The 137,664-nt window shown below is 34.7% G+C and overlaps 12 protein-coding genes and 1 pseudogene across 20 annotated transcripts; 10 read left to right on the top strand and 3 right to left on the bottom strand.

Moving 5' to 3' along the window:
• Positions 1 to 24,012: 24,012 nt before the first annotated feature.
• On the top strand, positions 24,013 to 26,007 carry LOC117905437 (LRR receptor-like serine/threonine-protein kinase FLS2). The gene has a single exon (XM_034818360.1). The coding sequence runs from the start codon at positions 24,013 to 24,015 to the stop codon at positions 26,005 to 26,007; it is 1,995 nt and encodes a 664-aa protein (XP_034674251.1).
• A 50-nt stretch (positions 26,008 to 26,057) lies between these two features.
• On the top strand, positions 26,058 to 27,539 carry LOC117905436 (probable LRR receptor-like serine/threonine-protein kinase At3g47570). Its single transcript, XM_034818359.1, has 2 exons — positions 26,058 to 26,937; positions 27,190 to 27,539. The coding sequence occupies exons 1-2, from the start codon at positions 26,058 to 26,060 to the stop codon at positions 27,537 to 27,539; spliced, it is 1,230 nt and encodes a 409-aa protein (XP_034674250.1).
• A 1,552-nt stretch (positions 27,540 to 29,091) lies between these two features.
• On the top strand, positions 29,092 to 30,652 carry LOC117907686. The gene is made up of 3 exons (XM_034821312.1): positions 29,092 to 29,424; positions 29,546 to 29,729; positions 29,824 to 30,652. Exons 1-3 carry the CDS (start codon positions 29,287 to 29,289, stop codon positions 30,333 to 30,335), a joined length of 834 nt encoding a protein of 277 aa, XP_034677203.1. The 5' UTR covers positions 29,092 to 29,286; the 3' UTR covers positions 30,336 to 30,652.
• Positions 30,653 to 32,886: 2,234 nt separating this feature from the next.
• On the bottom strand, positions 32,887 to 43,080 carry LOC117907330 (vacuolar protein sorting-associated protein 45 homolog). Its single transcript, XM_034820837.1, has 13 exons — positions 42,822 to 43,080; positions 42,271 to 42,472; positions 42,079 to 42,158; positions 40,391 to 40,618; positions 38,995 to 39,120; positions 38,795 to 38,875; positions 38,568 to 38,709; positions 38,263 to 38,441; positions 36,872 to 37,027; positions 35,664 to 35,771; positions 35,464 to 35,585; positions 33,981 to 34,112; positions 32,887 to 33,413 (listed from the first exon to the last, which is right to left on the bottom strand). The coding sequence occupies exons 1-13, from the start codon at positions 42,909 to 42,911 to the stop codon at positions 33,353 to 33,355; spliced, it is 1,707 nt and encodes a 568-aa protein (XP_034676728.1). The 5' UTR covers positions 42,912 to 43,080; the 3' UTR covers positions 32,887 to 33,352.
• A 12,256-nt stretch (positions 43,081 to 55,336) lies between these two features.
• Positions 55,337 to 60,768, top strand: LOC117907344 (putative UDP-glucuronate:xylan alpha-glucuronosyltransferase 3). Of its 3 annotated transcripts, none has more exons than XM_034820850.1 (5): positions 55,337 to 55,463; positions 55,571 to 55,664; positions 58,047 to 58,256; positions 58,532 to 59,169; positions 59,560 to 60,768. In XM_034820850.1, the coding sequence occupies exons 2-5, from the start codon at positions 55,609 to 55,611 to the stop codon at positions 60,591 to 60,593; spliced, it is 1,938 nt and encodes a 645-aa protein (XP_034676741.1). In that variant the 5' UTR covers positions 55,337 to 55,463; positions 55,571 to 55,608; the 3' UTR covers positions 60,594 to 60,768. The 3 variants fall into 3 exon arrangements, with proteins under 3 accessions (XP_034676741.1, XP_034676743.1, XP_034676742.1); XM_034820852.1 differs by having other exon boundaries at positions 55,340 to 55,463; positions 59,563 to 60,768; XM_034820851.1 differs by lacking the exon at positions 55,337 to 55,463 and having other exon boundaries at positions 55,503 to 55,664.
• A 1,041-nt stretch (positions 60,769 to 61,809) lies between these two features.
• Positions 61,810 to 82,749, top strand: LOC117907387 (zinc finger CCCH domain-containing protein 55). Of its 2 annotated transcripts, XM_034820916.1 has the most exons (5): positions 61,831 to 61,908; positions 63,142 to 63,344; positions 78,000 to 78,387; positions 79,686 to 82,026; positions 82,410 to 82,749. In XM_034820916.1, exons 3-5 carry the CDS (start codon positions 78,023 to 78,025, stop codon positions 82,437 to 82,439), a joined length of 2,736 nt encoding a protein of 911 aa, XP_034676807.1. In that variant the 5' UTR covers positions 61,831 to 61,908; positions 63,142 to 63,344; positions 78,000 to 78,022; the 3' UTR covers positions 82,440 to 82,749. The 2 variants fall into 2 exon arrangements, with proteins under 2 accessions (XP_034676806.1, XP_034676807.1); XM_034820915.1 differs by lacking the exon at positions 63,142 to 63,344 and having other exon boundaries at positions 61,810 to 61,908.
• On the bottom strand, positions 66,526 to 68,940 carry LOC117905435. Its single transcript, XM_034818358.1, has 2 exons — positions 67,551 to 68,940; positions 66,526 to 67,172 (listed from the first exon to the last, which is right to left on the bottom strand). The coding sequence occupies exons 1-2, from the start codon at positions 68,938 to 68,940 to the stop codon at positions 66,526 to 66,528; spliced, it is 2,037 nt and encodes a 678-aa protein (XP_034674249.1).
• A 923-nt stretch (positions 82,750 to 83,672) lies between the features above and the next one.
• On the top strand, positions 83,673 to 89,079 carry LOC117907062. Of its 2 annotated transcripts, none has more exons than XM_034820424.1 (5): positions 83,673 to 84,119; positions 86,969 to 87,048; positions 87,142 to 87,317; positions 88,249 to 88,306; positions 88,647 to 89,079. In XM_034820424.1, exons 1-5 carry the CDS (start codon positions 83,846 to 83,848, stop codon positions 88,953 to 88,955), a joined length of 897 nt encoding a protein of 298 aa, XP_034676315.1. In that variant the 5' UTR covers positions 83,673 to 83,845; the 3' UTR covers positions 88,956 to 89,079. The 2 variants fall into 2 exon arrangements, with proteins under 2 accessions (XP_034676315.1, XP_034676314.1); XM_034820423.1 differs by having other exon boundaries at positions 83,676 to 84,119; positions 88,198 to 88,306.
• Positions 89,080 to 93,563: 4,484 nt separating this feature from the next.
• On the top strand, positions 93,564 to 97,383 carry LOC117907061 (serine carboxypeptidase-like 42). 2 transcript variants are annotated; one of them, XM_034820421.1, is made up of 10 exons: positions 93,564 to 94,265; positions 95,059 to 95,166; positions 95,251 to 95,343; positions 95,490 to 95,582; positions 95,734 to 95,819; positions 95,912 to 96,190; positions 96,290 to 96,423; positions 96,609 to 96,701; positions 96,806 to 96,923; positions 97,018 to 97,383. In XM_034820421.1, exons 1-10 carry the CDS (start codon positions 94,034 to 94,036, stop codon positions 97,183 to 97,185), a joined length of 1,404 nt encoding a protein of 467 aa, XP_034676312.1. In that variant the 5' UTR covers positions 93,564 to 94,033; the 3' UTR covers positions 97,186 to 97,383. The 2 variants fall into 2 exon arrangements, with proteins under 2 accessions (XP_034676312.1, XP_034676313.1); XM_034820422.1 differs by lacking the exon at positions 93,564 to 94,265 and adding an exon at positions 94,619 to 94,924.
• Positions 97,384 to 109,096: 11,713 nt separating this feature from the next.
• On the top strand, positions 109,097 to 113,114 carry LOC117906076 (pentatricopeptide repeat-containing protein At3g09040, mitochondrial). Of its 2 annotated transcripts, none has more exons than XM_034819021.1 (2): positions 109,097 to 112,363; positions 112,530 to 113,114. In XM_034819021.1, exon 1 carries the CDS (start codon positions 109,132 to 109,134, stop codon positions 112,201 to 112,203), a length of 3,072 nt encoding a protein of 1,023 aa, XP_034674912.1. In that variant the 5' UTR covers positions 109,097 to 109,131; the 3' UTR covers positions 112,204 to 112,363; positions 112,530 to 113,114. The 2 variants fall into 2 exon arrangements, with proteins under 2 accessions (XP_034674912.1, XP_034674911.1); XM_034819020.1 differs by having other exon boundaries at positions 109,097 to 112,392.
• Positions 113,115 to 117,116: 4,002 nt separating this feature from the next.
• Positions 117,117 to 122,424, top strand: LOC117907099 (protein trichome berefringence-like 7). Of its 3 annotated transcripts, none has more exons than XM_034820476.1 (4): positions 117,117 to 117,252; positions 117,515 to 118,323; positions 120,573 to 120,731; positions 121,866 to 122,424. In XM_034820476.1, the coding sequence occupies exons 1-4, from the start codon at positions 117,178 to 117,180 to the stop codon at positions 122,161 to 122,163; spliced, it is 1,341 nt and encodes a 446-aa protein (XP_034676367.1). In that variant the 5' UTR covers positions 117,117 to 117,177; the 3' UTR covers positions 122,164 to 122,424. The 3 variants fall into 3 exon arrangements, with proteins under 3 accessions (XP_034676367.1, XP_034676366.1, XP_034676368.1); XM_034820477.1 differs by having other exon boundaries at positions 117,167 to 117,269; XM_034820475.1 differs by having other exon boundaries at positions 117,166 to 118,323.
• A 2,421-nt stretch (positions 122,425 to 124,845) lies between these two features.
• On the top strand, positions 124,846 to 126,376 carry LOC117907100 (protein diaphanous homolog 2-like). Its single transcript, XM_034820478.1, has one exon. It carries the CDS (start codon positions 124,891 to 124,893, stop codon positions 125,899 to 125,901), a length of 1,011 nt encoding a protein of 336 aa, XP_034676369.1. The 5' UTR covers positions 124,846 to 124,890; the 3' UTR covers positions 125,902 to 126,376.
• Positions 126,377 to 135,371: 8,995 nt separating this feature from the next.
• LOC117905434 lies at positions 135,372 to 137,633 on the bottom strand (annotated as a pseudogene).
• Between the last annotated feature and the right edge of the window lie 31 nt (positions 137,634 to 137,664).

Raw genomic sequence — 137,664 nt, 5'->3', positions numbered from 1 at the left:
ACCTTGTGTCAAATATTTTCCAAACTTGTTTTAAAGGTTTTAAGTTGAAAAAGTTGGGTGTTGAGGCAAAAATGGCTCAACCGGTTGAACCGGATGAACAGTAACCGGTTGACCCCCAGCTCAATCGGTTGAGGGGTATGAACACTAACCGGTCGACCATTCGAAAAATGCAAAAATTTTCTCTTTCTTCCAGAATGGTTGTTCAACCGGTCGAGGTTGAACCTCGTCCGGTCGAGGTCCGGTCAAGGTCCGGTCGAGGTCCGGTCAAGGTCCGGTCGAGGCCCGGTCGAGGCCCAACGGTCACCTGCCAAGCATTAAATGCTAACGGCTAGTCAACCGGTCGACCCCCAGCTCGACCGGTCGAACCCCAAACGGCTAGTTTGGCTTTTTTCTTCTATAAAAAGGCTCCAATCTTCATTGTTTCAAGAGCTTAACCTTCCAAAATCATTCTTGAATATATTTGAGCCTTAGAAGAGTGTTTTTTAGTGCACCATTGTTCCAAAACTTGCATATCTTTAGTGCACCATTCAATCCTAGTTTCTTGTATCATTTGAGCTTAAAGCTTTTGTACTATGATTTTGTGAGATCTTTATTTGTATATCCTTGAGAGGAAGTTTTCCAAGAGTGTGGTATCTCTTGAGAAGTGTAAAGGGTGCTTGGAGCCAAAAGTCCAAGAGGGTGGATTGAAACCATAATCCAATTGTATTGCTTGAAGGCTTGGTTTGGAAGCCTTAAATTAGTGGAACCTCAAGCTTGGGATTGAAGCTAGAGGAGAGTGGATGTAGGCCGGGTTGCGCCGAACCACTATAAATCTTGTGTTTGCACTCTCTCTTCCCTTACTCTTTTAAATTATATGCAATTGTGTTTATTTTGTTTATTATATATTTGCATATAATTGTCTTTTATTTTTACATAGTTTAAATTTGGGAAAAAGAGACCATCACCCTATTTACCCCCCCTATAGGGTGATTACCATAGTTTGGATTAGCCTAAAATTCCTAACAATTGGTATCAGAGTAAGGCTTCTTGTTAAGACTTAACCGTCTAAGAAGTAATGGCTATTCCATCAAGCTCATCCAAAATTGAAAGTTTTTCAACTACCCTACCTCCACTTTTCACGGGAACCGACTATCCCTATTGGAAAAATAAAATGACTTGGTTTATCCAATCTACTAGTCTTGATTTATGGGATGTCATTGAAGATGGTCCCCACATTCCTTCAAAATTAGAAAATGGAGCGATGGTTCCAAAACTTAAGCATGAATGGGATCAACTTGATAGAAAGAAAATTCAATTAAATGCCAAAGCCGTTTTTATCTTACATTGTGCTATTGATAGAAATGAATTTAATCGTATTTGGCATTGTAAGTCGGCTAAAGAAATTTGGAAACTATTAGAAGTCACTTATGAGGGAAATGACCAAGTTAAAGAGTCTAAAATCAATATCCTTATGCATGATTATGAATTATTTTCTATAAAGGATTTTGAATCTATTGTTGAGATGTTTTCTAGGTTTCTTGTGATTGTGAATGAACTTGAAGCCTTGGGAAAGACCTACACCGAAGTAGAGAAAGTCATGAAGATCTTAAGGTCTCTACCAAAGAAATGGGAAACAAAAGTGATGGCTATTCAAGAAGCGAAAGATCTCACCAAGCTCTCACTTGAAGAACTCATTGGGTCACTCATGACTTATGAGATAGAGTTGTACAATCATCAAAGAGTTGAAGAAAATGAGAAAAGTATAGCCTTTATGGCTATAACAAATAATGATGAAGAGGAAGAGAGTGAAAGTGAAAGTGATGAGGTAAACTCCAACTCTAACCATTTTGATTTTCAAGATGAGTTTCAAAAATTATATTTTAATCTTGAAAAACTTGGTTCCAAAAATATCCCTCTTAAGAAAAAGATTTCTTGTCTTCTAAATGAGCTCAATGAGGATAATGAAAATTTTGAAAATATTGAGAAGATAAAAATCCCTTTTGAAAAGGAAAATGAGGAGCTAAAAATTCTCAAATGGCCTAAAGACTTTTGATATGATTTTGGCAAATCAAAATTTTCATTTTTGATAAAAAGAGGTTAACCTACAAGCCTTTCAAAAATCATTTTTTAAAAGGAAACCTCTAGTTTTTCGCCTTTAACTATTTGTGATTTTTGTGAAAGAAGAGGTCACTTTGGTGATATTCGAAAATCCCCTCATGTTCTTCAAAACTCTAAATTATTTTGGATTCCAAATGAAAGAAAGACTAACCCTCTAGGACCCAAAAAGATATGGGTACCAAAGATTACTAAATTTGTTTTGTAGGGATCCATGCAAAAGGGAGGATATGCTTACCTTGGAAGAAATGCATTGATAATATTGGTAATGGTATCCCTTCTAAAGCTAAATTTGCAATTGGTATCCCTTTGCTAACACTTGGTATATCTTTTGATAATATAACTTTTGGTATCACTTTGATAAAATTGGCATATTTGTTAAACCAAGGTTTTGGATTTAAAAAGAAGATTTTTTATATATACTTATATAAAATTAAATGATCATATGCTTATATGCTTTAAATAGTGTCATTCAATGCATATTATATATCTTCTTAAATGCATATGTTCTCTCACATATTTTTTCCAAATCATGCTTTAAATTGGAAATGCTCTAAGGTTGAGCATCTTTTATTTGGAAAATGTTCTCAAATGAAAAAGGGGGAGATCCATATTCATGAGAAATGATACTATGCTTAATGTTTATTTTTAGCTCTTGATATCATGTGATTCCCCTTATATACTTTATTGAAACTTTTTGTTGATGACAAAAAGGGGGAGAAGTAATGGTAGGTTGCTAACTTGAGAAGATATTTCAATATTGTTTTAGCAATCCTATTCATATTGATGCTATGTGCTTTATTGGTTATATTTGTATGCATCATTTTTAATAATAATGCCTTGCCAAAATGCTAAATGCTCTTTATGCTATTTATGTTTGATTATATCATTTTGAGCATCCTTAATATACTCCTTGAAGTTTCTAAACTTGAAAATTTTCTAAATTCAAAGGAGCATATATTGAGGGGGAGCTTTTTAGCAACCTTGGTTTTGTCATCATCAAAAAGGGGGAGATTGTGAAACCAAGGTTTGGTTAATCTTGATTTTGATGATAACAAAACAAGGTTTAGAACTAATGATTATATTTTAAGTGTGATTAGGCAAGATGATTTCCAAAGTGGCAATTACAAAGACATATCAAGCCAAAGAGAAATCATGAAGAAGAAGACCACCTCAAAGAGAAGTGCTTTTCAAGACCCAAGCTTCATAAGATCTCTTTGTAAGGTTGTTGGTGCACTAGGTTTTTTCATGCATTACATTCTTTACTTATGCACCAAAATCATCCAAGAATTAATTCATTTTAAATCCTTTTAAAATTGGATGATTTCATGTTTTCAATTAAAACCTTGTGTCAAATATTTTCCAAACTTGTTTTAAAGGTTTTAAGTTGAAAAAGTTGGGTGTTGAGCCAAAAATGGCTCAACCGGTTGAACCGGATGAACAGTAACCGATTGACCCCCAGCTCAACCGGTTGAAGGGTATGAACAGTAACCGATCGACCATTCAAAAAATGCAAAAATTTTCTCTTTCTTCCAGAATGGTTGTTCAACCGGTCGAGGTTGAACCTCGTCCGATCGAGGTCCGGTCGAGGTTGAACCTCGTCCGGTCGAGGTCCGGTCGAGGTCCGATCAAGGTCCGGTCGAGGCCCAACGGTCACCTGCCAAGCATTAAATGCTAACGGCTAGTCAACCGGTCGACCCCCAGCTCGACCGGTCGAACCCCAAACGGCTAGTTTGGCTTTTTTCTTCTATAAAAAGGCTCCAATCTTCATTGTTTCAAGAGCTTAACCTTCCAAAATCATTCTTGAATATATTTAAGCCTTAGAAGAGTGTTTTTGAGTGCACCATTGTTCCAAAACTTGCATATCTTTAGTGCACCATTCAATCCTAGTTTCTTGTATCATTTGAGCTTAAAGCTTTTGTACTAGGATTTTGTGAGATCTTTATTTGTATATCCTTGAGAGGAAGTTTTCCAAGAGTGTGGTATCTCTTGAGAAGTGTAAAGGGTGCTTGGAGCCAAAAGTCCAAGAGGGTGGATTGGAACCATAATCCAATTGTATTGCTTGAAGGCTTGGTTTGGAAGCCTTGAATTAGTGGAACCTCAAGCTTGGGATTGAAGCTAGAGGAGAGTGGATGTAGGCCGGGTTGCGCCGAACCACTATAAATCTTGTGTTTGCACTCTCTCTTCCCTTACTCTTTTAAATTATATGCAATTGTGTTTATTTTGTTTATTATATATTTGCATATAATTGTCTCTTATTTTTACATAGTTTAAATTTGGGAAAAAGAGACCATCACCCTATTTACCCCCCCTATAGGGTGATTACCATAGTTTGGATTAGCCTAAAATTCCTAACAGCATCGATATTGTCTTATCTTGATCCTCGTACTAGTCAATATGAACTAAAATTTCAAAAGATTATTCATTTGAAAATATGTACTAATTAATATGAATTGAAAGTTCAAAAGATTATTCTTTTGCAAAAATATACTCATCAATTACTATTAGATGCATTCACTAACGCAAAGAAATTGATGATGTCATATATACAAACTATGAATACCCCAATATGAATTGATACTCCTAAAGGATACTTAACTGATATTCTAAAGAATGCCTGAAGCATGGTAAACCTACCTACTCAAAATATCCAATTCCTCGAAAGAGGAAAACACAAGGAAAAACATAAAAAATAAAAAATAAAAAAATGACACTCTTAATAAAGTGATATCTAAAAATAAGTTATTAAAAAGTGATTGACTATTCCCATGTAACCCCTGAAGAGGCACAAATCAAACAAATATATAATCCATGAAAAAATTGTATATTGAACAAGAAGCCACTAACGAGATGCAAATTGAACGAATAACGTCAAAAAGGCATAAATACCTAAAAAGATCTCTATTAGTTATGTACATAACATTAGAAGGATGATATCAAAATAATGTTGTTATTAATAATATATTTATCTTATTTTTAGATGGTCATTGGCATCATAAAGAATGATAAGAGATTCCAAATCATGAATTATTAAGAATGTTGACATAGAAATAAATTATCAAAATGAAATATGCAATATAGACAAACTAGACTCGTGATGAAATGAGGAGTATATGGGCATGTAGTCTAAATGTTGGAAGATGTCGAGCTTATTAAATATAAATGAGTTTAAAGTTTAATGTCTAAAGATGTAAAAATTGTTGGATACCAATGAGATATTATACAAAAGTGTATTTAAAATGGAACACCACGGGTGCTTTAGTGGACTAGAGATGATGCAAATCTCTCTTTCAAACCTAAGGAATGAAAATCATGAAGGTATGAGAGTGTTGAGATGTAGGAGAGGCATTATAATCCTTTTCTCAAATTTGCATCAACCACTTAAAATAGTTTTTAGGCATAGTATTAATATAGGTATGAAACCCTAGTAGATAGAGATTTCACGTTTCAAAAAAAAAAAAAAAACTAATTTTATAACAAGGAAAGAATTAACATAACTAAAAAAATTAGATTTTTTTTTTTAAAAAAAAACAACCTATCATATGTCAACAAAAATGAATCAAATTAGCATTTTTCAAACTTCCTTAGATTCATTTGTGTCATTCTGATTGATCACACAATAATTTATAATATATACTAGAAAACTCCAAAACTAAGATAAAGAGAACAAAATTGTTAACTTAAATTAAGCAGCCTAAAACACTAAGGTCATGTTATGTTGACCAAATATAACATGGGATAGGATAAGAGGGGATATTATATCATATCTCATGTTCCTATGTTTAGACGGACATAAGATAGGATAAGTCAGGAGATATACACTACAAGAAAAGATAGATACAGTGACATGGTTTTAGTTGAGGCCAACAAAATCCACTATCAAAGCAACATTATAGTTGGGGGGGATAGGTGTTGCCACAAAATCTCTTATAGTTGGGAAAAGAAATAAGAGTTGCTATAAAAGCACTTATAGCTAATGGAAGAAATGAGTTGTTGATATAGGAGCTATTGTAGTTGAGAGAAGGAATGGGTCGCTACTATATATGGCCCAATAGAGCATGTACCCATATACCAACTATATTAACCATTGCCTTTCTCACTCGGTTTGGACTGGTAAGAACCCACTAAGAACCATTTCCTCACTTTGGATCGCCAAGCACCCATTAGTGAGAATCTTCAAACAACATTTTTCTTTGATTCACTCTTCTGAGCCCATAATGTTGATAATCGTTGTTGGTGATAGTCATTGAACTCTGCTCCCAAAGCCATAAAATCTTAGGAATTGAGTATCCGACTAGATTGCTAGTATGGGGCAAGGGAGTTATAGGTTTATCCCTTGTAACAATGAAAAATAAGGGAAATAGGGGTGGTGGAAGCCATATGTTAGGTTTTCAAGAGTTTCATTTTCATACCAAATTCATTGTCCGGGACGATCCAAAGTCTGTGTGGAAGAAAACTTTTTCCCCTTGCTTGTCCTGAATTTCTACCCTCAAACGAGTTGTCATTTCCTTCCTCAATCATGTCATTTTTTTTCCTAGGACATTTATTTCCAACTCAATAATTGGAAGCTAATGAATTTGCTTCATTTCTTCAGATCCTCAAGGAATATTAATTTTTTCTAGGTTTTGTTGGCGATCAAACAGGAGGTTAGGTTTGCAGTAATTAGAACAATATAATTACTAGAATTTTAAGCCTAATCAGATAATAGTTAGGGATGGAAATGGGGCGAGTTTTTTCAGGTACTCGTCTCGCCCCGCCCCTAATGGGATGGGGTTCAATTTTAATAAACGGGTTTGAGACGAGTTTGGGATTTTTTTTAAAAACCCGGACGCAGGTTTGGCTATTGCCGCGCCCCGTCCCGTCCCGTTTAACTTTTTTTTTAATTTTAAATTTTTTTATAAAAAAATTACTTTTAAAATTTTTAATTACATTAAAATAAATGTATTTTATAAATAATTAAATTATTATATTTTTATGACTTATTTTATTAAAATATTTTATTATTATCTATATATTAAAAATAGTAAAATAGAAATTAAATTAAATTATTTATAAAATGGGATAGGGATGAGAATTGTTTTGAATAAACGGGACGGGATTAGGATGGGGGCGACTCATCCCGAACCAACCCCATTGTCATTCCTAATAATAGTGATGTAGCAAATATTGTTGAATTTGATTCATCATGTTGATTTGATCACATGGCTTTTTTTCAATAAAACATGTGGAAATGAGAGAAAAATTTTGAATCTAGGATTTCTTGTTGCTTCTCTTATAATTTCCTCTGCCATATAATTTTCTTACCAGATAAAGTACAAGAAAATGGAACAATAATATTTTTTTTTTAATCTAGGACTCGTTTTCATTGTTTGGGACCTAAGAACACTAAAGTTGCAATTTCTTAGGCTTTTTTTTAGACAAATATGTGAATTTAATTTTACTTTTATCTCTAATTTCATAACCTTTCTCAATGATCAGAGAGATTGACTTATGTTGTGGATTGGAAGAATATAATTACTTGGATTTTAGATTTTTGCTTTTATTGATGGGATGATAACTATGTGATTGATGCTACTGATTAAATTTTTTTAGTTTTTATTTTCAAATGTGGTTTATTGGATACGATAATTATATCATCTTTCCTTTTCACTATTTTTCTCGACAACCAACCAACATGGTAGAGTTTTTTTAGCTTATATTGTCACATTTATAGTAATGTAATTACTAGAATTTTGGGTCTTGTCTTTGGTTGATCAGATAATAACAATCCTAAGGTATTATTGCCATCGGTATTTGATACATGTTCTTATCAAATGAAGTTTCATACATTGTTTTCCTTTTTATGATTCGCAGCTAGATTGGGCATTAGAGTTGTGATAAAACCAGATTTTCGAATCTCTCCTCCGTTATGCTTTGAGTTTAACACTTCCTAGGTCTTATTCGTGAATGATGATTATGTGGTATTCAAGTATGAAAAATATTATCTTAAATCGATATCAATGATTGACTTGGAATGTCTTGATTTTTTTTTTCACTCATAAACCTTATGTTTGTGATATTGATTCTATGTTAATGATCTTGATTTGTATTTTATGCTATCAATTTTGGTCTCTTTGTTTTTTCAATCAAAGATCGACTCCTCTTGTGATAGCATGTTTACAAGATGCCTCATTATTATTGGTTTTGTACTATGGCACATCTTTTTTTAGGCACTTTTTATATATTTTCTCATTTTTTCCCTATCAAAAAATTATGATTTTTGTTCTCCTTGGGCTTGTCCCTAGGATTCATTGCTTATTGGGGAATATTAAGCAAAATCCAATAGAATATTGAGAAATTAAGAATGGAGTATGTGGACTTAGTTGGAAACAACCCAATGAAGTCCATGAACAGAGAAATCATAATTTAGTGAGGAAAGTAGAAGATATAGAAGGAAATTGTGGGTGAAAAATGGAACATTGGAGTTTATAAGGACACCAATGCAAGAATCGGTTTGAAATATTAATTAATTGAGCTAAGAAATGGTATCATTCTGACTTGTAGCTTTGAATGATAAGATGTTTGCCAAAGCAAAGTAGTATTCAAATGTTTCTTTTATATTTGATTTTAATCTTAATATATCATTTGGATGCCTGTGGAAATTAACTTCCTCTATTTCGTTTCATAGCACTTGAAAGAATAATGCATTATTTAGACATAAAAAAGCTATCATAAAAATTAATTAATCTTAAGAATTTATTCAAGGGTAACATTGACTTGATTACTTGAGGCTCATAACCTTTCAATATTTATCTTATAATGCAGATAAGCTCTGACAAGTAAGGTAAGGAAAAAAATATTAAATCACCTACTTCTTTACTATTCCAAATCTTAAGTATTCTATTTTTTTTAATTTACCTTTTGATTTATATAATGTCATTTTGCAAATCTGAAGAGTTTGTTATCAGTTGGGTTGTCTAGCATAGCATCTTGTAATTATGATCTCATGAATGTAGTACATGGGAAGAAGATTGAATATTTTGTGCATCGGCCATGGTGGAGGGAGCCTACTGCTATTTTTTGGTTAGTAAAATTAAAGGTTGGTGAACTTCAGTTTACTTAAATCACAATTCACTCCTTTCTCATTTGGAAATCATCAAACATTCTGATGTAGGACAACCCTAGGATGGTTACCTACACTCAAGGGTAGGTGGGCTAAGGTTTTATTTGTAGGGTGTAAGGAGAGGAACAAGGAATAAACTTTATGGTAGAGAAAATTATAAGATAAGAAATAGAGAGAAAGAAGAAACAATGAAGAAAAAATGGAAAACCTTAGAGTCTCACTAAGGCCTTCTAGGAGTCTCACCTAGAAGAAAATCAATGGAGTCTCACCATTGAGGGTTGCAACCTTGCAATGAAATAAAGTATAATATTATTCATCAAAATTCATTCCTTTGATTTACATTGATTAGCCTATTTATAGGCTTCTCTAAGAAATCCAAAGTCTACTAGGACTCTAATAACCTATTCTACTAGGACTCTAATAACCTATCATGACTCAAATTCTAATTATATTATAAATCAACTAGCTAATCCTAATTAGACTCCAACAAATACCAATCCCTATTCAATTCTAATTAATATTAATCCTACTTAAAGTTTACTTAGGTCTTCCCTTTCTTCCTTGAATAAACTTTAAAAGGCTTTCCCCCATCAATTCTCCCCGGCTTGAAAGAACTCGGCTCCGACGAGTTAGATGCTTGATACAATTCATAGAGATCGGGGTTAATCTTCTGAAAATCAGTTGTCGTAATCCATGTATTCTCAAAATGTGGTTTGCCTCGCCATTTCACCAAAAATTTTTGGTATCCACCTTGTCGAGTAGACACAAGTTGATCATCAAGAACATACTCGATCTCAGGACGTGGGCTAAGAGTAGGTGGTAATTGAAGATCCAACTCTTCACTTACATCGTTGTGATGGCCATGGTAGATATACAAATCTTCCACATTAAATATTGGACTAAAATGCAAGTTTGAAGGGAGCTCTAACAAATAAGCATTCTCACCCAACCGCTTTAGTACCCGAAATGGACCCGCTTTCTTAGCTTGAAGCTTTTGATATGTGTTCGGATGAAATCTTTCTGGTCGTAAACGAACCATCACTAGATCACCTTCTTGAAACTGAATATATCTTCGATGTGCATCTGCTGTCTCTTTATAGTTCTCATTGCTGTTCTTGATTTTTTCTCGTACCTTTTCATGTATATCTCGTATATGACGTGCAAATGCATTACCATCTTGGCTGGTACGGACAGAAGTAGGTGATGGTATAAGATCAACAGGTTGCTTAGGTTTCAGCCCATATGCCACTTCAAAAGGTGAGTACCCAGTAGTACGATTAGTGGAACTATTGAAAGCAAATTCGGCTTGTGGTAAGACATTATCCCAATTTCTCAACTGATCTCTCACAATGCATCTCAAAAGATTGCCAAGACTGCGATTGACAACTTCTGTTTGTCCATCTGTTTGAGGATGAAAAGAACTTGAAAATTTTAATTGAGTACCTAGCTTGGCCCACAAGGTTTTCCAAAAATAGCTCATAAACTTGACATCGCGATCAGAAACAATGGATTGTGGTAATCCATGTAATCGAACTACTTCTTTAAAGAATAAGGCAGCAACATAAGAAGCATCCGAAGCCTTCTTACATGGGATAAAATGTGCCATTTTGGAAAATCTATCAACCACAACAAATATAGAATCAAAGCCCGGTTGTGTCCTTGGTAATCCAAGCACAAAATCCATGCTCAAGTCTTCCCAAGGTTTGGAAGGAACTGGTAATGGCGTATATAACCCCATATTTTGCTTTGAACCTTTTCATACTTGACATGCTCGACATTGTTTGATAACCTTCCAAACATCCTTCTTTAAACTAGGCCAAAAGAAGCGATCTTCCACCAAAGCAATGGTCTTATCTCGTCCAAAATGTCCACCCATTCCACCTCCATGAAGTTCCCATATGACATGATCACGTAGAGAAGTCCTTGGTAAGCATAAACGATTTTTATAAAACAAATACCCTTCTAAAATCTGGAAATCAATACATGTTGCTTTTGAACCACTCAAAAGAGAGGATAAACATCTCCAAAATCAGCATCATTGTCATAGCAATGCTTTAATTCTTCAAATCCAATTGTAGTGGTTGACATGTTTACTAAGAGAAGGGCCTTCCTGCTAAGGGCATCAGCTACTTTATTTTCAATTCCTGCACAATGCCTTAAATTAAAGGTAAACAGTTAAAGAAAACTACTCCATTTTGCATGTTGAGAGTTAAGCTTCTTTTGAGAATTAAGATATCGCAAGGCTTCATGATCTGAATACAAAACAAATTCCTTGTAACTGAGATAATGTTGCCAATGCCTAATTGCTTGCACCACTGCATAGAATTCAAGATCATATGTGGAGTATTTTTTTCTTTGCCCCATTGAGCTTCTCACTATAGAAAGCCACAGGATGTCCCTCTTGGCTAAGGACTGCTCCAATTCCCACATAGGAAGCATCACAGGCCACTTCAAATACTTTCTCAAAGTCTGGTAGGCATAGGATAGGAGGGTTCACCATCTTGGATTTGATTTCTTCAAATGCCTTGTTGGCTGCCTTGGTCCAAATAAATAAACCAGGTTTCATGCATTCAGTAATTGGGGCCATAATAGGACTGAAATTTCGAATAAATCGTCGATAGAATGTAGTCATTCCATGGAAGCTTCGCACTTCATGGATATTTTTTGGTACTGGCCAATCAACAATAGTTTTGATCTTCTCCGGATCTGTTTCAACACCCTTAGAAGACACAACAAAGCCAAGAAATACAACACTAGCGCTCATGAAAGTACATGTTTTCAAATTAATGTAAAACTTTTCAGCCCTAAGAGTGCGCATTACTTGCTTCAAGTGTTCCTCATGATCTTCACAAGATCGACTATAAATAAGAATATCATCAAAATAGACAACAACAAACCGTCCAATAAAAGGTTTCAATACTTGCGTCATAATCCGCATGAAGGTACTTGGAGCATTGGTTAGTCCAAATGGCATGACTAACCACTCATACAATCCATCCTTAGTTTTGAAAGATGTCTTCCATTCATCCCCTGGTCTAATACGTATTTGATGATATCCACTTCTTAGATCAATCTTTGAGAAGATTACTGATCCAACCATCATATCTAGCATGTCATCAAGTCTTGGAATTGGAAATCGATACTTGATTGTGATTTTGTTGATTGCACGACTATCCACACACATCCGCCATGATCCATCCTTCTTTGGTGTTAGTAGGGCAGGAACTCCACAAGGACTTAGGCTTTCACGAATAAAGCCTTTAGTAAGTAATTCATCAACTTGCCTTTTCAATTCATCATGCTCTGTTGGATTCATTCTATAGGCTGGTAAATTTGGTAATGATGCACCAGGAATCAAATCAATGGCATGTTGTATGTCACACATAGGAGAGAGTTCATTAGGTAACTCTGCAGGCCACAAGTCAGAAAAGTCATCAAGGATTTTACGTGCGTTTGCTGGATATTCCTTGTCTTGTTCTTTAAATTCTTCCACTTTCCGAGCCATTAAAGCAAAAATAACTTTAGTTTCCTTGCTCTCATTTTCAAATTGACACATAGTAAGTACCTTTTTTGGTTGTGCATTCTCATCTGATTTCTTAATTGGAGGGACTTCTTTCATTGGACGAAGGATTTTCTTACGTCCGTTGTGTATGAGAGCATATGTATTTTCATAGCCGTCATGTTGAACTTTTCTATCAAAGAGCCAAGGTCTTCCAAGTAAAATATGACTTACTTTAATGGGTAAGACCTCACACCATACAGACTCTTCAAAGTCCTTACCAAAAAGGAATGTTACTAAACAACGAAAACTTACCGGGATAGAGGTGTCATTAACCCATGCTACTCTGAATGGATTTGGATGTCTCTCTGTTTTAAGGTTTAGCTTCTCAACAAGTTCTTGTGAAGCTATGTTCAAACTGCTACCTCCATCAATGATCATGGTGCATAATCTCCCTTGGCAAGAAATACATGTTTGGAAAATGCTAGTACGTCGCCAATCTTCTTCTCCTTTTACTTTTGGAACGGTTAATAAAGGTCGTACTACAAGACTATGTCCTTCCGTCATACCATCATGGTAGTCAAATTCTTCACTAACTTCATCTTCATTGTAGGTCTCTTCTTCCTTTGGGTAACTTTCCAATTCAGATTCTGGTTCTTCAACACAAAAGTGTAAACTTTTGGTTGGGCATACAACAGCAATGACCATGCCCACCACACTTAAAGCATAAAGGAGTCACGTCTACTTTTCTATCTCCATTACTCGTTGAATTTTGCCCCTTATTACCATTCTTATAAGCCACATTCGAAGTTTGTTGAGTGTTGCCCCCACCATTCACATGATTAGGAGTTTTGAAGTTTGATGTGCTTAAAGGTTTGCTTGCTGTCCTGTTGGAGAAAGTGCTCCTAATTTGTGAACTTGGACGCCTGGAAACCCGGAATTTGAGGTCTTCTTCTATTTTGAGGGCTAGTTGATAAACGTCATCTACGGTATAAGTGTGTGTAGCTATCATCTCAAGTTGAATCTCCATTCGAAGTCCAGCTTTGTAGCGGGCTGCAAGTTGAGCATTACTTTCCCGCACTTGATTTCGAATGCTCAATTCATGGAATTCTTCTGTATATTCTTCAACGAACTTGGGACCTTGTTTAAGGGAAAACAATTTTGTATACATAAGTTGTTCATAATCAGTTGGGAGAAAGTGCTCCTTCATCTTCAACTTCATCTCGTCCCATGTGTCAATAGGCGGTTGGCCAGTTCTATGAGCTTGATTCTCAATATTATGCCACCATAGACGTGCTGCTCCTTTCAACTTTGCCTTCACAAAATGAACTTTTCTATTTTCGGGCATTGCATACCAATCAAAGTAATCTTCCATTGACATAATCCAATCAAGAAAAGCTGTTGGATTTAGTTTTCCATAAAATTCAGCAACTTCAAGACGTACCTTTTTTGTCACATCATCATCTAGCTCAAAAAGTTTGGCCCTTCTTTGATTCTCCATCATAAAATTGTCTTGTTCTTCGCGTGATCGATTTGGCGATTGTCTAAATTGATGACTTGCGATCTCCTCTTCAATTGGTCGTTTTTCTTGGCTTTTTTCTAATAACTTCATGATCTCATCAAGTTTGCTATTTAGTTGTATTATAGCATCTTGATGGGATTGTTGTGTGGCTGAAATTTCCTCCAAGCGTATTGTAGTGGCATCTTGATTGCTAGAAGTTTTTTTGGAACTCATGCTTGCATAAGTTGCTCCGCTCCTTAATTGCATATGCCTTCAAGCCAAGAATTTTGGCTCTAATACCAAAATTGATGTAGGACAACCCTAGGATGGTTGCCTACACTCAAGGGTAGGTGGGTTAGGGTTTTATTTTTAGGGTGTAAGGAGAGGAACAAGGAATAAACTTTATGGTAGAGAAAATTATAAGATAAGAAATAGAGAGAAAGAAGAAACAATGAAGAAAAAATGGAAAACCTTAGAGTCTCACTAAGGCCTTCTAGGAGTCTCACCTAGAAGAAAATCAATGGAGTCTCACCATTGAGGGTTGCAACCTTGCAATGAAATAAAGTATAATATTATTCATCAAAATTCATTCCTTTGATTTACATTGATTAGCCTATTTATAGGCTTCTCTAAGAAATCCAAAGTCTACTAGGACTCTAATAACCTATTCTACTAGGACTCAAATTCTAATTATATTATAACTCAACTAGCTAATCCTAATTAGACTCCAACAAATACCAATCCCTATTCAATTCTAATTAATATTAATCCTACTTAAAGTTTACTTAGGTCTTCCCTTTCTTCCTTGAATAAACTTTAAAAGGCTTTCCCCCATCACATTCTTTGTCTTGCTATGCATGTTTTGATCATTGTTATATATAATAGAACATTGATTTGTGGTGTGTAAGAATGTTTTCATTGTTGTTTTTATGTAATTGCACTATTGAATTGGAATTCGGCACAATGATTCTTTCGCATCTTGAGATATGGTGTGTCAAAATCCCAAGAAGTGATGAGTTTGTATGAAGCATTTCATTGAGCTTGTATTAAGTGTTTTGGGTGTATGTTAGAAGCAACCTTCAGTGGAATCCAAAGATTAGATTAGTAAAGTTTATGCTTCAATTTTTCACAATTGTGAATCAAATAATCTAGTCTATACAAACTGAAAAAGGATTTATTTATTTTCAAAACTGGAATCATTGAAGTGATTTTAGGATCTGATAATGTTTTGTTCAACACTCTTGAGATCAAAGCTTTCCGAAATACATAAGTTCATGCTTTAATGTTATTTAGCATTAACCCCATCTTTGAGAATAAACTACCTTTTTTCATGAACTATAAGATAATCATACCATCTAGAAACCATGAAGCCATTGTCATTTTTTTCCTTCCTGATTATGGCTCCACAACCTAGAAGCACTCAATTTAATAGATACATGTTGAGATGTTTCTCATTTTTTGCAGCATGTTTTTATCTTCCTATGTCTAAAGGCTTTTGCAGCATACTGATGTTGGTTTATCAATGTGGTTTTGAAAAATGCTATTAATTTTTTTTTAATTGATTTGATTTTTTAAATTCTAGTTGCATTACAGCCTGACCTAAGCAATGGTGTTCTTGTCATTCTCAGTCATGAGCCCGTCAGGTGTGCGTGTTCTCTCAGAACTTGAAGCAATCAGTAAAGTTTAACAACCTTTCTTGAGATTCCTAATAACTCAAACTAGAAATAAAAATAGGAATTTTTAATAAAATTAGGAACTTTTAACTAAACCTAAATAAGAAAAAACCTGTATGAGCTACTTCTGACCCCGGATACCAAACTATCTTGACATTTACTGTTACAAACTCACTTTTTTTTTTTTTAACGATCTTGTTTTTAATCCACTACAAGTATTTTCTTTAACATGTAAGAACAAAGGGCTTTTATCAGGAGTTTCCTTGATGAAATGTATTTTCCAATGCATTATCTTTCCTTAATAATTATCTTTTCGCTTTCTTCCTTTCTTTTTTCCTTTTGGGATCCACATATGTACTTTGAATCCCTTATTTGCTTCAAACCCTTCTATAGCCATGCTTTTGAGCAGTTAAGAAAATGCTACTTCATTTGTTGGATGCTTATGAATACTTCTTTTTTTCATAAAATAGTTTTGTGGATATACAAGAAGTTTTTTTATTTTTTTTCAAAATTTCAACGCATTCTGCAGGGAAGCTACAACATGGTCTTATATCTTTGAGAAGCCCAATAAGTACTCTTGTTGTATTTTGGAGTTCCCCAATAAGTACTCTTGTTGTATTTTGGAGTTCCAGTGCTTACACACACACACACACACACACACACATATATATATATATATATATAATGGTGGTTGATTTCCGATTGCCTCCAAAATCCTCAATGCTTGAAATTCTTAAACAAAGGTGCCTAAAAGAGAAACAATAATATAGATCCAAGATTATGCACATACCCTATGTTTAGCTACATCACTTGTTGGTTTATATGAGTTGGAATTGGATTCTACTTTCCTTACTCAACAATAGAAGTAGAGACCAATTTTTCCTTCTTTTTTCAGCCAGGTATGCCTACCTAATCACAAATATATATAGCTCTCAAATATATCTGAAAGTTAACATGCATCATCCTTTCTAACACAATATTAGTATGGCCAACTTAATTGTTTTTTAGTTTCCCTTTAGATTTTTCATCGATGATTTCATTGGAGGTGAATTTTGATCACAATTATGTATTGGTTTTCTCTTGAGCTTTGTTCCTTGTACAACTCTTTTTTCCTTTGTCCTATGATCATCCTATCCTACTTTCCAAATCCTATCTACAATATGCATATATTTTATATACAATTTTATGGGATGAAAGATATTTGGGTGACATCATCTTTATAAAGTTCAAGCACAATTTATGATCATTTGCCACAAAACAAATGTTGGTGTTCATCGTAAAATCTAGTAAGATCTTTTTTATTGAGTTTCTCCAAAGTAATTATTCTTTTTATTTACACAATAATAAGTAGTGCCTAGTTACGTATTTTAATTGCATAAAATCCACCTTTATTGTTTTTAATTTCTACCATTCAAAAAATTGCTTGGAAATTTTGAACACTAAAGGTATGTGGTGGTTAACACAAACGGAGCTCCTTTTGACAATATCATTGATTGTCTATCATTGGCCTATGCCTTTGTGCTTAAGAAAGTATTCTAGCACAATATGACAATTGCATTAAAAAACGACAATTACATTAATATGTTTAGCGTTGTAAGTATTGATTTTTGGTTAAGAAGCCATTTTGGAGTTTGTGCTCTTAACCTTGTGTGTGGGATTTCCTCTATGCTGAAGAGTTTTGCTTTGGTTGGTTGAGAGTTTCATAATATAAGCTTGCCTAAAGGCCTCCTGTTAAATTTAATGCAACCTTACGTTTTTCTCTTGGATTGGGAATGATTGTGTGAGAGAATACAACAAAGATCAGAGTGAATGGGGAGTGATTTCCCATAGGGAAGATTGAGAACAAATATAATTTAGTAAAATCAGTGATGATTTGCTCACAATAGAATGTAATGGGTTCAGGTATGAGATGGTTAGGGTAATTCAATTTGGTAAATGGCTTTGAAGATCCATTATAAGCTTAGGTAGTGGGCTAATAATATATATGAAGCTTATTTAGGCTTAAGCTCTAATAGAAAGATGGAGGAAGATGAAGTGGAGGTCATTTGTTGAATGTGTAGAAAGGCTTTGGAAATTTTATTCAAAACCTTGATAAACACATGACACACAAAGTTAGGGTGATGATAGCATGTTTAGATTTTGGTTATGTGTTCTGCTTAGCAATAGGACTCTAAATGGGAGCCTATCCAATTGCAATGAAATTTTTCTTGAGGTGCAGGCTTGGAAATTTTTCTTGGTTGGGAAGTTTCTTTAGAGGGAGTTACCATGCAATAGAAGTAGCTCATAATGCTCTTATTTGTAATCCACTCTTTTTTTTTTTTCCTTTTTTTTTCCCTATTGTATTGTTTTCTTTCCCTATAGTATGTAATAATTGTCTAAATTTATAATCTATTAAAAGAATATTTATATAATTTTATTTTATTGGATTAGTTTTCAGTTGTCTGCTACTTGATGACACTTCATGGTTAGGCTAATATGACCTTAGGGTACTTGCAGTTGCATGTCATAAATGAGTGTTCCTACTTGTATCATTGACATATTTTCAGTTAATGTTTAAATCACTGCATCTTGGAAATAATCACTGTTGAATTTTAGTGATAAATACTGAAAAGTTATGAGATAGAATGGATATCAATATCGTGTACAAGAAACTTCTGTGAAAAAATTAGGGAATTTCACTGAGTATATAACATATTTATAACAAATTTACACTCACTGTTCTTGGAAGTGTTTGTTTAATTATAGTAAGAGAACTAACTTGTCAGGATGACTAATAAATAGTTTGTTCACATAAGTTGGCTTTGGATTAGGAATGTAGAACTTTGCGGCATAACAATTAGGAATGCAAAACTTTGAGGCAGAAAGATCAAGAATGCCTATTTCTTGAAATGATCAAAAGGTAAGTTTAATTATTTTGTATGTATATACACTTTTTTTCATTTGTAATTACATTTACTACAGAGGATCCATTTTTATAAACAATTTTATAATTTATATATACAGGTCAAAGATTGGGACCCTGTTTTGATGGACATTGGATCTAAGTTACATGGATATCTTAGTGATCTTACTCGTACATGACCGCCCTGTGGTTTTTTTTTTCTATAGCCCAAGTATGCTCTTTAATTACTTTATGTTCTCCAACAATGTTATTTCTGAAAAAGTTTCCCATGTTATCTATAAAATTTTGGAACATTTAGAAATTCTAGTAAAGTTTGTTATGTATCAGTTTTTTACCTTATCTATATCAAGACCTATAGTAGTGGCTAAGAGAAAGCCCTATCAATTTGAGGGCCTATAGTAGCAGCCAAGAAAAGGCCCCAACCATAGCCCACCTTATAGTAGCGACCAAGCAAAGGCCCCAACCATAGCCCACCTTATAGTAGCGGCCAAAGGAAAGGCCTCATCCATAGCCCACTCTATAGTAGCGGCCACCCTTAACCACAACTATGCTCTACTTTTTGTTGTAGTCAAAATGAAGTTGCAGCTATAATTTATAGTCATACTCTTGCATATGGTTGCATCTATAACATTTGTCTGCACCCCCTGTGGCCACGCCTTGCTGCAGCCTATTTTGTTTGCACCCATATCCTATAGATGCACTAAGCCTTTTTTTAGCTAGTGTCAATGGTCACAACTAAAAGCTCACATTCTTGTAGTGATATTATCTACCCTTTTTTTTCTTTTTCTTTTTTATCTCTTCTACATGGGATATATTAATCCTATACTAAGATATGAGATGCATATCCCATATATCATAAATGTATTTTTTATCAATTTTTTCATTATATATATATATATTCATTTTTCAAAATAAAAAATTTTTCATTATAAATTAAATTTATGGTTAAAAAAGAAAAACCAAAAAATATTTTATAAAATAAAATTAATTTATAATATATAAATTATTTTTATATATTGAATAACATAATACAAAACAATTATTGATAAAGTTTAAATATTTTAATCATGAATATTGTTAAATATAAGATAAATATCATTTTTTTGAAATAGAGAATATTGGAATGTGATATAACATTGAAAATAATATATATTTCATATTATTTTTTATTCATTTCATAAATTAAATATAAATATAATATGATATAATATATCTCATTGGATATGTTGTCTTAAAATATCATTTTCATAGAATACATATATCCAAAAATATTATATCATATTAGAAATATAATATCCTTTGGAGGATTGCTTTCATGAAGGAAAATATATTTTTTATTTTGCAGAGAACAATATCTTTTTTACTTTGATTCTTTTTCTTCAACTTAAGTTATGAACTTTGACATAAAAAATGAAATACTAGCTTTCAACAGTTAAATGATAATTCATGATTTTTTTTCTTCAAGAAAGTTCAACTTGTTTAACATTTTCATATGAGAAACATAGTCTTGTAGTCATATAACATAAGTTTGCAAAAAAATTGAAAGCACATTTATCAAAGAAATTTTATTAAATTGGTTAATACAATTTATTTAGCTTAATGATTTTTCCCAAAACCCCATAGGGTTGGTCTCAAGAAATTAAGGAGATAAACATTTTATCACTTTGATAAAGCTTTGATATCATATTGAATATTTTAAAAAAAAAACATTTAATTTTTAAAATAAATTCCCAAATCATTGGAAATTTTTTAACTCTCTTATTTTTATAGTTGTGCCAAAATCAAATTCAAATATGTAACTATTTGAAATTATTCAACCTTGGAAATCCTAAAGTGGGTTTAGATACATTAGTAGTTGTATGTATGATAAGTGGGTTTAGATACATTAGCAATTGTATGTACATATTTGCTCTTCTTTCAACAAATTTGTGTTCTAGATCTATAGATTTTTTTTTCTAGTCTTTTTATTTGTACTTCTAATAACATAGTTGTCTAATAACCTTGATTCACTAATGTAAGATCCATGTGAGGATAATTTCTAAATAAGTGCTCCCTAATTTCTATGAATCAATACAATTGAAAAAAGTATTAACAGTATTTTTTTTTTTTTTTTAAGTAGGGTACTTAGAATTTGTGCACTTGAGAGGAAAAATTCATCCAAAAGGGAGCCCAATATTAGAGACATATGCTAGTAATTTAAATTGTGACAAAATGATGTTCATTTGAATAACCTGTTATTATATACTTCAACCTATTGTGTCTAAGACAAGAAGGTTTTGTAGAACCTAACTACTTTATTATGAGGTACATGAAGAAAATTATTAATGACCCAAGCCTCCTTGTATCCAAGGTTTGAGCAAATAATAAAAAATGATAAAAATTAATTTGAAGCCTATTTTAATTTTGTAATGACAATTTTTATTTTTACACTTGGTAGTTTAAAGGTCATAGAACATATTCTCAACCATAAATTAATGAAGTAAAATCTGAATGAGTAGAGTTTGTGATTGAACTAATTTTACTCATTAATGAAATTAATGGCATACCTTTGGCATGCAGACATGAGAATCTTTTATTTTACATTTAGATATCTATTTTCATATACAAGCATCACTAATTAAATTGTTAACTCAATTGCCAAGTTATAAGCATGCACTCATTTTGAACTAATTGATATGAGGAAAACTTTGATTTTTGTTTGATATAAATATATATATATTGATTGTAAATTGATATGTAGGAACTTTGTTACTAGTATAAAATGCATTAAAATCTACAAATAAAACTCATTTTAATTTGAAATAAGCCAAATTAAAAAGATTAGGGTAATTAGACTTTTTTATTGATACTTAGTACTTTTTTTAGAGAAATTCTCTTCCTTATACTTTCATTATCTTTTCAACAATTAAGTTTTATTTCCTGTTAAAAATTAATGAGGTTTTACTTATTTATTTTCTACACACCCAATCTTACTACTAGAAATGGGAATGGTTCACAATAATTCATTAATTATGCAATTAACACTCAAGTGTTACACATCATTTTGTCTTAGTTCTAGATTTTTCCCAAATTAATGGCCTATTGGTTATTATTGTTATTATTATTACTATAGGTGTTTGTCATAGTATATTATGAGTATTTTTCTTTAGTGAGGTTAGTTAGTAACATATTTAGACAATTAAGTTAAAGTTTGAACTTTTAATTAGTAGTTTAATGGTTATCTATAAGAGAACAAGCTACTTGAGTTTATATTTATCACATTTCACACTTTTGTGGAAAATACAAAAGTTGAATGGTTTGTTACATTGTATAAGAAAGAAATAAGAAAATGGGAGTTCTTCAATTTTTGAAAATTTTGTATTCATAAAATTGGGTAATTAGTATCTTAAGAAAACACTCATGTATCTTTAACCTAAGTTATACTTCATGTATAGTCACATAACTATTTTGGAGAAACGGACCTTGTTATGCTTTCAGACTAAGAGGATCATACATAACAACTCGTTTTTTTTTTTACTCTCTCACCCTATTTGTGTCTTTCTTATAGTTGTAGCATACTAAAAATCTTTATGAAAGTTCAAACCTTTTTGTTTTGAATATATAGAACTGCTAGTTAGTGAGGTTTTTACTTCTTGTTTTTATATTAATAATTGATTATGGTTATTTGGTTTGTGTATTGTTATTACAAATTCAACTCTAATAAGAAGACTTCATTGAACTCTTACCAACAAGGAATAAAGGTTAATTAATAAATTGTTGATGTCATGAATGTCACAGGAATCGTTGCACATTTTGGAAAGTGGATTTTGTCTATCTTACAAAACGAAGAGCAATAGATCTTCATGAGATATTAGCAAAATTATGTTTTTTGTTTATAGATCATATTTCTATATTTAGGACATGTTCTATTGTAATTACAAATCACAAAAAGTGGAATAAATTGAAATTTAGCATCGAAAATACGTTATATATGTTAGCTTACAAGAATTTTCTGTTTTCTTGTTTTTCTCCCTTAATGCATTGATATATTTTTATTTCATTATGCTATACATTTTTGTTAATATTCAAAGCCAGCATAAAAATATATATCACATTTAGTAATAGGTCTCCAACATTATAACAAGTCCTTAACATTACAATGGGTATACCATTCTTTAATTAAAATCTCAATATTTGATGACATGATTTCTTGGTCAATATTAACAAATTTAAGTAATAAAAAAAATACAATAATTAGTAAATATGACCATTTAAATCAATCATTGTTCAATTACAATAATTGAGAAAATAGGTCATTAATACATAAAGATGACTATGAAAAATATTCATCACAAAAGAAAGATAACAATGAAAAATAGTTATCATTAATAAAAATTGACTAAGAAAAATAGTCATTAATGACTAGCTAAAATAGCCATCAAAACACCCTCTTACTACAAAGATGATTTTTCTAAGAATGGCCATCTTTTACAAAGATGACTACTTTTTATTGTAATCTACTTCTTTTCTTTTTATAGTATCTTAGGATATGTATTTTTTTTTTAATGAAATATAATATTATAAAATATACATATCTTATCCTATCAATCAATAAATATAATCTACAAGAAATAGTACAAGATGAAAAGAGGAAGTTTGTTTCCCCTTATACCTCAACCAAGGCACATCCAGCTGATTGGCTAGATGAAACTTCAGGTTTCATTGGATTCAGGTCCAACTTCCAAGTGGTCAATATGCAAGTCCTTGGAACTGTTACATGCCCATGGCACCTTGCCCTAATGAGAAGTAAAGCACACAGGTTTCCTGGGGAATTGACTAGATATGCAAACGATAAAATTTCCAATTTAATTAACTACATGCATCTGAAATCTTCTTCTATGGATGACGAGTGTCGAGTACGGGAAAGAATGCCTTTTTCTTTCCGTGAGCGTATGATTTCTTCTGCTGACTTCACCTAATTTCTACTCTCTTTTCCAATTTAATTAACTACATGCATCTGAAATCTTCTTCTATGGATGGCGAGTGTCGAGTACGGGAAAGAATGCCTTTTTCTTTCCGTGAGCGTATGATTTCTTCTGCTGACTTGACCTAATTTCTGCTCTCTTTTCCAATCCAAAAACTTGGGAATTGTGAGTCATGCAATTTCCATGCTCATACGCCTACATGAATAGAAAAAATCCATGTATATCTACATGCAAATGTATCTAAAACTGAGTAGCATTCTCTCTAATCTTTCAGAAAATGGGGAATGATTTTGTGATTACCATTCTTGTCAGGCTGCTGCTAGCACATGGTTTTATGACCATGTCATGGTCTGTGATTTGTTCCAGCGCCACAAACCTTACTGATCAAGAAGCTTTGCTCGCCTTTAAATCCCAGATCACCTTCAAATCCGATGACCCATTGGTTAGTAACTGGACCACCGAGGCCTCCTTCTGTAGCTGGGTTGGGGTCTCTTGCAGTTCTCATCGGCAAAGAGTCACTGCCTTGAATCTTTCTTTCATGGGTTTTCAAGGCACTATATCACCATACATCGGGAACCTCTCCTTTCTCACAGTTCTGGACCTCAGCAACAACAGTATTCATGGTCAGCTTCCAGAGACTGTAGGTCATCTTCGCCGTTTAAGAGTCATCAACTTGAGATCCAACAACCTGGAGGAGAAAATTCCATCAAGCTTGTCACAGTGTCGAAGGCTTCAATGGCTGCTCCTCCGCTCAAACCGATTCCAAGGGAACATCCCCAAGGAGATAGCCCATCTCTCCCATCTGGAAGAACTAGACTTAAGTGAGAACTATCTAACAGGTACAATTCCGTCAACTATATTCAACATGTCCACCCTCAAATATATTGATCTCGTAGTAAACAACCTCTCTGGCGGCATCCCCACAACTATTTGTCACAAACTTCCAGACCTTGAAGTGTTGTGTCTATCTGTCAATCCACTAGGCGGTCCATTTCCAGCCAGTTTATGCAATTGTACTAGTATTCGGAGAATCTCCTTTAACAGAAACGGCTTCATTGGAAGCATACCAGCAGACATAGGATGCTTATCCAAACTAGAGGGTCTGCGTTTAGCAATGAACAGACTAACAGGCACCATTCCACTGTCCTTAGGTAATCTTTCCAGGTTGGAAATCCTTGATTTCATGTATAACTATTTGGACGGTGGGATCCCTCAACAAGTAGCACAGCTATCTAGGATGAGAAGACTTCGAATCGCCTATAACAATCTTTCTGGTGGGATACCTGAAGCAATCTTCAATCTTACATCAGCTTATGCAATTAGTTTCATGGGTAATCGCCTATCAGGAAGCATTCCAGAGCTGACCAGCCTTGGCCTTCCAAAGCTTAATGAGCTCAACCTGCGAGACAATCGACTCAATGGTAAAATCCCAAATTCTATCTCGAATGCTTCGAGGCTCACTTTATTAGAGCTATCAAACAATCTCTTAAATGGCCCAGTTCCCATGAGTTTGGGCAGTTTACGATTCCTTCGGACGCTCAATTTGCAGCGAAATCAACTCAGCAACGACCCATCTGAGAGGGAACTCCATTTCTTATCATCTTTGACAGGGTGTAGAGATTTGATAAATTTGATTATTGGGAAGAATCCCATAAATGGAGTACTACCAAAATCTATTGGAAATCTATCGAGCTCACTAGAACTCTTCAGTGCAGATGCATCCCAGATCAAAGGCAGCCTTCCAATCACAATCGGTAACTTGAGCAACTTGCTGGCACTCGAACTAGCTGGCAATGACTTGATTGGGACCTTGCCATCTTCTCTTGGAAGCTTAAGTCGACTTCAGAGATTGCGTCTTTTCATCAACAAAATAGAAGGACCAATTCCCGATGAACTCTGTAACTTAAGATATTTGGGAGAACTGCTTTTGCATGAGAATAAGCTCTCAGGTCCAATACCAACCTGCATAGGGAATCTCAGTACAATGCAAGTAATCTCCCTATCTTCTAATGCGCTGAAATCAATACCTCCGGGCATGTGGAACCTCAACAATCTTTGGTTTCTCAATCTGTCCCTTAATTCTATAACTGGGTATCTTCCTCCACAGATTGAAAATCTGAAGATGGCAGAAACATTTGATCTATCCAAGAACCAACTATCTGGAAGCATTCCCGGCCAAATATCAAATCTGAAGATGTTAAGGCGCTCAACTTGTCTGACAATGCATTCCAAGGTAGTATTCCTGATGGTATCAGTGAGTTGGCTAGCTTAGAATCTTTGGATCTCTCTTCCAACAAACTATCAGGCATCATTCCAGAGTCGATGGAGAAGCTTCGCTATCTCAAATATCTGAATCTTTCTCTCAACATGCTAAGTGGCAAAGTTCCAACTGGAGGCCCCTTTGGAAACTTCACTGATCGATCTTTCGTGGGAAACGGTGAACTGTGTGGTGTTTCGAAACTCAAACTCCGAGCTTGCCCAACAGATTCTGGCCCGAAATCTAGGAAGGTAACATTTTGGCTCAAATATGTCGGCCTTCCCATTGCTTCAGTAGTAGTATTGGTTGCTTTCCTGATTATCATTATAAAGCGTCGAGGGAAGAAGAAGCAGGAAGCCCCCTCTTGGGTTCAATTCTCAGACGGTGTAGCGCCCAGATTGATTCCATATCATGAGCTCCTTTCTGCTACCAACAACTTTTGTGAAACAAACCTGCTTGGAGTTGGGAGTTTTGGGTCTGTATACAAAGGAACTCTCTCAGACAATACAATTGCTGCCGTGAAAGTTTTGGATTTGCAGGTGGAGGGGGCATTGAAATCTTTCGACGCGGAATGTGAAGTTCTGAGGAATGTTAGACATAGAAATCTCGTAAAAATCATAAGCTCTTGCAGTAATCTTGATTTTAGAGCTTTGGTTCTTCAGTACATGCCTAATGGGAGCCTAGAGAGGATGCTGTATTCTTACAACTACTTCTTAGATCTCCCCCAGAGGCTCAACATCATGATAGACGTGGCAACAGCAGTTGAGTATCTTCACCATGGTTATTCAGAGACTGTAGTGCACTGCGATTTGAAGCCAAGCAATGTCCTTCTCGACGAAGAAATGGTCGCACATGTGAATGACTTTGGCATCGCAAAAATTTTCGCCAAATACAAATCCATGACACAAACAGCAACCGCGGGCACAATGGGCTACATTGCACCAGGTCAGTTAAAACTCTTACCAGTTCTTCGTTAGTAAGCTTTCCATTCTTGTTATATATATATATATATAATATTTGCAAATAGTTACGAATAGTATCAAATCAATCCCCCATCATATCCCCGTCCCAAAGATTGGAGTCGGGATCTAGTTCCTAACGTTATATATATACAAGCTCATGGACCCAAGACGGACAATACTTAAACTATTGGGAGAGCGTGGTTACAATTCTTGCCTTTTGATTTGTGCAAAACAGAGTATGGTTCTGAAGGAAGAGTGTCAACTAAGGGAGATGTCTATAGCTACGGTATCATGCTGATGGAAACATTCACCAGAAAGAAACCAACTCATGAAATGTTTGTAGGAGGATTAAGCTTGAGGCAATGGGTGGATTCTTCTTTTCCTGATCCGATAATGGAGGTTGTCGATGCTAATCTGGTGGCACGAGACCAAAATAACTCAAATGGGAATCTCCAAACTTGTCTCCTTTCCATAATGGGTTTGGGCTTGCAGTGTTCCTTGGATTCACCGGAGCAAAGGCTCGATATGAAAGAAGTTGTGGTTAGACTATCAAAGATCAGACAACAATATATCAGCCAGATGTAATTAAATTGTGGATGTATTCAACTTATATTAGCATATATGAACAATAAAAAAAAGGCTTATATGTAGCGTGTTGTAATGTAGCGTGTCTTTTGGAACACCCATCTCATTCCTAATTGCATGGATTTGAGAATAAAATAAATGAATTCAAGATATGAGATTTTTTTTAAAGCATGTATTGTCTTACTATCCCTCAATTATATATATAAAACTGATTTTAAAAATAATTTAATTCAAATTTTTATTTTCTCATTTTTAATATATAAAATAATAAAAAAAATGTTTTTTAATAAATTAAATTACAAAAATTATAATATTTTATTTATTTATAAAATGTATTTATTTTTAATGTAATTAAAAAATATTAAAAATTTTAACCAGACAGGGCCCATGGGCTTACCTAAATATTCCATGACAATTTGTACGATATTGACAAAAGTTAACAATGTTATTAAATATTGATTATCATCGATCAAATGTTTACATGACTAAAACAAGTAAAAATTTGGTTTGTATAATTTAATGACTCAGCATTGATATTTTTTTTAAGCTTAACATAACATTTGTCAGTTATTTTTTATCATTTTTACTTATTTTTTTAAAATTATTTTAAGAAATAATTATACAAATATGTCAAATAATTAAAAATAAAACATTAGATATAAAATTTATTTTTAAAACATACTTAAAAATATTAAAAATCGGTTAAAAATATTTTAAATTTTTAAACAAACTTTTATTTTATAAAAGTTATAAAACAATTTTTAAAAATTGTTCTCAAAATCTATTTTTTAAAATGATTTCCAAACAAACCTTTAAATTTTACATCAATTATTTTTACTATCTATAAACTTTTTAAAATTAAGACATCAAAAAGAAAAATCATCCCAATTGCGGCTTAATTCACTGAACACATTAAATAAGTCTTAAACTTCATTTGGAAAATGAAATTCTTGAACTTTCTTTGGAAAATGAAATTCAAAGTGTTTTTAAAAACTAATTTATAATAGTCTTTAAAACAAAATTTTGTTTGAAGTTTAAAATACTTTAACGTATTTTTATTTTTAACATATATTTTAAAAATAATTTTTATAAAAAATTTATTTTTTATATTTATATAATTATTTTTAAAATTGTCTTTAGAAAATAATTGAACACTATTGTATGAAAACATTCTATTTTTCTTTTTTCTTTTTTTGGAAGGAAAAGAAAAATGTTTTCAGAAACGGTTACCTGAATTACCATTTTGTCACTCCCCGGGTCGAGTCGGTGGCTTCCAAGCAACCCATTGGCAAAGGCAAGGAGATGAAGCCATTTTTGGTAACGTATTAAAGAAGATACGGTGTTATTCAATGTATAAATGGCCTACATTTGAGTATAAGACAAAAGGAAATACATTAAATTCACAGGGCTTTCCCCCTTGACCGTTTGTTCAGGTGTGTTCTCTGTTCCACCACTAAACGCAGCCCTTACATTCAATGGAGAGAGAGAGAGGGGGGTGGGGGTGGGAAGCGAGGATGATGAGATAGGGCCAAATGCATGTACATAGCACAGAAATAGCAGCAATTGGATGAATACATAATGATGGCATCCATAGAAATAGAGCTGAGGTCTCATTTGATGAGCTACTCCGCAGGATATTATCATTGCACACAGTCAAACAAGATGTTTCTTCCATTACAAGTAGTTTCTAGACTCGACTTTTAGGACGCACCACTCGGACCTCTGTGTGTTTGAGGAAACAGGAGTCATGGGTAGCTTAGGAGAGGAAGAGCTGGTTCAGATGGTCAGAGACTTCATTGAATCAGAATCACCCTCACCCTTTTCCCTTCCCTCTTCTCCCTCCAACTCTGTAAATCATGACAACTCAACAACTCTCACTTTACAGGTATGTTATCTGCTTCTTTTTTTCTTTATTTTTTGGTGAATTGCTTTGCATTGATCAACCTTTGTTTTCTGGGTCTAATTCTTGTGATCTGGTATTTCATGTTTGCTTGGTTAATTTACAGGAGATTCTTTGGAGGGCCACAGGCGATGAGGTTGAAGTTCTTGATAAAATCTTGATGTATGTGAGCAGTGTGGGAAATGCGGGGGATGCTGCTACCAATCTGCAGAAGTGGGTGGTCATGAGATTGAAAATGGATGGTTTTGAAGCTTCCCTTTGTAAAACTTCACGGAGGACTGCCACTGGAGGTATTTTTCCATGTTTCCAGTTCTCTTGAATACCCATTTTTTACTCTAATTGTTTTCTTTTCCCCAATCTGTGTGTGCTGTTTGTGTGTGTTAGGTTTTCAATTTGCAGGTGGGTATGAGTATATTGAAGTAATGTTAAAGGCCGCCGTTAATGGTGTCAAAGCAACAAGGTTGATAGTTGATATGGACTTCAGGTCTCAGTTTGAGTTGGCTAGGCCTACACCAACATACACAGACCTCATCAACACACTCCCGTCCATCTTTGTTGGGAACGAAGAGAAGCTCAACAAGATAATCTCTCTCCTATGCGCAGCTGCAAAACAATCACTGAAAGAGAGGGGCCTCCACATCCCACCATGGAGAAAAGCCAACCACATGCAATCAAAGTGGCTCTCTGAAAATTGCAAGAAGGTCCCCATATTCCCTGCACCCAAATCCAACACAGAAGTTGGTGGCATGGACAAATGGGAATCCAAAGCCCCACAGTGCTCCTCCAAATTTAGCAAATGGGTACCTCCAGTTGTGAAGCCTAGGACAAGGGGCATGGATGGGGGTGGGTCTGCTTTGTCTAGTCAATTCTCTAACATGGGTATCAACTGCTGCTAGATTTGGAAGAGGGCTCCAAATTTCAACTTTTTGTCAGTTGACTGACGCCTTTCTCCTCATGTTTTGGTTATCATTTTGGTAACAAATGGCAATCATAGTCTTTGTGTTCATTCATCCCTTTTTGTATTTTGGTTAAGGAGTCAGCAAATATATGAATCTATGTTTTCGGAGGTGGCCCCTTTTCCACAAAATTCAAACTTGGAGTTTGGAGTAAAACTGATGTGGGAAATGATGATCAATCTGGGGGACTTGTCAAATCTTCAACATTATGGCAATCTTCCCTCATGAAAATTAATACAAGAGTGTATTTTCACTGACTCAGCAATCTGCACTCACCCCCTGCTTCAGCCCTCAGACAACTACAATAATGAAAAGATTAGTAAAAGGATGTGCTGCTCGAGGCAAATTCTTTGTCAGAGAGGAGAGAGAGAGAGAGAGAGAGACTTGGGTACCAAGTCAGAATATTCAAGAGATCAGTTTGCCAGCTACAGTGAAACATCCTATCACCTATGTCGAACCAAATTCAAACGAAAAAGAAAGAAAATTTTAAAAAAAAAAAATGAAAAAGAAAATGAGTGATGAGGCAAAAGGACAGGATCCCACCCAATCAGTCCAAGCTGATATTGTGTTCCTAACTTCCTATCAACCCTGAAGTTGCTCCAGTGGGTTTCACTGTTGTATTAAAAAGTAATTTTCATGGAAACCGGAAAATTGTGTAGTTAATAAAAAACAATTCCGTGGTACAAACAAGTCTTGGGTTTTAATCTTTAGACTGTACATGACAAACAACAGAGTAAGAATATGCTTTTTAATTTATAGGTGTTTTTTTTAAAATATTTTTGAAAGAATTATTTATCAAATAAATTAAAATGAAATGCTTGGAATTTTTCTATTTGAAATCCTATTAGGTCTAATTTCTATTATTTTGATTAAAAATGTCTCAAAGTTTTTAGTTGAAATATTTAAATTAAAATATATTTTTATAATTTTCTCAAACGGGTGCAACCCTAAATTTAATGCAGCTTTGTTTGAAGCCTGCTTCATTCATCAAACAAGATTACATGCATGTGGAGGGTAAAGGCATTGACAGATCAACAGCCTTAGACCACCATGCATTCATGCATGCATGCATCAGTTGTTTGAGTCTCCCCAATATACATGCATGTAGGAAATCCAAAAAAGAAGCACAACAACTCATTAATGGGAGAAGTGACAAGGGTGAAATGATTAAAGATATCCGGTGAGATTTGTTGGGATCATTGTTATTAAAAGACAGATGTAGAGGGTGTGATCAGAAGTCATTATGATTATTAGCCACTCTCCGCCGTGTACCATCGATTCCGGATTACCGATCAGCAGCCGCTGAATTTTCAATTTTCTTCCAAGGAAAAATCGAATTCAATGGTCAGTCCGGCGACGTACTTGAGGGGGTTTAATAACGAAAACAGTCTCGAATCCCTGGTGTCTGGACTCTAGACGCCTATGGAAAGAGGAAGATGATGAGCGAATTTCGAAGTTGCCACAAATAGGAACCTTTTTGGCCTTTTGGCCTTTTGGCCTTTTGGTACAGATTACAGGGGACGGGGGATTTTTCTGCCTCCTGTGAGAAGACAGATTATATATTAGGGTTTTGTAGGGAGGGCTTCATCATTTGAGGCGTAGGATTTATAGGGTTACAGCTTTACTCCGTCGCCTTTATACTTTCATCTTGCTTATCCATATTGGGATCCCGTCATTTTTTATTCTCCCCGCCTTTTGTTTTTTTTGGGGTCTTTTCAATCAGTCAGGTAGGTAAGACTGGTAGATTTCCTTGACCAAATGTGCAATTCGAAGTGTTTCAGTCAAGAAGTGAAGAAATTCTCATGAAACATTTCCCAGTTATTTATGATCTTTTTCAGACAAAATTACAACTAATGAAATAAAAGTTTGAAGTAAAACCCTAGGTGTGGCAATGGGTTGGGTTGGGTTAGCTTAGGCTGGGTCCTGAATAGGAAGTAGCCCTGAGCCATCAAATCTCACCACCCATTCTGATTTATGAGTCATGACCCAACCTGATTTATGAGTCATGAACCCATCAAACAAACCTAATCAGTCTTAATATTAAACCCTGCAAGAACAGGAGTAATAAATTTCATGTAATAGCAATTACTTCGCCACGTCTTGAGTAATTGCTCACAGACAACCGTTTTATTCGAGGGCTATACGATGAATATAACCAAGAAGAGTATTTCATGGACTTGGCTTGACCCAAGGGACCTTGCCATACCCTGAACTACAAATATATAAATTAATTTCCCTTCATGTGAGCATTTTATTTTCTTTTCACTGATCACATGGGATCTGCAGTGAATGAATCGGAGCTCGTACCACAGGATAGTTTCCACATGCCACATAAAAATCAGTAAATGTCCGCAAAAAGTTATGACCTCCATGCCTAAAACAAACGCTGTTAGAACTTTCACCAACATGCTCTAACCACATGAAATTCCAAAGTTAAAATATAAAAGAAAAAAAGTTTAAAAAATGTAAAAATAAAAATCTTCAACATTGATTACTTGTAATGGTTTTTTCTCAAAAGTGATAATAATCATGATAATATAGCTACAAAGATGGACAGATAAAATAAAATTAAATAAAATAAAATAATAAAAAATGAAAAAAGACGGAAAGAATATGGATTTTCTTGATATATGAAATTACAGTTCCTTCTTTCACCACACAAACAGACTTTTATGAACTGAAGGATACCTGGCTTCACAAGACAAGAAATTAGTAGTCATGATTTTTCTTTAAGATACAATCCTCCATGATGACTTTAGGGCTTTTAGACCTTCCTCCTCAAAATCTATTTCACCTTTATCCTCTCTGTAAATCCATAAATGTCAACTCCATTTCATGATGGTATAGGCTGATTCTGATGGATCTATGTTATGGAGTTGCTGCTCAAAATCCCGTATTGACTCACAAAAAACCTATTTACATGGCTTTAAGATGCCAAGTATGACCACAAGTCAACTTCAAACCACATTGGTGCTGGTGCGTGCTATCCTCTGAGCTTCTTCCAGGTCCTTCAGAAACCTGCACTTCCAGCATATGTTTTAAAAAGATCAAGTTAACTACACTTGTTCAATTGGCTAAACTACTATTCAGTAACTAAAGTTAGGTGGTGGGATAGCTTTGTGTAAGGTATAAATCATAGAATGCAATGGCGGACATCAACCACACTCTTCAATTGCCTAAACTACCCTTTAAGTACCAAAATCCTTCCAAACATACAAACATAAAACTGAGGAAACAATTTGAAAAAAAAATTATGAGGCAATATTGTGTCAAAGATTAACAATTTAACATGAGAAAAAGGAATGAAAAACGAACTTTTTTATGGAAACATTCTGGGAATCAAAGAGGAAATGTTGTGTGAGTGCAGCGAAAAAGCAATGGGTCAGAACCCCCAAGAATAAAGCAGTTCTGCAAGTGCCAACCTAACCCACAGCAAGCCCTCCACACCCATGTAACCATTGCAAGGAAGATGAGGACTCTATTGAGTTAGCAATGATATACTGTTCAATGCAAAGAGCAGAGACACATGCACCCTCTATAAACCACGCATCTCTGTGTAAATCATGAATATGACTACAAATATACCTCTTAGAATTGAGAACCACAGATCCACCAAGTATAAAACGAATCCCAGAATTGCTGGCATTTTGTAGAGCAATGGAACGTGACTCTTCATATGTTGTCCCACCAACGATGAAAATCACCACATCTTGCGGCCTGTTCAAAAAGGAAGAGCTATTTAAAAAGTGTGACCCAAGTCCTTGTAAAATGTTCTGTTCCTGTACATGTTTGTGTGAGGAAGTATTGTTACAAAACCCCTTGAAGGTTCTTAAATTCGAGTAACCTCTGATCCAGTAACATACATCTTCATTAAAGGTCTTTTGTTTATTCATTTGTTATCTATTTATTTACTTATTTATTTATTATTATTATTATTATAATGTGGAAACCCACTAACCCTGCTTCACAGGATCAGGGGATACACGACCCCACCCCAAGAACAGGTAAGTCCAGACTTGAACCTGAGACCTCTCATATAGGAGTGAGAGCATCTACCAGTTCAGCAGCCGACCATTAAAAATAGGATGTGAACCATCAAAACAAACCACGGATGAGAGATGAAAATAGAGCAAATGAGCAACTTGCATACACAGTGAGAGGTGAAGAGAGCAGTTGGTCACAGGCATGGGTCCAAAAGAAATATATCTAACTCTGAAGTAATTGTCAGGGGCATTATGAAAACAATATGGCACATTTGAGGACCAACAGCAAGGTATCTTAGCACCAATCCAATCTGCAAGTACACAACTACTGTGAGCTGCTGGAGCTGCAGACAGTTGGTATCAATGATCTTTATAGATGGCAGAGGACTCTCCTCCCTGTCAAGGAAGACCAAGAGGGGAGGAGGTAAATACTGACTTCAATGAATCAATGAGCCCCTATTCCATCCACCAAACAAAGATCCACAACCCACCCAGGAATGTATGGAGACGGAACAGAGATAAACTGCAGACAGGTTCTAGTTTTGTGCAATGCAGTCCGGCTACTGCTCCAAGCACAATGCCAAAGGTCAAGCATCAAGAAGCAGCACCTTAGCTGACGAAGCACCTCAAGGTCAAATTCTTGAAAACTTCTCAGAACACTGTCTATCGCAGTGTGGCTGTCTAGGAATGGACCGTATATACAGAATTTCATGTAGCCTTTCCTCCATTATCAAAAAGACAGGGAGACTGACATCATTTTTCTGCTATAGTTATCATAAAACTTGAGACACATTAAAATTGAAATGAAGAGGTTGCTTCTTCTTCATAAACTATTCTAGTTCCTCAGCTCAACCAAAAATTATTATTATTCCCATTTTATTATTGATTTAGGTTTTTCTGAAGATTATTTGCATTTTCCAGCATCCAGTCATTCAAATACTAGGCTCAAAAGGTAAAGTACAGCAAGTTTGAGTGCAGCAGATGCCTCAAAACTTGTGCATTCAGAAAGAGGCCATTCAATCCAAAACTGCAACTAAGAGATAAGCTGCCAAACCTTCAAAGACAAATAAGTTAAAGCAACAAACCTGCCCTGCTGAAAGTGATTTCCAATGAAGGGGTAGTCCACATCTCTTAACCGCCCTTTGTTGATGCTTTCCATAGTTTGGAATAGAAGAGGCTGGTGTTGGGTGTACACATTCTCAACCCCCTGCAATAAGCATGGGAAAGCCCAACATTAGGCATCTAGACCTGTGCTTCAAGTACAAATATATTTATCATGACAAACCTTCAGCCCACGAGCCATGTTACGAGCAATATTTAAGAGATCTCGATTTCCATATAGATCCCCAATCCGTTTATCAACACCTGCTTGCTTCAAGAGGAATTGGACAAGCTGCCATTCCATGATGACCAACATACTAAAAATGGTTAGATTCCTTATGTAGCCAAGAGGAGGAACACAGCAGCCAACAACATATTTGCTGGTCAGCTTGAGCCAAATAGAGAAGGCTAAAACTTGACCATAAATTAGAAACCAGAACTAGGACAGCTGAGTGTATACACACACATGCATGTGTGTGTGTGTGTAGAACTTTCAATAGAGAAGCTTCTATCAAGATAAGAAAGGCTAGATCTTGAAAATAATAAATTGTTCGTTTGGATACACTTTCTGTTTCCGATTTTTAAAATCAGAAAATAGTAATAACTTTTATATAAGATACAAAAACTCTTAGAGGCTTAAAAATAATAAGAAAGGCTAGATCTTGAAAATAATAAATTGTTCATTTGGATACACTTTCTATTTCCTATTTTTAAAATCAGAAAATAGTATTAACTTTTATATAAGATACAAAAACTCTTAAGAGGCTTAAAAAAAATTAAGATGCCAAAAAAGTTTTACTACCTTTAATTTTAAATTTTTTTAAAGTAATTTTGAAAGTTATAAGGTAAATTTATACATTTTGTACAGGATGTTCTAATTTTATAAAAAAAAGTTTCTAATTTTAAAAACAAAACACAGGAAGTATATCCAAATGGACACTAAGTTTCAATCATCTTGAAAATAATAAACTGACACTTTCACTGTTAGAGGAGAAAAAATCCAGGTTAACACAATCAGAGGTAATTTCTTATCATCATTACTGAAAACTGAATTGTAAAAGGGGACAACCACCTCGAACACACGAATGCACCGCTGCACAGGCACGCACGTGCAGGCAAAGACAGAAGGAAAATAAAATACAAAACAGCTCAAGCCATTGTGTCAGACTAATGAATGTGGAATGACAAAGCTAGTTTGGTCTTTTTTTTTTTTTTTTTTTGATGATTAAAGCAAAGGAATATTTTAAACAAAAAAAAGCCAACAAGGCACCCCGAAGTATACAATGAACGCCTAAAGATGCCTCCAAAAGAAAAGGGGGGGGGCAACAAGAAACAACGCCCCCCTCAAACTGAGCCCAACCAATCAACAAAAAGCTAGTTTGGTTATATTACCCCAGGCTTGTATTTTGCAGACCGGGATGCCAACTTGTTGAAAAGCTGCATCAGTTGAACAGGGCTTTCCTTCTCATAGCGCAAAGCATACAACATCACTAGGCGTAAGCGGTCAACATCAGAAACTCTTTCATCATTTAAGAGATTTGTCACAGCCTGCAAAGGAGAATAGTACAATAAAGGAGGTCATGGCTCGACATTTGAGGATTGATTTCAGGTTGTCCATATGCTCCATTTGGATTCTTAGAATGTACAAGGGAAAGAAAAAGAAAATACTGAAAATAGCTTGAGCAAGGAATTCATTTCTAAGTAGTTTTATAATCTTTCTCCCCTTTCCCTCAATTTTTTTGAGAAGCAAAAGAATCCTTACGGTTTTAATTTCAACTAATATATCTATGTGAATGAATATCAATAGATATCAACAGTAATAGTTTGGATGGAAGAAGTTACAAAATCATCTTTACACTAGTAACATGAAGACCACATAACACAGTTAATTCTTGAAGCAAAACCTGGAGATTGTTTCTTGGCCCACCACTGGAGAGTATGGCTAGGAGTTTAACTTTAGCAATTTGAAGGCTACATAACTTAATTTCAATTGGACAAGCAAATGCCGGCAGTCATTTGTTACACCATTATTGGGGATTGAACCGAGGGCATTATGATCATCTGATGAGAAAGTTTCAAGATAGGATGGCATCCAGGGTGGGTCCTTCAGATGGAGAGCTACATCAGCTCATCAGGATGTTAATGGGCTGGCCAATTGAGGGACCACTTAATTTAGTGGACACTTCCTCCCTGAGAATCTTCCCAGGGGATGGGGTTGTCTTGTACTTTCATTTCTCATTTCCTCTGCTTTGCTTTTGAAAAATATCTCACCCCTTTGGCGCACTCCCATTTTTCAGTCTTAATAATAGTTAAAAAGAGGATTGTATCATAAGTTGGAATGTTGTTCATGCAGGATTGACTTTAATAACCCAATCAAGATATTGGATTTAATTTTTGTTCAGGAATTCATCTTCTTGAGTTTCCTCACATATTATAATAATAATAAAACAAAGACCTCCATCATACTTTATGTGGGGACTTTTAAGTTGCTGATTCCTTTCCTACCAACCTCTCTCAATCCCTTAATTCTCTTTTCTTTCTTAATTTGTGAATATCACAGAATAATGGTAGCAAACAGCCTATTTTTTTTATTGCCCACAAAGTTTTCTTGTGTCTAATCTCCACCTTAGTTTTTAATATTAAAAGTTCATTATGAATCTCTCATGTTCTCTTACTATTTTGTCAAATTCTCTATCATGTTATGCTTTATGTGTTTTTACATTTTCCCCCCATTCTAAGGGTAAGCAATAAAATTCTCGATGTCTATCACAATAGGGCTATACCTCAAATGCGGCCACTTGCCCACCATTGCAAGCCAAATCTTGTTCCGTTTGTGAAACTAACATAAGCTTTCGCTCTTCAACTATCTTGCTCATTTCTGTGACCATAGTAACATGCTTTGAAACATTACCATGCATTTTTTTGTACTCGGGATAATTGTCAACAAATTTAGCCATATCTTCTGCAGAAAACCAAAGCAATTAAGGATTTAATGGTAAGTCAGCTATTCAACATCTTATCCAAGTAATAATAGTAACTATAATAAAGATCCCATGAAAAGGAGTTCACGAATATGCCTCTCACGAACCTACTGTCTGAATATTCTGGTTACTTTTTGAAATTTGCTGAAACTCATCCACCATTCTTTTGATATTCATTCCAATATCTCCAAAGTTCTCATACATGTTAGCTTTAAAAAATGCATCTTGTTCAGACGACAGGACAACCTCCTGGAAGCATGGGTAACACAGTTACAAATCACTCTTACCACAAAATATTGAACAAAGAATATGCAAAGGAAAAAGCCAACCCAACCTGCTGATCTTTAGGCAACTTGCCAACGTTTGTCAGGTCTACTTTATTATCTTGGATACCTATTAACTCATGAACCATTGCCTACAGAAATTAGTGTAATGAATGAGTTTCATTTCAACCATTATGCACCAACAACACAGCATAGGAATTCCCTGTATATAGGAACTATGTAAGTGACAATGCTATAGTCACGCAAGTACCTGATATGTCCATTGATTGAGAAGTGGAGTGACAGGGTCATCCCTCCTATCAACTACCAGCAATAATGGAGATACTTCTGTTCGTCTGAAGTCAAAAAGACCACTTTCCTGCTGGTACATCAGTTTCTGATACACCCCAAAATAATAAATTAATTAATTAATTAAGAAAAGAGAATGATCACCTCCTTAAAACAGTAAAGAGAAGCAAAGCCTGCCACCCAGGATCCAGAACTAAAATCCCCATTGATAAGTTAAACATGATATATATGAATATCATACATGGGAATGGAAAGTAAATATAGGAAAGAAAAAAAGAAGAAAGATCCAAACCTGTAAACCAAATAAAGCAAAACAGAATCTATAAATCTTTATCAGCAATAAACAAGTACTTTTTAGCATAATTGTTAACTTGTAAAATGTATCATGTATTGTTTTTTTACTTTTCTACATCGTATATCATATCCTATCGTGTATTGTAAGTTTTTTTATATAGTGAAAAATAAATAGAAAACATATTGTAAGTGTGCTTACCCATTGAAGGTATGAAGTATAGAGTAATATATAACCAATTTTATGAAATATGGTATAATCTAAAGAGTTAAATTATATCATATCATATAAAAACATTGAAAATCAAAGCTTTGATAAGTTCAAATTAACAAAATATGGCTTTAATATATGGATACATTACATAATCCACAAAAATAAAGTTATTCAATTTTTAGCTATGATTTTTAGTTCCAAATTCTAATTAGGCATATTGATATGCATATGGCTTTATGAATCATCTTCAAAATTCCAACCTTTTAGGTTGATCATCATTCCTTCCCCACTAAGAAAGAAATTAAAAAAAAAAAAAAAAAAAAAAAAAAAACTAACGCCATCATTGAACAAAGTTCCAACTTTTCAAGTTCATCATCATTCCTTCCCCACCAAAAAAGAAATTGAAAAAAAAAAAAGCTAATATATAAAGTAAAACTTTTATTTATTAATCATCATCATCATTTTCAAGGTCAATATTCAAATCATTTAAATGAAAATTCTCTAATATTTATTGTAAAAATAAACTTACTTTAACTTCTAATATAAAATTTGACAACAAGAATATAGTTTTTCATACAAGATCATTTTACCTATTTCTCTTTTTTATGATTGATTTTTAATCTTTTAGTACCTTTTAAACAATTAATATAAAAAATTCTTTAAACCAAAAAAAATTGATTTGATTTTTCTTAAAAATTATAGGAAATAGTTGAAAATGTATGTACAGTTATATCATTATATCAAATCATGTATTGTAAGTTTTTAAAAACTATGTTTTTTAGTGGTAGGGGCAAGAAATTATTAATCTGCAAGCAATATCCCTGCAAGTTTTAAAGTTCAAAATTCTGCTCACCGCTGTTTCCTGTGCAATTCTTTTTGCAATATCAGAGGTTCGTTGATATCGAATAACAGGCCGTCGTTTTAAAGCCAAGAAAATTGCCCCAATGCCATCAACAACTCGATCACAGTAGTGCTGCAAACCTGAAGGATCTACAACTGCTGGGAGCATATAAATGTGATTCGATGGCATGTTCAAAGTAAAATGGAAAGGATCTATTGCAACAAAGTCTGCATAGAACTCCTGTAAAATCAAGACCGCAATCATATTTCTGCTCAATAAAAAAGAAACAATCATATCTAATGTCTGATTTAAAATCTTGATTAATATCAAAAAGTTAAATTGTCATAACCATGTGAATAACAGTTTATCAACAAGCAGGACCATTTACATTCGTATACCATAGCATAAGTTTGACAAACTTCATGCTTTGTGACTCTAACACACCAACTATTAAAGAACCTCTTTATATTTCTTGATAAAATCCAGCATATTGTTCTCTGTTGAAAATCTTCTTCCCTTTTACATAGTCTTGGGAGTACCAATGTTAAAACGATAGATAATAATTAAGCTTCTTTAGCTTTCCTTTTGTTTATGCAAAACAAAAATTAATTGACACAAAGCATCTGGCACGTCTGATCAGTTTCACTATGCTAACTTTACACATTTTAGGCTTCTTGGCCTCCAGTTTAATTAGTATCAACTCTTTCACACACTAGTATGCTAATGTGTTAACTACAAAGTACCTTCTACTCCAAACACTTGGAACTACAGCAATTATCCCCCTACAACAACATCCATCTAAACATGCTGCATCAAAGAGTCCAAGAACAATCTTCATTCCACATAAAAACAGGTCAAAGCCTTTGAGAGTACCATAAGCACCAATTCAATGATATTGCTCAACAGTTGGCTGCTTCCATGGTCACTCCAAGCATCCAATTAGATGCCTTCACCAGAAAGACCACACAAGCAACAAAAACAACCCTGACAATAACCCTTCCCTATTCACATCAGACACAAATAGCCCCACAAATGCATTGTGCTGGTCCACTGGTGCTATTAATATACAAGTTATATAACAGAAAGAGAATTTAACAAAAAAGGTGAATTGATGGTTGTAAAACCAATTTCAGTGGTGCACAAATGACAGTGTCTCTCTTTCCTAAATACTCTAGGATTCTTAGCATTGTATCTGCCGCAAAACATGAAAGATCCAAGAAGGCATACTTAGAAGCACTGGGAGTGTTGCCATTCAATTTCACAAGGAAAAGAAAGTATTGCATAAATTGATTAACTCAAATAGTGTCCTACAGCATATGGAATTCTTTACCCAAAAAAAATGCTACTGAAAATTTAAAATGTCACAACCAGAGGTTGCTAAATAAATCCTACACCATATTGATGATGGTTCCCATTTTCTTCAATGGTGCCCCATTCAATTTTCATGGCATATCAGAATTTTCTTATATCAACTGGTAGCAAGAACAACAGCTGCTGCATGATGTTACAAATTCGTACTAGATCTCTTCAATAAATATTAATTCTAAAAATGTTGCACCTAAACTTAAATATGCATGAAATTTTAAACTACTCCTAGAAACATAATTTGACGTTGAAAAAACTATAGACCACCAAAATAAAACATAGGAAACAAAGGAAATGCTCTATTAAACAATACAAAATTGATGAATGCAAGTTACCTGAACTTGCTGGACAACCTCCTGCTCGTCCGAATCAGCTAAAATATGAATCTGAGTATCCTTTAAAATGTTGGAAAAAACTGTAGAGCAATATCAAGCACCAAAAAAGAGCTTCAAATCCAAGTTTTGGATAATTCTAAAAAGTTTGGAACACATTACAAGTTCTCTCAAAAATCACTTATTAGAACTTACACAGGTGATACTCTCCAAATCTAGGACTAGCAAACTGCCGTCGTAAATGCTGAATATTCTCCGAGGTTGGCCTGAGGAAATAGACAGCTTTGAGATGCGACATGGATTCCTTCGACATGGAAATGGAATCCACCAATTCTACAAGAAACACTTCTTTCTGAAGAAGCTCTGATTGAGAATAAACAACACTCACAATACTAACCTGCATATCTCAACAAAAAAATAACACACCAATAATTAAGCCCACATTTTTCTTTTCCCAGTCAACTCCATAACCCAATTCAAAATTCTTTAATTTTTAATCTTTAATTTTTAATAATTTAGGGCCTAACAAAATAGAGAGCTCCACACAACCCTCATATAAAACCCATCACACTAAGAAACAAAATGTTTCCTCTCCTCTCTTTTCTCTTCCTGCGTTTTCTCAGCATCCAAATGGAGAATAACTAAAAACTAAATTCGCGACAACTAAATTCGCGGCTAAGTTAATAAAATTAATTATAGACTGAAACATGATGATTGCAATAAAAATTTTAGAGTTGGGAGTGTACCGTTTGAGAATCGAGGATAAGAACCTTCATGCCCGAGATGTCCTGCAACATCCGGCACATATAATCACGTACGGCCGATATCAGCACCATTTCTGATCCACAGATACTAGCCGTTCAGATCTAGACCTCCGATCTTACTCTCCTTCGTCGTCGTGGTCGCCGTCGTCTCGTCTTCTTCTGATTCTGATGGGTTGAACAAAAAACTAAGATCTGAAACGTATTAAAACGACGCGTTTTGGGTCACCTAAACAAAACGGGACTTCTGCAGCCAAATTACTCCGTTTCTAAGGGTCTCCAAAAAGCCCGCGGCCCACTTTAGGCCCGGCCCGGCCCGACGAGCTAAAGCCCGGCCCGAGCCCGTTTCTGGGCGGGCTGGGCCGCGGGCCTAATTTTAGGCCCGATGGGCTGGGCCGGCCTGTAGGCCCGTAGGCCCGCCCCTTTAAAAAAAACTACAAAAATAAAAAGTATTAAAAAAAATATTCATTTCAAAATTTTATTCATTGAATGTATAATTACATTTGAAAATGTGGGAAAAGTTTACATCACTACAAAATAAATACATCCCAACTAGGTTGGCACCTATTTATTTGTCAATCATCTGTATTTTTCAACCACAAAAAATAAAAATAAAAATATAATATACATTTAGTCATTATTTTCTGGCGGTGATGGCAAACTATCATGCATCCATGAAGATCTTGATAATTTTAAAGATTTCATATCAGCAAGCATCTCTGTTTCTCGAATGGAATCGTACATCCTTTTATCTGCTATTTCCCAATCTTTCACACATATCCCTGCTTCAATAACATCTGGCGCTAAGTTGCATCATTTTTTACTAACTACTCTTCCACCTGCACTAAAAGCAGCTTCTGATGCAACTGTACTCACAGGAACTGTTAGTACATCACGAGCAATTATAGAAAGCACAGGATATTTGTGTTGATGTGATTTCCACCATATTAAAATATCAAAATCTTCTTGATCTTCAAATGAAATTATATCAGTATTAAGATATTTATCTAAATCAGATGTATTATTTGGATAACTATTTGTTGTCTTTTTTCGACTTTTCAACATTTCTAGAGCTCCTTTATAAAAAGATGAAGAGTTTGTAGATGTATGTGGTAATTTAATAGTATTAATATCATTATCATATTTTTCTTTATAATAGTTATATAAATCATATAATAATGAATTTATTTCATTTTTAATTTCTTCAATTTTTATTTGGTCATTAAAATAAATAATTGTTAACCATTCATCCAAAGCTTCAAATTTCAATCTAGGGTCCACAATTAAAGCAATATAAAAAATTAAAGGTATTTCTCCCCAATATTTTCTAAATTTTTCTATCATTGCAAATATTGTATCATTAAATATTCCAAAACTTAAATATTTTTGAGGTACAATAAAAATATTAGTTATTTGCATAATAACTTGATTTGAAGTTGGATAATATACACCACAAAAAATGTTTGTTGAAGTATCAAAAATTTCAAAAAGATCTCTTAAAAGATCCGCAATATGCCAATCATAATCATTTAATGCATAAATATTTGCTTCACAATCATTGTTAATTAATTGTATTTCATATAATTCGACTACTTTTCTATATTTTGTAATATTTTGTAAAATTTTATATGTGGAATTCCATCTGATGGCCATATCCAAATTTATATTTTTTTCTTTTCATATTTAACATTTTGCAACAATAAAAAAATAATTCATATTTTGCTTGAGAACTATTAATACTATATGCAATGCCTCTAATTTTTTCCAATGTACTATCAACATTTTTTAATCCATCCTTTACAATTAAATTAAAAATATGTGCACAACAACGCACCTGAAATATTTTAGTATGATCTTTTACTTGCCAATATCGTTTTAGTCTATGTATTGTTGCATCATTATTAGTAGCATTATCTAATGTTATTGTCAATATTTTATCACAAATGCCTAAATCTATAATTTCATCATTTATTAAAGATGCTATATTTTTACCACTATGTGGAGCATTTATTAATTTAAATGAAATTATTCTTTTATTTAATTTCCATTCATTATCAATGTAGTGAGTAGTTATACATAAAAAACCAGTGTGAGTTAAAGATGTCCAAATATCAGATGTTAAACAAATATTTCCTTCAAAATTTGTAAAAAAAAAATTAAATTAAATTTCTTTTTGTGTATAAAATTTTTTCATAATATCTCTTTTAACTGTATTTCCAGACCAACCTTTAAATTGAGGATTAATACCTCGTTGAATTGTTCCTGCAAAATCATGAGTTTCCATCATGTTGAAAGGTTGTTCTGCTCTTATTATATAATCAATCATTTCTTCACTACATTTAGATTCATCATAAGAAAATGTTTTTAAATTTCTACTTTCATTTTTACTTAATTGTATATAATTTCTAATATCTACATTATTTTTAGTTTTACAATTTTCATGATGTCTTTTTAAATGACTTGTGCCTGCATTTGAGCCACCAGTAAGAAATTTATTACAAATTTTACATTTTGCTTTTATTTCTTTTTTATTATTTTCTAAAATTATTTCTATTCAAAAAAATTCCATATATTTGAAGTAAATTTTTTGTTTGATGATATTTCATCACATGGACTAGATGAAGAAACACTTGTCATATTATAATTATTGATAAAATATTATACCAAAAATAATAAAGTAATAAATATAATAAAAAAATGTAACAAAAAAATAAAGTAGTAGGGGTGAAGTATGTTACTCAATTAGAGAACCGATGCAGAAATTCCTAGCAAATTTGAACTCTTGGAGCCACCAATGCTTGTTTTGCACCACCAACAATATTGTATAATTTGAGGGAAAAATAAAAGAATTTGAAATATTGTAGAATGTGAGAGAAATAGAGAGAATTTGATAAAAAAAAAAATGAAAAGGAAGAAAATGTATTTATAGGAAGGTTAAAAAAAAATCAAAATTCAAAATAATTGGTCATGTGACCGTTGGAGGCTTAGCTCCAACGGTCACATGGGCTGGAGCTAGGCTCCAACGGTCACATGACCGTTGGAGCCTTTAATTTTTTTTAAAAAAATAATATACTTTATTTATATATATATATATATATATATATAACTCAATTAATAAAGATAAAAAGAATGTAGTTTAGCTGGTTAGAAGCTTAAGGTTTAAAGCTGAGCAGAAGGGTTCGAATCCCCCCCTCTCCCTTCCCTTGGCTTTTTTGAAAGCCATTTTGGCTTAATTCAAAAAGCTCGCTGGCCCGGCCCGCCCACAGGCTCATAGGCCGAGCCGCGGGCCTAGCATTTTAGCATAGCCCAAGCCGGGGCCCATAGGCCCGGCCCGCCCGTTGGAGACCCCTATGTAAGGCACGCTCTAAACGTCGTCGTTTTTTGCATTTCCAGCCTCGTTCCCATTATATTCGAGTAGAAATTATACAAAAGGCGAGTGACGTGTCAATAACTTGGTTTTAATTTAAATATTGTATATTTTATTTATGAATACTATAGTAATCAAGTATACTTTTGTAAACTTGGAAATGTCATCACTAATGACACATAGTCGCATCCATGGATGAAAGTTTCCTTTTTTTTCGCCGAAATTTCCGGTTTCGATGGCCGACGATACAAAAGAGGAGGCGAAATGTCGACGGGAGAATTTCGTCAAATTTCGGTTAAAATCAGCTGCATGCAAAAAATCAGCGGAATCTTCAAAAAAATCGCCTCGGCCAAATTTTGGTTTTTTTACCGATTTTTCGGGAAATTTCCCGATATTTCCTACCAGTCCAGCCCGCGCACAGGATACAAAATCTGTCCAATTTTTTTATTAAAAAAAAAAAAAAAAACATAAGATGTTATTTGGTAATCTAATCATGATTTGCAGGCAAAGGTTGTGTTTTTCAGCCTGGCTCAAAAATCGTAGATTTAAGGTTCGTGAAATTTAAATCCAATGGCACAAAAGCAAAGCGACCCCTAGAACAGATCCAGAAAACACAAGGAGCAAAAAAAAAATGGATTTTTTTTGGTTTTCATTGGGGGTTTTGCATGGATTTTCTCGGAAATCAAACGACAATGAATTTTCCCGGAAATCAAATGGAGGATGGATTTTCTTGGGAATCAAACAGGGGTTGCAAAAAAAAAATAATAATAACATGATTAGATTAGTACCTGCGAGGATTGAGAGTGGAAGAGGAAATAGGGCCTTTTTAGGGATTCTCTCGTCTAGAGGGCAACTTGCTTCTTGATGCCCGACTGAGAGAAGTGGGTTGGGTGGCACTTTTGATTTTTAGATTTAGTAGAGATAAAAAATAAATTAAATTAAAAAATTAAAAAAAAAGAAACAAATCATGACAACAATTTTCCTCTCTCTTTATAAATAATTATTAATTATCCATCTTTATTTTGATTAAATCACTACCATTAAAATTTCGGTTTTTATGGATGATATTTTATAAATTAAAATTAATTTAATAAGATAAATTATTAATAATTTTAATTATTTAAATAAATAAATATTAATTGAAAAAATTGTTACCACATGTTTTACATAAAATTTTAGAAATTAAATTTCAAATAAAATATTTTATATAAATTCATTTAATTTTTTATTTAAAATATAATAAGACATTTTTTAATAAAAGTATTTAAAAATTTTTTAAATAAATATTATCTTCAACAAGATGAACTCCCTTCGTCTAAAAATATGATGAAACCACATTCATCTTCATTTTGATATTAAAGATTATTGCAATGTCATATGTATTATATTTATGTATAAATTATTTTTATTCAATAAATATAATATTTCTTAATTCAATTCTAACTTTATACATTTCCAAAATTCATATTTATTATTCTTAAAATTCAAATATTGAATCTACCGATATATCTCTATCTATTAATGTTTTTCTTCTTAATCATATCTATGTCAATTACACTTACACAATAACTTTAAAATGTGTTCTTGCTTCTTTTATCATTTTTTTAGAGTTTTTCCAAACATTTCTATGAATTTTAAATAATTTTCGCCCCACCGACATTTGTGAAAAAATATCCACCGATATTTTTTCGATATTTTCGATATCTGTAAAATCAAAATATCAATATATCCGTAAAATCAAAGTACCGATATATCCGTAATTACCGATATTTTCATCATTGGTCACATCTTGTAACTCATGTTCAATGCTCTTTGTGTCTAACTCACATTCAATGCTTTATGTCCATGTTTATCTGATTGTACCATATATAAGATTATATAACTACGTATATTGACCTCATCTCATTATATTTTGATTTTCATTTGTTTAATAACTAAAATTCATTGTATACTAATAATAACCGATATTCAAAGTTCAATAGGTACTGATTTGGTATCTTAATATTTTCCACAATATTACTATCATTACTTTTTTACCATGTATTTCTTGTCAGGCTATAATAATGTAACTCTTAAGTTTCAAAATGGGTAACCAAAATAACAATAGTCGAATATTATAAAAAATCGACTTACTTTCTATGAATATCAATTGGTTTTCAGATGAGATAGTCAAAACCTCTAATTCAAGAATCGGTATTAGAGTCAAGTCAAGGTCATGTTGGAAGATGGATTATTAATGTACAACAATATCGCTCTTAAACCTAAAGATTGCTCACTTAATGATGGTGATCAAATGTCATAAAAGGCTTACGTTGGGCATAAATTTATTTTTAGATGAGATGATGAAAACCTAACCCAAAAATTACATAACAAGCCATGATCAATGCAAAAGTTTTATGATATTGAATTATTACCCATGCATGTGGTAAATAAAATAAAATTAAACTTTGGCACAAATCATTTTAAGTGGAAAAATTCTATTGATTCGTTCCCAATTGGTGTCTCAGCTGATTCATGTCCAGCTGGTGCTCCTTGACTGAGGGAGTGATCAACAAAATTTATAACCTATATCACCATGCATTATGATAGCTTTAGCTAATATAGCATAGTGGCTCTAGGATCGTTCATTGGGAAGGGTTTTCAACTCACAACTAATACCAATTCAAAGTTAAATTGGTGCTTTTTCATTTCAAGGTTAGCTTAAGAAATAAAACACAAACTTTGTTTAAATGAGGTTTTGTTTAAAGCTAACTAAAAAGAAAGTAATGGAAATTACTTATGAAGAAAAACATTCCTTGGAGATTTGGGTTCACAGGGGAGGTTCCTTATGCAAAAACAGAGCTCTGGTCATTTGGTTCATTTCCTCGCATTAGAGAATTAACATATAGTCATTTCTCTAACCGGTGTTGTACAGATGTATCCTTTAAATGGATTTCAGCTCTAATTCTCTCTCACTGATGCAACTTGCAATGGCTCGTGCCTCTCACCTAGCATTTGTCATTCAAGGTGATCTTTAACTTTGGACTTCCCTTCTCAAGCTCGCAAGAGATAACTAATGGATGTCTCCTTGGAGTCCAAAAGTTTACCAAGTGTTGGCAATTCTAGAAAATCCTACCTTCAAGTCACTTCCCAAAAGCTCACAAAAGGAAAACTAGTGCATCTCCATGGACGGATATCACTTGCCTTACCAAGTGTTGGCTCAAGTGAATTGAAGGTGTTTTAAGTTAACTAAAAACATAGAAATCATTAAAGGATCACACTTTCTCTTCTTTAATGGCTGAAACCACAAAGCTATTAATTCTTGCACTTGGAACCTTTCCCGGCAACCTTAGCTCCAAGGAACTAAAAATCTAGCCACTCATTCTCTGAGGAAACTTCCTTAGAGCTTGTTTGGTTAGTAAGAAAACTAGCGAGAAAACAAATATATGAAGGAAAAACAGAGCAAGTGCTCTGTAAAATATATTTCTTCCTTCCGCCGATTACATCATAATAATATCAAGAAAATTACAAACTATCTATATAAGAGGTTATTCACCCTTTGTTCTTACTTAAAGACTAAGGAATCCTATGATAGGTGGGTTACAAGGAGACTTTGGGGATTTAGACAACAAATATCTAAAGCAAAATATCTTAAGATGTTGGTCGGAAATATTAGGAAGCTTCAGGAGAACGAGCCAAGCTGTCCGGGGAATCTGAATTGTCGGCCGCGGATGCTCTCCGGGTAAGCGCTATCAAAAGATCCGGACATGTCTGACCGGGGAAGTTGAAACGTCCTTCTCTCCCATCCGGATGTGAAATATCCGGAGAAGGTGGAAAGTCGTTCGGACAGAATTCTTCCCCCGGGTGGAATGAGCTATGTCGCAAGGGGGACCATCTGCGTGCGCAAGGGGGACCGTCTGCATGTGCAAGGTGTAGGGACCCCTCTCCCTGATGACACGGAGTACGCAAGACTATCCAGATCAACTTCATCCGGATTCCCTGAGAGGACATATGATGCGCTCCCCCTATCCGGACTCCCTCAGGGAGAAGCACACGGCACTCATGAACATCACACCCGGACGACAGCATATCCTATCCGGATATGTTGTCCGGATCATTGACTAAAGTGAGCAAGCCTTGCTACGTCATTCGGACAGCCTGCCACAGACCATGTTCCGCCGCCATCCGATGGTGTGTCCGGACGCCCTGTCCGGACATCTTTTGCTCTTTGCATTCCGGATTTGCTTATGGCAAAGGACTTCAAAGCTTCGGTTCTTCATGTTTCTGAGCTTTCCATTGCTTTGCCATGAATTCCAAAGAACTCTCCTCAATCTCGGATTGCTTTGGTGATAAAAAAAGCTATCAAAACATCAAAACTTAACACAATTCGATTAGAATTGATTGCAAGGGTCCTTAATATGTTAATTGGGTTAAAAGATGATAACTACTACTCAAAAGTGTTTAAAATAGTTTATTACAGGCTATGAAATAGCAATTTTTGAGTAGTAATCATCTATTTAATCCTCAAGGGAAGAAAGCTTTATCTTCTTATCTATTTCTATTAAAACATAATAAAAATTATAAAAAAAAAACTTAAAAACTAAATATATAAAAGTAAATGATGTTTTTGATTCCACGGTTTGGATAAGAATTTCTTTGGTCAGTCTCATAGACAATAGAAGACAACAAGTAAATTGATCTTTTTGATGCTGAATATGATACTCAATATTTTCTACACCATAATCAAAATAATCATTCAGAACAAAACCTTTCAAAATTTCCAAGAACAAAACCTTGATGACCATATCCTTTGAGAACTTTCAAAATTTGTTGTTTCTAAATCAGAGAATCATTGTGGTTTAACTTATAGTGGGAATACAGTTGCTAAATGTAAGAATCTGATTTGTAGAAGATAAAAGTGGAAAAAAAGTAGAATTTGGAGAGGCTCATTAATGATCCTTTAGAAAGTTAAACAACCTTGAATAATGATCCTTTACAAAGTTTAAAAACTTTGATGAGAGTAGAAAATAAGATCCCAAAAAATCATGAGAACAATTGGAAATTCTTGAAGAGAATGGCAGAAAATTGATGAATAATAATTAACTTTTATTAATGTTGAAATATAAAAAATGTTAAGGATCAAGGTTCCATTGATATTACTTGGCTTTGTTTGTCTTGTGATACATGTGTGATTTAATGATTACACCCATCTAAGTGGAAAGTATATTCATTAAATTCTTTTAGGTTTCAATTTTTAAAAGAGTATCCTTTTTAACGGGAGATGGGTGGCTTGAGTGTCAAAACCAAGTGGTGGAATAAAAACCTTGGCTTATCGAATATGCCCATTCCTCCTTTGATGACTCTCCGTAGATAAAATCTAAATTTTCTTATATGGATTGAAAGGAAATTGAACCACAAAAAATATGAAGGTGAACCATAATGAGAAACATACTTGCCCCATTAGCATGCATATAACTGATTAATCAACCCCCTTCAATATATCTCATAACGTGTTCAACACTATCGAAAGCTAAATCCACATGAGATGTGTCTTTTTCATCATTCACTATGCATTAGGAATATCCAAATGGATCTAGCAAACTAGCAACTCATGCATAAAGAAAATAGTTAACTTTTTACAACTTGAAGAAGTAGATTGATAAGATTTTGGCATAATTAATTTTACATATTTGGGACACTTCCAATCTCATATTTTGTTATGCTCCGATCAAAGCATCCTTAGGATCCATCGATTTTTGGTTTCTATTTCTTATTAGTTTCTATTTAATTTAGGGCATAAAGGATCTTCACAAATAGTTTCTATTTCTATTTAATTTCTATTTAGTTTAGGGAATAAACGATCGTTATGATTAGTTTCTATTTTATTTAATTTTTATTTTTATTTAATAACCTATATAAAATACATGAAAAAAATAATCTCAATAAGAACAATTTATTCTCTCAATTTTACATCTTCTCTTTGGGCCATAAAATATTTAGCATCTTAAGACTACCCTAATCCCAACCAATAACATAACCAAAGATAAAAAAAAACATTGAAAATATTGTAAAAGAAATAAAAATAATTATTCAACCTAAAAACATTAAATCTTTACAAATTGTGCTAAACTGAACAATCTAAATTTGAGTTTTTTTTAGGTTTAACAAAGCAAAATAAACCCTAAGAACCTAATTCAAAGTCGTAGATTAAAGATAACAAGTTCCTAAGATTAATAAAACTCAAGGAAATCTTTATAAATTTGCTTAATGAGAAAATTGGTTTGTGTTACCACTCTCTTCAATTGTGTATAAAAGATGCTTTAATAAGTCATTTTCAAACCCTAGGTCTATAAGATGAGATTTTGGGTTTTTAAAATTGTGCTTAGGCCTCCTCTCAAGCATAAGTGCATCCATTCCATTAGCTTCAACAATTTTTTCAAATTTTACTTTAACTTGTGTGACTTTTTTAGTAGGGTAAATGATCTCAAACTTAATGATTATGTTTAATTCTCATAAAATACTAAGAAAAGAAAAAAAAAATGATTATCACAAAGGAAAATGATTTTCACATGTTTGGTTATCCCATAAAAAATAACAAAAAAAATCAAATATAATTAAAACTAGTTAAAAACTTATATATTTTAAAATTATTTAATTTTTATATCAATAAATTAAAATAAATAAAATAAGTTTGAAGTAGCAAATAAAAATAATTTATCCATTTTTAATTTATTTTTTATTTTTCTTGTATTTTCTCTCAAATTTTTCGGAGATCAAACATAGCCAATGAATTTTAGCATATCTGCATAAAAGGAGTTTAGATTTTTTTAAAAAAATTTAATTACTCAATTTGACACTTCTATCCCCTAAAATTAATTGCAAACTCCACATTGATCAAAATTGGGTTCAAGGATTCTTGTTTCCAAACCTTTGTCTAAACTTGTGGACTTTGGAATATCATCCCAATGCTCAAAAATCAAAATTATCTTCTTAAATCATCCTTTTTTGAGATCTTGAAGGGAAATATCTACAAAATATCACATAATATTTGAAAATTGTGAGAACATTATGCATAAGGAGATAATGCAAATTTGGCTATTTAAGGGTCATGATGTCAATTAAATTATTTCAAAATATGTGAAAACATTAATAATAGCATTAGCAAACAATTTATTGTGTTCATAAATATTTATCAATGCAAATTTTAATTTTAATTTTTTTAAAAAAAACTATACTTCACTTTTTTTTTGGAAAAAAAAAAAAAACTATGTCTTGCATTTTTTATTTTTTATTTTTTATACTTGATCCTATTTATCTATCTTGATTTCATTTTTTTGTACCCTTATTCATTATTTTAAATTTCATAATTACATTCTACCACCAAAACTAAGAGTTTAGTATGATTACTATAACATTTTTCTCAAAAGAAGAAGAAGAAGATTGAGTAGGATAATTTATGTCTTTAGGTAAAAGTTTTTTTTTTTGTATCTTTTTTAGGGTTAGGTTAAATAATTCATTAAGGATGGTTCTATGTCGTTGTTAGATTTTATGCCTTGGTAAGACTCTTCATAAGGTGCCATGACTTGTTTTTGTATATTCTCACTTTCTTAATTTTTTTGTTGCATTGTATAATTCCTGTGTACTTTTAAAATTGATGTTATCTTCATTTACTTATCAAAATAATAATAATAACAATAATAAAAAATAATCCCTTAAATATTTGTATCCCATTTATTTGAATGATATTTTTAAAATTTTATTCGTAAGTGCTAGAAACACGGACATGGTAATTTTTCGATGTTTTTCTCTCATACTAGTATATTTAAAAGTGAGGACATCATTTTCAAATCTTATTAGACAATGATTTAAATATTATTCATACTATCCTTATCCCATTAAACAAATGTGACGTACACATTTTAGATAGTGGTCCATGATGTACACATTTTAGACTTAGCCAACTTTTCAACCAATTATGATTAAGTTACATTGTCTTCATATTTTTTAACAAGGGTTAGTAATAGTTGAACCACCCAAATAAAGAATTGAGAAAATTGAAGTATTAGTTGAACCACCATGAGCTCAAAATAACAAGTGCTTCAATCATGATTCATTTGGAGAATATGCAAGGAGAAGTGGGTGAAGCATTAGGAGGATACCTTCCTTTTGTACTTATGCAAATAAAAGGTCAAATGATCTTAATTTAAGCAAATTACAAGGGGCCAATGGAAATTTAAACCCTAAGATTCTTGCAAATAAGCATTCACATCTATTTAAGGTCTAAATTCTTGTGATACACGAGAAAGGAAGGACTAAGACACTGATTTTTGGCGTGAAACATGCTCAACCGATCCCCAAAATTCAAACTTGTATCATAGAAAATAAGTATAAATATGTCATTTTGACTTAGAGTCAAAATATCCAAAAATGATATTCCACTTTAAAAATCCATTATAGTAAAAAATAAAAAAGGTGAGTTTATTAATATTATCCTTTTGCTTGTTTTAAAATTAAAGAGAATAATTCCATTCACTTTTTTCCGAAGTTTCAATTAAATACATGTAACCCTCGTAAATTTGAAATTTTATCAAATATATTTTTAATTTTTAATTTTGCTCGTCTCCCTTTCTTAAAATATGATAAATATATGATAAAATTTTAAATTTATAAGAAATAGATGTATTTAGTTAAAACCTTATAAGAGGTGAATGAAATTAATCTTAAATTAATGTTGAAAAAATAGAAATATAAATGGGTTTTAGAAAGTGATTATATGACCCAAAATGATTAAGAGCTGTTTTTTTTTTTTTGTTCAAATATGATTTCTTTGGTCACTACAGATCTAACAACATCAAGTGGATGTTGGGCAATGAGCCCACAACTATTAAATACAGATTCTCCTCAAGAAAAAAGGTTAATCAAACTTGGTCCCCCAAGCCCTTTATAATTGATCTGTAAAACCTCCATGTGATCATCCCACCCAAGTGTAAAATTTGGATTTCATGGGAAAGTACCCAAAACAAAAGTTAGCTATTATTGTGTTTATTAATCATGCTTCATTAACTTAAAAATCTAAACAAAAATGTAACTCAAAATAATAACAATGAAAATAAAAATAAAAATTTAAAGAGAGAAATTGACAAAGCATTCTTCTTCCTTCTCAGTTCTTACATTGACTCTGACATTTTTCTACTACTTAACTGCCCATTTACTCGGTGGAAAACAAACCTATTTCCACAATCACAATCTCCCAACCAAAACCCTGCTTTCTTCTGGTTTAGGTATTGTGAGGGAATCTCTCTGTGTTTCCAAATTGTTATGTTCTATATCTGGTCTTCTGAGATTGTTTATTTTTGACTTTGAAGTTGTTTTGTTTCTTGGGTTTTAGATCAGATGAAGCCTTCCTCATGCCGCTACTGAATCAAGATGAGAGGAGCCTCCCCTAGCCCTTTAGAGACTCGCCTCCGACTGTCTGCTTCTGGGTTAGTTCCTATCTTGCTCTTTCTCTCTCTTTGAAAACGACTTGTTTAGACATATATGTGTATTGTAAATTTGTAATAATGATTGTTGTGGGTGAGTTCAATGTTTGGCTAAATTAGTATAGAAAAGAGCTCATTAATGCGAATGCCACCGGTTTTACATTTATTATGGTAGAATTGGATGTGGGATTTTGCTGTGTTGTAAAGATTAGTTCAATTGGTTATAATTAGATTTACAACTTTAGTTCATTATAAGCGCTTTAGTGTTTGCTATTGGGTATTAATTCAAGCTGAGATAATGAGAAATTTCCGGTGTTTGGATATGGGAATTGACTAGGTTAGTTGGGGTTCTTTGGATCACGAAAAGTGATCTGGGTATAATATGGATGTTCTTGAATTGGCAGGAGTGTTTGGATGTCAAACTTTGACAAATGGTATGCTGGATTATTGTTTGATTGTAGTTATATAAGATGGGTTTTTGTGTTTGGTTGTGATGGGTGAGCTGAGGTTCCTGTATGTTCTTGGTGTTCATGAATGATTCAACCAGAACAAATAGCCTGTTTAATGGGTGTTGCTAAGGTCGAGGAAAGTTTGAAGGACTGGTGGAGAGTTATCAGATTTGGTTTTTGGAAGATCGTGGGTATACTACATGAAATTTCTAGCATGCCATTTGGTTTTCTGGTTTTTAGCTGTGTGCATCTTTGTTAGGTCACAAGGGTAGCTTCTATAGTTTTTTTGGGCTGCTGAATTCCCTAGGGCTCGATATTGTTATAAAGCCTCAAGAAATTAAACAAGTTAACTGTAAAGGAAAGAGGGGCTGGTCTTGTGAGAGTTGCAGGCACTCATGACATGCTGCATAGTGTCAAGCTGAACCATATCTCAGCCTGCACACTGCCCTGTCCATAGTTAGCTGTGTGCATGTCGAGGAGGCAGAGTGAGGTCATTAGAACCAAGGCTAGGAAAGTAGAAATAGGGTACACACTATGTAACGACCTGCTCCCTCCCATTAGATATTGTTTGTTTTGGGTCCAATGGACCTTTATGGCTTTAAAACACATCTATATAGTTAAGAGAAGTTCATACATATATAATGTCAAATCCCCAAGCAGACACAACAAAAACAAATAGACATCTTTTGCGAGACCAAACAAACTCTCACATCACAGTCAATGATCGACTCTAATAACATTTATAATGACCTACTCACAACTGAATGGATGTTATTTGCTTTAAGTCCAATGAACCCTCATGGCTAAAAAACATGTTTACATGGTTAAGAGAAGTTCATACATATAGTGTCAGAAACTTTTTCCCTTATCCAATGTGAGATCTCACATATCATGTGTAGAAAGAAGCAATATGGAAAAGACCTTAAAGAAGTGCAAGCTCTACTTGGAAGAACTCATTGTGAAACTAATTCATGAACCGGGTCCTCAAATGGTGTGGCTGCTTCAACAAAGTCATATGTGCAGTATGGATTTATGATCCAGTTCCAAACAGTTTTTTGCTTTTGTATGCATGCATATCCTGAACTTGCTCTTTTACCCCAAATCAACTTAAATTCTCTGGCTCCATGGATTCAAAATTTTCTCTTTCTAAAACCGAGAATCCTTTGAATTCTCCTACATAATCGTAGTTGCTAAAGACCATTAGATTCTACAACTGCGTGTCTTATATGGTTTGAAGCATCCTTTCCATGCTGAGACATACTCAAACATGAAAAAGAGGTGATTTTTGAATTCATAAAATGAAATGTGTGGTTACCTAATTTTGCTAGGAGTTAGGAATTATCATCCGGCTTTCTTCTTTTTGCTTTTTGCTCTTTTTCCTTTTCATAGTTTGGCTCCTGAGTGCAGATCTATTGAAAAACTAATGTATCTTTGTTCTTTTCTTGGTTATTGCAACTTTATGACACATAGACATTCACCTTGTTGCTACTTCTCATTTCGTATTTGTCCCTGTTACTTGAATTGCCCACTCATGCCACCTGCAGGATGAATATCTGGTGTGTTAGTGCAATTCAAGTGACTGTTGAACTATGGTTGCAGGAGACCATAATGACGCATTATTTGGATTCTACATTAATTAGGAAAATGTAGTGAAGTGTGGAAGCCAGGGGCAATTATAATTTGGCATGAATTTGGGAATAAGTTGGAAAATTTCAAGAACTTACAGTTTAAAAGAACTGAAGGTCGAGTTGGATCTCCAAATTTTTAGGCTTTTTTCTTGCAATGGTTTTTGCTTACCCAAATTTTTGCTGGTGATCTGAACCTGTGGGCAATTATATTGTGATGTACTAAATGTTTCTCTCCCAGTTGGTGGGGATGCACAATTATTCTTTTGAGTTTATTTTTCTATACACATTAACACACTGCTTTGGTTCAGTGAGGAAGGAAGCAAGAGAAGGCTCCAAAGAAGTAAAGACTCTAAAGATGTTGAGAAGGCCTCTCATGTTCCCATCCAAGAAAGAAATTCAAATTGCAAATTTCCTACGTTGAAACTTGTACTTGTTATTATTATCTGTGGAACTTTCGTGACATTGCTCCACTCTCCAGCGGTCCATAATACAGATGGTCCATCTGATTCTTTATCTCGGTATGTCTTATTGCTATCTCTTTGCTTTCCCTTGTCATTATTAGGGCATATTTACTTTTCAATGTGTGTGCGTGTGCCTTTTTTGTATCAATCTTTTTCCTGATATTATTTTTTTGTGTCCCTTCCTTGATGAAACACTGAATATTCTGCTATGAGAAAAGTCCCCTGAACACATTGATATTCTGCTTTTTGCTTGGCTAGACCGAGAAGTGAAGGGAATTGGGTGTTTTTTTTTTCTCACTTCACTGTCTTAAAGCAAAGTTTATTGCCTGCAGGAAAAGTTTTGTAGACAGATGGATAAGGGAGAGTCCTGCTGATGATCCACGCTATACTTCATCATTGCAAATTAACTGGGACCAAATCTCCAAAGTCATTGAGAAATTGGATGACAGGAATGAATATCAGGGAGTAGGCTTGTTAAACTTCAATGACAAAGAAAATGATGATTGGAAGCAACTGTTACCAGATGCCGAGCATATTGTTCTGCATCTGGACCATGTCTTGAACAACATTACTTGGGAATCTCTATACCCTGAATGGATAGATGAGGAGGAAGAATTTGAGGTTCCCAGTTGTCCTTCTCTGCCTAGACTTCCGGTCCCTGGAAAGCCACGGATAGATCTCATTGCTGTCAAGCTTCCCTGCAACAAGTCTGGAGACTGGGCAAGAGATGTGGCTCGTCTGCACTTGCAGCTTGCAGCGGCAAGGCTTGCTGCCACTGCTAAAAGTTATCATCCAGTCCGTGTACTTTTGGTGACTGAGTGCTTCCCAATCCCAAACCTCTTCACTTGCAAGGAACTTGTTGCACGTGAAGGAAATATTTGGCTGTACGAACCCAACCTGAATACGATGAGGGGAAAGCTTCAGCTTCCAGTTGGATCCTGTGAACTTTCAGTTCCTCTCCAGGCTAAAGGTCAGTTTTATGCCTGATTACATTTTTTTCATTTGTTTCCAGAATTTGCTTAATGGTGTGTTTTTTATGAATTAAAACCAACCAGTCCAATCCTTTCTCCCTGAACTTTAAATTTTTTTGTGCCTCCTAGAATTTTTGGAATCAGTGGGGTAAGGCCTTCTTTAATTAAGTTGAATACTATGGTAGTTAATCCTTCCATATGTAAATCCATACTTGGACAATTTACACGAAACTAGTAGGGTTATACAATCTGTTCAACATTTTGTTGTGAAGCCCCTCATGCTTTAAATGTATGCCACTATTTGAAAATTTCAGTCTAATGACTTTGCAAATCAAGTTGATTTTCCCATTGAAGGCTACTAAAAAAAAAACTAATCATACATGTTTTAGTAGATCGGTTTTACTCAGCATCTGCACACCGAGAAGCATATGCAACAATCCTACATTCTGCACATGTATATGTCTGTGGGGCCATTACTGCAGCTCAGAGCATCCGCATGGCAGGTTCAACACGGGATCTTGTAATTCTTGTTGATAAAACAATCAGTGAGTATCATAGAGGAGGCTTAGAAGCGGCAGGTTGGAAAATTCATACTATTGAAAGAATTAGGAATCCAAAAGCTGAACGTGATGCCTACAATGAATGGAACTACAGCAAATTCCGTCTCTGGCAGTTGACAGACTATGATAAGATCATTTTCATTGATGCTGACCTGCTTATACTTAGGAATATCGACTTCCTATTTGAGATGCCAGAAATATCTGCGATAGGAAACAACGCCACCCTGTTCAACTCAGGCGTGATGGTGATTGAGCCATCAAATTGCACATTCCAGTTGTTGATGGATCACATCAATGAGATAGAGTCTTACAATGGTGGGGACCAGGGGTATCTGAACGAGATCTTCACATGGTGGCACCGGATTCCAAAACACATGAACTTTTTGAAGCACTTCTGGGAAGGTGACGAGGAGGAGAAGAAAGAGATGAAAACCCGTCTCTTTGGAGCTGATCCTCCAGTTCTTTATGTCCTCCACTACCTGGGTTTGAAGCCATGGCTGTGCTTTCGGGACTACGACTGCAACTGGAATGTGGACATATTGCAGGAGTTTGCAAGTAATGTTGCGCATAAAAGGTGGTGGAAGATTCACGACGCCATGCCAGAAAACCTGCAAAAGTTCTGCTTGCTTAGGTCCAAGCAGAAGGCGGCATTGGAATGGGATCGAAGACAAGCAGAGAAGGGCAATTACACAGATGGGCATTGGAAAATTAAGATAAAAGATCCACGCTTACAGACATGCTTCGAAGATTTCTGCTTCTGGGAGAGCATGTTATGGCACTGGGGTGAAACAAATTGGACGGATAATGCAACTGCTACTCTGCCACCGCCTACAACGACCACGGCATCTCTCCCTTCTTTATAATTCATAGTTTTTTTTTTTCTCAATACTTGCAATTTTCTGAGTCTTACAGATGACAGGAGTTGAATACAGTTTGAGTTTGAGCTAATGCTATTGAAAAAAAAAAATGTATCTTCTTGAACTCTTTGATGCACCCAGCTTGATAACCTCCACATAATTTATTTTCATGGTTCTGCAATCTGCTTTTCTGCTTTTGAGCCTGTATGCCGCTGTGTCATGATTATTAGTTGTCTTGACAATGGTACACTCCTTGTTAACACTACTCTAATTTTAGATCGAAAGTTTCTCCTTGTTCTTATGAAATCAATCCCACTCGCTTGGGAAGGAAATTACCGGCGACTCTTTTGCATCTTTAAGAGACGGGCCCAAAATGATGAACACCAAGAGTGACAAAAATCTCATTGTAATTGGAAGCTTGATAGGCACTGACTTGGTACCTTGATATTTTATTATGGGATTCAAACCTTGGGTGTTGACTGCCGTCAGGTAAATTATAACAATTAATACAAGGTAAATTCGGGGTATCTTCGATAGTAAAATTCAAACCCATGACCATGTATCATTTATTGGGATCACATTGTCAAATATTTGCCCTAACCAATTGGGCAACCTTGGTGGATTACACTGAGTATCCATCTATTCATTCGATGAATGAAATATTAGCTTTGGTGTTACTGATAATATGAAACTATTCAAATTAAATTGACTAATGAGCATTTTTGGAATCAAGACACCTAAAATTTATTTGCAAAATCATTTTTATAAAAATGGTAAAATATTAATTTTGATATTAATTTAAAAAATTCAACCATGAAAAAACTTTAGAGTAGATAAATATCTCAAAATTTTATTTAACAACTAAAAATGATTTAAATAAAATATGTTCATTGTCTCTATTTTTTCAAATAAGCTTTAGAACAAAATAAATCTAAAATGTGAGTTAAAATTTTATAATTTTAATGAAATTTATTAAAGTGAAATGATAATTCAGTTTATAAGTCCAGTGCAAAATATTGATTAATTTGTTATTTTTTTTATATATTATATTATTTTATTTTATTTAGCGGTCGTATAATTTTTGAATTTTATATATTAATTATAAAATAATATATTAAACACAAAATTAATAGCATAAATGGCCGTACAAAAGATTGTTTAATTTTAACCTTTTTTTTTTTGGGTTAGAAAGGGGAAAACCACAGTATTTGGAAACTCCCAAGTGGTTTATTTTCAAGGGTTCGTCTATTTCGGTTTGTGAAGCAATAGCAGTCTCACAGAATCAACTCACGCACTCTCCTTTTTTTCTCTGGGACTCCAGGTGAGCTTTTTTCTCCTCATTCTCTTAATTTATCTCTCTTTTCATATGCCATTTCAATTTTGGTTTTCCTTCTTCTATTCTTTAATGCTTTGCCTTCTTGCACACTTCTATGATTTCCCAGATTCGACTTCCATTTCTATGATGCTTTCAGTTAATTTTTCTGTTTTTTTCTTTCCCCTTCCTGGACGTTCTGTTTGGTTCCTGGGAAAATTGAGAGAATGGGAAAAAAATTGTCCCCAAAAGGATGTTTTTATTTTTATTTATTTATTTTTATGGGGTTCTGTTTGGATCTCGGGGAGTGCGAGGGAAAGAGGGGGAAAAATGTTGGAACTAGTTTGAGGAAGTTGAGTCCGTTGCAAAGGGTTGTTTCGGAGATCCTAGCGGAGCCTGGCCTTTAAGTTTCGTTGTTTTTAGGAACCAAGCAGAGGGTAAATTCCTGTTTCTGGTTGCTATTGCTGCTGGTTGTTGTGGCTCGTCTTTAGTTCCTTTCCACGGAGAATTCACTTTTCTGCTGCTTGGCTTGGTTAAAACTTTCTCTTCTGCTGCTTGAATTGGTTGAAACTTTCTTCTGATTTTTTTAGGGTTTGCATGTAAATTTGTTGCGACGAAGTTTCTGTTTGTGATTGTGAATTTAAGTGTCAGATTGTCAATATGTACAGCTACTTAGAGTTGCATAAATATGCGCTCTCCTGAGCATTTTTTGTATTTAAACCTCAAAATTTTAAATATTTGTGTTTTTAATTGCTGCCTTAGTTGTATATACCGAGAATTTGAAATTTTAGATCGAGTGAGAAAGCACTTGGTATCACACCTATGCATAGAATCTATTGACTTGGGGATCGTAATATAAATATTATATTGTAGATAATTTCTAATAAACATCAATTGATTGGTTTATTTAAAATGTTATGATTAACTCGCAATGATTGCTGATCTTGAAAATCAAATTTTAGAATCAAAATTGACAAGAGTCTCTCCTTCCAACTATGAAATGGAGGGCTTCAAGTAATCAAACCTTCATGACCATTTTTTTTCACCCATCTTGGATTCGGTATCAATTGCTATTGCAATGATATGTGAGAGGCGATGCATCTAATATGACTGTGGGTTTATAATTGGGGTTGTGATTTTTATTTTGGTGAAATTCTTTATGAATTTAGTTGGAATTTACCATTTATACAAATAATAGTCATATGATGTGTATTTCTCTTTTTTTGTCTTTTGCATGTGTAGATGGCTGCCTTTTCTTGGGTCCCTTGATATGGTCTCTTCAAAACAAATGGCATCATCTTGTTCAATCACTCCCAACAAACAAAACCCATTACAGTGTACCATATTTTCTTTAAGGTGCCCCATTCCCTCATATTATCCAACTATGGGAAGTTGCACACCTTTTTCAAGGTGGCTGATATCAAGCACATTGGGCAGCTAGCACAGTATATCTCTTACCTCCTGAGGAGTTTGGGCTCTAGTATCTCTTAGCCCCTTCAACATTTGCATTTCATACCCTGATATTTTATGCCTTGCTTGGAGCTTAGAACAATGCCTAGAGCACTTTGAATTAATTTGATTGCCATGGTGAATGCCCCTTCAACATTGCACCATCATAATTACATTTGAGGGTTTTGCAGTCAGATACTTGACATGTGTGATGGGAGGGAGTTGACTTCCTCCATCTACTCCCATGCAGCTTACAAAATAGCACAACTGATTCCAGTTTCATATAATTCAACGAACTTTGAATTCCAAATTACCCTTTTCCCCACTTCCACAACATTTTTTTTTCCCTCTTGTTTTTTTGCTTGGAAGAATAGATAATATATTAGAAGTGCTTGAAAAGGGGTGCACTAAAGTATGCATGATGTGTGCAAATAGTGCTAACAAGAGAGCAAAAGGAAAGAGAGCGTATAAAAACAACTTCCCCTTCCTTAGCTGGAACTTAATCAATCTACAAAGCCTATCATGGTTGTAGAAGGAATCATCTATGTACACTCTAGCCCAATCCAAAAAGATAAACATAAAAGAGGATTTAATTGTTTGATCCGATTGCCCTACATTTTTTGAAAGTCCTCCTAGTTCTTTCCTTCCATTGAGCTTTCTTTCATTTCTCCCCTAAAAAAGAGCCATGCTAACTTAGGAGAGTTCCTCTTTCAGAGGCATCCCAGGCTACTCTAAACAGAGAAAAAACACGCTGCCACTGAATTCTCGTTTTAGAACAGTGAAGGAGCGTATTATCAATTGACTTTTCTTTTCATATACACATGTAACATCTATTCGGGTTATTGCAGCCCCTCTCGATTAAGGGTTAAAATCCTCCTCCAGATAGCTTTCCAAGAGAAGGGACCTACCTTATCTGATACCATGTATTCATACTATGCTTGTGGGGAAAGGCTTACTATTTCCCTAGGCTAAGGATTGTAGGATTTGACAGCAAACTTACCACTCTTACATTCCTTCCAACCCAATCTATTCTCTTCATCCCTTTTAATTAAGCTTGTTTGCAAACTTTGAAAGAAGGCCTTCACTCTCTCCAATTCCCAATCATGGAATTGTCCATGAAAGTAGGGACTTCACTTGCCTCCCTCCCTAACCTGCTCTCACGTTTTTGTTGCCCATTTAACAACGGCTATAGAAAATAACTTTGGGAATGACTCTTTGAAACAACTATTGCCACACCATCTATCTTTCTAGAATTTTACTCTTTCGCCATTATCCATGATGAAACAAGATGTGCCTCTAAAGTCCTCCCACGTGGATCTAATAGTCTTCTACAAGCCCATGCCATAGTCATCTCTCAACAACCTCATGCACCAGTCCCCTTTAATCGCTCCAACTTCCCATCTATGACTTGTTTCCAAAGGGTCTTCCTCTTAATAGTGAATCCTCAACCCCATTTGCCAAGTTGGGCCTTGTTAAGGGTATGAAAACTTTTGATGCCAATACTTCCATTTTTTTTGTCTAGATGGACAATGGGCAAATGAATCAAATAATATTTTTTTCTCAAGCACCACCCCAAAGGAAATTCTTTTGAATATACTTTAGCCTTAGTCTCACCCTTCTAGAAATAACGAGAAGAGACATAAAATAAATAGGCAGGTTTGACAATATGCTCTTGATCAAGGTGAGTTTCCCTCCTTGTGAAAGGTATCCCTTCATTCAAAAGGGAAGTTTTCTCTAGATTTCTCCTTCATTGATTCCCATAACCTCACAAATTTGTGAGAAGCTCTTGAAGGAAGGCTCAACTATGTGGTGGGTGGATTCCCTTCCTTGCAATCCAACACCAAAGTTAGATCCCCCACATTTGTGACTTTCACTTTTCTCCATGTTTGTCTTTATACTAAATATTGCCTTGAGCCACATGGAGGTCTAACTTAGATGCTCCAAATGCACTTATTTTTTTTTTTGATAAGTAAAAGATATTCATTCAAAAGGCACAACGCCACAAGGTATACAGGAAGTATACAAGGCAGCTAAGGCCTCAAAAGACAACAACAAAAGAAATCACCTCCCTTTAAATGGAAGCTAGCCACTCTAGGAAACCTATAAGGGAGAACGCCTCCTCACCTACATACAATTTGACCCAACTCCACAGATTACAAACAAAAAAATTCTTTAATTTCTGCACATTCAACACACCTCCCCTAAAAGCTAATCTATTCCTCTCCTTCCACACCGTCCAAAAAATACACAACGGAATGGCGTCCCAGATCTTTTTCCTTTTCTTTCCCACAAACGAGCCCCTCCAGCTAGCTAAGACCTCCTTTACACTTTCTGGAAAAACCCATTTCACATCAACTAAACCAAAAACAATATCCCATAGAGCTCTAACCACTGTACAATGTATAAGGATATGATTTACACTTTCTTCCTCGCATCCACACATGAAGCACCGATTTGGAAGTTGAAACCCTCTTCTTTGAAGTCTGTCCAAAGTGAGCACCTTCCCCCATGTCGCCTCCCATGCAAAAAAAGCAACTTTAGTTGGCACCCTTGCCACCCAAATGCTCCTAGAGGGAAAATCTGTATCAACAGACCTCGCCAACAAGCTATAAGCTTCCTTGACCCTAAACTGACCTCTTTTTCCTTTCCTCCACAGGACTGAATCTTCCTCCAAAGAGGGCTTGTGACCCCTCAATATATGTAGAAAATCCCCAACCACCTCCATCTCCCAATCATTGAAATCCCGCAAAAAATTCAGATTCCAATTTCCTTGTCCCGAATTCTGATCCCACATTTCCTCAACCGTTGCATTCCTTTGAGCCGTCATCCCAAAGAGATGAGGAAAGCATTGGGATAGCGCTGACTCTGTACACCACACATCTGTCCAAAATCTGATCAAGTTGCCTTTCCCTGCTCTGAACGTCATGTTATTCCAACACCAATCAGCTTCTTTCCAAATCTCTTTCCAAACCCCTACTCCCACTGCCCCATTAACCTTCTTTGGCCTCCACCCAAAATCCTCCTGCCCATATTTCACCTTGATCACTTGTTTCCAAAGATTATCTTTGTCACAAGCAAATCTCCATATCCACTTGCCAAGCAAAGCTTTGTTCAACAAAGCTAGCTTCCTAAGGCCTAGCCCACCTTTCTCCTTATCTGTGCATACCACCTCCCATTTCACCAAGTGAATTTTCCCCTCCATATTTCCCCCTCCCACAAGAAGTCCCTTTGCACTTTCTCCAATCTTCTAGCAACAATCTTGGGCATTCTGAAGATAGACATTTGGTAGATTGGCATACTAGCCAAAGTGCTCTTTATTAAAGTGACTCTTCCTCCTTTAGAAATATATTGCCGTTTCCAAAGAGCTAATCTCCTCCTAACTCTCTCTTCCACCCCATCCCACATATAAGGCGCTTTATTAGGAGCCCCTAAGGGAAGACCCAAGTACTGAGACGGTAAAGACCCCACCCTGCAACCTAGCTCAACAGCCAACTCCTCCATCTCCACCACTTCCCCAACTGGAATGATTTCACTCTTGGCTAGATTAATCCTTAGGCCTGACGCCGCTTCAAACCAGAATAAAATCCAACTCAAGTGGGTTAGATGCTCCTTCCTGGCCTCACAGAATATGATTGTATCATCAGCAAAAAACAAATGAGAGATACTCAGCGAGGGTTCACTGCCACCCCTTATAATACACCCTGATAAGAAGCCCCCCTCCACAGCTCTCCTTATAAGAACATCTAACACTTCCATCCCCATCACAAAGAGATAAGGAGACAGGGGATCTCCTTGTCTAAGACCTTTAGAGCTAGGAAAGAAACCTGCAGGCACACCATTAACCAGCACTGAAAATTTGGCTGAGGATAGGCAACTCCACATCCACCCCACCCACTTAGGCCCAAAGCCCATTTTTTGCAACACCTTCAGCAGAAATTTCCAGTTGATACTATCATAAGCTTTTTCTATATCCAGCTTACATATAAGACCCTTTTCTTTACGTTTCTGCCACGAGTCTATCACTTCATTTGCAATTAAGGAGGCGTCTAGTATTTGTCTTCCCCTCACAAAAGCATTCTGAGAGGTAGAGACCACCTTTCCAACCACTATCTTCAGCCTGTTAGCTAACACTTTAGCCAATAGCTTGTACAACCCCCCCAGAAGACTAATGGGTCTAAAATCTCCAAGGTCCTCAGCCCCACTTTTCTTGGGAATCAACACCAAAAAAGTGTTGTTAAGGCTCTTGAGGAAAGAGCTATGCTCGTAGAACTCCTTGAACATTTCTATAATCTCCTCCTTGATAAACTCCCAACAGCTTTGCCAAAAGGCCAGAGTAAAGCCATCCGGGCCAGGGGCTTTATCCCCATTCATCTCCATCAGGGCCGCATGGATTTCATCTTCTGAAAATGGCCTCTCCAGATTCTCAGCCTCTTGATGGCTGATCTGTTCAAGCTGAATTCCCCCAATATCCGCCTTCCACCCCTTATCTTCTGATAGAAAATTTTTAAACGCATTAGCTATTCCTTCCCTAATTTCCTGCTCCTCTAGCAGCCATTCCCCATTGATCTTAATTCTCTCCAGAGAATTATTCCTACGGTGAGCACTTGCCATACGATGAAAGAACCCCGTGTTTCTATCCCCCTCCTTCAGCCATATTTCCCTTGAAAGCTGTCTCCAGTGGGTTTCCTCCATCATCACCCATTTTCTGTAATTTTCTTTAGCTTCTTTCTTCAGCTCTGTTTCCTCCACAGTCAGAACTCTCTCCTCTTCCTCCCTATCCCAGAAATCCACCTGCTGCAATGCTTCAGATTTGTTGCTCTCCAGCTTACCGAAAACTTCCCTATTCCAGACTTTTAGCTTCTTTTTTATTTCCTTCATCTTAGTAGCCAACTTGTAACTAGCACTGCCCCTTACATCAATTCCTTGCCACCAGCTACGCACCAGCTCTTTGAATCCCTCAGCCTTAAGCCACATATTTTCGAATCTGAATGGAGTCGGCCCACGTCTTATCCCACCCCCCACTAACATTATTGGGAAGTGATCAGACACCGGGCGGGGCAGTCTCCATTGATTTATCCCACTAAATTGATCTAACCAGCACGGAGACACCAGAAACCTGTCCAAACGCGCCCAGGTCTGATTATTCTGGCCCCCCTTCCACGTACATTCTCCCCCCTGAAGAGGAAGATCCACCAGCCCAAGGTCATTCACAGTTTCAGCAAATTTCCTCATTGCTGCACTAATTCTCCTTTGTCTGCTCCTTTCCCTCGGAAACAAAGTAATATTAAAATCCCCCCCTATACACCAGGGGTCTTCCCACAACCCTCTAATTGCCCCAAACTCCTCCCATAACGCATTTCTTTCCATTTTAGAGAACGGGCCATAAACTCCTGTAAACGCCCAGACAATTCCATTTTCTACGTTCCGGAATCTACAAGATAGCGTAAACTGACCCTCCTCCCAATCTATAATGTCCAAAGTCCTCTTATCCCAACATATAAAAATTCCTCCCGAAGCCCCCTCCGCATTCACAGCTTTCCAGTCTAGGAATCTCCCAGAGCCTATTAGCATAAGAGAAAACAAGTGTGTCATTGACAAACAACAAATGAGACACTTCCATCCCCTCCCCACCTCTTCTTCCCACTATGAAGCTTGAGATTATGGTGATAATAGTTCGTGTCGTGTTGGGGTAAGAAATAGTGAAAATTTGAAGAACCCGAATAGGACCCGTTATTAATCATGTCAAAATGACATGGCATGAACATGAGCTATTTATTACATGGATAACACATCATAGCTTATTTAATAAATGAGTTTAGTTGGATTGTGTAAAAAAAAATTGACATGAATAACCCATTGACACAATTCCAATCCATTAACACGATTTTAGCCTGTTTAACCTAACACAATTTTATTGTAATAAATTTGTTAACGTGATTATAATTCGTTTAACTTAAAATTTTAAATTTATAAATGTATTATTTTAAAATATTTTTTTGTTGCTTTTGTTTTCGGTTTTAATTTTTTCTAAAATTTTAATTGATTCAATTGTTTAATTTTAATTATAATATGTTGTTAACCTAAAAAGTAAACTAAAATTTTTAATTTTAATCTTGTTTATTATTTTGTTTAATGTTTTAATTATAAAATATTTTTAATCTTTATGATAAAATATATAAAATTTTACTTAGTTATTTGATTTGTTTTAACTATATGATATTCATATTTTATTTTATTTTTTATTTTATAAAATCAATAAATTTATATAGGTTAAATGAGTCATAAATGGGCCAATTTGACATGATTAAGTAAATGAGTTAAATAAGTCATAAACAGGTTAGTCGGGTTGAGCAGTCAAACACAAATACAACTTGTTTATATATATATATATATATATATATATATATTGTGGGCCTAAATCCTATAAACTTAACCTTTTAGGAAAATTGGTTGTCTAACATGGTTTCAAAGCCACATTTGGCACGAGGTCATGTGTTCAAACCTCATCGTGTGTTTATTTATCCGCTTTATTAAGCCTAAAGGAGGTTGTTTGCAGTTTATTTATTTGCATACCTATGGGTGCTTATGTGTTGTTGCACGTGTGGGTATGGGGTTGCATGTGAAAGGTGTTAAGAGTGTATGATATATGTTGTGAGTCTAAATCTTATAAGCTTAAACTTTTAGGAAAATTGGTTATCTAACAATTATTGAAAATGTTGACATGATTATGATATGAATACAATTACACTCAACCCAAACTCACTAAAATTCGTGTTAATTTTGATTCATGTTGTGGTGTTGTGTCAAAATTGTTGCCCTACCTAAGATAAAGCTGCTTTCTCTAGCTCGCTATAGAATCAAGCTCCGGGCCTCCATTGGTGATATGAAAAGGTGGTGGGAAAGAGGGTCTCCTTGCCTCAAACTTTGAGCTTTGAAAAAGGTTGGATTGGGCTTGATCCATCTCACCCACTTGTGGGTAGAGCCAATTTTATCCAAACTTGCTAACAAAAAGTCCCAAATAACATGCTCATTTGCCTTTCCAATATCCAGCTTGCAGGTAACCCTACTATTTGAACTCTTTAGCTAATCTAAGGCTTCGCTAGCAATGAGAGCTACATCCATAATTTGTCTACCTTCCATTAAAGCATGCTGGCAAATCCACCATCCTTTTAAGGCTGTTATCCAAGACTTTTGCGAAGAGCTTATACACCCCATAGACTAAGCTAATAGGTTTGAAATCTTTCAGGTTCACAGCTCCACAGCATCTTTATCTATTAGTATACATAAATGTTCAAAAATGTTTATGGTTGCCTCTTAACTATGTTGGCCATCTTGCCAAATGAGTTTCTTCTTATCATCTTATGCATAAAAATGTACCTACTTCTTATATTCACCCAACCTTTTGCATGATCAATTTTCAAAAACTCCTTGACATCATAAGAAAATCTCGTCTTCTAGCTATTCTTGTACTTTTTTTTTTTGATAAGTAAAAACACAGAGAAAGAAATATATTAGAAAAAGGGCACCTTAAGGCTGACCCAAAAGCATTCAGAGGGTATACAAGAGGCGCCAAAAGGCACAAACAAAATAAGAGGGGATACAAAAATCACCAACCCTCATCTAGAACCCCACTAGTCAAAAAAACTGAATAAAGGAAGAGAACCTTCATTTACAATCGACTTAGTCCAAAGCCAAAGATTACAAACAAAAGAAATTTTCAACCTATGAATCGAGAGCTCCTCATTCTCATAAGCAATCCTATTTCTTTCCTTCCAAATCGCCCAAAAAAGACACAAAGGGGCTGCCTTCCACACCTTTCTACGCTTCTTGCCCATATTAAACCCACGCCAACCAAGAAGGGTATCTCTAACCGAAAGAGGAAGAACCCAATTAACTCTAAAAATAGCAAACGATAACTCCCATAAAACTCTTGCCTTAGTGCAATGAATAAGGATAAGATCAATGGACTCTTCATCCACACAATAAAGAAAGCATCTGTTAGCTAAAATCCACCCCCTCTTCTTAAGTTGATCCAAAGTTAACACCTTACCCCAAGAGGCTTCTCAAGCAAAAAAACCCACTTTGGTAGGAACACAAGGACTCCAAATAATGCTATTAGGAAACTGAACAACAACTCTAGCTATTCTTGTACTTTTGACGAAGCTATTTCCACAAAATATCACTAACTTTAAGCATCCATGTCCTCTTCTTCCAATAGCTTTATAGGTTTTTCCCAGCCCTTCCACTTATTTGAATGAGCACCAAACCTCTCCCCCTTAAAGGGAGCAAAAAAAAAAAAAAAAAAGGAGTAAACATGGGTGCATACTCCTAAAGGAGTGGGATTTGGAGGAGTGGAAGTGGGTTTTGTTGGAAGAGGAGAGGGGAAAAAACTCGGTTGAAGAAGCCTTTTGTAGATTGGAAGAGATTTTGTGGTGCTACAAAATTTGAAATTTTGGCCAAGGGACTGGGGACTAAAGCAGACAATTTTTTTCATCAAGTTTAAATGCTTGTTAGTTAGGATGATATGCCCTCATCTAACTAACTTCTCAATGGTTAAGATTTTAGCCCAATCTCTTATTCACACAAAATTGCCACCTTAAATAGAACATTAAGGTCATATTTGGTTCATAGAATCCCAAAATAAGAATAGGAATGTAATTCCTATTGCTAGCATTCCTGCATGTGGTTCACACATGTCCACTTGTGGTTATTTTTTCATGTCCTTTGATAACCCGCAAAATTGTAGATTATGGAATCCCAAGTGAGGTAGTGGGATTTCTATTCCTGTGTTTTCGAATTAGAATTAAAATAACTTAGAGTTACTAACAGACTATCCTAAAAATAAAAATTGTAGTAATAAACCAAATCTAATGTTTTAAAGATTTCCTTTTTATTTATTTTTTATTTTTTATTTTTTATCATTTGAAAATTTCTTTTTGTCTATCATCATTGAATAATTATTTGAAAAAAAATAAATTATTTCACATCAATTGTAATCCTAAACTATTTTAAATTTGAAATAAACATTTTCAATCTAAAAGCTTTTTTTGGATGAATATCATTTTTGGTGCTCAAAAGTATTGGTAGTTAAAAGTGAAAAATCAACAAAAATTTTAAAATTTGTTGAAATTTTATTTTTTCAAGAAAAGAAAAATGTAAGTATAAAAATTCCTTTTCTATTATCTAAAAATGAATTAAAGTCCAGTTTTTATACAAACCAAACATCGAAGTAGTAATAGGAATGATTTTGTAATTTGGATTCCTCGGGTTTCTAGACATTAGAATAAGAGTAAAGGATTTGAGTTTTGTTGTTTCCAAACATTAAAATAAGAATAATGAATTCCCTAGCATATCAATTCTTGCTATTTAGGTCCAAGGTGTTCTATTCCCATTCCCTGGTCTTAATTGAGCCCTTTTTTTTTCTTTGGGTTGGAAATTTGTACTGTCTCTCCTTTTCACTCATCTTTGTTGAAATATTTAACTTGCAATTTTTCTTCTAGTCAACATTTGTTGTAAGGTTCTTGCTTGCTCTAACATGCATACGCCACCATGAACGACATTCAAAAAGTGACATTGATCATCTAGTTCCAAATGAAATATCTAATATGGGGGGTAGTATGGGATCCGTAGTAGGTGAGAAAATTACCCGTTTGATCGAATATGCCACCAATGAATTTCTACCTCTTATTCTAGTGTGTTCTTCCGGAGGAGCACGTATGCAAGAAGGAAGTTTGAGCTTGATGCAAATGGCTAAAATATCTTCCGCTTTATATGATTATCAATCAAATAAAAAGTTATTTTATGTATCAATCCTTACATCTCCTACTACTGGTGGGGTGACAGCAAGTTTTGGTATGTTGGGAGATATCATTATTGCCGAACCCAATTCCTACATTGCATTTGCGGGTAAAAGGGTAATTGAACAAACATTGAAAAAGACAGTACCTGAAGGTTCACAAGCGGCTGAATATTTATTCCATAAGGGCTTATTCGATCCAATCGTACCACGTAATACTTTAAAGGGTGTTCTGAGTGAGTTATTTCAGCTTCACGCTTTCTTTCCTTTGAATCCAAAAAAAAATCAAGTAGAGCCTTAAGTTCAATTATTTTATTTGTGTCAAACAAGTAGTTATTTTATCGGAATTAAAGTAAAAATCATAAAAATGGAGTTTTCTTTAGTGACATAAGATCGAATTGTAGAAAGAATAAAAGGTTGCAAATAGAGATCTCATACTCCATTGACCACTGCACCCCTTGGGACTCCACTAGTTGGCCAGACCGGCATCCTTATCAGCCGCAGTCCTGAAAAAGTTTTGAAATCTACCCTTAACAAGCCTTTCCTGCACCATACATTTTGTGAAAATGAAATTTGTTGTCTTCTCCCACCTGGAACCAGCAGTAACCTAGGAATTTCACTCACCCTCAGGTGGTTCCTTCTCATAACTTGTACCCCTACCCTAAAAGGGCCTTTTGTTACTTTGGTGTACTGGCATCACTCCTTCCCAGCATTTGCTGGCAACAATTGTCTCTCAGAACAGTAAATCTAGAGCAAACATATATAGAAGACTCCTATTCATCACTTGTAGTTCTATAGTACAGAATCTACCACCCTCTTTAGTTCAACAAACTATCCTTCAGGCTTAAAGTTTAGTAATTCGGTATTCTTTCCCTCACTTACTCCTCCCCAAAGACCCTCTCAAGTTTTTTAAGTCTTGTACTAACTGAGCTAGGGCTGACAAAAGTAAACTTAATGGTTAGGCATACTCAAGTAGGCGTGAAATGCATAGGCATATTCCAAAGTAGGTGCAAAATGCATAGTTTTACTTGCCAATGAGTTTAAATTTATGTTGCATGGGTTCAGGTATGAGTGTTGGATGTGGGTATGTGTCTAGGTGTTTGATCCTTCATAATTCAAAATTTAGAATATGAGGACTTAGCTAAAAAGGATCTAAAAAATAGGCACAGATATTGGGATACGACATAATAAAAGAGAAATCAATTAAAAATGAATTGGAAGCAAAGACAATGGTGGATCCAGAAAAGAAGCTGAGGGGGGCAAGATATGAAAAATATATATATTTTTTTTGTGGGGTAGCGGCGCGAATGATACCAAATTGTTTGCATAGCCTAATGGCCATTTTTCTCAAAACTTCAGGTCAAGGGATCAAATCCCATTTCCTATTCCTATTTTTTTTCCAAAATTTCAGGGGTGGTATTTGCCCCTCTTGAGCACAATGTGGCTCTGCCGCTGAGTGAAGATATCCTTTTAGAAGCTCCCATCTTTTCTCTGTAATATTTTTTTCCCTCTCTTTATCACTAAATATTCTTGAAAAAATTCACTTTTTAGTTAACTCCCCTTTTTTACCCCCTAATGTGATTGTCATTGAGAAAGTTGAAATAATAAAAGGATATCAATAAAAAAATTAAACAGTCACACCTAATGTAAAATAGGAGTGTTTGACAAGGATCCCATACCCACACCCATATCATGTCGTGTTGACATGGGTACATGGGTGAAATTGAACGTCACGGGTAAATTAGGTGAAATTGGAGGATCTGGGCATCATAGGTTTAAATACTGTCTTTTGTTGCTAGCCAGCCACCTTCCAACCTACCTAATAACTGGATCCCACATTGACGTTTCTTTAGAAGGAGGATCAATAGGGAGGTTCATGTAGGTAGAGTTTGAAGAAGTCTGGAAAGCCTGCTTCATAGTTAGTTAGGCACTGGAACTAAAATTCCAACATCCTTCCCTATTTTGATTGGGTTTGTCTCACTTTTCTCAAGTTAACTTATGAAGTTAGTCCTCCTCAAAACTAAGAACACATTAAAGATTCCTAGCTTGCTTTTGGCACTAGAAAAACCATGGTGTTATTAGTATATAAAAGATGAGAAGGGGCACAGAAAAAGCACCTGCCTGTACCCTAATTTTCCCACTCCTTACTGTCCCTTATCAGTAAGATGCTGCCTGCAGGACCATAAGCTTCCATAATAGCCTACTTAACCAATCTGCCAATTCTAGCACTTATAAAATCCTCCAGTTCCTACCCCCTATTCCCTAATCAGGTTGAGTGTCATTGCTTCCATTTCTTGGCACACATTCTCCGGGTCACACCCCTTTACCACCAACTTAATCACCACCATCTCACTAAGATCCTCCAAGCATGGACATTCCTGGAAAGAATTGTAAGCTTTACCATACTACTATGATTTTTCTCCTGCTATGGTACTACTACTGCCCCAACCATCATGATTAACAGAAGAGTGTAGTTTCGAAGCTCATGGCTCTTGAACTTGAACTGACTCTTTTTCTGGGAGCTTCCCCTAGATCTACATCATCCTCTTCTTTTAATAGCCGGTGAACAAGTTCATAGCTTCCTCTTCCCAGTCCTCAAATGAGAACCACAAAATTTTTCTGAATCTCCAAGCTCTTCCAAGCACCCAATGTGACACATGCACCTGACCACATCCTCCCTGTCCCTTCTTTCACTCTTACAGTTCTCAAACGGTCTAACAGATTGGGCTGGCTCCAACTCTGCTGAGGTCAGCACCAACTACACACCCTCCGCTTTTGTACCCTCAGGACTCTACTCCTCATTAAGCATGCTATTCAACCCCTTCTAGAAGAGACCATGCATCTGCCCTCTGATTCCATCAAAATTTCTGTGTCCTTGGTACTGGTGATATTGCCAACTACCTGTTCCTTTCATCTGCAAGCCGCATACCCAACATAATAAAGCCTTGCTTCCTTCTCTGTATTGGTCATGACTGTTATATTATATGTCTTCTCTTTCCTCAAATATCTTCCTGCCTCAGCTTCTCTTTCCCCATATTTTTAATCCTCAATTTGAATGATGTCAAGCACAGATACCATGCAAGGAAGGGCTTGTTGAGAACTCTAATTTGTTGATTTCAAACTTGATGTAATTCAAGTTTTGGTGGAGGCACAGCTTATTTCTTTATGTCATTTGGAAGAAACATATTCTATAGCTTAACCTGAGAATTGAACCAAACTAACCTAACCTTCACAAGAATTTGTATGGTTCATATCTAGTCTCTTATCAGTTACACTCTAGGTTTGCTTTTTGATAATTGACCTTAGATTGGTTAAGTTCTGTGTTGGCCTGAGCCAAAATGGACTGCCTCTAACTTCATTTTTATTTGTTTGTATGGTCTACTTTTATATAAGAGTGGAACACTAGGTTTTTAAGTAGAATGCCCCAATGGTTCAAAGAATCAACAGAATTATTGCTATAAGACTGGTGAATTTGGTATTGATGTAATTGAATAAACCCCATTTCAACACTTGTGCCTTCAGGCTGAAGCTAGGAGTTTGTTCAACAGGTTACTGGATCAGGGAAGAGTCTAGATGGAGGCTGGGAGAGAGGGGGAAGACTGTTTTGATGGATCTTGGGAGGTGATAGGTTTGTGGTAAAGACATTTTAACTTTCCAGGCTTCCTGCTGAGAAAGGCGTAATATCTGAAGAAGAGCATCAAACAGAAAAATGATCCTATGGCTATAGGAATGCTGGTCTTTGAAGGTTGTAACTTGCTCTTTGTTGGGGATTGGTTGTAATGAATTTTCTCGAGGGTTTTGCCTGGAGTCTGCTGTATCCTTTCAATATAAGCCCAGATTTTGGAAGGATTTGCGCATTTCCCTGGTGGGGTGGGGGGAAGGGCTGGCTCAATGTAGAAGTCACTCCTTTGCTGAGGACTGGCAAAGGAGTGGATAAGATGATAATGCACTCATTTCCATAAGAAACATCAAGGAGTGGAAGATGGAGAAGTTTGTCAACCTTCTTGCTTGCTTCTCTTTAAGATGGAGAAGTTAAGCAAGAGTTTAAGGGCAAGTGCTGTTTGGTTCCTTGTGGTGGTGGAAAATTTTATTAGATCATCACAACATAAATAATTTATATTTGGCTGGAATCTCTGTTATTAAAAAACAGAGAGAGTGGCAACTCCAATTGGGGGGCTTGGTCAGTCAACCTAAAGAATACTGTCAAGATCCATCAGAGGGGTTGTAAATGGGTTGATAAGATTTTTATGTGGGGAGTCATTTGGTGTAACTGAAAATTTGCTACATTTTCCTGTTCTCTTCTTAAGGATCTGTTATCCTTCCTTGTTATTGTTCTCTGTTTTCTTTTATTAGTCATATTACTTTCTGTTATCATCAAATAGAAATAGAAATAATACATATCTGTGGGACTGGTGATGGATTTTGTCTTGAGTTTTTGTTGATTCATAAGCGTTCAACTTGGATCCAGATCCTCTAACCATTTTTTTTCCCTTAAGAAATAGTTCCTATGATATTATAATTGTTAAGTGTGCTTAAATATGTTAAAAAAATAACATGAAATTGGAGCAGGTTTAAATCAGACTGGCCAGCTTTGGTATGTCTGCATTTTAAAGATGCCCAAATGTTCTCTGGAATTGTTTAGTTAACTTATAGATGTAATCTATCCCTTTATTTGGATTTAGTGTTAATTTGTGAGGGCATTCTCTTCTGCAGCTTGTTCTACACACTCACACAGATCAAGCATTAAACAGAAACAAAGATAATTTATTTAGTTTGTCTTTAATATTTTCTATCTTGTTTCCTTTTTCTCTTGGATTATACTGCATCGTTGGTTGAGAGCAAATAAGTATTGCAGGTATTTCTTTACGAGAGTTCACAATGAGTGGAAGCGTCAGGAAACGCAAATCTAAATGGGACTTGAAAGAAGAGAGTCAGTTTGCTAAAATCAGTTCAAACAATGTAAAGGCAGGTGATTCCAATCTAGATGATTGGTCTGATTTGGAAGCCAACGATGGGTTAAAATCTAATGATAACTTTGAATTGGACTCTTGGGAACCCTTGTCTGGTAATGGTGGTGCCCAGAAGGATGTTCGTGACAATAGAGAATTCAATGAGGTTCCGGAAACCATGCGGGGGTGGGTTGCAGATAACAGCTACAGCATGAGGACATCTCCTAGTTTTGATGGACGGGTACAAAAAAGATATGGCCGCTCCCCAAGAAACAATTGGAGACAGTCAAACAGGTTACTGCTCCAAATCTTAGTCATCCGTATGCTTAACTATATCTTGACTGCTATGAGTAATATGTTTTGTTAGATGTCTTTGTATTCAAAGAATGTCTAAAACTAAGAAATTTACCTTAACAGAAACCAATTACATTCTGCATCATCATTGCACAGATTTTTTCTTTTTAGATTTTAAAAACTAAGAGTTTAGTTACTTGTATTGAGATGGTTGAAGCAACTTCTGTAAATCTGGAGCAGAGTAGCTCCCTCTCTCCCTTTTTTTTTGGGTTGTAGGGGGTTGATGATGGGTTTTGGTTGGAAATGAAAATTAATTTGAACATTGAGTTTGTGTCATTATGTGATTGGTGTCTATAAAAGCAATTTTACAATTTTTGATTACTCTTCTTGATTTTTATATAGGCTCTGGTTTGCAGTTAGGTTTGAAGTTGGAAGGTCTGGTTTTGGCCCTTTGTTGTTTTCTATGTTCTTGTCGTTTCTAGTTTTTTTTTGTCTCTATCCTCCACATGCACATGGGTTTTGGCTCCTTTTCATGTTTAGTGACATTAAGGCTGCAATTTGGGCGGGTTGGGTGGATTACAATGTTAATCCATGCCAAATCCACCTATCAACATGTCCAACCCATGCCAAATTGAACTTGAGGTTGGATTGGGAATTCCTAGTCGATGCTAAACCTAGAGGCAACTCAAGTTCCCATGGGTTATCAAGCAAAACACCTAAAATGGAGTCTTTTAATAAATAAAACAGTTATTTCAAAGTTATAAAATATAAACCATATGATGGAGTAAGAGGTTAAAAGCTAAATATGTCTCAAAATCTAAATTGTATCATTAATTACTAATTTACATAAATGGCATCACCCATGCTCAAGTTTAGCATTCAAAGATACTCTAACAACTAAAAAAATAATAAGCATATATAAATAAAAAGTGATAAAGGTTAGAGTTCTTTCCTAATCCTACTTATATTTTTTATATTTTAAATAAAACAATGAATATTAAAAAAATAATAAAGAGATGTTAATATGTAGGTTTGGCTTTTGGCAGGTTGCCCACACCTTTAACCTGTGGATTGGTATTTTTTCAATTTGAGCCCAACCCTATCTCATTTAAATCTTGCTTAATGCCAACCTGAACCACAAGTTGGGTGTGTTGGGCTGGCCCTGGTTGCAACCCTAAGTGACATACATGTCTATTAAAGAAAAATATGTCTGATAATTTTTTTAATTGTAATTACATGGATGCTGGCAGAATTGCCTAATTGTTTATGTTATTATGTCTGTTGGATGTTATATGCAGGGGTCGAAGCAGAAGCAGAAGCAGGAGCCGGGGCCGGAGCAAGACCTTGGGTAGAAGTGTGAGTAGCAGCCGAAGTTGGAGCAGGAGCCGGAGCCGGAGCCGGAGCCTGAGTCGGAGCCCACATGTTGACTTTAAACGGGATTCGTATGGATTTAGTGAAAGAAGTAGAAATGGATCTGGAGTGTCATCTCAACGATGTCGAGATTTTGTTGCAGGGAGGTGCAGTAGAGGCAGTCAATGCAGGTTTCTTCATCAGGATAACCTCAATTACAGGGATGGTGGCCGCTCAGAAATTGACCAAGCAGAAAGCTGGGAAAGCAGACAGGAACACAGGAGAGCTTCAAGGTATGCTGATGCTGAAGGGCCTATAGATTACCCACGGGATAAGGTTGCTCGTGGTGGGTATGGGAATCAGTATGATGGGGAAAAGGATGTTCCTGTGAGGAACAACAGCAGATCAAATGTTCGTTGTAATGACTTTCTGAAAGGTAAGTGTCATAGGGGATCTTCATGCAAATTTTCCCATCATGGTGCTTCTGGTGATAGATATGATAGACATGATAGGGATCATGAGCGTAAGCGTGAACCACACAGAGTTGGTGGCATCCTGTGCAAGTATTTTGCAATGGGAAAATGCTTTAATGGTGATCGTTGCAGGTTTTCTCATGATGATCCACCTTGTGACAGTCCTGAAGGCAGGCCACGGGATGGTAAATGGGGTCATAATTTGGATGATGAGAACAAACCATGGGAGGATACAAAATGGAATGGTGCAGCTGCCTCAGACATTGCAAAGTCCTCTGAGTGGGGTAGCAATGATAATGGAAACAAGAATTTTACAGATTCAATGGTTGCTGACAAATCTATTGGTAATAGCTGGGGTCAGAGTTTGGATAATGAAAATAAACCATGGGCCACTTCAGCATCTAAAGACAAAGCTTCTGAGGGAGATTCATGGGGATCCTCTCATTGGAGAGCTAGAAGTAATATTGCAAACACAGGCATTCCAGAATTAATGAGTAGTGCTAAATTGTCTGTTAAAGAAGAGCCTCTTCTTTCTCCCCTTGGTTCACAAGCACAAACCCTGAATGGAATCTCCAGGCCTGCTCATGAACAGAATATAATGCAAGATACTTCAAGCCTGCAGCTTGCAACTTCTTTTATGCGTCCAACAGTATCTGGAGATTCTTATGTTCAGCAGCATCTGGGTAAGAGTGGGGATAATACTGCAATGGTAGACGGTTCCTCACATGACAGGGTAAATTTCTCTGGACATACACTTCATGTGCCTCGACAAAGCTTCAATAAAGATGGTGATAATTTAGGTTCTCAACCTCCTTTGAGTTTAAACGAAACTAGTCAAAGCCAACATATGTGCAATTTAAATCCCTTAAATGGACATACAATCGACTTGAATGGACCAGTGCAACGGATAAACTCTCCTTTGAATCTGCAAAGCCAGACTCAGTTTTGTCAGGGGAAATCTGTTGAGACACCAGAAATGATGGAATGCAAAGTGCCTCAAGTAATCTCTGGAACCCCTAGGAATTTTATTACCAATAATCCAGTTGGTCAACTGTCTAGTCTTTCAGAATCTTTGGCTCAGGTATTTGGAAATGGGCAGCAACTTCTTCAGCCATATGCTGTGCTGAACACCCCCAATTCTATGGATTTGGTGTCTTCCCATTCTAATACTGCAGGTCTTGTTCCATCCATTACATCAATGACTGTTCAGCCTAATGCAGCTACATGTTTCCAGGAGCAGTATCAAGCTGAAAGCTTAGAGCCCAGTAAGCCTGGAAGCAGTAGCCAACCCCATGGGTATTTGTTAAATCCCAGTGAGCAGAAAACTCTTGTGCCATCAAAAGGTTTCTCTCTATCAATGATGTCTGCTAGTGCTGGGACCAATTCTGCCGAAATGATCAAGATTGGCAATTCCGAGGATGAACATTGCAAGAGTCCAAAGATGAAGCAACAGGAGCCAGTTGCTAATTCAGAAGTGAAGGGAAATATCAAAGAAGTGGCTGAAGAATGCAAGCAAGAGCTAGAAAAGGGTCATCCAGAGAATCTAGATGCAGATGGTGGGGTTGATGAGGGCAATAGAATCAAGGATGAGAAGGGGATGCGGATCTTCAAAAATGCACTGGTGGAGTTTGTGAAGGAGATTCTAAAGCCCACCTGGAAGGAAGGGCAGATGAGCAGGGAGGTTCACAAAACCATAGTGAAGAAAGTGGTGGATAAAGTCACTGGTACTATTCAAGGCGAGCATGTCCCAAAGACACAAGAAAAAATTGACCATTATCTATCATATTCTAAACCCAAGCTTACCAAACTTGTACAGGTGAGTCCTCATTTTCTGTTGCATCTGTTTTTATGGAAGTTAGTTTCCTGGCAGAAGTTAAATGTTTTCTGTTGGCTAACTCCTTGCACAAATGGTTCTATAGTCCTTGTAAATCAACATTTTGCTTGATTAGTAACAATTCTCCATAACATGTGGTTTGATCATTATAAGGAAAGTTCCACCTGGTAGATTGGATGGAAAATATTTCCATGGTTTGGTCATTTTTTCCTTGTGGGAACATGCATCAACTTTGCATTTATTCTCACTAATATCTTTTCAATGAGTAAGTGAGTTGCATGGAAATCTTTAACTTGCTCTTGTTTATTTCAATGTGGAATTCTGGTTGTGGTACTATAACCTGACATTTCCTTGGCTGGCTGCAGGCATATGTGGAGAAATTTCTGAAGAGTTAGGTTGTTGCTTGAAACAGTCAGTGTTCAAGTTTATCTTTATACCAGACATGGGAAAGTTATTGTACATTTACCCTTTCTAGGATTTGTGGATCATAGGGATGTTATTGTTCCTCAAATTTTCCTCCTGCCTTTTGTACTTTCTGATCTGCTGTGGGTTAAGGTGTTGCCTTTTCCTGCCTATTTGTGGATATAATTTATGAGATGAGAATCTTTGTGACTTTAATGGCTTCTTAGTGGTTCTGCCCTCTCAATGATGATTGTAACTCTCTTTCATTTATTGAATGTTGTTTCTCTAAATAGGATGGGATTATTTCCTTGGCATACTTGATCCTGAGGTGGCAGTCTATATCCTTTACAACAAAATACCAATTTGCAAATGAATGATGGCCTTTGCTTTCCTTGGATGTCTTGTGGAATTTTTATTTCCTGCTCCTGTTTCTTGGAGGCTTATTTCTATCTGGAGTTGTGGGATATGGTTAAATTGCAGCGTTTGTTTTCGAGATCTTCTGATATTCTTCAATCAGATCCCATTGCAGAGGTACCATGGTAGTGTGCTTGTGGTTTCTTTGGTGCCTGTTGTACGAGAAGATGAACTGTTGCAATTGGGTTATAGAAATTTAATTGTGATTAGAGTTGGTATTGGGGTTCTTCATCTGCTACTTCTTGTAAGCCACTTGGTTCTGTCCTTGAGTTAGAGCGGTTAGTAGAACAGCCTCTTTTTCCAAGTTAATTGAATTGCAACGATGATGGTTTTTTACGAAAATATAAAAACTATGGTGGCAAATTGATACCTGTTAAATTTTTAGTCTGCATCATTTGAAAAATATTAGGAAATTTAAGCTGTTGAATGAGGGGACAGAGACATGAAACCATAAGTAATAAGATCATATGAGGCTAAGTATACAGTAATGGGGTTTATGCAGCACGCATAGTCCTATCTAATTAGTGGTGTCTTTTTAGTAGCTATTGAAAAAATGCGGTTGATCGAAGACAATCTTCATCCTCTTTTCCTGATAAAAAAGGAACATATGATTGGTTAACGTAATTTTGCTGTGTGAGCCAAGTCTCGGTTGAGGCTGCGACCCAGATAAACGTACTCCATACTCCAAAGTAGGTAGCACTATGAGCCAAACCCAACGCAAATCAAACCTGAAACCTCTGGTCACCCATATAAGCGGCCCAGCATAGCCCAATCCAAACCGACAACCAAGCCCAGCCCAGTCCACCCCATCCTTCCCTTCTCTCCCGAGTCTCTCCTCAATCCACGCTCCAGACACACGGTTTCAGAAAATTGGTTTCAATTTCTCATCCGAATCCTCTTCACCATTTCCATTCCCGTTCATATCCCTGATTCCCTATTGCCCCAGAATATTTTGAAAAATCATAAATTAAAATAAAGGAAGAATATGGATTTAATTACAACTTGGAATACGAGAGCCTCTGCAATTTCATTTTCTGCACTCAGGAGTAGGAGTAGCTTCCACAATCCTTCCCGCCAAAACCATAACCTTTTATTCCCATTTTGGCCCTACCCTCTTCCTCGTATTTCATACAAGTCCTTCACTGCCCATGCTAAGAAGAGAAGCTCACAGTCTCAACCACTTGTGAAACAGACCATAGTTGAACAAATCTCTACCAGTCAACAACAAGATGACCTTCTTTTGGATGACTTTGAGGATGGTAATCACTACCCGTATTCTTCCTTTCTTTTCTGTTTTTTTATTTATTGTTTATTTTTAAAATTTTTTATATTGATTTTCTTTATCTGTTTGGTTCTCGGGGAAAAAAAATGAAGATGATCTTCTTTCTGAAGCATTCCTTTTGTTCCCTTATTAAATGGAGGGTTATGTATACTCTTTGATCGCAAGTATTTCGAATTCGATTTTTTTTTTTCTAGCTAGTTAGTTTCCACTTCATCTTTTATTTGTTGGTAAACTGGTGCAACTTTTGAGGCTTCTCTATTTTTTTTTATTCATTTTACTTCCATTGTTGCAGTGTGCACTGTAATTTTCTCGCAGCCAGCTCTTCCTTAACCCTAATTTATTCCTAAAACCCTAGGCTTTAATCATAAACCCTAAATCTACTTTTATATCCACTGTCTTAATTTCAGGTAGGAAAGTTAACGTTTATTTCATCCTTAAGCCTGATTCCATATTCTCCTCTATGTACCCTAAAATCGAAAGCCCTACCAACTGTTATTTGATTGTGGGTGGTTATTTTAAAGGCTGTCCTACATAGTCTACTATGGCAGGCTTCTATAAGCTAATTCCAGAAGCAACTGAAGTTCGAGAAAAGTGAATACTTCTGATATTTGTTACTACCATTACCTTCCAGTCTTTCACTCCTGTAGCTGATTGATGTTCAATCACAAGCTCAAGTTTTAGTCCTTAGTTCTTTATTGCCTCCTCTATAGGCTGATACACCCTACAGCTAAACTAATTTGTAATTGCTATTATACTACTGTTGGTATTTCTTGGGTCTTATTCGTGATTTTATTGATTTATCCATTAGTCATTGGGTTTGGTTATTTGTGAAGGCCATGTAGTGCTTCTGTATTTGAAAGATGATTTTGGTTCCTAGAGTTAAAAATATCCTTTTTCATGTTTTCAGGAATTTGTTTGGATTAGCCATTCATTTTTAGCTCCCCTGTTTTTGAAGGTTTGGACTGATTTTGCTTTGCTTTTCAATGTGCTTTCATGATGGAATGTTTATGAGCCAATCAATCATCCAGTCCTTCACTTTTGAGGTTGTCATGGAGATTTGATATGTTTGTTTTGCTTTTGGTCTTCCTGTAATGTAAAAAGGTGATTGGTAACTGTTGTTTTGCCAATATAAAGTCTTGAAAGCTTCTCCATATTATCATGCAAATTTGGAGTTGACATTGTGGCCCAAGTGTAACATCTAGTTTTTATTTTTTATCCCAAGGCAATTAGCAGTAGATAAGAATTAGGGATTTACTTAGACTGAACCAATGATTGGAATTATTCCTGTGGACAATTGTGCTATGGGCTCCTACTTTTTTTGCTTGTCTTTCTTTTTTATTTGTATCTTCCTTCTTACTTTGATTTAAAAAAAAAAAAAAAAGGTTCCCTTGTCATGATGTGTACTTTCCCATTTAAAAATATTTAGCGCAGAATCTACAAAGGGATCTTGAGTTCTTTTATGAATTTTATTTATTTATTTTTTAAATTTATATTTTATCATGGGATTTTATTTTTTTGATAACCGAGGAACCTTCCATGGCCAAGCCGTTGAGGCCTAACTCAAGTGGTAAAGGGATGGGGAGGGTTTGTGGGAGGTTTCAGGTTCAAGTCCCAATGGAGACAAAAAATTTACCTATTAAAAAAAAGAAAAAAAGAAAAAAACCCCACCAGGGTAGCCTAATTGGTCAAGTCCTTAAAAAATTAGTCTGCTGACCCTTTTTCAGTGAGAAATGTGGCAGCAGAATAAAATAGGTATCTAAGATATCCATTGCTGCAAAGCAATATGTGCAAACCCTTCAGTGAAAATGCTTGATGGAAAATGGACCTCTACGTTATGCTTTGAACAGTATCTCCAATAGCCAACACCATCTCAGGATGATGCACACATGACAAGGAAGAACCATAGTTCCTAAACCATGCCTAAGCCTGAGCATAGGTAAGGAGGATTCTAGGTCTTTCATGGATGCAATTGGGACTTGGTTTGGATCTTATGCTTGCAACAGTATCAAAATGGAGGAAATGGGAAAGTGCCTAGTTTAATGGTTTGTAATGATTTATATTTCTGTCTCATATGTAATTAGAAAAATCCTACAAGATACCAAATCTCCCATGTCTGATATGTAATTAGAAAAATCCTACAAGATACTGAATCTCCCATGGTGTATCCAAGGTATCCTTTACTGGACTCATGGGAACAACTGTAATATCATGTTAGGGACAGAATACATTTTGACTATCTGAACCTATAAACAAAGTCCATCTTCCTTAGTGAAAAGGAAGATGAATTCCTGTAGCTCTTTGAGGCTCACTCTTTCCTCCTCTCCCCCCACTGCACCTGATTGCCATATCAGCTCTTCCTAAAATCACCTGCATCTACTGTTACCTGCTTTATGCCAACTTATTCCATCCTTTCTATAACTAGTGCCACAATTCTTTTTAACCAGTCTGCATAATCTTGGACAAGCCTTATCAAGATGGGTCCTTTAACCAGAGTAATTTCTTTCATGACCTTTTTATGCCTTGAAGAGCAATTAAACCCCTATAGCTTAGCAGCATAGAAGAATAATCAATCACATAAAGTAGAAAGCTCATATATGTTTTGCTTTCTAGTAAGCATTTTAATAAAATTGCACTGGATGGTTTAGTTATAAATATTTGTTGTGCATGCATTGATATTCTTTGATGACCATCTCAGCGAGACCACTGTGGTGGGGCTCTAGTTTCTTGTTTACTAAATTCAGGTAGTAAAGTGATTCTCAAAAATTTTGGTGTTTTGATTATTAAATGTTAAAATCCCATGTTTAAATAAGTTTCTTTCTTGGTTAGAGGCATTAATGGATGATGATGATGATTACGATGACAAGGATTGGGAGGATGAGTATCTGGCTGATGATGCTGAAGTCTATGTAAGAATGGATACGGAAATAATTTTTTTGTTTTTTGTTTCTTGTTTCCTGATAAAATTTCTGAACAAAATGTTCCTTTTATCCTTTTGAAAGGTTGGGGATGGAGGTGAAGGTGGTGGAATTTCGCTTGCAGGGACATGGTGGGATAAAGAAGCTTTATTAATGGCTGAAGAGGTTTCTATGTCATTTGAAGGCGACTTGAAAATATATGCCTTTAAGACATTGGTGAATTCTACTATTCAAGTGCGCATCGAGAAACTTTCAAATAAGTAAGCATCCCTTGGCACTATATTATGAGAAATGAGAAATGAGACTAGAAACTATATTATTGATGAATGATGCATGTGAAATTTCTCTAAGTCGCTCCATATGTCATAATATCAATACATAGTGTCTGGTCTTTGCTCCAGATCAGTCGTTGACACCATTAAATGGAAGAAAATAGAATTAGTTCTTGTTTTCTTTATAAGAGATCTCCTCAAAAGTTTCCCATATCAAAACCCTAGGCATCTCCCGAAAAATTGAAGTTTGACTATAACATGTGAGTTGTTTAAACTCTATGCTTTCAATAAACTGGTAGTCTCATCAAGTTAGATGGGATGCATTTATGAGGGAGCTTTCTGTGAAAACGGTATCTCTTTTTGTTAAGTTTCCCTTTTAATGTGTTAGTAATCAAAATATAAATAAATAAAAAAAAGTTTATTTTGGAAAAAGTTGTTTTTATCTTTATCATCCAATTCCTATACATATAAAAGTATGTGTGTCTATACATATGTATATATATGTATGTATGTATGTGTACTTACACACATTTTGGGTGGGGGCTTGGATTAAGTTTTAACATAATCTAGAAAAATGGCTTTCTATAAAAGAAAAAAAAAAATAATCAAAGATTTTATGCAGCTAGTAATAAGATGTCAAGGAGCCCTAAGCTACCAAAATGTAGTTAAGCATGTGCTAGCAAATGTTTTTTACAGCCAAATGCAGCCATTTCAGGTTTTATTATATATGTTCTTTTGTACATGATTTTTTTATTGTTTGAGATGATTTGCTTCTTTCCATGTGTTAAAAAATATGTATTAAATTTGGGTTACCTATCCATTTTTCAAAGAATACCTCTTAAATTCTGATACATGATGATATCCTCAGGTCTGGATCTCCAAGTATAACTGATATACAAGCTTTCTCCTCGATCTACAGAGCAAAGTTAGATGAAGCTGAGATTGCTGGATCTGTACCTGAGAACCTATCCCTGGAGGTGTGTGTGTGTTTTCAATTACTATTTACCTGTTCTTTCTTCCTTCTCTTTTATAATAGGGGGTGCAGAGGGTTGAGCCTGCCCCCCTTGTCTGACAGGCATTTGATAACTTAAAAGCTTGGAGTGAGGCACATATATTGTGCTGGTTTTAGACCAATTGATGTTAGCAATGGTTGGTTGCTTTGATACTAAAAGCTGTATTTATTGGTAGATTCTATAATCAATGCCATAGTCAAAATTTTAAACTTAAGACTTGAATAAGGTGCACTCTCATATCTCATTGCATCTACTCTCATATCTCATTGCATCTTGGGGCTGAAGAAATGTATTTTTTTTTTAGGTGTCATCTCCTGGTGTTGAACGGGTAGTTCAAATTCCACAAGAGCTTGATCGGTTTAAGGAGCGGCCTATGTATGTGAAATATGTTACTGAGGGAGTTGCTCCTGGTTCAACAATAGAAAGTGATGGCATTTTCAGGCTTGTTTCTTTTGATTTGGAAGCAAATTGTTGCACTTGGGGTTTAGCAGATGTGAGGATAAATAGAGCAAAGGCAGGGAAAGGAAGGCCACTTAGCAAAAAGCAACGAGAATGGCGGTTGAATACACCCTTTGATTCCTTATGCTTAGTCCGGTTGTATTCTGAAATTTGAATATTTAGTTTCCCCCTTCCTTTCTATATTGCATGTATCTGTCCTGAAGGTATTACTTGCCCAGTTGAGTGGATAGAAATATCAATACAACAAATCCAGTCGTCGTCTTTCTTAATTTTTGATATACCCCTCTCCTTCTATGTTACAAATCATGACTGTTAAAAATCTTATTACTGTATATAAATAAATTCTGCTCATTTGATCAATAAATGTAGTTGTCACAAAGAAAAGGAAAATGATAGAGATTTATAGGCTTCTGAAAGCATGGCTCAATTTTTTTACTTTTATAGAATCTGATATGAAGGTGCTAGCTAGCTTAATAGGTAAAATATCTGTGGGTTGATATAGGTGTTGGTTTAAATCTCCCCCTGAGCTAGAACAACCTCTTGATTTCCTTGCCTGACCTTGGTAAAGATAAATAAAATGTGGGCTTCTGAATCTAAAAATTGTTTGTCCTTGTACAGGTTTAAGAATAAGCAGGAAGTTATTTTGCCTGATGCACAATGTCCGAGTGTTCCGAGGTCCATTTCATTCTCTTTGGTAAAAGCATTTTCAAACCAACTCTATACAAAAGGTCATTCTTTTATAACCTAGTTGGAAACAATGGTATGACTTCTCTATTTAGAATTTTAGTTTCCTTTTTTTTTTTTTTTGTGTTAGTATGCATAAATGATATCTTTCTTAAGAAGTTGCAATCTTTGGTTGCCAAATGCTGTACCCAAAGATGATATTGTTATCTTTGACTTGGAATTAAAACCTTATGACATGAACTTCAAAGTACATACACACCCCATCTCTCTTTGGCTTTCTTTCTCTTTTATTGCATTCATAGTCTGTCTTTAGACTGTTGGACAAATAATGAGGCAAAATTGGGGTCTGGCATCTTTATCAGATGCTATGGTCCCTGATAGTTGTTGCTTTCTGATTATATATATATATGGCCATATTTTTTTAGTGGTTGTGGTCACCCCACTGGCTTTCTTTCTATTCTGTCGTGTTATTATCCTACCTTGACCGTTGTAGAAATAATGACAAAGCTGTGGTCTACCATAAGTGCTGGAATTCATGATCTACCGACCCTTTCTTTCAAACCATACAATTTCTTATTCTTGTCATTTTTTGAGCTTGTATATATTCTCCTCTCTTCTCATTTCCCCTTCTAGTCATGCTTCGACTGTTTCCAAAATAACAAATACAAAATTATAGTCTAACGTCACCTTGAGATCATGTCGTCTTTAATGGTTGTTTCTGTTGGACGTAGTGACATACCATGAATTATTCCTGTTATTTTTTTAGGTCCTACGGTCTCACTTCATACATCATTTATTGAGTAGGAATCTTCCAACTCTAATGAACATATTTCATTCACTACCAGTAAGTGGGTTAGATGAGTGAGGGGAAGGCCAAGTTCTAATATTCCCCAACTCAAAAAAATCTGCAGAATGGTAGGGGACCATTTTCTGGTGGATACTGTAGATGCCTTATAATGTGCCAAACAGAACTTTGGATGTATCCGTAACGTTTGTTTTTCTCCAGAATGGAGAAAAGTAAAAGGTTTTATTTTCTGGTCATTCAATTTGAAATGTCATACAGCCTCCAACATTGACTAATGCCATAACACACACCCCCCACAGGCCCCACAAGCCCCACTAGCCACCATCTGTGGCTGTGGTTGTGGTGGTGCCTTCACCTACCACTTTTCTCCTTGGGACCCTTTTATATTTCTGGGCCACAGTCAAAATATGTACTTAGAGAGCAGTGCAGGTTGTAGTTGTTCCTAAGCTTTGGATTCCCAAAACGTTTGTTGGTTGATTCAGGCATTCCGCCTTCTCATTATTTTTCATGACTAATGTCAGAGACTTGTGAAGAGACTCTTGGAAGCACACACATAATTTGTTTGTCTGTCTTTGGCTTCTCTAATGGATACATGATTCATTATGATGATTGATAAGAGTGATAACAAGTGGGGAGGACGAACCTTTGCATAGTGATGCCGACGACCCCACTTGGATTTTTGATAAGAGTACGACAGTTTTAAAAATTATTCTTAAATTATCATTGTAGGAAAAATAATTTCAAATCTATAGTAATTTTGTTCAAGTAGGAAAGAGGAAATAAATTGGAAGTGAAAAATTGTCTCTTTAAAAAACGATTTCAAAAAAATATATAAAAATAAATGAAATGAGAAATTATCTCTTGAAGAGACGATTTTAAAAAATAAAATAAAATAAAAATTAAGAAGTGAGAAATTGTCTCTTTAAGAGATGATTTAAAAAAAAAAATTAAGTGAGAAATTGTCTCTTAAAGAGATGATTTGCACAAAAATATATATATGAGACTCACTTAAAAAAAAAAAAAAAAAGAGACGATTTCCACAAAAAAATTATACATATGTGAGAAATCGTCTTAAAAAAAAAAAAATCAAGTGGGAAATCGTTTCTTGAGGAGACAATTTCTACACAACAAATCCTAAAAAAAACAAAAAGCAAAGTGGCACAAAAGTGAAAAATTCTCACTTAAAAAAAAAAAAAACAAAAACAAAACTTTAAAAAATATACTTTTTTCAGTCTTTATTCTATTTATACAATAATACAATTATTAAAAATATATATTATAAAATTAATTAATTTTATTTACTAAATTTAATATATAAATAATATACTAAATTTAATATAAGATAAATAATATTTATATATTATTTTTTTCTTTCACTTTGAATTTTTTTTTAAAAAACTATTATTAATAAAAAACAAAAACATTAGAAATTGTGTCTTCAAGAGACAATTAAAAAAAAAAACTTTAAAAATCCATTTTTCCATTCTTTATTATACTTATACAATAATACAATTATTAAAAATATATATTATAAAATTAATTAATTTTATTTACTAAATTTAATTTATAAATAGTATACTAAATTTAATATAAGATAAATAATATTTATCAATTATTTTTTCTTTCACTTTGGAATTAAAAAAATAAAAAAAACTACTATCAATTTTATGTGAAAAATGAGTTTTAAAAACAAATTTGTTATTAATTTATTAAATAATTATTTATAAAATAAATAAATTTGTTTTGTTTAATTTTTAAATTAATTTTATTATATAAATTTTAAGATTAAAAATATTAATCTTTAAGTTAAAATTTCACGGTAAAATGAATAAAATCTAAAAAAATAAGTTAAATAATTTTATTTTTTGGTGAAAATCGTCTCTTGAAGAAATTGTTTCCTATTGCTTTAATTTTTTTTTTTGGTGGTGAAAATCGTCTCTTGAAGAGACAATTTCCATTGCTTAACTTTTTTTTTTTTGGGATATCGTCTTTTTAATTCAATGTATGTGCTAATCCTTTGAATCTGATTATTCTCCCATTCACTTAAGAGACGATTTTTAATTGTTTATTTTATTTTTTATTTTTGTGAAAATTGTCTCTTGAAGAGACAATTTCCAATTGTTTAATATTTTTTTTGCTGGAAATCATTTCTTCAATAGACGATTTTTTATTACTTATTTTTTTTATATAAATATATATTTTTTTTTGTGAAAATCGTCTTTTCAAGAGATGATTTCCCATTTTTAATAATTTGGAAAGACGATTTTTTTTTAAAAGGTCATAAATCGTAAGATGATTTTAAAAAACAAATATCGTTTTCTTCTATTTGATAAAAACTATCATAAATTTGGAATTATTTTTTCTATTATGATAATTTAAGAATTATTTTTTAAAATTACCGTACTCTTATAAAAAATCCGACCCTTCCTTCCTTCTTATCCATATCCCTTTTTAACCCACCATGCCCCACATTTCACGTTCAAATTTCTCCATCATGTTCTCAATCTCAATACAATTTCCAATATTGTCTTACTAGGCGTGGCCCGTGGGCCTTCTCCCCCGTGCCATCAATCATCTAAACATTGACCCAAAAATAATTTAAAAGAAAAAAATTATTATTATTATTTTTTTCAAACGACTCTTTGCAAGAATATCATTTCATTTTTTTATTCTTATTTTTAATTTGCACAACAATTAATTTTATGTTTATTAAATACTCAATTATATCATATAGTTTGTTTAAAAAGAAAGAAATAAGTTTTTATATAAGCTTCTAGAAAAGGAGATTAAACAAGCATCTATGGGGACTCGCATCTTAGCAAATCGTGGGGTCCACGCGTACCAACATCCACGTTGTGATTGGGCAGCGTCGTACAATCTCTTAAAGTGCGAGTGGTTGACGTTGTGTACAAAAATATGATAACGAAACGGCTAATAAAAGCAAAAGAAGGTGCCTGTATAGTATTTGACTTGTTGACTCTCAGCGCCTCGTTGTAGATGAAAACGGAAGTGATGCGTTTCCTCCAGTTCAAAAGGGTCCAGTACATCACTCACTTTTGACTCCTATATTTTTAATTTCTTTATTATATATACTTATTTATTTATTCGGAACACAAAATTCCTCTGCACTCTCCTGTACAAAGTAATTCCTTTCTCAAAAGAAAAAAAAAAGAAGGCCAATGGTGGAATCTTGCCAGCTGGGGAAAAAGGATAAGGAAAAATGAGTCATATAGTACATAACCGTAGACTTCGGAACAGGAGAACAGCCGGCTTTTGGAAAATGCCGAATGGATGGAACCTCTTCCCATCGTTCCCATGTCATGCCGGTGAAGCTTCTGACCCTCACTAACGTCTCTTTTTCCAAATTTGGTACATGCTACAGCTTCCAAAAATTTTCACCAAAAAAAACAAAACAAAAAACACCGTTGAACCAACCAATCCTCTCGCCTTCACCACAAAAGCCTGCGCATTTCATAACGTCTCTGAGTCTCTCTCTCTCAACTGTGCATTTCTGTATGTCTATATTTAGGAAATTGTTTGAAAATCAGGCCTTTTCGTTAAAGTGATCCCTGGATTCACGTGCCCCTTGCAATAGAATTGATTTACCAGTATTATATTTTCTTTATTATTTTTACACACTTCTTTTATACTTCACCTTTTGTTTGTTATATATTTTATACCTGTAATTCTGAAGGAATGGATAGAAGAGTGGTTTCCCAGTGAGGGTGAGTGAGTTTGGTGAGATGGGTAGGTGGTGGTTTTGGGCATTGTTTGGTGTGGTGTTGGTGCTTTCTGTAAATGGGTATCCTGAAGAGGATCTGGTAGTGAGGTTGCCTGGTCAGCCAGAGGTTGGTTTCAGGCAGTTTGCTGGGTATGTTGATGTGGATGTCAAAGCTGGGAGGAGTTTGTTTTACTACTTTGTTGAAGCTGAGGACGACCCTGATACAAAGGCCCTCACTCTTTGGCTCAATGGAGGTTAGTTTTTCTGCTTTCTACTGACTTGAATCTCTGATAGGTACAATTCAGAAAATGTATTCATGATTAATTTCTCTCGACTGGGTGTGTGTGTTTTCCATGTATCTTAAGTGGGTTCTCATTTTATTTGGAACTGATGTTTAGTTGATGTTTCCTTCTATTTTGTTTCCACAACAAACTTTTAGCATTTTTGTTTTTTCTTTTTCTTTTGTACTTGCATTTTTGTTTTTTCTTTCTCTTTTTCTCTAACAATTAGTTTTTAAGTATTCTCTTGGTTCTCCTGTAGAAGTTTGTTCTACATGCATACGGTTTTATTTTTTTCTTATATGTCCTTGTTTTTTGTCATCTTGCCTATTTCCTTCCTAAACCCATCCTCCTACTTGTTTGAGGCAAGAGATTAATGATCATCCAGATGAATCTGTAATTCCAATGGCATCAGAAATGTAGCCCCATTAATTATTTGTGTGCATGAATTTGTTAAACTTGGCCTAGTGGATGGAATTTGTTCTTCTGTGGTTTCTTGTAGTATGAACCAGTGCTCAATTTGAATATTCGTGGAATTCTTCTGTCATTCCAAAACATTCAAAACTTGCTTGAATAGAAAATTCTGCTCTATTTGAGATCTGACATGAATTCATCATCTTTTGAAAGCTTCTTCAGTATGAATGACATGTTTTCATTAATTATTCTTTGCATTTCTAGTTACAGGAAATCCCTGGCCTAAAATTCCTTGTTATGTCCTTAATTGAGGTTGTTAAACATTGAATTACTAACAGCAACTTCCCATCTTCAGGCCCTGGATGCTCCTCGATGGGTGGGGGTGCCTTTACAGAGTTGGGTCCATTTTTTCCCTCCGGCGATGGTCGGGGCCTAAGAAGAAATTCAAAATCTTGGAATAAAGGTGTTTTACATAGGATGTTTTGATCTGTTTATATTATCTTAATATTTGTGTATTTAATTTGCATTTCTCTTAATTTTTTCTCAGCATCAAATCTCCTCTTTGTTGAGTCTCCTGCTGGGGTGGGATGGTCATACTCAAATACAACTTCAGATTACACTTGTGGGGATGCCTCCACTGGTAAAGAAAACTGCTCAAACTTGATTTTACACTTGTGCTTACTTATTACATTATGATTCTAAGAAAAAAAACCCATCTACATTAAATTATCAGAAGCCTTCTGTACTTTGATTTGATCCAAGCTTGATCTGTTGTTTCTGGCGCAGCAAGGGACATGCGTGTATTCATGATGAAATGGCTTGAAAAATTTCCAGCATTTAAATCCAGAGCACTGTTCCTCACTGGGGAAAGCTATGCAGGTAGTTGAAATCTGATTCTTAGAGAAAAATTTTGGTTTTTACTTTTGCCTGGGGGCAACAACTTAAACATATTGAACTATTTGCGACTTTGATCAATACTGTAGTATTGGTGTTAGTATATTGCTTACTTGTCTTAATGGTGATGATATAGGGCATTATATACCACAGTTGGCTGTTGCCCTTCTGGACTACAATTCACATTCAACTGGTTTCAAGTTTAACCTTAAAGGAGTGGCTGTAAGATGGCATTCATTCTCTGTTATTAGCAGCTGTTTGTACATTTCATTTGTTCTCTCACTCAATTTTTTTTTGTCCCTTTTCCTGATTAGATTGGGAATCCACTTCTCAGACTTGATCGGGATAGTGCTGCAACATATGAATTCTTTTGGTCACACGGAATGATTTCTGATGAAATTGGCCTCACTATCACAAAGGAATGTGATTTCGATGATTATGTCTATGCAAGTCCTCACAATGTATCATTTTCATGCAACCAAGCTTTATCAGAAGCGAATAGCATTGTTGGTGAATATATAAACAATTATGATGTAATTCTTGACGTATGTTATCCAGCTATAGTGGAACAAGAGCTACGGCTGCGGAGAATGGTATTTTCTTAGTTTCCCCCTTGAATTGCTTTTCCTCTTTCCAACCCGTTCTTGTGCTATTATGCTGAACCATCTTTAAACAAAACTCACCAATTTCAGGCCACTAAGATGAGTGTTGGGATCGATGTGTGTATGACCTATGAAAGATCTTTCTATTTCAACCTTCCTGAGGTTCAGAAGGCTCTTCATGCAAATCGAACCGGTTTGAATTATAGGTGGACTATGTGCAGTGGGTATGCAACACTCTTATCTAACTCAAATCTAAAGTATGAAGCATTTGATTTTATCCAAAAAACACTAAGGCTTGTCGTAGAAGATCCATTGATAAGAGTAGAAGGCTTGTATTTAAAACTGCTCATTATGAACTTAGTTGTGTCAAGCATACTATACTGATTTTCACATTTTGTTTATTGGGCAGTGTTCTGAATTATAGCGAAACTGATGGTAACATCGACATCCTCCCCTTGCTTAAAAGGATTGTTCAGAATAGCATTCCTGTTTGGGTTTTCAGGTAATTTACTTCATTGTAAAAAGAGAGTTAAAAAAAAATAAATAAAATGCTAATTTCAAGAATCATTTGATGAATGATATGGTGATTACTTTCCTCAATTATAGCGGGGATCAAGATTCAGTTGTACCACTGCTGGGCTCCCGGACACTCATCCGTGAACTAGCTCAAGAGCTGAAGTTCAAGATCACAGTTCCATATGGAGCTTGGTTTCACAAAGGCCAGGTGACTCGTGATGCTCGCCGCTGGTTTCCATCCTTTTTCTGTTGGCATATTTGGATTTTACATAACATCTGCTATGGTGTTTGTTTCTGAGTAGGTGGGAGGCTGGGCAACTGAGTATGGAAATTTATTGACCTTTGCAACTGTAAGGGGTGCTGCTCATATGGTGCCTTATGCACAGCCTTCCAGAGCTCTGCACCTGTTCAGTTCATTTGTTCGAGGGCGGAGATTGCCAAACACAACGCGTCCATCCATTGATGATTAACTACTTCATACTTGTTTGATTCCCTTCTGCTGCAATCAATAAAACAGTGATTTCCTTCTCTCAGTTAGTAAGGAGAACGAAAATGGAGCATTTCAAAACATGCTCTTACTAGCACTGTAATGGGGAATAAGGGAATTTTTGTGTTGGAATCAGTATTCTTCTCTTTGTGGCAGTGTGAAGTCAACACAATTATGTTAATACTATTATAACCCCTTAAATTTGTTAACATAATCTATTTTGAATTTTAAATTTATAAATAAATTATTTTAAAATACTTTTTATTTGGTCCAACTTTTTAAAATTTTAATTAATTTGCTTATTTGATTTTAATTACAATATGTTTATAATATAAAAAGTAAATTAAAATTTTAATTGTACATTTATCTATTGTTTTAATTAATAAAAATAAATATTTTTAATTTTTAAACATATAAAATTAATAAATTTACACGAGTCATAAATAGGTTGGGCCATGGATCAGTTTGGTAGATTAGTTAATCAATAAAATATGTACACAGACTCATTTATTAAATTGATTAAACATTTTGACATGATTATGACATAAATACTATTAAACTTGAATGGAAAGTCACTAAAATTTGTATTATTTTTTAGTTTTGTTGTTCTATCATGTCAAAATTGTCATCCTTGATTTCCCTCCTGAAAATTGGATTACATGCTTATGGGTCTGATAACAATACTACTTTTTCAGTGGACAATAAAACCAGTCGCCTCCCCACCATATGATACAAAATTCCCCAAACTCAAAGCCCAGAGCCCAACAAAAGGCAGTTCATTATGGGTTGGTGGGAAAAGCTTTAAATGGCCATTGAGGGCTCAACAATTGATCGACATCACTCATTTAATAACTCATGGACTTGAACGAGTCATGAGTCAATGCATCACAACAGAGCTCCTTTCACAACCCTACACAGATCCAATTTCCTCTCCTTCTATCGCCAATCCAACTTCTCAACAATTCAACGCCAAGTGAATCAAACTTTAGAGCACAAAATATTTACTCATCTTTTGAAAATTTGCCTACAGCAATGCCAACGAATCAAAATCCGCCACCCATTTGGCGAAACGCATTAAAGGCTAGCTCAAGCTTCAAGAACCGGCGAAACTATCCATGCCCAGACCCTGAAATTTGGGTTTTGATCAAAAGGGCAGTTGGGTAGTGCCATTGTTAATTTATATGCTAAATGTGGTAATGTGGAATTTGCTATGAAGGCATTTAACTAGCTTGAGAAACGAGACATACTAGCATGTAACTTGGCTCTTTCTATGTATTTTAGGCAGGGATTATTAGAGCAGGTTATTTGGTGTTTTTGGTCATTGTAGAATTGTGGAGTGTCGCCCAATTAGTCCACTTATGCTATCGTTTTGTCTTCTTGTTGGCATCTTAGTTCTAAGCAATAAAAGCAATAACAATTTTTTAAAAATTGATCTTTTAAGGTTAAATTATTAACTTTTAGGTTTGAATATTCTCAAACCTTAAATTCCAAGTGTTGAAGACGATCTTGAAGTTGTTAGAAGTCTCGTAAATCCACAACCTTCCGCCCGTTGACTCAACCTTGTTCTTGGCACACTTTTGGTGAAGAGGAAAAGTGGGTGGAGGCTAAGACTCTCTTTCTCTCTAGATGGCGGAAGACAAAAAGTGATGAAAACCCTTACTCCTAGGGGGTATTTATAAAATTCCTAATTGAGTTTAAGTGACTTGAGCCTATGTGGGTTTATGTCACTTAATCTAGCCTAAATTGGGTCTTAATTGATTAATTAACCTAATATGACTAACTAGTAATCAATTAGCTTAATCCAAAGACCTTGTTCACTTACCCTTGTACAACCTTGCATAATTACCAAAATGCTCTTACGCACAAAAGTGAACATAGAGTTAATTCGATCCTCATAACTCGTGTCAATAAGGTAAATGAACTTAGGGTGGAGACCATTGGGACCCATACGAGTACTGGTTCCCTCAAAATCCAATTATGAAGTTAATTCAATATCTCACTATAAAGAATCAACTGAACTCTAGTATCTTATGTAAATAACATTGAAACACTATGTGCTCGGGTTCGTAACCTGCTATCTATTGTGTTTAGTTTTCCCATGATAGGTAATAACTATTGATATTTCTAGATTACCTCCACCATCCTTAAGTTATTGATCCTTCTATTGTATGTAACTGACATGTCTTAACTCTCAAAGAGCCTATGTCAAGTTCCACTTAGGGAATTACTATGACCATAATTTTCATGAACACAGTGTTGGGATTGAGCTCCTAAAAACAAGACATGATGTAATTGTCCTCTTGTTATCCTTTTGGTGTATTGACATTGATTTGAGCATTTAGCTCATGTCTCTTACATTGTACATGACTTGAGTGTATTAGGAGTTGCATAGAAGATACAAATCATGAGTTCTTTGTAAGTAGATAAGTTATCCACAATCGATTCATGAATTTGAGTAATCTAATAGAGAATGTAGTGCACCACCTTCTAATTGGAGGGATGACTTGTCTTGATTGTCGGGATGTGTTTCCCATGGTGAGTGCACTAGTGTATGTAATACAGACTGGACAGGACTTATGATGAATAATGATGCAAGACTATCAATTGTCATGATTCACCAAGCTACCATACTACATAGACTCTCAACCTTGAGAGGATATTGAGTCTATGATAAAATTAACAAGAGACTTTGACTTATGGGTAAAATCCTAAAATGGTCATATATACCTATGGATTGGGTCACTATTGATGGAGGCTGGTGACAATAGGTATTCTCCATAAAAACACCATGATATCTCACGGGATTGAGACAGTGTGTCCCTTTGGGTGATCTAAAGGACATGTGATCATGAAATTTGTGGTCACAATAATTTCTTTAATAAAATTTGATATATGCTCTTTAGAGTTAGAGTATGTCAATTGATCACATAATAAGTGATATTTGTAACTCAAGGATTTTGAGAGGTAATCTTGATAGGTGATAACACTGCCTTGTTAGATTATGAACACAAGTTTATGGGGAGTCTGCATGCAGTGGATAGTAGGTCACAGAGCCGAGCATTTGGTGTCTCATTATAATATACATAGGGTTCTAGAGTGTAGTTAACTCTTTATAGTGGGACGTTAAGTTAATTTCAAATTTTGATTCTAAGGGAGCTATTACTCCTATGGGTTCCAATGGTCCTCCATTTGAATTTATATTCCTTGAGGACACGATTTATAAGAGTTTGATGAGTTTTTAGTTCACTTTTATGTATAAGGGCCTTTTAGTAATTATGCAAGGTTACAAAGAGATGAGTGAGTGGTATCTCTGGATTGAACTAAGCAATTAATTAAGGTCTTCTATGGTTACTTAATCAATTAACAACCTTTTTGGGTTAGATTAAGTGACCCAAACCCATGGTGGACTTAAGTCACTTAAGCCTAGTAGGGAGCCTATAAATATTCCTTTAGGGGTTAAAGTTTCTATGTCTTACCATTTTCTCCTTACAATCCAAAGAGAAAATCCTAACCTTCACCCTTAAGATCATCATCTTAATGCCTAGACACAAGGAAGAGTCATCGGGGGGAAGATTTTGGGTGTACGAGAAGCACACTATAATCACACAGGTCTCATGCACAAAAACCACACAGGATGCACACAAGTTGATTGCACGAGAATTGACTTCCTACTCACAACACAAAATTGAACAATACCCAAATTTAATTGAGCCTTTGTCAATTCTTCACCGAATTGAAAACAAGAAATCTAAGTGTTAGAACCCACACAATTGGGTATTGATAATATTTTGCTAAAATAAAAATTTATTGTATTCTAATTTTCAACATAATAACAAGCCTATTTATAATAAACTAATTATACTTGCATTAGGACTTCAATTCTTATTAGATCAAAAGACTTAATTAACATAATAAACCTAAATAAATTAAAATTCATAATATTCCCCAAATTCCTAAAATTCTTATAATTTGACTTTAAATTAGATTCTAATTTCAATACTATGTTTATTTTTCTTATCCGAATAATAGGTCTAACCCAGGTAATCTACCTACGAGCAAATTAGAACAAACACACATATGAGCAAACCACGAAAATTCAAACCCAAAAAAGTTTTTAGGCCTTTGAAGGTGATAAACAAGATCAAAGAATCATAACCCAAAAAAGGAAACTGGGAATCCAAACAAATACTTGGAAGAAAATTGGTGAGTATTCCTTGCAATTATAAAGGAAGAGAGACATTAATGAGGGAAGAAGAAGAAACTTAAGATTACGTTTGGTTGATCAGAATGGATAGTAGGATAGGGTATAGATATACTAAGATATTATATCCATAGGATATCTTATCCCATTACAATGTTTGGTTACTTGGTATAAGGATTGGATATGGATATAATATTTTTCAAACATTTCAACTATGTCCTATATTTTTTTTTTTATATTTACAATATTACTGTGGACCTCGCATTTCGCTCGATGTGTTCCCACTCGATGGCGACACTCAGTTTTTTTATTTCTTTGGTGAAAATTAGATTTTTAGAAAAAGACTTGGAGTTGCCACTTATTTTTGTTTTATTTTTTAAGGGAAAAACAAAATAAGAAAGAAAAACCCTAAGTGTGACCCCTGAAGGAAAAAAACAGGTCTGTGAAAAACCGAGTCTGAGTTCGGGGATCAGGTTACTTATTGGGAAGGTACGGTAAAATGACGGTAGCACCCCTTTAAGTCCCTAAAAATGGGTCTCTACTAAATAAGGTGAGAGAGATATGATAATTGATAAAGAAATCAATGGATACCAATAAAATAATCAAATAATAAAGCGAATCATGCATCAGAATGAGCAAAGTGGGAATAAGATCGTACCTTAACAACATATAATAGTGCGTTAAATTACGAAGATTGGAATTTTGTAAATTAAATTTGAAAGAAATTGAAATTTCGAAAATTATTTGAGAATTGGAGTTTTGAAAATTCAATTTAAGAATTGGAGTTTTGGAAATTAAATTTGAAAGAAATTGGAATTTTAAAAATTATTTGAGAATTAGAGTTTTGAAAGTTAAATTTAAGAAATTGAATTTTGGAAATTAAATTTGAAAGAAATTGGAATTTTAAAAATTATTTGAAAATTGGAGTTTTGAAAATTAAATTTGAAAGTGGGATCTTTAAAAAAAATTTAATTTGGAAATTGGAACTTTGGAAAATTATTTGAAAATGGAAATTTTGAAAATTAAATTTGAAAATAATTTAAGTTTGGGAAGTTAAAGTTTTGAAAATTAAACTTAAAAATTGGAGTTTAAAAAAAAATTAAATTAACAATTGGAGTTTTGGAAATTTGTTTGAAAATGAAAGTTTGGAAAATTAAATTTAAAAAGATAATTAAAGTTTGGAAAGTTAAAGTTTTGAAAATTAAATTTAAAAAATTGAATTTTGAAAAATTAAATTGAAAATGGGAATTTTGGAAATTTATTTGAAAATGAAAGTTTGAAAAATTAAATTTTAAAAAATAATTAAAGTTTGGAAAGTTAAAGTTTTGAAAATTAAACTTAAAAAATGGAGTTTTGAAAAATTTTCTTAAGATTAAAATTTTGAAAATTAAATTTTTGGCATCAAAAGTTGAAGAAAAATAAATAATAATAATAATAATAAAAAGACATATGACTTAGCATCATTGGCCAAACGTGTACCGGCATAATCCAAGGAATAAACAAATGGAAAAGGTGAATCACCAGCAACACCACAAACCTATTTTCCATATTACAATGATGTCATACCCACACCACAAACCCATTTTCCATGCATATATTCGCCATATCCATTTAGGTTATAGTAAGCACCTTAAAAACCAGCTGCAACTCCACCATATCCCATACCATAACCGTCATATCCACCAACAAAACCCAAAGCTCAAAATATCAACTATGAATATCAAAACCCAAAGCACATTGATGATAGCAGTGAGGGAATGGAGAAGTGGAATGAAAACAACAATTTGTGAGTCGCGGCGTGGGCATGCAAACGAAGGCATGGGTATGGGGGAGATGAAGTGGACGAAAACAGAGGGGCGGCGAACAGTGCCATGAATCGGTTGATACAGGAATGGGAGGAGGAGCCGGAGAAGTAGCTGCTTTTGGTGCGGTAGCAACCACCAAAACTTCCATGGCTGTGGAAAGTGCTCTTATGAATAATGAAAATGATTCGGTAGAGGTGGTGATGGTGGACGATGGACGGTGGTGATGAGAGAGAGGAGTATAGTAGTGTGAGTGTGACAACATGGGTGTGATGGGTATGAAATGAGTGGGGTAAGGTTGAAGAAATGGTGGGTTTGCAAGGTGGCAGAAGGCATGGGAATTGGCTGTGATGAAGGTGCAATAGGGACCAGGCTGGTTTGGCCTAGATAGTGATCGTTGCATAGCTTGATTTTCATGCGTGGGGGCCCGGGTGAGTGGTAGAATGAGCGAATCTTCTTCTTCACTTCTCTCATGGTGGTTAAGTCCCCTTTACCGTAATCAGTTCCAGTTAAAATAGAGAACCTTTGCTTTGAGGGTGTTTGGCTTTCAGCATAACAAACCCACAACTTTGTATCTTGCTTATACCTAAAACACGAGAGAAAAAAATACCCACAAGGCGAAAATAGAGTGACCCGAAGCATGCACATGGATTGATAATACATAGAGATAAAGATAAAAATACCAGATGCAAGTTAATGAACAACTTAGAATAGAGTACGACTAAGATCAAGAAAGATAATCAAAATGGCCCATTGAATGGAAATCCATGTCATGCTGAAATCAACTAAAGAGGATGAAGAACAGAGTGATGAAGAAAATGGATAAGAAATTTGCATGAAAGGGGTACCTGAAAGTGCTCCTCCAATCTCCCCAAAACGTCCTCAGAACCCCACTCTCCTCTTCCCGTTCCTCTGTTTCTCTCTCTCTCTCTCCCCCCCCCCCTCAAACAATCCCCCCTTTGCTCTGGAACTCAAAATCCCTGTATCACTTCCTCTGTTTTTTTTCTCTTTTCGTCCCATTTGGTTGCCAAAACAGCTCACCCATGCCCTGTTTTCCTTTCACGGATTTTTCTCAATAGTACGGTAAATTAAAAAAGTTATGCTTAAATTACTGTAGTAGAAGAAGTTATTACAAATATACGGTAGTTTTTGCCACATAGGAGAGAGGATTTGCCACTTAGGAGAGAGGAGAGAGGGTGAACGGATAAATTTTTTTTAAAACCAAAATCATCTTTTCAAATTTCAAAAGTCAAAAAGGGAAATCGTCTCTTCAAAAGACGAGTTCCATGAAAAAAAAAAAATTCTCTATTACAAGGGAAGAGACGAGTTCCATGAAAAAAAATATATATTTTTTAAAAAAAAATTCCCAAATTATTATTTAAAAAAAAAAAAAAACAATTCCTCAAGAGAAAAAAAAAATTCCCAAATTACAAAAAAAAAAAAAAATTTGGGATTTTTTTTAAAAAATAAAAATATTTTTTTTATGGGAACTCGTCTCTTCAAGAGACGAGTTCCCTTGAGGAATTGTTTTTTTTTAAATAATAATTTGGGAATTTTTTAAAAAATATATATATATATATATATATATATTGGGAACTTTTTATAAAAAAAAATATTTTTTTCCATGGGAACTCGTCTTTTGAAGACAAGTTCCCTTGAGGAATTGTTTTTTTTTTTTTTTTTTTTTTTTTTTTTTTTTTTAATTTGGGAACTTTTTAAAAATATATATATATATTTTTCCCACGGGAACTCGTCTCTTGTGGAATTGTTTTTTTTTTTTTTTTTTTTTTTTTTTTTTAATTTGGGAATTTTTTTATAAAAAAAATATTTTAAAAAAAAAAAATTTCCCATGGGAACTCGTCTTTTGAAGAGACGAGTTCCCTTGAGGAGTTGTTTTTTTTTTTTATAATTTGGGAATTTTTTTAATTTGGGTATTTTTAAAAAAAAAAAAAAAATTTCCCATAGCAACTCGTCTCTTCAAGAGACGAGTTCCCTTGTGGAATTGTTTTTTTTTTTTTTTTTTAATTTGGGAACTTTTTAAAATATATATATATATATATTTTTCCCATGGGCTTGTGGAATTGTTTTTTTTTTTTTTTTTTTTTTTTAATTTGGGAATTTTTTTATAAAAAAAATATTTAAAAAAAAAAAATTTTCCCATGGAAACTCGTCTTTTGAAGAGACGAGTTCCCTTGAGGAATTGTTTTTTTTTTTTTATTTTTTATTTTTATTTTTTTTTATTTGGGAATTTTTTTATAAAAAAAATTAAAAAAAAAAAAGTTTTCCCATGGGAACTCGTTTCTTCTTCAGGAATTGCTTTTTTTTTTTTTTTTTTTATTTGGGTATTTAAAAAAAAAATTTAAAAATTTTTTTTTTTTTTTTCCCATAAGGAACTCGTCTCTTGAAGAGACGAGTTCCTTGTGAATAACTTTTTTTTTTTTTTTTTTTTTTTTTTTTTATTATTTTAATTTGGGATTTTTTTTTATAAAAAAAAATGGAACTCGTCTCTTCCATTGAGGAATTGTTTTTTTTTTTTTTTCTTTTTTAATTTGGGAATTTTTTTATAAAAAAAAAAAATTTCCCATGGGTTCCCTTAAGGATTTTTTTTTTTTTATTTGGGTATTTAAAAAAAAAATTAATTTTTTTTTTTTAATTTGGGAATTTTTTTTATAAAAAAAAAATATTTAAAAAAAAAAATTTCCCATGGGAACTCGTCTCTTCCGTTGAGGAATTGTTTTTTTTTTTTTTTTTTTTTTTTTTTTTTTTTTAATTTAGGTATTTTATAAAAAAAAAAATTAAAATTTTTTTTTCCCATATGAACTCGTCTCTTGAAAAGACGAGTTCCCTTAAATTAAAAAAAAAAAATCCCATGGGAACTCGTCTCTTCTTCAGGAATTGTTTTTTTTTTTTTTTTTTTTTTTTTTTAAATTTGGGTATTTTAAAAAAAAAAAAAAAAATTTCCCATAGGAACTCGTCTCTTCAAGAGACGAGTTCCCTTGTGGAATTGTTTTTTTTTTTTTTTTTTCTTTTTTAATTTGGGAATTTTTTTATAAAAAAAATATTTAAAAAAAGACGAGTTCCCTTAAGGAATTGTTTTTTTTTTTTTTTTTTTTAATTTGGGTATTTAAAAAAAAATTAAATTTTTTTTTTTTTTTTCCCATAAGGAACTCGTCTGAAGAGACGAGTTCCTTGTGGAATAACTTTTTTTTTTTTTTTTTTCTTTTTTAATTTGGGAATTTTTTTATAAAAAAATATTTAAAAAAAAAAAAAAATTCCCATGGGTTCCCTTAAGGAATTTTTTTTTTTTTTTTTTAATTTGGGTATTTAAAAAAAAAATTAAATTTTTTTTTTCCATAGGAACTCGTCTCTTCAAGAGACGAGTTCCTTGTGGAATATTTTTTTTTTTTTTTTTTTTAATTTGGGAATTTTTTTTATAAAAAAAAAAATATTTTAAAAAAAAAAAATTTCCCATGGGAACTCGTATCTTCCGTTGAGGAATTGTTTTTTTTTTTTTTTTTTTTTTAATTTAGGTATTTTATAAAAAAAAATTAAAAAATTTTTTTTTCCCCATAGGAACTCGTCTCTTGAAAAGACGAGTTCCCTTGTGGAATAATTTTTTTTTTTTTTTATAATTTTGGGAATTTTTTTATAAAAAAAATATTTAAAAAAAAAAAAATTCCCATGGGAACTCGTCTCTTCCAGTGAGGAATTGTTTTTTTTTTTTTTTTTTTTTTTTTTTGTATTTTGGGAATTTTATTTTTAAGAGACGAGTTCCCTTGAGGAATTGTTTTTTTTTTTTTTAAATAATAATTTGGGAATTTTTTTAAAAAAATATATATTTTTTGTCATGGAACTCGTCTCTTGAAGAGACGAGTTCCCTTGTAAATGAGAAATTTTTTTAAATACTAATTTTTTTTTTTTCTTTCATGGAACTCGTCTTTTGAAGAGACGATTTTCCTTTTGACTTTTGAAAAGATGATTTTGGTTTTAAAAAAAATTTATCTGTTAACCCTCTCTCCTCTCTCCTAAGTGACAAATCCTCTCTCCTATGGGGCAAAAACTACCGTATATTTGTAATAACTTCTTCTACTACAGTAATTTAAGCATAACTTTTTTAATTTACCGTACTATTGAGAAAAATCCTTCCTTTCACTTCCAATCCCATCTGGCCGCCCAAAAAACAGCTCCTTCTTGGGGTGGTAAGAAGAAAAGAAAAAAAAAACTTCTTACTTCTTCTATCCAAGGGGGTCTACAATTACCATTTTAAATATAGATGAAAAATTATATTATATTTGATAAAAAAATACATTCAAATATATTATGAGAAATCAATGTTACAAAAATAACATCTCGATCAATTAATCAATATCTATGTCAAAAGTTTACAAAAACTAAAAACATCAAACAAATTATCCAACCTAGACACCATATGCTTTTTTGATCTTAAACTTTCATCATTTATTTAAAAGCATAAAAGTAAAAATGTATCTCATATTTCATTCTAATACAAAACTAAGTAAAAAAAATACGGGTTGAATTGTTTCAAAAATAAAAACCAAATAGTTATTTAAATGTTAATACAAAATCAGGATGAAAAGAACCAAACACAACACACTTGATGGGTCGAGTGTATTGGCTATACTTATGGGAGTGTACCACTGTTGGGTTCCTGGACACTCATCCGTGAACTAGCTCAAGATCACAATTCCATATGGAGCTTGGTTTCACATAGACCAAGTGACTCATGATGTTGGCCACTGGTTTCGTTCTTTTGCTATTAGCACTCATTTGGATATTACATAACATCTGCTATGGTGTCTGTTTATAAATTATTGTTTGTTTTTGAGTAGGTGGGAGGCTGGGCGACTGAGTACGGAAATTTATTAGACCTTTGTGACTGTAAGCGGTGTTGCTCATATGGTGCCTTATGCACAACCTTCTAGAGCTTTGCACTTGTTCAGTTCATTTGTTCGTGGAGATTGCCAATCACAACACCTCCCTCCATCCCCCGATGGAGCTAGCTAAAAAATTAAAATTGCAATAGGGTTTTGAACCCTTACCTTATGCTTAAAGGGAAAGATTGTTTTCCACTCTCTTTTTTGCCATTTGAAATAATTCCTATATTCATATCTTCCTAGAGCACATTCCTAGCTTCGTCATGCCATTGATGATTAATTGGGCGTTATGCAAGAATCACTACTTCATACTTGTAAGGGAATGAAATCCATTCACAGAATCTTGAAAGGTCTAATTTTACATGAATTCCATGGTGGGGTGGTATTGGTCAAGTTCATGTGGAATGATTAATAAGTGGATAATGTCATCTATTTAACCCGTTTTATAAATGAATTAAAGTTGGATTGTGTATAAATGAATGTGGATAATCAAACTTGTTAACATTATTATAACTCATTTAATCTATTTAAAATTTTAAATTTATAAATTCATTATTTTAATTTACTAAAATTAATTAGTTTTAATTATAATAGGTTTATAATATAAAAATTAAATTAAAATAAAATTTTACACTTATCTATTATTTTATTTAATGTTCTAATTAAAAAATATTTTAATCTTCAAATTGTTAAAATTTGTATGGTTTTTAGTTTTGTCATCGTGCATGTCAAAAGTAATCACCCTTAAATTCTCCCATGAAAAATGGATTAGACGTCTATGGGCCTTGTAAAAATACTACACCTTCAGTGAGCAATGATACCAGTTGTCTCTCCTTAATGATACTAAATTTCCTCAAAACTCAAAGCCCAGACCCAACAAAAGGCTGTTTAGCTGCTGGAACCCAAATACTTGAGCCCACTTACTTTCGATATGGGCCTGGAGGGGAACGTTTTAAATGGCCATTGAGGGCTCGGCAACCGACCGACGTCACCGATTTAATCACTCAGGGACTCGACTGAGTCATGAGTCAATGCGTCACGGTAGAGCTCCTTTCACAACACTACACAGATTCAATTCCCTCTCCTTCCATCACCAATCCAACTTCTCAACAATTCAGCGCCAAGTGAATCAAACTTCAGAGCACAAAATATTTACTCATCTTTTGAAAATTTGCCTACAACAATGCCAGCGAATCAAAATCCGCCACCCGTTCGACGAAACGCCTCAAAGGCTAGCCCAAGCTTCAAGAACCAGCAAAACTATCCACGCCCAGAGCCTGAAATTTGGGTTTGGATCAAAAGGGCGGCTGGGTAGTGCCATTGTTGATTTGTATGCTAAATGTGGCAATGTGGAATTTGCTGCGAAGGCATTTAACCAGCTTGAGAAACGAGATATACTGGCATGGAACTCGGTTCTTTCCATGTATTCGAGGCAGGGATCGTTGGAGCAGGTTATTTGGTGTTTTGGGTCGTTGCAGAATTGTGGCGTGTCGCCCAATCAGTTCACTTATGCTATTGTTTTGTCCTCTTGTGCAAGATTGGTGGATATTGATCTGGGCAAACAAGTCCATTGTGGTGTTATTAAGATGGGTTTTGAGTTTAATTCCTTTTGTGAAGGGTCTTTAATTGATATGTATTCAAAATGTGGTTCTCTGGTTGATGCTCGGAAAATATTTGATGCAGTGGTGGATCCTGATACAGTTTCCTGGACAGCAATGATTGCAGGGTATGTTCAAGTTGGTTTACCTGAGGAGGCACTTAAGGTGTTTGAGGATATGCAGAAACTAGGCCTTGTTCCAGACCAGGTTGCATTTGTGACTGTCATAACTGCATGTGTTGGTTTGGGAAGGCTTGATGATGCATGTGATTTATTTGTCCAAATGCCCAACACAAATGTTGTAGCATGGAATGTGATGATTTCTGGGCATGTGAAGAGAGGTTGTGATATAGAAGCTATTGATTTTTTCAAAAACATGTGGAAAACTGGTGTTAAGTCGACGCGATCCACATTAGGAAGTGTGTTGAGTGCCATTGCTAGTTTAGAAGCTCTCAACTATGGCCTGCTGGTTCATGCTCAGGCAATCAAACAGGGTTTAAATTCTAATGTTTATGTTGGAAGTTCTTTGATCAATATGTATGCCAAGTGTGAGAAAATGGAAGCTGCCAAGAAAGTTTTTGATGCTTTGGATGAGAGAAATCTTGTGCTATGGAATGCAATGCTAGGAGGTTATGCACAGAATGGGTATGCCAGTAAAGTCATGAAGTTATTCTCTGAAATGAGGGGTTGTGGTTTCTGGCCTGATGAATTTACCTACACTAGCATTCTGAGTGCATGTGCCTGCTTGGAATGTTTAGAAATGGGGCGCCAGTTGCATTCATTTATTATCAAACATAATTTTGAATACAACTTATTTGTGGAAAACACATTAGTAGATATGTATGCTAAATGTGGGGCTCTAGAGGAAGCAAGACAACAATTTGAATTCATAAGGAATAGAGACAATGTTTCTTGGAATGCAATTATTGTTGGGTATGTGCAGGAAGAAGACGAGGATGAGGCTTTCAACATGTTTCGAAGGATGATCTTGGATGGGATTGCACCTGATGAAGTGTCTTTGGCTAGTATACTTAGTGGATGTGCAAATCTTCAAGCTCTTGAACAAGGAGAGCAGGTGCATTGCTTTTTGGTCAAATCTGGTTTACAAACAAGCCTTTATGCAGGAAGCTCCCTTATTGACATGTATGTCAAATGTGGTGCCATTGAAGCCGCTCGATATGTTTTCTCTTGCATGCCTAGCCGAAGTGTGGTCTCCATGAATGCTATTATTGCAGGGTATGCTCAAAATGATCTAGTTGAAGCAATAGATCTGTTCCAAGAGATGCAGAACGAGGGATTGAACCCATCTGAAATCACCTTTGCAAGCCTTTTGGATGCATGTAATGGACCTTATAAATTGAATCTGGGAAGGCAAATCCACTGTCTAATACAAAAGAGGGGCCTTTTGTATGATGGTGATTTCTTAGGCGTCTCTCTCTTGGTCATGTATATGAACTCCCAAAGGAAAACAGATGCAGATATTCTTTTCTCAGAGTTTCAATATCCAAAGAGTACAATCTTATGGACAGCAATAATATCAGGACACACTCAAAATGGTTGTAGCGAGGAGGCTTTGCAGTTGTATCAAGAAATGCATAGAAACAATGCCAGACCGGACCAAGCCACATTTGCTAGTGTCCTTAGAGCATGTTCCATCTTAGCTTCTTTGGGAGATGGTAGAATGATCCATTCTCTCATTTTCCATGTTGGTTTGGACTCAGACGAGTTAACAGGCAGTGCCCTTGTAGACATGTATGCTAAATGTGGGGATATGAAAAGTTCTGTTCAAGTTTTTGAAGAAATGGGTAGTAAAAATGATGTTATCTCTTGGAACTCGATGATAGTTGGATTTGCTAAAAATGGGTATGCAGAAAATGCACTGAAAATCTTTGATGAGATGAAGCACACACGAATAAGGCCTGATGATGTCACATTCCTTGGTGTTCTCACTGCATGTAGTCATGCAGGCAGGGTATCTGAAGGCCGTGAAATCTTTGACATCATGGTCCATTCCTATAAGATTGTGCCAAGATTAGATCATTGTGCTTGTATGATTGATCTTCTGGGCAGATGGGGCTTTCTCAAAGAAGCTGAGGAGTTCATTGACAAGCTAAATTTTGAGCCCGATGCTATGATTTGGGCAACACTACTTGGTGCTTGCAGAATACATGGAGATGATATAAGGGGGCGACGAGCGGCTGAGAAGCTGATTGAATTGGAACCTGAAAATTCTTCTCCTTATGTGCTACTTTCTAATATATATGCTGCATCAGGAAACTGGGATGAGGTTAACTCAGTGAGGAGGGCAATGAGAGAAAAAGGACTGAAAAAGTTGCCTGGATGTAGCTGGATAGTAGTAGGACAGAAGAGTAACTTATTTGTAGCAGGGGATAAATTTCATCCCAGTGCTGGTGAAATCCATGCACTTTTGAAGGATTTGATAGCACTGATGAAAGAAGATGGTTATATTGCTGAAACTGATTCTCTGTTGGAAGATGAAGACTGAAGGAGGCATTCCTTTTATCATTTTTGTCTTTGTTTGAAGCAGAGATGAAATCATTATCCAGTTAATGTGAAAGCAGAAGAGGTATATTATGGGTTCATTTTGCTAAGAAGCATTCATTGGGGCTAAGTGGGCAGGAATGATGCTTTGAAGGTCAAGATCTGTAAAGTCCTTCAAATCCATTTCTCCTCAGTAAGCAATTTTGATGACTTATTTATCCTATTAATATTTAGAAACATTTCTCAATTTTCTTCATTAAAATTATTGAGGAGTCTTTATCTGTTGGATACAATGTTACTTATGGTATTATTCTGCCTTTTGGGTCTCAGTTGACTGCCAAGGAAGCCAGCTTCAGAGTCTAATTATTTCCAGAGTGTAAATCTATTTTTTCCTTCATATGGAAAGGCCAGCACCATGAGGGGCATATTTTCTACATTCTACTGCTGGTTTTTTTACTAATTGTTTATCATGGTTGATCGACATTCATATTAAGCTAGTGGCTCCCTTATCTATATAGAGAAGGCTGAATGGAGAATGAGCTAGAAATAGAATCTTAGATAAACTCCAACCGAAGGATAGAGTTGAAAGAGGATTATCAGGTTCCAGAGGAAAATATGAATAAGATCTTCTGTAATTTGGGGGAACCCTTTGTTGAAGCTCTGGATGGGAAAATCAAGTAGATAGATGCCACAAAAGCTGTTTTTCTCATTTTTAAAGCTCTGAGGCTATTATTACTTCACCCTTAAAGTAATACTGATGGGCATTGGGAATTCTAGTAATACACTGACCAAAGTAGTATTACATGATGCTAAAACTTTCTTCCCTGCAGTGGCATTTTTTTTTTTCATTTATGATCATATTGTAAAATTGTCATGATTACATGGAAAAATATTTATCCAATAATTGATGTTGTATGGGTGCTCCCTGCTGAAAGTTTGTTTTATTCTTAGTGCCATTGAAGTTATTTCTTTAGAAACTTTTGTCAAAACAACATTGCTGTGCTGCTGGCTTCTATCCCATTTTAAAGGCAGAGCTGCAAAAATTTCTATTGTTGGCTATTTATAGCTGGTCACTCCGACAGGTTCAACCGTGGACCAGAACGGTGATCCTTCCTGTCGAACTGCCTTTTCAGCCTGGTTTTGAATTAAATGGATGCCTGAACTGGCTGGCTGGCCGGGTTTTCATTCCAAAACTGGCTCTTCTGGTCTTCTCTTAGCATTAGAACAGGGCATTTTAAATGTTTTTCCAAAGTTTGTTATTATGTTTTCTTAGCAAAATGTTTGATTTAGAGTGTATGATTAATTTTTGGATTTGTTATCACTAAGGATTTAATCCTTGCAAGTTTGTTGGTTGAGCTTTTACCTTTTAGTACTCTTCATGCATATGAAGCGGAAATGTATCAGTTTATATGAAGTGTAGACAATTTTGGTAATGTATAAGAGGTTAGTGATTATAAAACGTTTTTAATCTTTCTAATACTTAAAATTTTTTGTTATTTAAATAGTAAAAATGTTAAAAGCGTTTTTTAAAATCACTCCCAAGTGTAAGTATACAATTTCGTTAGTACTAATTACCAAGATAAATTAAGCTTAATGATAAATTAAACAATTATTCTTATTTTTTCTCAAATAGATGGAGAATTGTATTGAACAAATAGAGTTCTTTAGTGCATTCAAGCATACAAAATCCATAATTTTGAGTGAAGTCTCCAGAATCACTTTACATTTCAAAGTCTTTTTGAGTTTGGGCAATTTGTAGGGTTATAAAAAGAAAATCATAAGGGAAAAAAAAGAATTGTGTCTATATCCCTTTAAATAAATCACTTTAAATTTTACACTTATTCAAAATAAAGTTTGACATACTAAATTTTAAAAAATAACATATAATGTGATATGACAATGCTAGAAAATATAGGGAAAAAAAATGAGAAAATGAAAAGACATATTTTAGGATTCTATATCAATGAAATATATTTATAGGCACTAAACATTTTCTTTGATAAATTTAATAATCACAAATGATTTAGAAAGCAAATAGTATTTAAAGAAATTTTGATTAAGTAAAATTGAGTAATTAAATGTCGTTAAACAATTTCATGAAAAAAATTTACTTCTTGAACAAAGATCAAATTGAATAATTAGGAATAAGAATAAGAATAAGAATAAGAGTAAGGATAAGAATGACAATGAGAGTGAGAAATATTAAATATATTTCATATAATATAAATTGAATTTATAATTTATTTTTTATAAATTAAAAAAACTTGTATATAACCTTTGTATAGAGAATTTTAGAGAATTCTAGGATAGAGTGAAACCTTTGCGCTTATAAATAGAACGTGACCTTATTGGTTAAGGCACCAACTAATTTGAGAGCTTTCTAGCATTGTAAGTATATTTGTGCAATACAAAATTTCCTTTCTTTTAAGCGTCATCTTTGATTGCTCATCTTAGCTTCCAAGTCGTGTGTATAGCTTAGCCTAGCAAGCTAAGTATCTAAGTGCTGCACATTAGCCTCAGAAAGGCCTAAGTCCATGACAAAGAGTTGTAGCAACAAGAGGCAAAGTCATGGTTGCCACCACCATGCAAACATATCAAAATCATGGCAACAGTAGCAACAAATATCATGCTGGAGACATTTCTCCAAGCATGAATGTACTTACCCTTCTCATCAAGCTTGCTTTTTTGGGGTTGAGCTTTCTCAAGCATTAGCATTTGCTACCTGTAAAGGGATTGAAAAATATGGAAGAATTCATCGAGAAAGAATCACCAACTGTGACTTCCTTCAGCATATTGAAAGAAAGAGTTCGAACTTTGACTCCCACAGCTATGGTATTGATGACATGACTCATGCAGGATTGTAGCATGCATGGTGTCAAAGGACTAAAGATCAGTATAGACCTGGTATGTTGTTGATCCCATAGAGCTAACCGGTGACCCCACCAATCATTGCACATCTTGCAAAGCATGTTCACCTAAATTATGGTCATTGCACATCCCTACAAAGAAGGTTCACCTGGGAGGGTTGTAGCTGGTGCACCTTATGCCTAACTGTCCAAGATACCGTACTTTTCCGCATAGTTGCCCAAAGGACCTACACATGCGACTTGGTCTAAACTTAACTCAATTGAGAAATGCAAGTTGTCAGGAAGTCTGCATATATTCTCCCATTATGATCTCAACACACAGAATAATACCCAATTTTGATTGAGTCTTTGTCAATTCTTCACCAAACTGAAAACAAGAATATATGATTAATTTTTAGATTTGTTATCACCAGTTTGTTGGTTGAGCTTTTACTTTTTAGTGCTTTTCATGCTTCAAAGACACGGATTCTTTTAGCTTTTCACTTTTTGTAGTCTTTCAATCTTGTGGCTTCTTTCTTCTTCCAACAAGGGACAAATCTTTTTCATACTTGTTTATTCTTTTAAGGGATGGATTTTAGTTTTCTTTCACGCAGAATATATGTAATTATTATTATTATTATTATTATTTTTAAAAAGAATGATTGATAATAGGATGTGACCTAAAATTGGGGAAGAAAACTTTTGACAAGAAGGTAAATCAGGGGAAAGAATGAGGGTTCACGAAACTTCACTAGAAAAGAAGAGGGGGGGAAGAACCAACAATAATAAAATTAAAAAAAAAAAAAAATCCGAAATGGTGGTATGATGTGCATCATTTTCCCCTTATTTTGATTGTTGCCTTTTTTTGGGTTTTCAAGAAATCATTAAAATTAAGAAAGTAGAGAAGAAGGTGAAAAGTGCAAGCAGGATAAGAAAAGAGACTATTGAAAACAAAAATGCATCTAAAATATATGTTTGAGGGATAAAAATCAATATAATTACTTTCAAATAGAGGCCACGTTACCTTATTAACTATAATTTTCTTTTTCTTTTTCTTTTATTAAAAATTAAAAAATAATTTTTATAGGATAATCTTGAATTAGAATTCTATCATTGATGATATCTTGAATTTACTTGATATTAATTCTTATGGTACAACTTGATCATGAAAAAGTTCTCGATTATAAAAAAAAATATTGTTATTATAAAAATTTAATTAAACATAAAATAGTTTTTCATGTAAGTTATAAAAAAAAAAACAATATTTTATATTAGCTTGTGTATTACGCAATAAACTCTCTAATAAATAATTCAAACAAATTCAAATTTTCAAGTTAAACTTATAAAGCAAACTCATTTTAAAGTAGTGTATCATAAAAGCAATTTATTATTTTGGGTATCCATTCAAATGTATAGCTTTTAAAGGAAATCAAAAGCCCTAAAACTATTATGAATAAAACGTATTTTATATTTAATTTGAGAAAATTATTATGAATGAGGTGATAAATAAACTAGCATGTTAAAATTTATAAACGCAAAAATGAATTAAAGCTTATTTATGACTTTAATTTATTCATTTTAAAAATGAGTAACTTAAAAGTTATATAAAAGGCACCTTGATGGAAACCTATCTTTTGTATATTTCTCACCTCTCTTTCTCTATCTCTTTTCTTCCACCTTGTATTTTGTTTTTTTTTTTTTAAGTAAAATTAATATTTTAATTTTTATGATTTATTTTCTCAAAATAATTTTAAAAACATGCCCCTTTTCTCTTTGTTGGGATCTTTAAAAAAAAATTCATAAAGATTTATGCTTAGGGATCCAGTTTCATAAAATAATTTTTGAAAAATATGTTTACGTTTTTTTAATATAGAAAATATTTTTGTAAGAATAATTTATTTCCAAAATAATTTATTATAAACATACCCAAGCTCTGACTTCTTAATGCTACCAACCAATAAGATTCAACCACGTTTGAGTCTGGGAGGACTGGAGTGCATCTGATCCCCACTCCATCTTTCCAGAAAACCACCGACAGGCTCCGCCTCGTTTGGTTAAGAGATCATGGTCAGGCCAACCAGGCTCCCAACCACTATAAGAGGACATGATAAAATGACCATATCGCCCTCCATATGCAACCATATTTGCTAACGCTCTCCCAAGTCTCTCTAATTCCTTCCTCAAGCTTCCACAACTCACCAGCTAAGGTTGTTTACAAATCCCAGTAAGATCTCCAGTATCTGAATAGCCGTTACTTTTTTATTTTTTTGTTTTCTTTAATCAACTTTAGCATATATGGTCGTTAATAATCTTGACGTAACGGTCAAGCGGGTTTATCAGTTTTAGATTTTTCTTTTAAAGAAATGGCATTTGGGTATGTGGCTGTGTGTTTTTGGGTTCATTTCACTTTCATGGTTATTACTTTGTGATGATAGTTGGTGTTATTGTTTGTGGGTGTGCCCTGTACAGTTGATAGATACTGTGAGTAGATTGAATTGGATTTCAATGGGGTATTCCGGGCTTTTTATCACGAAGGTTGCCAGTTTTGGAAAAAGATTACTGAAGGATCATTTTAAGAGCTGGGTTTCTCAATCTTTGAATGGACTCATTGTGCTTGGATCATTAGTATCCTTTTTTGTGGCTGCCGGGTGTGCGTATCTATATGTGTTTCCCACTTTTCACTCTGTGATTCAGAATTATGGGATTTCCAAGTCCTCCGGTGAATGCAATGTTTTTGAAGGAAGATGGATCCGGGATGAGAGTTACCCTCTATACAATGCATCGGACTGTCCTTTTGCTGAACGTGGATTTAATTGCTTGGCTAATGGGCGGAAAGATCAGGGTTATTTAAAATGGCGGTGGAAACCCAAGAATTGTGAGATTCCGAGGTTTAGAGTGCATGGAGTTCTTGAAAAGCTTCGAGGGAAGCGGGTTGTTTTCATTGGTGATTCGATGAGTAGAACACAGTGGGAATCCCTGATATGTTTGCTTATGACTGGTGTGGAGGATAAGAGGAGTGTTTATGAGATTCATGGGAATAGTATCACGAAACGGATTAGGTATTTGGGTGTGCAGTTTAGCTCGTTTAATATTAGTGTTAAGTTCTATCGTTCTGTTTTCCTGGTGCAGCCTGGCCTGGCCCCAAAACATGGACCAAAGAGGGCTAAATCATCACTACATCTGGACAAGATGGATGAGATTAGTAAAGAGTGGATTGACTCTGATATTCTGATTTTTAATACAGGCCACTGGTGGACGCGTTCCAAGCTTTTTGAAATGTAAGTTATTTAGTTCTTGTGCAGATTTTGACAAATAATGTGTGCCTTTTATCTAAATTTATCTGTTATGCTTTTCTATTCCACTGCATTTGCGAGTTTGTGCTTGATGGTCCTATATTCATTACATCATTGAACTTTGATTTTTCTCTTGCTTATCATTTCCTTTACCACCCATGAATGATGCCCAGCTGTCGACCTATCAGATATTTGACCAATAATGGATAGTGCATTTTGATCAACAGAACTTAATGTTGCAATAATGTTTGCCATATTTCATGGGTTGATAATTTTTTGCCTAATGGCATTATACTAATTTTCGTAGAAGCACCTACTACTACTATGTTTGATAGTTATGTGAAAATTGGAAACATAACCTTATAGAGATGATTAGACCAAGGGTAAAATGTTCTTTATGCTGCAGCATTTTCCATAAACATGAGATACTGAGAAATCCTAAAATATGAACAATGATTCTTGGAACTTCATAAATAGAGAAAGTATCCTTTGGATACCAGTAGCATTAGGGGATACAAACCATAGACCTACCATAATCTCATCCCTTACCTCTGATTCAACACCTAGGGATAGGATAGCTGATTTTTGTAGCTTAACTAGTTTGTTAACGTTATAGGCAATATTTTTTGGTATTGCAACTTCTTCATATTTGGCTTTAGACCAGCCTTTTAACCCTCAATGAGATTTGACTGTCATTCCATCATGGTTAGGTAAAGTGTGATACAAGGAAGAAAGATCACCATTTTCAACCCTGAATGTAGATTCCACTATGGATACCTTGAATCCACAAGGAAAGGTGTAAAGAAAACTCCCTATTATATCCTCTATATAAGAATACATTCCTCTTGAAAATAGGAAATTGTTGAGAAATTATTGGAAAATATTAAAACTAATAACTCTTTAAGATGATTAAAAATCACTTGCCTCACCCCCAATTTTGAAAAGGAAAAGAGCAATGAGGCTGTAGACAAAAAACTACCCAAATTGGAAACTTCCAGAGACACTCTCCAGTGAGATGGATTCCTGTCATCAAACAGTGAAAATGGTGTTGTTGGATGACACACAGTGAATAGAGACTTCACCTGAACAACTGGTAAGTTTATATTATGGGTCTTGTCATAGAAAGTTACACCCTTTTAATCCTACCATAAAAATAAGGGTAACCTGGGATGCATTTGAGCAGGAGCTGATTAGGGATCTGGGATAGAAACAGTTCTTGGATGGGAAAGAGGCAAGCATGGAAGTACATCATAGCCTTATTATGCACATTGAGATCCAATGATGAAACAAAACTGAAAGGATTATTGCAATGGTATTTTCAATAAAAAGTATAACAAAAATATCAGTGATGTCGGGGATCCTAAAGATTATCAATTGGAAAATACATAATAAACTCCTGGGAAAAATGAACCATTTTGAATTAATATCTAGATCAGTGTGAAAACATTCACTTTTCTTGTCATTTTTAAGGCTCTCTTAACCTTCTAAAATTGTTGGTCAAGACTTAATTTTGACTTTGATTGTAGGTTACCACAGTGCAACAGCTAACCATAGGATTGCCATATTGGTTTTTTGTCTGTGTATGATGGGGAGGGCGAGAGCAATATGCATAATAAACCCTCAAATGAAAAATGATAAGAGAGCAAAATAAAATGAAAAAAAGAAAAAAAAAATCTGATCCATGGATTATGCAAATATTTCTTCTCAGAAACATGGGTTTAATTTGTTTGAGCATTCATTTATCTAGAACTGTGTTCACACTTCTATTTGATGCCTTGATCGATTTGTGTATATCCTCTGGTGCAGATTTGACTCTGGTTTAAATAACCCCTAACAGTTAATAGTAAAAATGTAGTGGCATAACCTGTGAGTCCAAGGCATGCGCATCTCTCTCTCTTGATGACCATATCGTCTCTTAATACATCTATGGCATGAGTCACATGACTAATTCATTTTAGATGGAATCTCTGCTATAGTTTCAGTGTTTCCTTCTGCATCCAACAGTATATCTGACCTAATGTATTTTACATCTAGAGCCTATCACAAAAAAAAAATAAAATGTATTTTACATCTAGAGATTTAAAGAAAAAAACGTGCTTTTTCAACATATAGTATGTTCTCCAATAAGTCTGCCATGTATTTAAAACTACAACTGTCAGCTTTCCCTTTGTAATAATGGATTAGCTTTCCATGAATGCATCTGTGGATTGCTACTAATATGTTTTTCCAGACAGGGGCTGCTACTTCCAGGTGGGTGGAGCACTGAAGCTTGGAATGTCAATTCCAACTGCCTTCAGAACAGCATTAAACACTTGGGCTTCATGGATTGAAACTGCAATCAACACAAACAGAACACGTGTATTCTTTCGTTCTTTTGAATCTTCCCACTGGAGGTGCGTTTTCAGTAGTTAGTCATTATTTTTTTCTGCCAAATTTATTTGTTCCTCAATGGGGTTGTTTGAAAATTGGAGTTAAAACTCTCTAGTTGAATCAAGTTCTACGGGATCTACTGCATATATGACTAGGAACTAAAACTGGATTGGCAGCCAAGATGTTGGAATTGGCATGTCAGTCCCCTGTTTATCCCACTCTCTTTCTGCTTTTCTTCTCATAAGATTCCATAGATTATGCTTTTAAGATAACCATTGGTATACATTTGTACTTATGTAAAGAATAAACATGTCTTATTTCTAAAATAATAAACTTATCCTTAATGATGATTAAGGGATGATGTGGGCCATAGGCTGCTGGTCTTGGGGGGTCCTTAGGTCCACTCATTTAGCTACCAGGGTCCACTGAGTTAACCTTGGCCCAGCCTACTTACTTGCATTGGGCATGTATCTTCATTTTGTCATCAAACCCGTAAGCCTTGCAAAGTGATACAACACCTCAGTCAGAAGCTGCAGGCTGGCTGAGATCTAAACTCCTTGCCTATCCTGAGATAATCAATGCAGCTTTTCAAAATAATGGTGGGAGGTCATGCTGTCATCATTAATAACCTTAAAGAAGTTTTAAGGTTATTGCACTATATGATCAAGGATAGTTCAAGGGAGGTTTTGGGATATGAGTATAATCTTTTATATATCTTGTTGCTTGATGACCATCCATGTGATTCTTATCATGTGGCTTTGTTGTTCATTAGGGTGAATACAGTTATCAGATGTCTGCCCTTAGGTTTCACATGTCAGCATTATGTTAGGCACATGCGTGTTCCACGTGAACACGCTTCTGCTAAAAAAGACAATCTGTCCTGGTCGTGGATGAACACAAAACAAAAGAGGATTCACTTCCACTTCCGTCCTCTTGTTCAAGCGATAAAAGAACAAAATTGATCTGTCACACCTATCATTGCGTTCAACATAGTGGACGGAATTTGTTTTCTTCACTACCTATTCCTATAGCACCATCTTTACATTATGACCATATTATGTTCATTCATCGACTAATGTTTATTTATAAATTTTCATTGTTGAAAAATAAGCCTATATAGGCAAACTTGATTGACAGTAAGCCTATCTCTGTGCCAGTGGTCGAAGACAACAGTTTTGCAAAGTGACTAGAAACCCCTTGTCAAAACCTAAAGGAAGGGGCTGGAGTTCATTTTCAGACATCATAATGAAGGTGGTGGAGAATATGGCTGTTCCTGCGACAGTTCTGCATGTTACCCCCATGGTGGCATTCCGTAGTGATGCGCACGTTGGTACTAATAGCGACACTCCATTGGTGCCTGATTGTAGCCATTGGTGTCTACCTGGGGTGCCTGATATGTGGAACGAAATTCTCTTATCATACCTACTTTCCAGGAACGAAGTTTCTTTTCAATGAGCAAGGGAATTTGCAAGCTTGTTTCCTTCTCTTGCATCTGGTATTAGTCCTTATCCTAGTCTATGGTGTTTGTTAGCTTCTTGTCCCTCTGCTTTTCAATTCATGCTGGGGGATGGAGTTCTTCTGGTTTCTGTTGGGGGTAGAAGTAGAGCTGCCTTCCTGTAACGTAAATTGATCCACACCTCCTGCCATGTAGACCGTATTGTATGTAAAAACATGCTAATAAAATCTATAAATTGAAGTAATTCATTTCTCTATGTATTTTCGGTTTACTTGTCTGGTTAAATGAGTAGTGAGTTTTGGTTGTATGCTGCAGGATTTATGGATTCCATTATTCTTATTTTTGTCCATGAGACCTCAAAAGCCCCTGCATCAGTTCTGTACCAAAACTCAGGAATTATCAATACTTACCCCACCAATGTATTGGGGATTTTTGACATCTACAGCAAATTGAAACCAAAAAATTCTTTCAAACAAGTGCTTGTAAAAGTATGGAGAAATTTAAGGTAGTTTTGGTCAGACAACTTTCATATTGAATTTATACAAAAAAAATAAAAATATACAACACTTTACATATAAAGTGTAATTACTTTTCATGGAAAGATGCATATATATTTTAGAAGTTGTAATTTTAAAGGACTCATTCCAAATAACTTGTGAAGTTATCTTTTTAAATCAATATAATTTTTTATTTTTAAAATCAATTCATTTTAGAAGTTGTCATTTATATATTTTTAATTATTAATTGATTTTTTATAATAATAATAATAAAAAATTTGATTTATTACTATTTTATTTTTATTTTTTAAAAAAATTGCACCTAAATTGCTTTTTGGAATAATGACTTCCATAAAAAAAGTTGTTTTCTTAAAAAATTACTATTTTATTTTAAAATAAAAATTAATACACAACCAAATTGCTTTTTGAAATAACAATTTTCATAAAAAGATTTGTATAGAAAAAAAATGATTTATATTGAAATTATGTTTTAAAGAGATAACTTTCTCGTGAAAAGCTATATGAAAAATGTCATAACTTTTAACACGAAATGTAATTGTATTTTTATGAAAGTAATTACATTTTATATGAAAAGTCTTTTAAGGTGAAAAATAGTGTTTGATAATATTTTAAAAAACACTTTAAAAAATTAAAAAAAAGGCTTAAAGTGTTTTGCAGGGAAGCAATTGGAAGGTGTTTTTTTTTTTTTTTCTTTAAACTTTAAAAAATTTCAAAAATTTCTAAAATAGTCAAAGTGTTTCTTATTAATTTTTTTTTTCATTTTACTCTCTTAAAAAATTTTATGAAAATTTCTCATCAACCTAATATTTAGAAAATAATTTTAAGATTTTATACCATCACATTAAAAATTATTACAAGTTTATCATACAGTAAGTTCTAGCGACATCAATTTCTAATTTTTTATGTACTCATACATTATTTCTATTTTCATAATCATAAAAATAATTTTTTGAGTTTTTTTTAACAATATAAATGTTTACATATTTTTTTGCAATAAAAGTTTTTTTATTTATTATAATTTTTTTTTGTCATGAATGTCCTTTTTAGAAATTTATTAATATTACAAATATTTTTGTACTTATGAGACATATTTTCAAAAACATCATTAAAATTACTTGTTCATATTCTCATAAAAGTGTTATTTATAGAAAAAAAACACTTCTAATAAAAACTTCTTATAAATTCAATTTTTTTTTTATTTTTTTATTTTATAGACGGCAACGCATTTGGTTCACTTTTAAATTAGAGCCATTAAAAGGCATCTCTTAGTGACAAATTTGAACAATTTGATATTAGTTACGGGTTAATTTAACTTGTAAGGAACAAATAACAGTTATTATTCTTAATAAACTTAGGTTATATTTAGTTGTTAGAAAGTACCAAAGAAAAAAATTTTAAAAATAATTTTTTATATTTACTTGTTTCATGAAAAATATGAGAAAATCAAATATAATTAAAATTAATTAAAAATTTTATATTTAAAAAATTATTTAATTTTTATATCGATATGAATTAAAATAAGTAAAATGAGGTTGAAGTAACATATACAAGTAATTTGTTAATTTTTAAATTTATTAATCATATTTTTTATGTATTTTTTTCTACTTTTCTTCACTACTTTCTTTTCTGGTATATTCCCAGGCAAATTTTCTAGCAAACAAAGATGCCTTGAGGAAAGCCATGAAGATTGGGGTACTATGAATCTTCGGAAGATGAAAATAGATCCAAAAAAATAGCAGGCCTTCTACACACTACTTAGGGTGTTTTCCAATGCAAACAATTGGTGTTGCTCCTATTTTTATTTTTATTTTTATTTTATTTATGTCCAAAATTAAAGGAAAAAGAATAGTTGATACCCAAAACAGATACTTCTTCCACTGTTTTGACATTCTTACCAAGCCTGAGTTGCAGATACGGTATTTACGGAGTTCTCTTTAACGTCCCCCCAAAATCCTGTATCTTGTGAATCGAACACAAGACACTGAAGGGAAACAAGCAAGATTTTTTAGTAGTGTTTTCCAATGCAAACAATGACAACCTATTCCGAATCTTAACATGAGAGTCAAGTCACTGTAACTTCAAAACAATTCTACTTCACAAAATAAACCAAAACCTCACTACAAATAGGCTTCCAATGCTCCCATCTTCTCCACAACCATAACCATTCTAACCATCTTCTTCAAAGTTTCCACTATCCATATCACCTCAATGACTTCTTCCCAGATCAATTACTACAACTTCCCACCTTTTTCTCCTCCTCCACCACCTCCTCATAGACGTCCACCACCTCCACCTCCTCATATAAACCCACCACCGCCTCCTCATACACGCCCACCACCACCACCTCCTCCTCATATAAACCCACCACCGCCTCCTCATACACGCCCACCACCACCACCTCCTCCTCATACACGCCCACCACCATCACCTCCTCCTCATACACGCCCACCACCACCACCTCCTCATACACGCCCACCACCACCACCTCATACACGCCCACCACCTCCACCTCATGTATTTCCACCACCACCTTCACCATCACCAGACAACCATCCCACAGTCATAATCATTGTGTTCGTCTCATTGGGTGGTCTATTCTTCCTTGCATTCCTCTCAGTTGCTCTCTGTTGCTTCCTCAAAAAGAGAAAGAAGAAGATGGTTCAGGAGACAGATATCATAAAGGTCGACGAGCATTTGACAGTGAAAGAGGCCATTGTCCCAGGCCCACATGGAGAGCAGGCTGTGGTGCTGTTTGTGGATGATGATGTGCATATCCAAGAAGAGATCAGAAAGAACGAGAAGTTTGGCCAAGGTCATTTGCATGGTAAGTCTGCCCAAGGCATCACTAGCGCAATTGGAAAGAAAAAGAATATGGTTCAAGAAACAGAAATGGTAAATGTCGATGAACATTTGAAGGTGAAGGAGGCGATGCTGGCAGGACCACATGGAGCACAAGCTCTGGCACTATGCATGGAAGATGATAAGCATATCCATGAAGAGATTAAAAAAAATGAGAAGCTTGGTGAAGGTTTGCATGGTAAGGCTGCCAAAGGCATTACTGGTGCAATTGGGAAGGGAAAGAAGATGGTTCAAGAAACAGAAATGATAGATGTGGATGAACATTCGAAGGTGAAGGAGGCGATGCTGGCAGGACCACATGGAGCACAAGCTCTGGCACTATGCATGGAAGATGATAAGCATATCCATGAAGAGATTTAAAAAAATGAGAAGCTTGGTGAAGGTTTGCATGGTAAGGCTGCCAAAGGCATTACTGGTGCAATTGGGAAGGGAAAGAAGATGGTTCAAGAAACAGAAATAATCGATGTGGATGAACATTCGAAGGTGAAGGAGGGAGTTATAGCAGGCCCACATGGAGAACAAGTTGTGTTACTAACCGAAGAGGATGATGTGCATATTCAAGAAGAGATTAGAAAGAATGAGAAGATTGGTGAAGGTTTACATGGCAAGTCTGCACAAGGCATTACCGGTGCAATTGAAAAGGGGGGATACTCATCCATTTCCAATCATCGTCTTGGACACAAGGCCTGAGAATCTTATGCTGAATTCCAGTGAAATATACAAAGTGGACTCTGAATAATATGATTTATATATGTACTCTTTTCGCCTTTTGTTGGAATACAATTATAGACAATGATCACTCACAATGGTATAGTCAAAGGTGCCATTTTACATCTGACCTTAATGTATTTTACATCTAGAGCCTATCACAAAAAAAATAAAAAAATAAATGAGTTGAAGAATAGGGTTTCACGGGAATAATTTTCTTTCATTGAAATTATTTTTTTATAGAGTTTACAATATATACAAATCCTTTAAATTAGGAAACTAAATCACTGATTAAAAGGAAAGAATAACTCCTAACAATTACTTTCCTAAAAATACAAAGATTGACAACTAATAAATAACTCATAATAATTACTTTCCTAAAAATACACAGATTGACAACTAATAAATAATTTACAGCTTTACAAAGTATTTCTTTCCATATCAGTTTCGGTTTTCCAACACTCCCCCTCAAGCTGGCTTAAAGATATCTTCCATAGCCAGCTTGCCAACCAGAAAATCGAATTGCATCTTGTGTAGTCCTTTGGTGAAGACATCAACCACTTGTTCCTCAGTAGGGATATAGGTCATACAAACCAATCCGTTGTCTATCTTCTCTTTAATGAAATGCTTGTCCACTTCCACATGTTTGGTGCGATCATGGAGAACCGGATTGTGAGCTACTGAAATTGCTGCCTTGTTGTCACAATACAACTTCATAAGAGATGGACCTGTCATCTTTAACTCTTCCAGTAATCTTCTTATCCACATAATCTCACAAATACCATGAGCTACACCTCTAAACTCAGCCTCAACACTACTTCTAGTAACCACATTCTGTTTTTTACTTCGCCACATAACCAAGTTGCCACCTACAAATGAACAGTACCCAGAGGTGGACCTTCGATCCACTATGCTTCCAGCCCAGTCTGTATTGGTGTAGATTTCAATTTGTAGGTGTCCTCGTGACTTGAACAGAAGACCTCTACCTGGTGTCTCCTTTAGATACCTTAGAATCCTGTAAACAACTTCAAAATGCTCTGGTCCAGGTGCATGCATAAACTGACTAACCATACTCACTGAGAATGCTATGTCAGGGCGTGTATGGGATAGGTAAATCAATCTCCCAACAAGTCTCTAATAACGATCCCGATCCTTCACATTCTTGGCTTTTGTAGGTTGCAGTTTTACATTCAGCTCTATAGGTGTTTCAGCAGGCTTACATCCTAACATACTTGTCTCATCAAGAAGATCAAGAACATACTTCCGTTGATTTACAAAGATACCTTCTTTGGACCTAGAAAACTCCATCCCAAGAAAGTATTTTAATGCCCCTAGGTCCTTAATCTCAAATTCCTCAGCAAGTTTCTTCTTCAGCTTCTCTAGTTCATTGCAATCATCCCCAGTTAACACAATATCGTCAACATACACAATTAAGATGACTACTTTTCCTTCATTTGAATGTTTGTAGAACATCGTGTGATCAGCTTGACTTTGAGTATATCCATAATGCTTTATTACTTTGCCAAAGCGCTCAAACCAAGCTCTAGGCGACTGCTTAAGTCCGTATAAGGACTTCTTCAATTTGCACACTTTCCCCACTCCAAAACTTTCTTCAAAACCTGGTGGAGGACTCATGAACACTTTCTCCTCTAGGTCTCCATTAAGAAAGGCATTTTTAACATCCAATTGGTGTAACGACCAATTGGAATTTACTACAAGGGACAACAAAACTCTAATCGATTTTATTTTAGATACGGGGGCGAAAGTCTCTTGGTAGTCTATTCCATAGGTTTGAGTAAAACCCTTTGCCACAAGTCTGGCTTTGTATCTCTCAACACTTCCATTTGCTTTACTCTTTATTGTAAACACCCATTTGCACCATACAACTTTTTTTTCCCTTGGTAAATCTACAACCTCCCAAGTGCCATTCTTTTTTAAGGTATTCATTTCCTTAAACACTGCCAATTTCCAACTCGGTTCATCTAGTGCTTCTTGAATATTTTTAGGTACCACAAATTTTGAAATATTAGTAGTGAATGCTCTATAGTTGTCAGAAAGGTTATTATAAGAGATATATTTGGCAATGGGATGTTTAGTGCAGGCTCGAGTTCCATTTCTAAGAGCAATAGGGAGATCAAGGTCAAGGTCCTGTGTAGGAACAATTGGGGCTAATCCTAAACCGGTTTCGGGTGCAGATATTTCTAGACTTGGACCAAAGTGTGATGGTAAACTTAGATTAGTAACAGAAGAAGAAGAAACATGTATATGAGTAGGAATAGAAGGAGGGTTACCTGAGACATTTAGAGAGCCATTGCCCAGGGCTTTCGGTTGACCATGTGCTGGGATGATCGGCTGGTCTTTACTTCTTCCAAAGACTTTTTTCCTTGAATAAACCACAGGCTCAAGATTCTTTCTATTTTTTTTCATTCGTAGTATTTCTTCTTCTGACAGACCAATTTCAGATTCTGATTTAGTAGGCTTAGTTTCCTTATTTTCTTTTTCAAGAGAGATATCAAGAATTACACTAGGCAAATGTTTAACAATTTCCCAAAAATTTGGTTCCACTAATTTCTCCCCCTAAAGTAAATTTTTGGTAAAATATGAGACATTTTCCATAAAGGAAACATCCATAGTTGTGTAAAAACATTTTGTAAGGGGATTAAAACATTTGTAACCCTTTTTATTAGGAGTATATCCTACAAAAACACATTTTTCTGCTCTTGGGTCTAACTTAGATCTTGACCTTTTTGGAATGTGTACATATGCAGTGCAACCAAATATTTTCAAGGGTAATTTAGAATTAATTCGAGATTCTGGAAATACCTTTTTCAAGCACTCCAAAGGAATGGTATATTGCAAAAATTTTGTAGGCATCCTGTTGATTAGATATGAAGCAATTAGTATGCCATCCCCCATAAGTATTTTGGAATATTCATGTAAAACATCATAGCCCGTGCTACTTCTAAAAAGTGTTTATTTTTACGTTCAGTTATTCCATTCTGTTCAGGGGTATCAAAACACGAGGATTGATGTAAAATTCCTTTCTCGTTTGAAAAGGTTTCCAAAACTTTATTAAAGTACTCAGTCCCATTATCAAATCTCAAAATACTGATTTTTGTTTGAAATTGGTTTTCAATCATTCTGTAAAATTCTTTAAAAATCCTTTCGATTTCAGATTTTTCCCTCATTAAATATACCCAACAAAGACGTGTATGGTAGTCTATAAAGGTCACAAACCATTTTTTTCCTGAAATTGTGGTTACTTTTGAAGGTCCCCAAACATCACTGTGAAAAAGATAAAATGGTTTTGATGCATAATAGGGTTTTGGAATGTAAGTTTTTCGTTGGCTCTTTGCCAATAAACAACTTTCACATTGAAATGATAAAGGATCAACCTTTTGAAATAACACTGGAAATAAATGTTTTAAATAAGAGAAACTAGGATGGCCTAATCTGCAATGCCAAACCATTATTTGATCACGAACAAAAAGAGAACTAACACTACTTAGTCCTTGAGCAATTTTATTACTAGGTAAATTATCCTCGAAATAATAGAGACCATTGATCATCCTAGCACTGCCAATCGTCTTCCCCGAGCTTTGGTCCTGAAAAATACAATGGGATTCATAGAAGATAACACAACAATTAGAATCTCTAGATAATTGCTAACAGACAAGAGATTACAAGTAAGTTTAGGAACATGGAGAACAGATTTAAGATCTATTCCCTCAGAGATTTTTATTAGACCTTTTCTTGCAATAGGTGAGAAATTACCATTAGTTATCTGAACTTTTTTATTTCCAGGACATGGTGAATAGGGTTCAAACATGTTTGAGGAATTGGTCATGTGGTCGGATGTTCCAGAATCGATTATCCATGGAGTTAATTTAAAACGACAAGATAGAGCATATAATTCATTACCTGTGTGTGCCAAAGAAACACTAGAAGTACTGGATGTCAAGTTGGATTTCAGTAGTGCAAGAAGATGCTCCATTTGCTCAGTGGTGAAGGGATTGGTCTTAGCCTCATTAGCAGTAGGAATAATGGCTCGACCTGGTTTGTCACCTGTTTTTCATTTCCAATTTGCAGGTTTCCAATGGATTTTCCAACAGTTCTCACAAGTATGGCGAGGTTTGTTGCAAAAATCACACCAAACCCATGGTCTTTCATCTGATTTGCGCTGAAACGCAGCAGCTTTATTATAACCTCTACCCGTGGTAACCAAGGCTGAACCTTCAATAGCAACTCCAGGTCCCTTCTTGCCCAGCATCACATTCCTCTGACTCTCTTCTCTTCTAACTTCTAAAAAAACTTCACCAATTGAAGGCAGGGGTTGTCTTCCAATGATTCTCCTCCTTACCTCATCAAACTCGACATTAAGGCCAGCCAAGAACTTGAAGATCCGATTGTCTTCCATGGTCTTCTTATGATGAAGTCCATCCTCGGCAGATTTCCACTCATAGGTGTTGAAGAGGTCAAGGTCTTGCCAGATCCGGTTCAAGGAGTTGAAGTACTTTGCGACGTTGTCCTCCCCTTATTGTATCTCACCAAGTTTGAGGGTTGATTCAAAGATCTATGATTGATTCCCTAAATCAGAATATATTTGATTTACATTTTCCCAAAGCTCTTATGTTGTTGGACAACACATGTAATTAGAGCTAATGTTTTCTTCCATAGAATTCACAAGCCATGTCATCACCATGGAATTTTTAGCATCCCATATAGCATAGTTCGGATCATCCACTGCAGAAGCCTTTTTTTCATCCGTCAGGTAGCCCATCTTTCCACGTCCTCTGATGCACATCCGAACTGATTGAGACCATCTCAAAAAGTTGTCACCATTCAAGCGAATCGTGGTGATTTGGACAGAGTGAGATTCCGAGGTGGTAGGACTGATTTTTGAAGAATCAGTGATGATGGGATTGTTCAGAGAAGGTTGAGGAACAGTAGTGGACTCGTTTGAAATATCCGACATGGTTTCAAAGAACAAGGATTGAAAGAGAGGAAGAAGGACGATTTCGGCAAGCAAATTGCTAGCTCTGATACCAAGTTGAAGAATAGGGTTTTATGGGAATAATTTTCTTTTATTGAGATTATTCTTTTATAGAGTTTACAGCATATACAAATCCTTCAAATTAGGAAACTAAATCACTGATTAAAAGGAAAGAATAACTCTTAACAATTACTTTCCTAAAAATACAAAGATTGACAACTAATAAATAACTTATAATAATTACTTTCCTAAAAATACAAAGATTGAGAATTAATAAATAATTTACAACTTTACAAAGTTATTTCTTTCCATATCAGTTTCGGTTTTCCAACAAAATGTATTTTACATCTAGAGATTTAAAGAAAAAAACGTGCCTTTTCAACATATAGTATGTTCTCCAATAAGTCTGCCATGTATTTAAAACTACAACTATCAACTTTCCCTTTGTAATAATGGATTAGCTTTCCACGAATGCATCTGTGGACTACTACTAATATGTTTTTCCAGACAAGGGCTGCTACTTCCAGGTGGGTGGAGCACTGAAGCTTGGAATGTCAATTCCAACTGCCTTCAAAACAACATTAAACACTTGGGCTTCATGGATTGAAACTGCAATCAACACAAACAGAACACGTGTATTCTTTCGTTCTTTTGAATCTTCCCACTGGAGGTGCGTTTTCAGTAGTTAGTCATTATATTTTCTGCCAAATCTATTTGTTCCTCAATGGGGTTGTTTGAAAATTGGAGTTAAAACTCTCTAGTTGAATCAAGTTCTACGGGATCTACTACATATATGACTAGAAACTAAAACTGGATTGGCAGCTAAAATGTTGGAATTGGGATGTCAATCCCCTATTTATCCAACTCTCTTTCTGCTTTTCTTCTCATAAGATTCTATAGATTATGCTTTTAAGATAACCATTGGTATACATTTGTACTTATGTAAAGAATAAACACGTCTTATTTCTAAAATAATAAACTTATCCTATATGATGATTAAGGGATGATGTGGGCCATAGGCTGCTGGTCTTGGGGGGTCTTTAGGTCCACTCATTTAGCTACCAGGGTCCATTGAGTTAACCTTGGCCCAACCTACTTACTTGCATTGGGCATTGTATCTTCACTTTGTCATCAAACCCATAAGCTTTGTAAAGTGATACAACACCTCAATCAGAAGCTGCAGGCTGGCTGAGATCTAAACTCCTTGCCTATCCTGAGATAATCAATGCAGCTTTTCAAAATAATGGTGGGAGGTCATGCTGTCATCATTAATAACCTTAAAGAAGTTTTAAGGTTATCGCACTATATGATCAAGGATAGTTCAAGGGAGGTTTTGGGATATGAGTATAATCTTTTATATATCTTGTTGCTTGATGGCTATCTATGTGATTCTTATCATGTGGCTTTGTTGTTCATTAGGGTGAATACAGTTATCAGATGTCTGCCCTTAGGTTTCACATGCACTATAAGGAAAAAAATATATGGTGACATTTATAATGAGTCACCATAAACATAGGGTGTCACTACAACATAGCGTCACCTTCTCCACTGACACCATAGAGGGTACCAATTGGTGACGTATTTGGAAGTGACACCAAAGTAGATAAATGGTGACCCATTCGGAAGTGACACCATATATTTCTAGTGATGATAGGGTGTCACATTAAATGCATCATCTTTGAGTTATGATGTCATATTAAATGCATCACCTTTGAGTAATGGTGTCACATCATTGTAAATTATTGTGGAAGATATGATTGCTTTTAGTTATAGATTTTTGTAATGCTTATGAATTAATAAGTAAGATTAACCTATTTATATTTTGTCCATAAATATAACAATCATATTATATTTAACTCATTTTTCTGTAATGTTTCTGGAATAACTCATAATACATTGATCATCTAATAATATTTGTATATCAAATGTTCACAAAAAAATAGTACATCCAACATATCAAACCCATCAAAACTAAAAAAAAAAAAGAGTGAATACATACCAAAACATGATTTAGAAATGTTAAACATCCCAAGATTCATGTATACCTCCATTCCATAAGCATAAAATGGGCTAACTATAAAATGACATAAAAGTCCCATCTAAAAATCTAAATTTCTCAATACTAATTAAAGTAACATTTATGTCCTACAACGTATGACATAAGAGTTGCATTTAAAAACCCAAAATCTTGTTGCCTTCTTCTTTATTTTTTTTCTCCATTCCACCATCCTAAAAGTGTATACCTGCATTTCATAGTTTAATGAGTTTTATAGGTTTTTATTGAAGAAAATAAACATGGATCGATGTTATCATAAATGAACAAATCTAAGAACTATTTTTTTTTTCTTTTTTTTTTTTTCCAAATAGAAACATTATTCAAAGAACCTATGGAAAAATTCATGTAGTAGCTAAATGACTCACCATGCATGGTGATCATGATGCATCAACATGATTCATGATTAGTTGTAGCACAAAAGTAGCCCATTCTCCTCTAATTTCATCGAATTCTACTTGAGAATATGTTTTTTTTTTATCACCAAACTGAAATCAAATAAGAAAATAACATTAAAATGCATAACATTTGGAAGACTAAAACTATGTACAATTCATTAAATTTGTAATACCTTTGAAGCGATAATTGTAGGATAAAAAATTATCTCTTTTATGAATCTCACAACAAAGTAGTCACATTCGAACCCTCCTTCTTGTCTTGGACACTAATCGATCAATTATAAAATAACATTAGTACTCATATATATAAATGGTGCAAATGCATAAGCTAATGTGTAAAGAAAATTTTTTGGATGTCACCTGCACTAGTTGCCAAGATGGCTCCCTCTTAGATGTTTTCTTTGCAGATATTCGAAGAACCCTATGTAAATAAGTTCAATGGGTACATTTTTAAATTAGGTAAATGTTATATGTTTTAACATATATATAAATAATAAAAAAAATGTGTTTGAGATGAATGTATTTTTTTTAAAAAAGAAAAATAATATTATGAAAAATAATAGGAAGAACTTACATGTTTACGATATCCTTTAAGTCCTCACATGGTTTGTGATGCATAGGGTCAAGATAGTGAACTATCATTTTCTTTGGCTAATGCATAACAATAGATTACATACTACAAAGCCAATATGATACGGGTGGGACGCCCATATATGCATGCCCAAAAAAATGAAAGCAGACTAATGCCATAACTTAAATATTAATGGAATATACTCCACTTGGTCTCTTCCATATTAAACATATGAACTAATAAAACACCTCACTATAGTGCCAAAAACACATAAAAACAATTGCAGGCATAAGAAACATAGATGACAAGCTATTTTCTCTGAATTTACATCAATTTCTTACTGATTTTTCTTTCACCTAAGTTTTATAAGATTTCATACAATTCTTATTTATAATTTATAACAGAAAGTTTTATGAATATTCATGGGGTTCACAAATAGTCAATAGCTTAATATGAAATGAAGATCAAAAGGCCAAAAGTGGTAAGAGTTTATAGGATTTTTACAAGTAATCTCTTTCTTCAGGATCTTCACTACTTCTGATACACTATCCTGAAAATTAAAGCATAAACAGTCAGCATTATAATGTAATTTTAGCAGTATCATCCAACAAATCAGTTTATTAACCATCTACACCAACACACTCATAATTCAACAGCCAAATAAAATTTGATTGTTAATTATTTGGCCAAGAATTTCATCAGAAGGGTTGAAAAGAAATTAATTGAAGATGGGGTTTGATCTTACAACAGCATAGGCAAGGTAGAAGATACAGTACAGTTTTGACCATCAACTTTGGATTAAACTTACTGTACTCAAAATTTCAAACAATGAAAACTATAAGTACATATTATGAAACGTAAGTTCCTATCACATCTACTAAGCCAAGGCACACTGCCTACTGGACTGGTTCGAAGCTGGATCGGTACCATACCTAATGAAGACTGTTGAGTTCCACTAATGAACATTTTAAGCTGAAGAGAAAAATCTCTTACTAGAGCAGATTCTAGAGAAGTTTTCCCAAAATAACGAAATTACAAAATTACAAAATCACGAAATCACAAAATTACAAAATCACGAAATCAAGATAAAGCAGATTCCAGGAAAACTCAAATCAATCGAAGTGGCACAACAAGCTTCTCACTATGGTAATTATGAGATCTGCCATAATTCATCACATTGGCAAAGTTTTTAATTTCTTCTATCTTCTTTATAATCTCCTCTAACATTCTATGGACATCCTTGATTTGTGGATGATTTGTGTCATCTACAGTAAAGACATGTACCCTATTATCAACCTCAATCCAACTACAACTAGGATTCTTCCGAACTCCTTTGTCTCTCATCAGTTTTCTCACATTTGTAACACCTTGTATCTTTCCAGACTCCGAATATATATTGGCTAGAAGACAATAACTTCCAGGTCCTTCTGCATCCAACTCAAGCAAATTCTTCACTGCAAGTTCTGCTAATTTTGTATTGCCATGGATCCGGTAAGCAGCAAGCAGGGCTCCCCAAATGGCAGCATTCGGTTTAAAGGGCATTTGATTGATCAAATTTTTAGCCTGCTCTAACTGGCTAGCCCGGCTAAGTAGATCTACCATGCATACAAAATGCTCGCTCATTGGAGAGATGCCATGATCTTTAGTCATAGACAGGAAGTAATATTGCCCTTCTGAAACAAATCCCGAATGGCTACAACCTTAAAGAACAGATACATAATTTATCTGATCAGACACATTTCCCATATTTAACATTTTCTCAAATATCTCGATAACTTTCCGATCTTGACCAGTTTGAGCATATCCTGCCATCATTGCATTCCAAGGAACCAAATTCTTCATAACAATTGAACTAAACATTTTCTGTGCTTCTTCAATCCGCCCACATCTTGAATACATGGTGACAACACTATTTGCAACTGAAACATTAGAACTGAACCCTAGTTTTTCAGCTTGAGCTAAAATTTGATTCCCAAGTATGAGTACTGCCAAATCAGCACAAGCACTGATTGAAGTTGAAAAAGTGATCCAATCTGTCTTAACCCCTTCCCTTAGCATCTGGATGTATACTTTGAGACCCTCTTCCCAATACCCGCGTTGCATATATGTGGCTAACATTGAGTTCCAGGATATTACATTCCGCTCTGGCATTTTATCAAAATATTCTCGGGCTTTTTCAGCATCACCAGCCTGAGAAAATGCAGTAATCATTGCAGTCCATGAAATTATATCTCTTATTGGCATCAACTCAAATGCATGATTTGCTTTCCAAACATCTCCACACTTCGCATACATTGTAACAAGAGCATTTGCCACAGGAACAGAAGAATCCAGTCCACGAGTGATCGTATGTGCATGGAGCTGTTCCCCAATAGAAATATCCTTTTGACTCAAACAAACTCTAAGAACAGTTGCAAGAGTGAACTGATCCGAAGCCACAAGCACCTCTCTCATTTGATTAAATAATACCAAAGCTTCTTCTTGAAACCCAGCCTGTGCAACTCCCCCAATTAAAGAGGTCCAAGAGACTGCATTATGCTCAGTTAAGCCATCAAATACCTGCCTTGCAGATTCCAAGCGTCCACATTTTGCATACATATCAATCAAACCGCACCTTGCATACACATCAAGACGTGGTTCCATGCGAACAATCTGTGCATGCAGATGTGCACCCCATTCCAGATCATAAATGCTGGTGCACGCACTAAGAACACTAGCATATGTCATGGAATTAGGTCTAAAACCTTGGTTCCACATCTCAAGGAACATATTAAGAGTTTCAGCGCCAAACCCATGTTGCGACAAGATTGAAATCATCGTATTCTAAGAAAGAGTGTCGCGCTCAGGCATTTTAGCAAACAACTCAAGAGCCTTTTTAACGATGCCATATTTTGAATAACCATAAATCATACTATTCCAACAAAACAAACTTGGATTCGGGGTCCTACAAAACACTTTCTGAGCGAAATCCATTGCACCACACTTGATGTACATATCAAGAACTGAAGTTTCAACACAAGTGTCTATTCCAAATCAAATTTCTCTGCAAAACCATGCAATTGCAAAGCTAACAATAGATTACATACTACAAAGCCAATATGATACGGGTGGGACGCCAAAATCAAGATCCATTCAATTTTATACCCACTAATCCATTCCAATTTTCTCATCACATTTAGACCCATTCGGAACTTCCACCATTGGAAATCGAACTGCGAAGAAAATAACCTTAAGCACGGCGAGGTCGACCACGTCCTCGCCACTGCTGGTTGATTTCCATACCGCCTCTATCATCTCCTTCCCATCAATCACGCCACGGATCAGCCCCAACGAATATAACTTGAACAACCACTCCAACACTGGCTCCATAACCTTCACGAAGGCTGAATCAAGAGCCAGT

The sequence above is a fragment of the Vitis riparia genome, chromosome 18, assembly GCF_004353265.1.
Source record: "Vitis riparia cultivar Riparia Gloire de Montpellier isolate 1030 chromosome 18, EGFV_Vit.rip_1.0, whole genome shotgun sequence".
Classification (NCBI taxonomy): Eukaryota; Viridiplantae; Streptophyta; class Magnoliopsida; order Vitales; family Vitaceae; genus Vitis; species Vitis riparia.
The sequence above is the reverse complement of the archived record's forward strand: the minus strand, read 5'-3'. Positions and strand labels throughout refer to the sequence as shown.

Excerpts from the sequence above, each read along its gene's own strand:
- LOC117905437 (XM_034818360.1), top strand. The coding sequence starts at position 24,013 with ATGGGGAATGATTTTGTGATTACCATTCTTGTCAGGCTGCTGCTAGCA.
- LOC117905436 (XM_034818359.1), top strand. The coding sequence starts at position 26,058 with ATGGAGAAGCTTCGCTATCTCAAATATCTGAATCTTTCTCTCAACATG. Across the intron at positions 26,938-27,189 it reads AATGGGCTACATTGCACCAG|AGTATGGTTCTGAAGGAAGA; the intron begins GTCAGTTAAAAC and ends TGTGCAAAACAG.
- LOC117907686 (XM_034821312.1), top strand. The coding sequence starts at position 29,287 with ATGGGTAGCTTAGGAGAGGAAGAGCTGGTTCAGATGGTCAGAGACTTC. Across the intron at positions 29,425-29,545 it reads CAACAACTCTCACTTTACAG|GAGATTCTTTGGAGGGCCAC; the intron begins GTATGTTATCTG and ends GTTAATTTACAG. Across the intron at positions 29,730-29,823 it reads ACGGAGGACTGCCACTGGAG|GTTTTCAATTTGCAGGTGGG; the intron begins GTATTTTTCCAT and ends TGTGTGTGTTAG.
- LOC117907330 (XM_034820837.1), bottom strand. The coding sequence starts at position 42,911 with ATGGTGCTGATATCGGCCGTACGTGATTATATGTGCCGGATGTTGCAG. Across the intron at positions 42,473-42,821 it reads TTATCCTCGATTCTCAAACG|GTTAGTATTGTGAGTGTTGT; the intron begins GTACACTCCCAA and ends TGAGATATGCAG. Across the intron at positions 35,586-35,663 it reads ACATGGCTCGTGGGCTGAAG|GGGGTTGAGAATGTGTACAC; the intron begins GTTTGTCATGAT and ends TGCTTATTGCAG.
- LOC117907344 (XM_034820850.1), top strand. The coding sequence starts at position 55,609 with ATGAGAGGAGCCTCCCCTAGCCCTTTAGAGACTCGCCTCCGACTGTCT. Across the intron at positions 58,257-58,531 it reads CCATCTGATTCTTTATCTCG|GAAAAGTTTTGTAGACAGAT; the intron begins GTATGTCTTATT and ends TATTGCCTGCAG. Across the intron at positions 59,170-59,559 it reads AGTTCCTCTCCAGGCTAAAG|TAGATCGGTTTTACTCAGCA; the intron begins GTCAGTTTTATG and ends TACATGTTTTAG.
- LOC117905435 (XM_034818358.1), bottom strand. The coding sequence starts at position 68,940 with ATGACACACTTGTTTTCTCTTATGCTAATAGGCTCTGGGAGATTCCTA. Across the intron at positions 67,173-67,550 it reads GGTGTTGATTCCCAAGAAAA|GTTTCTTTCCTAGCTCTAAA; the intron begins GTGGGGCTGAGG and ends GTGTGCCTGCAG.
- LOC117907387 (XM_034820915.1), top strand. The coding sequence starts at position 78,023 with ATGAGTGGAAGCGTCAGGAAACGCAAATCTAAATGGGACTTGAAAGAA. Across the intron at positions 78,388-79,685 it reads AATTGGAGACAGTCAAACAG|GGGTCGAAGCAGAAGCAGAA; the intron begins GTTACTGCTCCA and ends TGTTATATGCAG. Across the intron at positions 82,027-82,409 it reads AGCTTACCAAACTTGTACAG|GCATATGTGGAGAAATTTCT; the intron begins GTGAGTCCTCAT and ends GGCTGGCTGCAG.
- LOC117907062 (XM_034820423.1), top strand. The coding sequence starts at position 83,846 with ATGGATTTAATTACAACTTGGAATACGAGAGCCTCTGCAATTTCATTT. Across the intron at positions 84,120-86,968 it reads TTTGGATGACTTTGAGGATG|AGGCATTAATGGATGATGAT; the intron begins GTAATCACTACC and ends TTTCTTGGTTAG. Across the intron at positions 87,318-88,197 it reads ATCGAGAAACTTTCAAATAA|GTCTGGATCTCCAAGTATAA; the intron begins GTAAGCATCCCT and ends TGATATCCTCAG.
- LOC117907061 (XM_034820421.1), top strand. The coding sequence starts at position 94,034 with ATGGGTAGGTGGTGGTTTTGGGCATTGTTTGGTGTGGTGTTGGTGCTT. Across the intron at positions 95,344-95,489 it reads TTGTGGGGATGCCTCCACTG|CAAGGGACATGCGTGTATTC; the intron begins GTAAAGAAAACT and ends TTTCTGGCGCAG. Across the intron at positions 96,702-96,805 it reads ATTCCTGTTTGGGTTTTCAG|CGGGGATCAAGATTCAGTTG; the intron begins GTAATTTACTTC and ends CCTCAATTATAG.
- LOC117906076 (XM_034819021.1), top strand. The coding sequence starts at position 109,132 with ATGCGTCACGGTAGAGCTCCTTTCACAACACTACACAGATTCAATTCC.
- LOC117907099 (XM_034820475.1), top strand. The coding sequence starts at position 117,422 with ATGTGGCTGTGTGTTTTTGGGTTCATTTCACTTTCATGGTTATTACTT. Across the intron at positions 118,324-120,572 it reads CGTTCCAAGCTTTTTGAAAT|GGGCTGCTACTTCCAGGTGG; the intron begins GTAAGTTATTTA and ends TTTTCCAGACAG. Across the intron at positions 120,732-121,865 it reads TTTGAATCTTCCCACTGGAG|TGGTCGAAGACAACAGTTTT; the intron begins GTGCGTTTTCAG and ends TCTCTGTGCCAG.
- LOC117907100 (XM_034820478.1), top strand. The coding sequence starts at position 124,891 with ATGACTTCTTCCCAGATCAATTACTACAACTTCCCACCTTTTTCTCCT.